This window comes from Gopherus evgoodei, chromosome 3, assembly GCF_007399415.2.
Source record: "Gopherus evgoodei ecotype Sinaloan lineage chromosome 3, rGopEvg1_v1.p, whole genome shotgun sequence".
NCBI classification, from domain to species: Eukaryota; Metazoa; Chordata; order Testudines; family Testudinidae; genus Gopherus; species Gopherus evgoodei.
In genome coordinates, this window is record NC_044324.1 from 30,923,452 (window position 1) to 31,067,630 (window position 144,179).

Below are 144,179 nucleotides of genomic sequence, written 5' to 3' on the forward strand. Positions count from 1 at the left end.
AGGAGGTGGTGGGGAGCTAGCAGTAAGATTTAGCTATTTCTTTTTAAAAGAGTGGCTAAAAGATTATAATACTGGACAGGTTAAATGCTTTTTGTCATCTTTTGCTATCAAAATGTAAATTTCCCCTGCTCCACTCAGCTAGTGGTGATATCACCCATTGCCCACTTGTTAAAGTTTTCAGAAAGCACCTTTCTGGTTACTCCATATTGCGCCTCATGCTTGGGAGAGGTTTCCCATAAAAATGCAAAACTAATGCATTATTCTCCTTTGCTCTGATGCTTACAGAAACTTGACAATGGTTTGGCTGTTGGTGTGTTGATATCACTGACTCTCATACTGATCAATGTTGCCTTATTGTTTTCTTCTACTCCATCTCTATCTGTTCTCTCAGTTTCTTTTACATAGATTGTGAGGGACTTGGGGCAGGAACTATCTTCCCCTCATGTGTTTCAACAAGGCTTAACACAGTGGGGTAATGGTCCATGACTACTGCTCTAACTTAATATTAGTGTAATACTGATAAAGCTCTGAAAATAGGTGCAGATTTTAAGAGAAAATGTGACAGAAAAGGCCACAGACAGATCTCTGGGGAAAACTGATGAAATCTAGGAGTGGAGGAGGAGTAGGAATAGATGCCAGTATATTCAGTCTACCATTTGTTTGCCCTTCCAAACAGTGTCTGGTGCTTTCGGTCAGACAGGTAGGACCTCTGCTCTGGATGTGGGTGGGATGGGGAAGGTGATGCAGTGTCCTGTATAAGACAGAGGTCTAAAAACACTACTATCAGTTAGTGCTAGGGCTAAAAAAACTAGTGTGAAGTGAGCTAAGTAGGGTTATGAAGTAACTACTAGTCTCCTGGGAGGTGCAGCCTGAGTCATTCCCCCAGCTTCTGGGCTGGGGGAGGAAATGGAAAGCAGAGTAGCCCAGAACTGTTGCTCAGTCCTCTGTATCATTCAGGCTGTGATTTCACTGGTCTCCTTGCAGGACAGGTGGGAAGAGCAGATAGTGGGTGGGGGTGAGAGAGCGGGGGGAGGGGACTATAAAGAGAAGTTTGGAGTACTAACAAAAATGTTGAGTGTGCAGAGAGAATGAGGAACTGAAAATGCGGGTGGTAGAACACAATATACAGACAGAAGGGCTAAAGTGGCAGTTGTCAAAATTGCTTCTTGGTGTACCTGTTTCTAGATTTCCTAATTTCTTAGAATTTCTCAGTTATTTTTTCAGAGTTTCTTTATCACTGGGTTTGGGGGTGGGGGGAAGTGTCAGTATGGTTCCACAGCTTGGGTCATCAGTAGAGTCTGGACCTTTAGATCCACATCACCTCTGGCACCTTAGCTAATGGAATAACTGACCGGAATAGTAGATTGTCATCCTCCGTGTGGACCAGCTAGTGGCTGGTCCAATCAACGTTTTGCTGGTGGGCTTAAAAGCTGTCTGCTGACAACATAGAGACCCAAGACTGCTTGGTTCTATTCCAGGTTGTGGAGAGAAGTATACTGTAGTGCAGTGGTTCTCAAACTTATTTGATTACGTCCCCCTTCTTTGTGTCTGTTGTAGTTTATGCTCTGGGTACCCGGTCAGCAGCTCTCTCTCTCTCTCTGGCCGCCCAGCTCTGAATGTGCCCGGTAAGTTTTTTTTGTTTTTTGTTTTTGTTTTTTTTCCCCTAAAGCTTCTCTCACCCACTCCCCTGAATACATTCTGTGCCCCCTAGTGTGAGATCCTCTGCTCTAGTGGTTATAATGCCTTCTGTCTCAGTTCCCTTAGGATGCCCCTCTCTGTTTGGTCCACCCCCTCCTCAACTCTTGCCTCTTCTCCCTCTACTCCCATCACACCTCAAATTTCCTTGAGGCTTGCAAAAAGTGCATCCATGCCAATAATGCAACATCTCTGCTTCAAAGACTAGAGCTGCTAAAGGTTCTCAGTGAAATGGCTGTAAGAACTATTTTTAACATTAGGCAAAACATTAGGTTTTCCTTACCTTGCTCTCAGAAATTGCTGAACCATTTTATCTGAAACTTCCCAAAAATTTCAGCTGAAGGCAGGTACATGGCATAGGGCAGGGGCTTGGGGTTCAGGAGGGAGTGTGGGCTCTGGGTTGGAGTTGAGTGGCTTGCAGTGTGTAGGGGGGCTCCAATCTGAGGCTGGGGTGGGAGTGTGGGGTTCAGGCTCTGGGAGTGGTGTTGGGGTGTGGGCTCCCACCAATCAGCAGTGCGTGGGGCTAAGGCAGGCTGCCTGCCTGTCCGCCCCAGCCCCACACTGCTCCCGGAAGGGGCCAATGTGCCCCTGTGGCCCCTGGCGGGGGGGAGGGGACAACGTGGCTCTGTGTACTGCTCCTTTCTGTAGGCACTGCCTCTGCAGCTTCCCTTGGCCACAGTTCCCTGTTCCTGGCCAATGGGAGTTTGCAGACAGGAGCAGTGTGCAGAGACTCCTGCCTCTCCTCCCCTAGGGCTGCAAGGGTGTGCTGGCCACTTCTGGGAGCAGCATGGGGCTGGGGCAGGCAGGTAGCCTGCCTTAGCCTTGCTGCGCTGCTGACTGGTGGGAGCTCGCACCCTGAACACCGTCTCAGAGCCAGTACCCCAAGCCCCCTCCTGCACCCCAGTGTGCTACCTTCACGGCAGCCCTGCTGCACCACTGAACTTCTAGTAGCCAGAGATCATGATCTCAATTGACTGGTCAGTCCTGGAGAACTCTCACAGTCGATCAACTGGTTGATGACCACTGTATTTCGTAGTCTGGGACCTAATCAGTGTGGCTCTTTGTCAAACACAGGTGATGCCTAAAAGCAGAATAAGTGAATGTTAAATACTCAAAACATTTGCTCTCAGAAGTCTAGTTCTAAAATTTATTTTTTTCTTCACTAGAAACTGGGGCCCAGATCCTCAAAGCTATTTAGGTTTCCAACTTTCATTGAAATCTGTGTAAATTGGAAGCCTAAATCCCTTTGGAGGATCTGGGCCTGAATTCTCCTATTCATCACCTAGATATTTAACAATGTCCAGGGACTTTCTTGGGAGATTTGTGATAATTTGAGTTTCAGGATCATTATAGTTCCTTTATAAATAGTTAACCGTTTGACAGCCAGGAGGCTCTTCCTTCTCTTCCCCCAAATGATCATAAGATGTAGCTTTAAAGCTCCTTCTTCCCACAGGCTTTTCTCACTATGCATGCAGCTTCCAGACACAGGAAACAAAGGTATTGTGTTGGTGGGATCAAGTCAGAGTTTATTCAACAAACTAAAAATAATGGCAACTCCCACTGAAACAATGCTATCTCCTTTTGGCAACAAACTATTGCGATTCAGTCACCCTCTAGTGAAGTCCAACATCCAATTGTTTAGTTGAACCTTCAGAAATGGAGAAGTTTAATTTTGTTCAGTAATGAGCAAATCTTAATGATTTATAGAAATAGGTTTTTTATTTAAAAACATGAGTTTTTTTTTTGTCTGAGATGCAGGGAAATAACCTAGGTTTTCCTCTTTTAAAAAAAAAAAAAAAGTATCCTTTTAAAAGTGAGGGGAGTGAAACTCTCCCCACCCCCCGGGAAAATAAGAATCCTCACTTTTCAACTTAGTTACTTAGCTATCATGGGGTAAATCTGATGCTTGGAGGAACCTAAAATTTAGGACTTTTGAGCGATGAAAGTGAAGTACTTGTCTGCTTAGGCACTGGAAACACTGGCCCAGGAGTGAGACAGTAGTATCCATTAATAAGTCTGCATTTGTCAAGGTGTCACATTATCCTTCCTTTCAGTATATGGAGAAACTGATTCCTCAAATATCAGTTTGTGGGAGCTGCTGCATTTTAATAGCTTCTGTTATCCACTGTATTCAGAGTAAAAAGAAATGTAGGTAACTTTTTTTTTCCTTGAGCTATGTATATGTGCAGACTATTTTATTTTGAGAGTGGTTGTTATCCTGAATATGTGTAAAGTGGAATACCACTTTTTAAAAACAAAACATCTTTTTGTTAAAGTATTGGGTATCATGAAATTAATTTGATTAAATCTTAATATAGCTCTGAACACAAAACTGAGCCTCTCTTTTTACTCCTTAGCAAGAATAGGGTAGGGAGGTTGCTGGGCATGCAAAAGTGTTTCCCTTGGCACCCACAAACTGAGGCAAGAGGGGTGGGGATAATACAATTGATGAGGTGGTTCTTCAGTTCTATAGATTCCGCATACATGTTGCCTGCAGTGGTCTTCTGGCTCCCTTCCCACCTAGAGCTAAAAATGTTCAGTTTAATAACCAAGTCCAAAGTGTGTAGACTCCATGGCTGAACATGTCTGTAGTCCAGAACATACGGTGACTCTGAAAACAATTTTGACCCTGCTGTTGTCATAGCTATTACAACTTCATCTTAACAGCAGCTACCATCCTTTCAGATGAGGAGGGTACAACTGGACTCTTCATTTGGAGTCATTAGTGTTTCTTAATTGAAAAGCTTTTGTTGAGAATTGTGCGTCATTTCTTTATCCAAGTAGATGTAGTTCACCCCTAGTCTGACATTTTAGGTAACAAGAAAATAGGGCTCGAAATCTAATCTGGGTGTCTTAACTGGCAGCACAAATAGAATCACCAGGCCAGACAGACCTTTTTAAAATATTATTTTTTGTGAGATGGATGGGTTATGACTTTTTAACAGAGTCCATATTACAAATGTCAGTCTTGATCAGAAATAAAATCCCTAAGACTTCATGCTCCCCATCTTTCACCCCCTCCTTGCATCATTTTGGGTGGACAAAATAAAACATAGCTACAATACTTACAATGCAGTTAATGAATTTTCACTGAAATGTTAGTACTTATCTGACTGCTTGTCTCAGTTGAGTGTTGTTTGGACACTGGAATCATGACTGTACAAACATATTTTGACCCTGCTTTTGTCATAGCTTTTGAATTCTAATGCACTAGAAATAAGCATCTGCATGAATGCAAATCTACTGAAGATTTACTTGAACTGTTGATAGATCTTTGGCTTAAAGTAGTAGATCATGGAAGCTGAGCTTTAATGCATTATAGTGAAGCTTTTTTTGTATTGCTAACCTAAGTGTTTTTTTAATTGACTCTTACATCTGCATGTAATCATTGCCAGTGTTTATCGTGTACATGGCTAGAGTTATATGAACCTTTGTGTGTTTTGTGAAGGTGGCGTTAAGGAGTTCTCAAAGCTAAAAAGCTAGTTTCCAGTATATAGCTATTCAGAGTGCAGACACCCTGATTATAAGATTTATAATCTCCTCTGTGATGGGTTGGATCACCAAACCACCCTGTGGAACTGCCAATTAATGTGCCAAGACTACATCTGCCCCTGCTTTCACTGCCAGCCTGGGACTCCAGCACCCTGTCTTGTTGAGCCAGACATGCCAGTCTGCGCCAACACAAACCCAGAGTCTGAATCGCGTACCCCAAAGCTGCAGGTTTAAGTGAAAGCAACTTACAGAAGTGTTCCTATCTTTAACACTCAGATGCCCAGCTCCCAAAGGGGTTTAAACCCCAAATCTGTTTTACCCTCTATAAAGCTTATAGAGGGTGAACAATTTATAAGTTTAACCTGTATAACACTGATACAGAGAGATGCATGGCTGTTTGCCCCCTCTTCCCCCCAGGTGTTAATGCATACTCTGGGTTAATTAATAAGTGAAAGGTGACTTTATTCATTACAGAAAGTAGGATTTAAGTGGTTCCATGTAGTAGCAGACAGATTTGCATGTTTTATTTTGCTTAGTAATTCACTTTGTTCTAAGTCTAATACAGTAATAACTGAATACAGATAAAATCTCACCCACAGATATTTCAATAAGTTTTTCACAGACTGAACACTTTTCTAGTCTGTGCACACAGTCCTTTCCCCTTATTCAGCCCTTGTTCCAGCTCGGGTGGTAGTTAGGGGATTTCTCATGATGGCTCCCACTTTTGTTCTGTTCCACCCACTTATATCTTTTGCATAAGGTGGGAATGCTCTGTCCCTCTGGGTTCCCACCCCCTCTTCTCAATGGAAAAGCAACAGGTTAAAGATGGATTCCAGTCCAGATGACATGATCACATGTCACTGTAAGACTTCATTACCCCCTTGCCAGCACGCACGTATACAGGAAGACTTAAAAGCAAAACAGAGCCATCTACAGACAATTCTCCTGGTCTATGGGAGCCATCAAGATTCCAAACCACCATTATTAGCCCACACTTTGCATAATTATAATAGGCCCTCAGTTGTATTTAATATTTCTAGTTTCAGATACAATCATACAAATAGGATGACCAAACATTCTTGTATTAGATTATAAGCTTTGTAATGATACCTTACAGGAGACGTTTTGCATGAAACATATTTCAGTTACATTATAGTCACACTGATTATGATTTTATGAAAATATGCTAAAGTGCAACATACCATCTTCTCCATATAAAGGGGTTAGATTGAGTGAAACTGACAGCATTGGCATTAGTGAGGAGATAAATAAGTGCAGAGATGCTTACGATGGGAGAGTAGAAAAGATGGGAAACATGAGAGAGAGCAATGAGAACACAGATGAGCAAAAGTACAGAAAGATGTAAAATGGGCAAACTATCCAGCACATGTACTGCATGTTAAGACTGAGGTGCCTTGGTAAGGTGCTTTCTGGGGGGGGGGGGGGAACATGCTTGTATCAAGCCTGATGCCACAATTGTAATTAATAAGCAGCAAGTTCCTCCCTCCCCCCCCACCAATAAAACAACAACCAATAGAATCAGAAAAAAAGTGAAACTGAGTATATACTTGAATAAAAAGTATTTGGCACTTGTAGTAAATGGTCTCTCTTTCCTGGGTTTGGTCTGTTTGTGGTAGTTCACTGTGTATGTGAAATCAGTGTTTCAACTGAACTCCTCCACCACCCCATCCCCCATAAAACTTAAGCAAATGCATTTTTAACTTTCAAAATGTGGAAAACAGAAGACTAATGGGTGTCTAACATTTAACAAGCACCTTCAGTTTCATAATGAGCTGTTCTGGTTACAAAAGACTTCAGTAATTGTGCATTAATCTGCTGCCATTGTATCAGACTCCTGGAGCTTGACCAGCAAACAAGGGAAAATCTGGTTTTAAGTATTTCAGTATATAGAAACTGCAAATCCACACTTTCCTCACTCCTAAAAATACATCCCAGTGGAGGCAGGTCTTTCTGAATAAGAAATGGGAAATGTCTGCAGGGTGAAGATACTGTTGTAAATTTTTGTCATCCAAGAACCATATTTCAGACTTTTTCTAGTTTACATTAGAGACAAATATCAGAAACTATAATAACTAATTACTAACATCTAATGCTGTTAGGTGCTCTTGCAAAATATCTTACTCTAGGCTAACCAGTTAACATGGATAGCTTTTTTTTTTTTTTTCTCTTTCCTGGTAGTTAAACTTTTAAAAAAAAAAAAAAAAAAACTGAGACCTAGTAATTCTAAACCACAATAATGACTTTAAATGAGAGATTCAGCAGGTTGCAGCAATAATGTAAGGAAAGCAAATGTTATCAAGCATTTGGGTGTACAACCACAAGGGTTTAACTCTGAAGTAGATCTAAACAAATCCTTCCGAATCTTGTGGGGAATGACTTCAGTTTTTTTAGATTTCTTTTTGCTATTTATCCCCTCTTGACCTCCTTTATATAGGGTCTGATCTGGTTCCCATTGAAATTAGGCTTTCTGTTGACTCACATGGAAAATGGGTTGGACCAGTGGTATCTAATTTCCCCTCCTCAAAGCCTCCCTTCAATAAGGCTACTAGCTTGGGTGGAAAAATACTTGTGCTGCTAAACGGCCTGCAGTTTAAATGAATAATAGGATGGTTGTAAATTACTCTTGTGCTATATCTAATTGTAACATTGTCCATTACGTGCGTTAAGTAGAAACACCTTTTTAAAAGGTATCTTATGGTGTCATGTTTTATACCTTCTTTCCTTTCCTGATTTTACTCTACTCTTTCCGATCAGCTCATGAGATGGATTTCTTCTTCCTTGCATTGTTTCCAAGTTCGATTCCCCCCTCCTTACTTCATTTAAAGTGGGAGGGTGTGAGGAGTCAAAGGCCTCTTTAAACAAAGTTGCACTGGCTGAAGTTAAGGGGTGACTCTTAAACCAAGACAGGAGTGTGCAACCCAGCTTTTTGTATCAGTTTAAACCAGTTTAAAATTACACCTTCGGTTGACTGTGTGCAGCTTTCCTGTGTAGACAAGGCCAAAGTTTGCTGTGTGTTCTCATCTGAAAAATGACTTCTGAAGCACATGTTAAATCTTTATCTGCCATATTGCAATTTATAAATAACTTAAGTAACTGCAATCTCTTTCTTAGGTGGTGAACTTGTTGATGGGCATCTTGCTGACTGTGGAAGTGACCCACCCTAATTCAGTGCCAACTGTTGACCTACAGTATGAAGTCATTGGTAATTACTATGTTTCTGAGAGAATGGCTGGTAGGTATCTGTCTTCAATGTGCCCAGATCATTACTTTTCAGAAACTAGTGAAAGTGTGTATTCTCCTAGTACAAAAACAAGGAGGCCTTTTGGCACCTTAGACTAACAAATTTATTTGGGCATAAGCTTTCGTGGCTAGAATCCACTTCATCAGATGCATGAAATGAAAAATACAGGAGCAGGTATAAATACGTGAAAGGATGGAGGTCGGCTTATACCCAAATTTTGTTAGTCTTAGGGTGCCACAAGGACTCTTTGTTGTTTTTGCTGATACAGACTAACATGGCTACCACTCTGAAACCTGTCTTCTAGTACAGTGGTTCTCAAACTTTTTGTACTGGAGACCCCTTTCACACAGCAGGTCTCTGAGTTTAACCCTCCCCTTTATATAATTTTTTTAAAATTTATATTTAATACTACTATAAATGCTGGCAGTGAAGCAGGGTTTGGAATGGAGGCTGACAGCTTGTGACCCCCCAAGGCATCCTGACCCTCAGTTTGAGAACCCCTGTAACCAAGCGCATCTTGTATTGCTGCTGTGTAATTTTACTTAAAGTCTCATCTGCCAAATGTGTGCGCATGTTTATCATAAGTCAGGGGCTATACTCTGCTGTGGCTTAAAAAAAAAAAAATCAGTGTTGTGAAGGCCTCTTACGTAAAACTTTCATACTGTGTTTTGACTTCATATCTCTCTAAATATAAACGACACTTGAAAGCAAATCTGTAGGGTAGATACTGCTGTTTTCTCTATCACTTTGTAGGTTGGCAGATACCTGTAGTCTTTTCAGTTAAACATTTGCTATCCTTGTCTTGATTATTTTTACCTACTGGTAACTTTAATTTGATTAAATTACATTGGAAACCAAATTAGCGGTCTCTTTTGCTGAATTTTGATTTCACTTATTCCAGAAAAAGTCCTTGACAATCCAGATCTGTTGCTCTTTTTCAGAAGCCAGCTATAGCTATTGTGCATGAGTCTGGATAACTTATGTAAGAACAAAATGTACTGAAAATAGAAGATTTGAGTAGCTTGGAATGCTAAGAACACTTAGTGAGTCTGTATCTATCTGCATCTTCTTTAAAGTAATCTTATTAGTTCTTTGACTGTGTCAAGAATGGAGTAGTACACAGGGAAAACTATTAAAAGAAAATTCATAGAAATAGTTTGATGCTATTTTTTTTTCAATTTTGAGAATTCCAGACCAAGAAAAATGGTGTATGTATTCTAAAGATGCAACCATTGAGCCAATATCAAGGCTTATGGCTCAATGATTGTACCTTTGTAGGTATTTATGACTGTATAATTTGCTTAACTGTAATATTATATAATCCAGTATTGGGTATATAGAGAATTGTATGGTGATTTTTAACGTGCCAGGTGCCTTACAAAAACAAGGAAGTCAGTCCTTGCCCCAAAGAGTTTACAGCTTGAATTCAGAATGATACAAAAAGTGAGGCTCAAAAACAGATCAAAGAGTAAAAGGTGAGGGTGACTATAAGACCACATAGTTACTCAGTAACACAGCCTGATGGTTTCATAACTTGTATTCTGCTAGCCCCCCCACCCCACTTTTTTTTTGGAAAGATGTGTTCTTGGGATTGAATGAGGTGAGGTAGATGAGGCAGTATCATGAGTATAAACCTGGGAGCCAAGGACTCTTGAGATCTGATCTTTTCTCTGAGCCCTTATGAGCTGACTTTGAGGTGCTGAGCACATGGAATTTCCATGTGAAGTCACATAAGGACCCCTTGTCTTAAATTCTTTGGGAAATATAGATGATCAACACTTCAGAAAAATAAGGCTTATCTTTCTGTTGCAGTCTCCTTTAAACTGGGTCAAATCAGTTTCTATCTCTGTGATCAAAATAAGAAAGTTTGTGACCAATAAAAGGATGAACATAACGTAGTTTGCAGATGGCAATTGCATTTGTCATCAATCTACATGACACAAAGAGAGAATCATCATTATTCAGACCCCCATTAATATCCTGAATAGTACCATATGGCTTTTGTTTGAATTTAAGCCTCTTCTGCTAGTTACTTGATAGAAGGTGCTATAGTTTATGGCATTCTGCTCTGTTAAAGAGCAATTTGCTTTCTATGGCTACGGATTGAATTGTGTGATCAAGCAACTTTAAAAGCAATAGATATGGTGGAAGTTGTCCTATTTTCATATGAACTATTTTGCTGTTGTGGATTGTTTTAATAAGACAATCAAATTAACTGTTTGGGTGAATGGTATGGAAGCTACTGTAATAGACTGCTGTTGCTTATTTGTAATGTGTAGCTATGGGTGCAAAAACAAAATGAAAACAGTTGGCTAAACTGATTATGGGGCGTGGCTAGCAGACAGGTAGATCTTGTGCGCTCAAATTGGAAATACTGAAATTATAAGTCTGTTAGAAGCTATCAAAACTGTAAGGTATTAATATAACTTCTGTTTCCCATTTTAATTCAGAAAATGCTTGTGTTCTCTTTGCCATCTCACTCCTCCTGTTCACGATAAGTGCAATGATGGTGTATGGAGCAATTGCTGTAAGTATAGAACTGAATGGCATGAATAAACTTGGCTAATGTGACTTTCAGATTAACAAACTCTATTATTTTTTTTTTTCCAGCACCGAGTGGGTTGGCTCATTCCATTCTTCTGTTACCAGCTCTTTAACTTTGTCCTCAGTTGCCTGGTTGCCATCAGTTCTCTTACTTACATGCCAAGAATCAAAGAGTATCTGGATGAGTTAGTAAGTGTCTAGTAAATTGGGTTAATATTTTACAGGTGACAGTCTTGGTTTTGATAATTGGGATTGTAACTAAGTTTTTTTTCCTAATACACTAGACAGTTTGACATTCCAGTCCAAGAGGATCAGTCACATTCAGGCATTAAATAAAGCACTAAGCTAATGACAAACTAGATTTGGTAGGTAGCATAGATTCAAGTGACTTAAATCATTAACTCCCTCAGGTCAGTTTTTAGATCTTTACAAGTGTATGCTTAACTTAATATAATGAGTTCCACTCAGATACAGGTCTGGCCTGGGGACTGGAGTTCTGAATCCAAAGAATTTGGCCTCTGTTATTTGTAGGAGATTGGGGAGCCACCCTTTCCACCTTCAACTTGCAGGCCAGCCTGGCACAAGCTCATTCTGGCCTAGTTTGCATAAATTTTGCATAAGTTCTCCTTCCATACTGCAAAAGATGTACTCTTCCTGAGTAGGATTGTGGGGTCAGCAGCTGCTTTTGAAGGTGGTCCATGGTGAATTGTGTTGCCATGGGATTGAAGAAAGGACTTGATGGCAATTTTGAAAGCACAAGACCTCTCTGCAGCTGACCCATTCCCTGGTGGTTCCCTTGCAGTCTGTCACTTCAGGATTGAGGTGGGACAAATATTATCCTTGGAGGAAGAGTGAGAATTTGAGACATTTCCTAGCTCTTTCATGTAAATAATCCATGAAGGGGAGATTTGGGCCCCTCAGTTTGAGCTAATCACCAGTGTGAATATAGCCTCAGATTTTGACTGTGTGATATCTGTGGATTTTTTTTTCTTTAGCCAGATTTCCCTTACAAAGATGACCTCCTTGCACTTGACTCAAGCTGTATTTTGTTCGTTGTCCTGGTGTTTTTTGCCTTATTTATCATCTTAAAGGTAAACGAGATACTTTGTATTTTAGTTGTTTAAATTACAAATGTTTAAACTTCAGAAGTTTGTGTATTGCTCTGTGGTTGCAAACATTCATAATTTGGATTAAGCATTTTGAACAATATTTTGAGGGTTTTTAACTTGAAGGATGACTTCAGTTTCATATTTGGCATAGTGAAATTGATACCTAAACTTCAATTGCTGTGCTTATTGGGAATAGTGCTGTAGAAAGAACAGGTTTTTTGTGTAGTGGGGGGCAGAAATAAACCTTCAAGCACAGTCTTTAAGTTTGCCTCCTTCTGCAGTAAAGCTCACAAGGAAGTGGTATAATTAGACAAAGCACTTTAAAAACAAAGCTAGTGCATAAACTTTACACAAGTGGGTGGGGGAGATGCTAGTTAATATTGTATATTGCATTCTGAAAAAATATTTTGTAGCCTTAAACAAAAGGGGTCCTGAATTTGATGAATTGGGCCTTCTCTATTCCCTCCCAACCCCTGTGCCCCTATATAAAGATGTGATTATGTACGTGGGGGAGATGCAAGTAGCAAAATTTTTTAAATGCCCTACTGTGTTTAAGAAAGAAACTGAATTAAGACTTTATGCTATAAAGGAATACTACTGTGGCTGGTACGCCTAAAATTAGAGCTGCCAGTTCATAGTCACGTGTTCTTCATGCCTGCTTTTTGTGAGCAGACAATGTAGATCTGAGTTTCCATATTTATGGAAATGTATGCTCTGACTCTGCCTACCTCTAAGAACTGTCTAGTTAGAGTAAAAGAACAGTAGGGCATGCATGTGCTCGCACCAGCTGATCAAACCCAGTCACCAGCAGTGTGGAGAGTCAGCAAGTTACAATTTTCTACTGCAGTCCTTGCTTTGGAACAAGGATGCAACCACATTTTAAAATCACTGAGTGGTGTGGGACGGGGTGGAACCAGAATTAGTCTCTTGAAGTCTTCTGGAAAGAAGTTGAAATAGCAAAGTTTTTTTTCTTAATTTTGTTAATGCCTTCTGTGAAATCCTATGCAGTAGAACCTCAGTTACTAAAACCTTGGGAATGGAGGTTGTTCATAACTCTGAACAAAATGTTGTTCTTTCAAAAGCTTACAACTGAACATTGACTTAATACTGCTTTGAAACTTTACTATGCAGAAGGAAACACAGTGCTTTTAACCATCTTAATTTAACTGAAACAAGAACAGAAACAGTTTCCTTACCTTGTCAAATGTTTTTAAGTTTACAGTTAATATGATACTGTACTGTATATTTGCTTTACTTCTCTCTTTCGCTGCTGCTGCCTGATTGCATACTTCCAAATGAAGTATGTGGCTGACCAGTGAGTTTGTAACTCTGTTGTTCATAACTCTGAGGTTCTGCTGTATTAGAATAAGTGGCAAGTGAAGGTTTTTTGAACAGAACAAAACAGATGGACATATGAACAATAGGGCACCAAACACTCATCATGTGTACATGCATGTAAATCTCAGTAAGCTTCAAAAGGGTATGTGTTGGTAGGCTATTAGGCCATAACTTCGCTAAACTGTTTGTCATTTTGCCTTCAGCCACCTGAACAGTGCACAGATAGAACCTACTCCAAGTTTGCATTATGTAGCTTTCTATCAGAATATAACTCATTAATTTCAAATGTGTTACTATTTCAAGTATGGTAGCACTTTGGAGCCCCAAGCATAGATCACTCTATCAGGCATTGTACTAACACCAAACAAAATGACAGTCCCTGCTCTGAGGTGGTTACAATTCAAGTTTGAATAAAGTAAAGCTAAGCCTTTTTTATTTTTATAATATATAATTTATAAAAATAAAAGTGGTGATTGAGCCACACACTAGAACTAAAAGGGCATCTGGCTTTCTGGAGATAAGAGAAGACTGGCTATCAAAGCTGCTGTTTTTTCTTTTCTCTTCCCCTCTCAGTTCTTAAACAGTATTGAGAGCCTAAAAGCAACTCCCAATTCAGGTCCCTAACAAAACTCTAGGTTCAAATCGATCCCTCAACATTTAGCAGTGTTGTAGATGCTCTGGGATGGGGAGACTGGGGGCTTCCTTTTTTAAGAAGACATTTTTGGTGCCCCCTTCTGTCTGCCTCATTCATCCGTGGGACCTACTTCCTAGGCTCCGGTCCCTGACAGAACAATTTCTCTTCTCCCTGGTCTTTCACAGCCTTGCTTCTTTCAGCCCTTTGCCTGGGCACTTGACTGACTTCTCTCAGCCCCAAACCCTTAATATCTTCTCTTTCATCGCTAGGATGTCATGATTAGCTATAGTCTCATCTCTGCCTCCTTCCATCACATGGTGGTGGGTTTTTTTGTGTGGATTTTTTGGTGGGTGTGTGTGTGTGTGGTTTTTTTTGGCGGGTGGGGGACAGGGTTGCCGGGAGAGAGGTGCCTCTCCCTCTGCTGCAGCAGGGTCAGGGCCAGGGGAGAGATGCCTGTCAAATGGCTGCAGCAGGTCTGGGGCTTGGGGAGTGGCATCTCTCCCTGACGCAGCCTTGAGCACCTGCACTGGGCTTAACTGGCAGCTGCATGGCCACATAGCTTAGAGGGAGCTGAGTCAGGGACCCATTGAAGAAATTACCTGTGAAGTACTTTTTACTACTGTGTTGCTCTTCCATGCAGTCTGTTTCCCTGAGTTGGTGTGCTAGCAACCAGGTGAAAGGAATTAACATTGTTCTCTGATGTGCTGGAGATGTTTGTTCTCTAGATGTACATGTAGGCATATACTGAAATAGTAACTTTTCAGTAGTTTTATTGATTAAGACCATGATTTGGGTGGGGACATTAATGTACAAGGCCAACTGGTTAAATACCTTGGGCCATATTCACTGCTGAGGGTAAAAAATTCCAATGACCTCAATAAGTTTGCACCTGCTTCTGTCAGTTCATTTTTAAAGCAAATTGATTTATTTATTAAAATATAACTCTCATCTCTCAGGCCTATCTAATTAACTGTGTATGGAACTGCTATAAATACATCAGCAACAGAAACTTGCCTGAGATAGCTGTGTATCCTGCATTTGAAGCTCCTCCACAGGTAAAGTCTCTTCCTTAGACAAAGGAACAGAAATTGACAGTATTTTAAAAATTGATTTAATGTCTGAATGTACCTCTAAAATTAAACTGTTACCCCTCAAGAGAACCAGTTTGAGTTACAGCTGCATTGGCTTCTGTCTCAGCCCCCATGGACTGTACATGAAAGAAATGAGTCAAATGAGGGAGAATGGAGTAAAAAGTGAATAAATGTTTGTTTAAATCAGATTGTTTAATGCCTCTGTTCAAGGTGATGGATATAAAGTAACACATGGAAGACCTTTTGAGTGCAGTATTTAAATTTGACAAGATTATTGATGATGAGGCAGGCAACAAATTATGTGTGAATGCTGCAGTTCTGTCTTAAAGAGTAATATACAGGGTTCTGCAAATGTGAATATTCCTCAGCGGAAAGATGCTTTTGGAACCCTAATTTCATGTTTCTGTGAGGCTGCTGGACAGTGCATCATGCATTTAATTTTCTGATCAGATGTCAGTCAGGAGGGATCAGATTTTATTTAAAATTCTGTAGAATTTTTGTGCAACTCTGCCTCAACTGCTCAGGTAAAACAAAGGACCACTATTGAATGGCAGCTTCCAGAAAGCCTGTAGCACCTGATTTTTTTTGGAAAACGTGTCAGTAGTACAACAGAGCTTCCTCTGCTTATTCATGTCCATACAAGGATAGCATTAATTTCTAGGTGGTCAGGATTTTACTCCCCTGTCCATTAACTGGACTCCATTTGGTCCTAACTCTTTGAGTTAGTAGCTATGGGACTTTAGACCACTAAGATCCAGGTGCACTAGCTGTCTGATCACAGATCCTTGTCTCTTCAGTGCTGGTCAGAAATTCTGTGTCTGTTCCAGTATGCACCATTAGAAGCAAATGGAGTAATAGGCACTAACTAGGGAGAACTTAGCAGCTCCTCCCTGCAATCTGAAGATGCTGAAGTTGGGAGGAGAAACACTCATCTGGTTACATATCAGTTGTTTCCATGTGAAGGTGTTCTCTGTCTGTACTTGCATGAACCCCACCACTATAGTACCTGAACATCTCAATGAAGCTCTTGTGGAAGTGTTGTGATCATTAGATCTAGTAGAGAAATAATTTAGGATTATTGGGAGCAGCAAATAAAAATTATTTAACATATTGTAGCTCTAGTTACAATGGGTACTGTATGACTCAGCTGCAGTACCAGTGATTTTCCAGACTAAATAGTTTATGGAACTACAAATAAGAGAAACAGTATCAGGACCCAAACTTCAGCCCCTCCTACTTGGTTATTAGTACATTTTTGTTGTGTGGGTCACCTATGAGAGTTCTGGGACACACTGTTCCTATAGTTCAAGAACCACTATCCCGTGCACATAGTAGCAGCATTCCACTAGCTTTGCAAGACTGGATGCTGCTAGTGGGCTGGATGATTGGACTATAAGGTGGATAGAAAGCTGGCTAGATCATCGGGCTCAATGGGTGGTGATCAACGGCTCCATGTCTAGTTGGCAGCCGGTTTCAAGTGGAGTGCCCCAAGGGTCGGTCCCGGGGCCAGTTTTGTTCAATATCTTCATTAATGATCTGGAGGATGGTGTGGACTGCACTCTCAGCAAGTTTGCAGATGACACTGAACTTGGAGGAGTGGTACATACGCTGGAGGGTAGGGATAGGATACAGAGGGACCTAGACAAATTAGGATTGGGCCAAAAGAAGCCTGATGAGGTTCAGCAAGGACAAGTGCAGAGTCCTGCACTTAGAATGGAAGAATCCCATGCACTGTTACAGACTAGGGACTGAGTGGCTAGAAAGCAGTTCTGCAGAAAAGGACCTAGGGGTTACAGTGGACAAGAAGCTGGATATGAGTCAACAGTGTGCCCTTGTTGCCAAGAAGGCTAATGGCATTCTGGGCTGTATAAGTAGGGGCATTGCCAGCAGATCGAGGGATGTGATCATTCCCCTCTATTCGATGTCAGTGAGGCCTCATCTGCAGTACTGTGTCCAGTTTTGGGCCCCACACTACAAGAAGGATGTGGAAAAATTGGTAAAGAGTCCAGCGGAGGGCAACAAAAATGATTAGGGGGCTGGAGCACATGACTTATGAGGAGAGGCTGAGGGAACTGGGATTGTTTAGTCTGCAGAAGAGAAGGGTGAGGGGGGATTTGAAGCTGCTTTCAACTACCTGGAAGGGGGTTCCAAAGAGGATGGATCTAGACTGGTCTCAGTGGTACCCGATGACAGAACAAGGAGTAATGGTCTCAAGTTGGAGTGGGGAAGGTTTAGGTTGGATATTAGGAAAAACTTTTTCACTCAGTGATGAAACACTGGAATGGGTTACCTAGGGAGGTGGTGGAATCTCCTTCCTTAGAGGTTTTTAAGGTCAGGCTTGACAAAGCCCTGGCTGGGATGATTTAGTTGGGGATTGGCCCTGCTTTGAGCAGGGGGTTGGACTAGATGACCTCCTGAGGTCCCTTCCAGTCCTGATGTTTTATGATTCTAGTGACAACTGGAGAAGCTAGTGATATGAAATTTATATTGGCATAGAGGGTGATGTGAATCCGTTCACAAAAGTGAACATACTTTCAGAGTCTAGAATGCAGTAGTTTCAGATACATCAATTAGTATTTCAGAGCCAAGAATGCAGATCAGCAACACCAAGCTGTGTTTGTTTTTATTTTGTGCTTCTGATAATCCTTTACATACACAACACCCAGGAAGCCCTCCCCCCAAAGTGGATCTAGCCTACTCTGTTTCTGCTAGAAAACAGATATAAACAATCTAACATAATTAAACACTCACAGAATTCAAAAATCTTATCAATTTGTTTTGACAGAAAATCTCCAACAAAACTTTTAAACAGAAATTCCTGTTTCGTGAGGTTTTTCTTGGGAGTATGGAAGGCAAAATTGTTTCCCCTACTAGCTCCTTTGCTGCTTACTAGTAAAGGATAAAAATGGAATAGAGATAATGGCTGAGATTTAGATTCAACAGAAGAATAAGCTGCTTTTGCAGCTTCTGGCATTACATTTGCTGTGAGTTTCACTCTAAAGTCTGCCTGGAATAGAGAATCAAGTTGATACGGCTTCTCCTAAATGATTCTGCAATCTGTTAACTTCACTGTTTTTGTGTCTTGGTTTTTTTCCCCTAGTATGTCCTGCCAACTTATGAAATGGCAGTGAAGATGCCTGAGAAGGAACCCCCACCTCCTTACATACCTGCCTGAACCAACTGTGCTTACATTAGTTAACATCTGTACCAACTTCTTGGGGTTTTTTGTCCTTTTTAATCTTGCAAAATTGCTTAAATATTCAGGGCTTTAGGAGCAAACCTTTCTGTTGAAGGATGTTTGATATAACTCTACTAAGCAAAACACATCTGGCAGTAATTTTTTTCCTGTTTGCTTTAGTTTTTGTTCTCTTTAATGGTCTTAAACATGTTTGTTTGCCTTAGGGTCTTGTACTGCGAACATTAGAACTACATGAGTGAAGTAGTTCATGTGACATCAATGGAACAACTCATATGAGTAAAGTTAGCCGCAGGCATACGTCTGCTCGGTTGGGCTTTTAATTTGTAGACTATTTTTTGTAAAGTAGTTCATAAAGACAATCTCATCTACCAGCAAAATGAGTTTTTGCCTTTCTTTAATAACTTTTGGGGGAAAGAGGTTGGGAGGGAGGTTTGACGGTGGTGTGTGTATACATATTTTTTTACTCTGCTCTTTTCTCACACTATTTTACCTTATTTTTGTTATCTATTGCCTTGAAACATTTTCAGGAAGAGTGAAGTTGGGACTAACGTTTGAAGTTTTATAACATGCTGTGAATGCAAGAAAAAATGCACAGAAATTACTTAAATGTGGGAGATGATGGTTGCATGCTTCTAATCTGTATATTTTCTCTATTTGTGATAAATGATACTTTAATAAATCTTTTAAGAAATGTTTACTAGTAGTCCTGACTGTGTGTTTAGGGTGGCATGGAGAGGAATTCCCAAACAAATCGCTTACTGATTTGGTAATGATCGAAGGAAATTTTGTATTATGTGCTCATTTGTAGGAGGTAAAACTTCAACAGAAAACATGGCTTACGAGAGAGAGGGGATATTAGTCATAAGAACAAAATTACCATGTAATAGAATTTACATTCTCCACAATCTCAACCTTCTGTATCTAGGAAAATGTGTGCAGCTTTCCAGTAAGCTGAAATGTAGAATAAGGAGAGATTCTTCCTGTGCTGCCCTCGCTTAAATTCCTCACATCCGCTTTGAGTTCATGGTCTCGTTCTTCCTCCCCTACCCTCCTTCTCTGAGAAGGATACAAAGTTTGAGATGCTTAGTCACATCCAAGATTGCACAACTTTGTCTTTGCATCCAGCTTGGCTCTCATTGCCTCCCGTTCCTCCTAACTTATACCTGTGCTCCCCCAAGTACGGCTAGATGTTTTAATTGCACCTAGTCCTCTTGGTTATAATGGCCTGGGTAGGACCTAACTAATCATGTACACAAACTGCCAAAAGGGAAACTAGTGGTACTGAGGATACGGTCATGTTCCAGTTTATATTGGAACTGATACAGCAAGCATGCCAGCAAATGTCTAGTTTTGAGCCCTCATATCAACATTTTGCATCTGTGCCAACTCTACTAAGTTAGTAGCAGTTACAGAACACCTATTTTTTTCCTAGTTATATTTCTGTGCCCCTCTGGATGTTGTTGTAAATATCCCCCAGTCTAACTAATGAACAACTTTGTTTCAATTCACTTTACACCTTTTCCCTTTTGGAGATGGTGATGAGATATCAAATGATTTCTGATGGAAATATTTTTCTTTTGTTTAATAGCACGCTCTCTATCTATATATAATAAACCATTTAACAATTGTGAGGAGAAAAAAGTTAAGGCTCCAGGTCTGGGATATAGCAAGAAACGTTTTACTTGGATAAACATTCTCAGTCAGTTCGTGGTGTTGTTGTTGTTGTTTTGTTTGTTTGATCAATCAGAGGAGCAGGCAGGAGAGCAAAAGCAACAAATCTAAGGCTTGTATGTTAACTAATAAGGATAAACCAGGCTTTCTGTTAACCACAGTTTCTGGAATAGAACCTGAATAAAAACACTTATCGTGGACATCCACAGTTCTTCAACAAAATTCACAACTGCTTTTTGTAAGGTCTAATCTGAAATCCGTCCCCAACCTAGGAAAGTGCATGGGACTCAATTTATCTATCTTAGCAGGATGCAGTACTGGGATTTGAACCAGGGGTTCCAGGGAATCTAGCTATTTCAATTTATAAAAGGCTAAGATCACTAAATCAACAGCTTCACCCCAAGTAGTAGGTCCTTCAGAAACCAGACAATATCTGTCTCTGAGGTAATATTGTACTAAAGAACATGGCTTCAGCTTATGAATAAGATTTATTGCAAATAGCTAACTTTTTTTTCAGGGTTACTAGTAGACATACAGCTTGCACCTTTAACTTCCTGTTAAAATAGATCTGACTGTGTACTGATGATCAGCACATGTAGCTTCCATTGAAGTCAGGCACTCAACTTGACACTTCACAGGACCAGACTCTACCTGTGTTAAGAGAAGCAGGTGCAGAGGTAAACTGGGTACCTCAGAGGTGTTGCAGACCTTAATTGTTTGAAGTTGCTTTGAGATCTCCAGATATGTTGCTGTAGTAGTTGTTCTTCAAACCTTTTTTCCATTTGGCCTAGAAAGGATTTTTGTTTTGTTTTGAAAATTGCAGTTGAGAGTGTAAATTGAGCTTGACAGAACTCTAGCTGCGAACTGTTGTCCTTAATTAATCACTAGATGTGTCCAAGAAGTTGCAAGTGTATCAGTATGAGTGGGAGCTTGTACTAGAACTACTATGGGTCACTTAAAAGCAATTGTTCTTAGTTGTGTCATAAGACATGCAAATTAAAACTAGCTAAGCACAACAGTTGCTTTAGTATTATTGGCCACATGTCAAAGACCTCCAGGAATGCATTGGTCTCACTAATAAAACTAGTGTCCCATGCAGGGGTCCTAGGTTATGGTCACTGCAACCATGTTATATACAAATAATTTAAAAAACGGCTGTATTTCAGTATGTACTATAAAGCTGTACAGTATATGCTGGTTTTTCAGTAACTTTTTATTCTCCATTTAAAAGTAAATACAGGAAAAAAATAAACCTCCATCTTGCATTGGATATATAATGTACAAAATTACATCATGGTTTTGTGGAGTGAAAATTAATACCTTAGGTATTAGTCCATTAAATCAGACTGTATTAAGTGTACAGTATCCAAAAGTAAAATTAAGATCAGCACACTGTTAGAAGCTTTTTATCTTGCATCTGTTGCAGACAGTATTTATATTAACTGATGCTGACTAGATGTTTCCACGCTCATTTTTATTATAGTCAATGAGACACTGTCCTTGATTTGGAGTTGTGGAAGATATGAATCATTGTATTTAGCAGTGTACTGATTTGTAGCATGGATCCTTAAAATATCAACATAGAAAACCACCAGTTTAATTGACATATTTAAAACATTGCCCCAATGTGACTGAATTATTAATCAGGATTGCAGGATAAGACACATGGAGTAAGAACTTAAAAATTCCATTTTAAAAGAAATACTTATGAACTTGACTCAGGGCACAATCTGTAAAATTACTTTTAAAATGCCTGTCTCCAAGGAATAGCTTTGTTCTTCTTCGAGTGATTGCTCATATCCATTCCAGTTAGGTGTACGCGCCGCGCGTGCACATTCGTCGGAAAACTTTTACCCTAGCAACTCAGTGGGCCGGCAGGTCGCCCCCTAGAGTGGCGCCACCATGGCGCTCCATATATACTCCTGCCGGCCCACCCGCTCCTCAGTTCCTTCTTACCGCCCGTGTCGGTCGTTGGAACAGTGGAGCGCGGCTTAGCTGACCTCCACTTCCCTAGCTACTCGTTTTCTCGTATATAATTATGCAGTTATAACCCTTTTATATATATATTTGTATGGTTATACGGGTTTTCTTTGCTAACATGGTTGGTTTAGTTAGCGGGGTTCAGGAAGTAGCCCCTTCCATGAGCCCAGTGCCGGAGCCATGCATGGCTCACGGGGTTTTAAAAGGGGCCCGGCCTGCCAGAAGCCGCGGCCGAAGAGAGATCTACATGACTCCTGTTTGAAGTGCCTCAGGGCAGATAAGTGCCCATTTGCAAGGCTTTTAAGCCGAGAACAAAAAGGTGCGCGACTTTCACTTACCCCTCCACCTTGGGCGCCGCGATATTCAAGCGGCGGGCAGAAGCGCCTCGGCACCGGACCCCGCCGGTACTACCAAGGCCTTTCGGCACCGACCGTCGCCGGCACCGATGTCGACTCGGCACCGCTCCCTTCCGAGGTCGAGAGAGTCTACGATTCCTGCTGGTGCCTGGCGGCTCCCCGGCACGCGCCGTGGTTGAGCCCCCTGCTCCCGCTGCTTCCGTGCCACCTGCATCGCAGCCAGAGAGCTCGCCTAAGTTGCGTTACCCGGCACCGGCACCTGCAGAGGCACCGATGACTTCGGCTCCGTCGATTCCAGTCCCCCAGGACCACGAAATCCGGTGCCTGGCAGCTCCCCGGCTCGCGCCGTGGTAGAGCTTACTGCTCCTGCTGCTTCTGTGCCAACTGCACCGCAGCTAGAGAGGTCGTCTAGGATGGCTCGCCCGGCACCGACGATGTCGCCACCGTCGATCCCGGTCCCACGAGGGCCGTAGAATCCGGTGCCTGACGGCTCCCCGGCACGCGCCGTGGTTGAGCGTATTGCTCCTGCTGCTTCCGTGCCAGCGGCACCGCAGCCAGAGAGCTCATCCAAGTCGGATCGCCCGGCGCCGACACCTGCTACGGCACCGATGACGTCGACACCGTCGATCCCGGTCCCACAAGGGCCGTAGAATCCGGTGCCTGACGGCTCCCCGGCACGCGCCGTGGTTGAGCGTATTGCTCCTGCTGCTTCCGTGCCAGCGGCACCGCAGCCAGAGGGCTCGTCTACGTCGGATCGCCTGGCACCGACACCTGCTGCGGCACTGATGGCGTCGGCACCGTCGATCCCGGTCCCACAAGGGCCGTAGAATCCGGTGCCTGACGGCTCCCCGGCACGCGCCGTGGTTGAGCGTATTGCTCCTGCTGCTTCCGTGCCAGCGGCACCGCAGCCCGAGGGCTCGTCTACGTCGGATCGCCCGGCACCGACACCTGCTGCGGCACCGATGACGTCGGCACCGTCGATCCCGGTCCCGCAAGGGCCGTAGAATCCGGTGCCTGACGGCTCCCCGGCACGCGCCGTGGTTGAGCTCCTGCTCCGGCTGCTTCCATGCCAACGGCACCGCAGCCAGAGGGCTAGTCTAAGTCGGCTTGCCCGGCACCGACAACGTTGGCACCGTCGATTCCAGTCCCACAAGGGCTATCGAATCCGGTGCCCGACGGCTCCCCGGCACGCGCCGTGGTTGAGCGTATTACTCCCGCTGCTTCAGTGCGGACGGCACCGCAGCCAGACAGCTTATCTAACTCGGTTCGCCCGGCACCGGCACCTACCGGAGCTCTGATGACCTCGGTACCGTGGATCCCGGTCCCACGAGGGCCGTCGAATCCGGTGCCTGACAGCTCCCCAGTACGCACTGTGGTTGAGCCTGCTGTTCCCTTTACGCCGGAGATGTTACCAACGGCGAGGGCTCTCAGTGCCATGACAGAGTCAGTGCTGCCTGACCCGGGCACCGCCGGTACGGGTAATACAGTCTCTTCAGGGGACTGTCCCCTGTCAGCACAGCAGAGCGGCACCGTTCATGATCACGGTCCCGCAGACACTCCACGTCCTGTCGGCACGCCGGACGCCACTGGCAATCCCGGTGCTGTTTTCCTCGGTACTGGTCACACTCGCTGCACCGGTCGGTATCCCGTTCGCCGACCCGCTATCGGCACCGTTCCGACCTCTGGCACCAGGGCAGGTACCTTGACTCCTGTAGCCCTTCTCCGAGTTGGGCAAGGTCCGAGTGAGTCAGAGACTCTGCCTGTGCCTTCTTTTAGTACCTCCATGGCTGTCCGGACGCGCATCCGTGTCATCCCATATGCGCAGATTTTATGCTCAGGACCACGATCCTGATATGATGGCCAGCGGGCGCCAGCCCCGAAGCAGAAAGAGGCTTGGCGAATGCACAGGCTTGGCCGCCAGGTGTACTCTGCAGGGGCCCTGCAGCTCTGGGTAGCAAAGCAACAAGCCTTGCTTAGCTGCGATAATTATAGCACCTGGGTGAAGGAGTTTCTCCCTCAAAACTCCCACCTGGAGTTCGCTACCGTCTTGGAGGACGAGGGAAAGAAGGTTCCCAGAGCGTCCCTCCAGGCCTCGTTGGACGCAGCAGACTCTGCGGCCCGCACTCTGGCCTTGGGTGTCGCCATGAAGTGCATTTCATGGCTTCAGGTTTTAAAACCTCCGGCCGGAGCTGCAGTATGCCATTCAGGATTTACCCTTTGTTGGTAAAGGCATCTTCGCGGCAGAGACAGCCCCAGACTGCGAAGCCTGATGGACAATAGGGTCCTAATGCGTCTCAGCATGTATACGCCAGCGACCAAACGCAAGCCTTTATGGCCCCAGCCGCCATACTCTGTGCCTAGCCAGAGGCAGAACTCTGGCAAACGGCAAGGCCAAGGTGGTCGCAGACAAACGTCAGGACCCCTAAAGAGCCAAAGTCAAGGTCCTTCGCAATTACCGCTGGGACCAAAGACGGACCTTCCAAGGTTCGCCTGAGGGCGGTGTACCAGTCGCAGGACGGGATCTCAATCCCGCTTTCTCCTGGCATGGCCCCAGTTACTTTCAGATCGCTGGGTCCTGCGCACGATGGAGCATAGGTACCACCTTTAATTTGCTCCAGCCCTTTCCCCCTTCAGCGGGCGAAAGGGGCAAGGGGTTTTCTCCCGTTATGCCCTAGTCCCCCACTCGAACACAGGTCTCAGACCTCCCTGGTCCTGCATGGACTCAACCGGTTTAGGATAAGGTTGAAGTTCTGCATGGTATCCCTGGGGACCATTATTCCATCCTTGCCTCCTGGGGGCTACTATGCCGCCCTGGATATGAAGGACGCGTACTTTCGCAATGCCATCTTCCCTCCGCACGGGAGATGCCTCCGCTCTATAGCCGACTGTCAATACTCCCTGTTTCCGGCCATAGTCGCCGCCTACCGTCGCTGATGTCGGATATGCGTTTTTCCGTATCTGGACGATTCGCTTATCCGAGGAGACTCTGAGACACAAACCACTCAGCCCGTGGACATCGCCATGGTCTTATTCACAGGTCAAGGCCTGCGGTTTACTATAGAGCAATCCACTCTGGTTCCCACGCAGAGGTTGGGCTTCCTAGGGGCTATCCTGGTCTCCTACCTAGCTGGAGCCTGCTTATCACAACTGCGGTTTTAGGCGATGGCAACAATCATCTGAGGTCTGAAGGCTTCCCAACGACCTCAGCTCGTTCTTGTCTCAGTCTCCTGGGTCCATGGTTGCCTGCAAGTTTGTAACCAAACACGCCAAGCTCCGCCTCCGTCCTCTCCAAGTCCGGCCCACCTCGGCGTACCGCTTGGACAGGGAGCCAATGGTCATGGTAGTTACCGTTCCCTCGGACGCCTTAGGCTCCCTAGAGTGGTGGCTAACTTCCTCCTTGGTGTGGACAGGGCTGCGGTTTCATCCGCCCCAGCCCTCACTGCCCCTGACGGCGGACGCATCATCTCTCTGCTCGAGTGCTCATGGTCACCTCCGAGCTTAAGGCCTTTGGTCTTCTAGGGAGCTGGCATTCCTCATTAATGCTCCAAAAATGAGAGTAGTCCGCCTGGCATGCCAGGGGTTCCAGCGGCAGCTGCGAGGCCGTTGTATCTCGGTGTTTACAGCCAACACAATGGCCAGGTGCTTCATAAGTATTCAGGGGGGACATAGTCCTCCCCCCATTTTTTTGTCAGGAGGCCATCCATTTCCGGGTCTTTTGCATGGCCCACTCGATGGAGCTGGCGACGTCCTTTCTCCCAGGCGTTCGGAACGTCTTACCTCTTTGACTCAGCAGGTCTTTCCTGTCTTACGAGTGATCACTCTGCCCCATGTGAGGCGTCCCGCTTTCCGGAAGTGGAGATGTTTCCTCACACAGACCTGTTCGCTCACCGCGAGAGCAGGAAATGCCAGGTGTTCTGCTCCTTCCAAGGTCTCTCCTCGGAATCGCTCTTGGACGCATTCCTGATGTCGTGGAAAGGCCAACTGCATTATGCCTTCCCACTGTTCCCACTGGTTCATTAGGTCCTGCTCAAACTCCGCAGGGGCAGAGCGTGCATCATCATGATCACTCCAGAGTGGTCCAGGCAGCACTGACATACCACGTTGCTCGGCCTGTCAGCCCAGACCTCATCACTCAGGGCAACGACAGGCTTCGTCACTCGGACCTGCAGCCTCTTCGCCTCACGGTGGCTGCTGCGTACCTGAGTCGGGGTGACAGGCAGCCTTCCACCTGGTCAACGTACCGGGCCAGGTGGAAGCGTTTCTTTTACAGCTGCAATACGCTCGATCTTGCTCCTGCTGAGGTCTCGATCCCCTCTATTTGGCCTGCCTCTGGCCTTCAGCGGCAGGACCTGGCGGTATCATCGCTGAGGATACTCTCGGCAGCCATCTCTACCTTCCAGCAGGCTAAGATGGACGTTCAGTGTCCCACGCTCTATGGGTTCGAGGCCCCTCAAGGGCTTGGAGCGCTTGCACCCTCGGGTGCGCCGCCCAGCCCCGCCCTGGGACCTCAACCTAGTCTTGGCCAGACGGGTCTCTGAGATCAGAGCTCTTACGGGGGTTCCGCCGTACACTAGGTTCCACAAAGACAAGGTGCAGTTATGACCGCACCCGGCTTTCCTCCCTAAGGTGTTTTGGCCTTTCATGTTACCCACAGCTCAACGCAATGGGCATAACCGTTGCACTCCTTGGACATCTGTGGAGTGCTCGCATTATATTGACAGAATCATTTCCTAAGGTGCCCCCAGCTCTGCCCGGTAGCGGGCCAAAGGGAGGGCTTGCTTGTTTTCCTCTCGGAGGATCTCCTCTTGGGTGATGGCGGACATCCCCACTTGTTATGATTTGGCTCATATTTCCCTAAGCCACATCACTGTGCATTCTACCGGGGCTCAGGCTTCATCTGCCGCCTTGCTGGCTCGTGTTTCTACCCACGAGATCTGTCGCGAAGCTCCATTGGTCCTCGGTCCATACCTTTGCTTCGCAGTATGCCCTGGTTCAGCAGTCAAGAGAGGCTGTAGCCTCTGGCTCAGCAGTTTTATTCTGCCACATTTCACTCCGACCCCACCGCCTTTGTAAGGCTTGTGATTCACCTAACTGGAATGGATATGAGCAATCACTCGAAGAAGAAAAGACGGTTACTCACCTTTGTAACTGTTGTTCTTCGAGATGTGTTGCTCATATCCATTCCGCACCCGCCCTCCTTCCCCACTGTCGGAGTAGCCGGCAAGAAGGAACTGAGGAGCGGGTGGGCCGGCAGGAGTATATATGGAGCGCCATGGTGGCGCCACTCTAGGGGGCGACCTGCCGGCCCACTGAGTTGCTAGGGTAAAAGTTTTCCGACGAACGTGCACGCGCGGCGCGTACACCTAACTGGAATGGATATGAGCAACACATCTCGAAGAACAACAGTTACAAAGGTGAGTAACCGTCTTTTTTGAAATTAAAGATTCCCCCCCCACACACACACACTTTTTTTTTTACAGCAATAAAATATATCTAAAAACATAAAAGTCAGTAAGTGGAGTGCTGTTGAAGCATTAACCATAGTGACAACACTACACTGCTGTTCATGGTCTGATATGGCTCAATGACTATATTTAAGTATTTATCCATCTTGGAATAGTTATTAGACCAGACAGAGGGGGAGAGAATGACTCTGGAGACCTTAACACTGGCTTACAACCTCCCAGGTGGATGCTCTGAGTCCAGTGCCCATGCTTCAATCACTCTTTTAGTTGGTTCATACTAGAACAGCTTCAACAGGAGATTGAGGGAGCACCCACAGAGTACCCCAGAGCTCTGTGCTTAGGGTAACCTTCTGAGAGGTGGGAGTTCCCCTGTTGGAATTCTAATATTTGAAATTAATAATATGGGAAACTATTAAACACTAATTTAACCATAACTTCCTTTATTGAATCCAAAGCCCAAATGGTACTTTCACAATTGCTCTAAATGTGCCTAAATAATAAGCAATTTACTGCATCCAAACAGTAACAACATTTGATCAAGCCCCTTGCAAAGGGCTATTCCCAGGGGTACTTAGACCCATATTGGTCACCTCCAACATGGGCAGCCAGGTATTAGCAACAAATTCTTTTAAGAGTTTAGTTTTTTTATACCCTTTAACAAACAGTAATTGGCAGAGATATTGCCTAACTTTTAGCTAAAAAAATTTGAGACAGTTCACCCTTACTCCAGATAAGATTTATAACCTTTTCCCCAAGGCCTTTCCACTCCTTCTTTGTGCTCAATAGTCTTTTCTATTGTACCTAGGCTTTAACACTGATGCATGAGAGGCAGGCTCATTTTAAAACATTCTTTGTATTATTTAAAACCATCTGCAGTCACCTCTATCGGTCAGAAGCCTTCTTTTTAGAACCTTTCCCTTATCTTATTCTTTGAACCAGACATCCTCCCTCTTCCATTCCTTCTGGCCATATAACTTAGTATTTTCAAGAGGCCTTTCCCTTCTATTTCCTTGTCAGGGCCTTTCTTTACAACACATCTATTTTCTTAGCTTAAATGTAGGTAACTCCAGTTCCATATTTATCCTACTCCCCTTGTTCATGTCCTTTCTCTTCCTCTGGCAGAAACTGGAGAATTGAACCTGGATCTCCCACATCCCATGCAAGTGGAGGTAGGCAGAGGTACTTCCTCTTCCTGTAGTCAGATTATAAATGGAAGCCAGTAGGTTAGGCGTCTAAGCACACCTACAAAATCAGGTCCTGCATAAGACTCAAGCACAGTGGTTCTCAAACTTGTACTTGTGACCCCTTTCACATAGCAAGCCTCTGTGTGACATCCCACCCCATTACAAATTAAAAACAGATTTTTATATAACACCATTATAAATGGTGGAGGCTGACAGCTCATGACCACCCCCCCCCAATAACCTCACAACCCCCTGTGGGGTCCTAACCTCCAGTCTGAGAACCCCTGCTTAAGCAGACGAGTGCCATCTTCCCCTGGTTTGTGAATCACTGGGTTTAGATGAGAGAGAGAGGTGTCCAGATGGCTATAGGGAGGAAGCAATCAATGCATGTGCCCAGAGGCAGAAACTTAAGTGCTCAGGGAGGTTTTACGTGACTTCTACCAAATTACAAATAGCTTCTTCCCAGCCATGGAATTAAACACTGTTGAAAATCCCACAAGGCACCTCTTTTCATCTTCAGATGCTTAAATACACAGGTGCTGGATTCCTCTGGTTCCCTGGTTGTGCTCACCTCCCCAGTCACTCCACCTCCACACCCCTTTCCGTAAGACCCAACTCCACTCCATTCTCCACACTCCCATAAGCATACCCTGTCCTTGCTCCTTCCCACTACAAAACCTGCACCCCATGGCAGGTGGGAGGCACTGATCGGTGGGGGCTGCCCATGGATGGGAGGCAGTGTGTGGAGCTGGCTGCTGGTGTGTGCCAAGCACCCACTATTTTTTTTTCTGTGGGTGCTTCAGCACCTGTGCTTAAATACCTTTAAAAATCTTGTCCTGTAGGCTGGATTCATAAAGATATTTGGGAACCTGGTCTTAGGTGGGTTCAAAAATGTTAACCTAGGCCTATACAACACCAGCATTTATGGGAAATATACGATGTGATCAAGGGTGGTGGTAAGGGGGCATGAACCAGGGAATCGCACTAGCCTCAACTGGTGAGAGGAAACAGCATGACTTTGGGGGGCTGTGCTTCACTATAGCCTCAAAAACAGGTCCCTCCAATCAGTACTGTCTCAAGTTTACATGCCTGGGTCCTGAAGCAGCAGGTTGTCATATAGGGCTCCCTGGGCACCAGCCACTTGAGATCAGGGCCAGGGACATCCTGGGTGGGGATGAGCTAGAGAATGCAGTGTTAGCAGCATATGGGAGTTGCCTTCCTATTGCCTTGATGTGAACAACAGAGGTGTGATAACGCTGAGCCGTGTGGGCCTCCCTAAAGTTTGTCTACGCTGCACATTAAGCATGGGTCTGTGGGACCCAGACTTGTGGCCTAGTGTATCTAAGGGCTTGTCTACATCAGAAAGTTGCAGCGCTGGTGAGGGAGTTACAGCGCTGCAACTTTGAAGGTGTACACATCTGCAGGGCACCACCAGCGCTGCAACTCCCTGTTTGCAGCGCTGGCCGTACTCCCGTTTTGTCTCGGGTGTAGAGGATCCAGCGCTGGTAATCCAATGTAGACAGTTACCAGCGCTTTTCTTGACCTCCGTGGAAGGAGGAAGCCTCTGGTAATCAAGCTGGTTTCCTTTCCCGGTTTGCTCTCTTGGTCCCGGAGCCACCCAGCAAACCGCAGGGAAGGAGACCTGCTTGCTCGGGGTTCCGGGACCGAGAGAGCAAACCGGGAAAGGAAACCAGCTTCGCCGCGGTTTGCTCTCGCGTTCCCGGAGCCACCCAGCAAACCGCAGGGAAGGAGACCTGCTTGCTCGGGGTTCCGGGACCGAGAGAGCAAACCGGGAAAGGAAACCAGCTTCGCCGCGGTTTGCTCTCGCGTTCCCGGAGCCACCCAGCAAACCGCAGGGAAGGAGACCTGCTTGCTCGGGGTTCCGGGACCGAGAGAGCAAACCGGGAAAGGAAACCAGCTTCGCCGCGGTTTGCTCTCGCGTTCCCGGAGCCACCCAGCAAACCGCAGGGAAGGAGACCTGCTTGCTTGGGGTTCCGGGACCGAGAGAGCAAACCGGGAAAGGAAACCAGCTTCGCCGCGGTTTGCTCTCGCGTTCCCGGAGCCACCCAGCAAACCGCAGGGAAGGAGACCTGCTTGCTCGGGGTTCCGGGACCGAGAGAGCAAACCGGGAAAGGAAACCAGCTTCGCCGCGGTTTGCTCTCGCGTTCCCGGAGCCACCCAGCAAACCGCAGGGAAGGAGACCTGCTTGCTCGGGGTTCCGGGACCGAGAGAGCAAACCGGGAAAGGAAACCAGCTTCGCCGCGGTTTGCTCTCTCGGTCCCGGAACCCCGAGCAAGCAGGTCTCCTTCCCTGCGGTTTGCTGGCTGGCTCCGGGACCGAGAGAGCAAACCGCGGCGTTCCCGGTTTGCTCTCTCGGTCCCGGAACCCCGAGCAAGCAGGTCTCCTTCCCTGCGGTTTGCTGGCTGGCTCCGGGACCGAGAGAGCAAACCGCGGGGAAGCTGGTTTCCTTTCCCGGTTTGCTCTCTCGTCCCGGAACCCCCCTTGAAGCCGCCCAACAGCGCTGCAGTGTGGCCACATCTAACACCACTTGCAGCGCTGGTTGCTGTAAGTGTGGCCACTCTGCAGCGCTGGCCCTATACAGCTGTACTAATACAGCTGTAACAACCAGCGCTGCAAAATTTTAGATGTAGACATGGCCTAAGGCTGGGCCAGAGGCTCCACACTGCATGGTGAACCCAGGTTCCCAGTGGCCAGGCCCAGCTCTCACAGTCCTGCTAACTAGCCCACGCTGCACTACACCGCGCTTCTGACTCAGATCCGCGGCGAGACCTGCGTCAACACTGCAAACTGGCAGGGCTTGGACCCAGTCCAGACCCTAACCCGCACCCCCGCCGGGTCCCGAGAGCCTGCTGTCCCCAGACACACGGAGGGGTGTGTGAGCGGAAGGGGCCTGAGTCGGAGCCAGCTCAGCGCAGACCTCGGGAGGGAGGCGCCCCCACATCCCACCGCCCTCAGGGACCCACAGGAAGGAGCCGCGGTCAGGGTCAGCAGCTCCCAAGGGAGCGGCCCCCGCCGGCTGCTCTGGGCGGCCCCGGCCACAAACCGGGACGCGACGGGGCTCCAGAAGCCCCGTCCCCGCTCACCGCACGGGTGGGGTGAGGGGAGGCAGGCAGGCAGGCTGGGAGGGACAGAATGATGAGGCAGACCTTGGAAATCGTCACACCGCCCCGGAAGTGAATGTGTTTACTTCCGGGGCGCGTTCCGGCGGCGGTTACCAGGGAAGCCGGGTTGCTAGGGAAGCAACGGTAACACGCTCCCCTTCCAATCACTCCTGGGCCGAACCCCTCCCCCCACGGGCTTCTGCTGCCCCCATTTTCCCGCCCCTGGTCTCCGCAGGATGTTCATCTACCTGAGCAAAAAGGTGAGTGACCCGGCGGCCTTTCTCGGGGGGTGGCAGAGCCCCGCGTCGCCAGCACCGAGCCCGTCCTGCGGCTGGGGTCACAGGCCTAGCGGGAGCCTCCGCCGAGATGCCGGGCCCTTTCCGCTACTCGCAGGCAGGGGCCTCTCCCCAGCGCTGCCGCCCCCTCCCAAAAGCAGCAGGGGGCCGGGAGAGCTGGGATCTGTTCCAGCCCTAGCGCTGCCCTGGCTCCGGTCTCTTCCCTCCGGGCCCCCCGCTGCAGGGTGCGGCTAAAGCTCCTGGCCTGCCCGGGGTGTGGAGCGGGGGAGGGGGGGCCTCTTCCCTGCAGCCTCCCCTCACAGCTGATCCTGTCGAGCTGCGGGGCAGATTCGTACCGATTTTAAGGCCAGGAGGGCGAGAGCCATGAGACTGGCCTCCAGGCTGACGTAAGGCAGAGACCTTCCCACATTAATTTCTGCATCAAGCCTGCAGTTTAGGGCTAGGTTATGGCCCTGAGCACTGAAGAGATGTAGGAACTAGAGCTCCGAAATTGCCTTTCTTAGGCACCCTAGAGAGCTCCCTGTAAGTCCAACATGAGCAAATCCCCAGTGTCCTTATCCATTTCTCCCCCAGTGTTTGGCACCTTCCCTCACAAATCGGAGCAGTTGACGTGGAAGATAAATAAGTGGACCCCTATGTTAGATGTTTTAAGAAATATCCTATTTTTATTGATTATTACTGTTACACTTCCCCTTCCCTATATTTGATTCCCTTGATTTGTTTATCTTTGTATAATTTTACATGAATGGCCTTTACTGTATTCTATCAACTTTTAATTGTAGTAATGTGCTTACAATTCTGATAAGTTGCTGGAACAATTTATATTATGATGCACAGTATCCCAAGTGTATTTGCTTAGTGTTTGTGGTTGAGGTGTTTTCAGAATAAAACATTGTTATTAATCAATTCTAATGGAAAAATATTTTTTTCTTACAGATTGCAATTCCTGGTAATGTTCGGCTAAGATGTATATCTTGGAACAAGGACCAAGGTTTCATAGCATGTGGTGGAGAAGATGGATTGTTGAAAGTTTTAAAATTAGAAACACAGACAGGTAAAGGAAATTTTGGAGGAAAATCCACCGGGTCTCTGAACACTTAAAGTGGTGTTCTTCTTTGAAAGTGACTTTGAAATATGATATTGTGCGTAGGGCTGTCAAGCAATTAAAATTAATTGTGATTAATTTAATTATTAAACAATAATAGCATACCAATTATTTAAATATTTTTGGGTGTTTTTTACATTTTCAAATATATTGAGTTCAATTACAGCACAGAATACAAAGGCCAAGACTATAACAGGGTTCAAAAAAAATCTAGATAAATTCATGGAGTATAGGTCCATCAATGGCTATTAGCCAGGATGGGCAAGGATGGTATCCCTAGCCTGTTTGCTAGAAGCTGGGAATGGGTGACAAGGGATGGATCACTTGATGATTATCTGTCTGTTCATTCCCTCTGGGGCACCTGGCATTGGTCACTATCGGAAGACAGGATACTGGATTAGATGGACCTTTGGTCTGACCCCGTGTCCGTTCTTATGTTTTTAAAGTGTACAGTGTTCACTTTATATTTATTTTTTATTACAAATATTTGCACTGTAAAAAAGAAACAAAAGAAATAGTATTTCAGTTCATCTAATACAAGTACTGTAGTACAATCTCTTTATCATGACAGTTGAACTTATAAATGTAGAATTATGTAAAAAATAATAATGCCTGCACTCAAAAATAAAACAATATAAAACTTTAGAGCTTATAAATTCACTCAGTCCTACTTCTTGTTCAGCCAATTGCTCATACGAACAAGTTTGTTTACATTTGCAGAAGATAATGTTGCTTGCTTCTTGTTTACAATGTCACCTGAAAGTTCGCATGGCACTGTTGTAGCCTACGTTGCAAGATATTTACATGCCAGATGTGCTAAAGATTCATATGTCCCTTCATGCTTCAACCACTGTTCCAAAGGGTATGTGTCCATGCTGATGATAGATTCTGCTAAATAACAATCTAAAGCAGTGCAGAACGACAGATGTTCTACTCCTGGGGGATTACTGTGCCAAAAAATTAAAAGTCTGTGCATAATATTTTAAAATTCTGCATATTTTATGTGTCAAAATAACACAATATAATCACACCCGTTTCAGTTTCAAAATACCTGTCAGCAAGTATGTCTATACGAATACAGACAACAAAAAAGAATCAGGAAATATTTTTTGACAATAGATTCCTTACTAGGCATATTAATACAGAACTCTTGAGTAATAATTCATTTAAACTACAATACAGAACTGTATTTCCCGCACCTCTCAGAAGCAGGAGGAGCTCAGGGAGAGGGAAGTAGATTGCTGAGAAGGAGCCTAGGTGTGAACTTGGAAGGTTTTGGGGTATGGGTGCGAAAAGTATGAAACAGATTTTTGGAGAGGGGACAGGGAGGGATTGTTAGGGAGCTTCCCCTATGCAGACCCTGGCTGACCCCTAGCCTCTCCCATTTAGTCAGGCACATCTGCCCATATCACCGTGTGTTCTAGCACCCCCTTGTGTCCTTGCACCCCCTGTCCATATTTCCCCCCACCCCCATTCAGACACCCACTCCCCTCATCCCCATGTGGCCCTGCACCCCTCCTCCTGTCCCCATGCAGCTCTATACCTCCTCTCCCATCTCCATGTGTCTCAGTGCCCCCAACAACCACACCCTAGTCTCTGTGTCCCTGTATCTCCTCTCCCTGTCTCTATGTTTGTCTGTGCCCCCCTGGCCACTCCCTTGTCCCTATGTAGCGCTGCACGCCTCCCCCATCACTATGTGGCCCTGCACCTCTTTCCCCCCGTGATCCTGTGCATCCACTCCCATTCAGCTGCTGCTCCAGTCAGTCCTCCCCCACTAGCCCTTATGATCTCCTGTCTGATCCCCCCCCAGCACCCCAAGCTGTCTGTCTCCTCATAGCCCCTGTGTCCTGACTGGACCTGACAGGTGCTGCAAAGGTAGGCTCTTTCTCTCCCCTGACTGTCTGGGAGCTGCTGCTGTTCTTGCACCACAGCGCAGTCTGGTGGGAAAAATGTGGAACTGCAGCAACGTTTCAGCAAAAGCTTTTTTCTGTGCAAAAATTTTAAAATATGCATGGGTCATCAATTATGCACGTGCACAGTAGCGCAGAATTCCCCCCGGAGTAATTTTCATCATCTGAGTTAGATGCCACCAGCAGAAGGTTGATTTTCTTTTTTGGTGGTTCATGTTTTCACATCGGAGTGTTGCTCTTTTAAGACTTCTGAAAACATGCTCCACACCTTGTTCCTCTCAGATTTTTGGAAGGCATTTCAGATTCTTTAACCTTGGGTTGAGTGCTGTAGCTATCTTTAGAAATTTCACATTGGTACCTTCTTTGCATTTTATCAAATCTGTAGTGAAAGTATTCTTAAAACGAACAACATGTGCTGGATCATCATCCGAGTCTGCTATAACATGAAATATATGGCAGAATGTGGGTAAAACACAGAGCATGAGACATACAATTCTCTGCCAAGGAGTTCAGTCACAAATGTAATTAATGTGTTATTTTTTTAAATGAGCATCATCAGCATGGAAGCATATCCTCTGGAATGGTGTTCGAAGCATGAAAGGACATATGAATGTTTAGCATATCTGGCACATAAATACCTTGCAACAACAGCTAAAAAAGTACCATGTCAACGCCTGTTCTAACTTTAAGGTGAGACTGTAAATAAGAAGTGGGCAGGAGTATCTCCCGTAAATGTAAGCAAACTTGTTTGTCTTAGCAAGTAGCTGAAAAAAAAGTAGAACTGAGTGGACTTGTTGGCTCTAAATTTTTACATTGTCTTGTTTTTGAGTGTAGTGTTGTTATGTGTAACAAGAAAAAATCTATATTTGCAAGTTGCAGTTTCATGATGAAGAGATTGCGCTACAGTACTTGTACGAGGTGAACTGAGAAATACTATTTCCTTTGTTTATTATTTTTATAGTGCAAAAAAAATATAAAGTGAGCACTGTACACTTTGTATTCTGTGTTTGTAGTAGAAATCAACATAATTGAAAATATAGGAAAACATCCACAAATATTTAATACATTTCAGTTGGTTTTCTATTATTGTTTAACAGTTCAATTAAAACTACAATTAATCGTGATTAATTTTTTTGAGTTAATAGTGTGAGTTAACTGCGATTAATTGACAGCCCTAAGTGTGGGTTTCCCTTAACACTCTGACCACACACACACACACACCAGATTTATAGAATAAAAGGATGCTGTTTTCACAGTCCTATTAATGTCATTGTCGCTTAAAATCATACTTTTAAAAACTGCAATCTATCTCGGTGTATTTCTGTCTGATCAGTATCTGTCATCTAGATCTAAATTCCTTGGAACAGAGACTGTGGGTGAAATTTTTAAAAATACTTAAGCCCCAGATCCATAAAGATAATTAGGTGCCTAAGTCCCATTTTTAGGCATCACTGTGATCCACCAAACCTCCACTCTGCTACCACTTAACCTTGTAGGGATAACCTCACTTCGCACTTCCTGAAACAGTTCCCTAGGCACCTAAGGACTGGTCTTCACTACAGGGAGATCAATGCTGCTGCAATTGATGCAGCAGGGGTCGATTTAGTGAATCTAGTGAAGACCTGCTAAATCAATGATGAGAAGAGTAAGGGAAGTCGACCAGAGAGCGCCTTCTGTTGATGCAGTGCAGTGAAGACACTGGGATAAGTTGACCTAAGCTATGTCGACTCCAGCTACGTTATTGATGTAGCTGGAGTAGCGTAACTTAGGTTGACTTACCCTGGTAGTGAAGACAAGCCCCAAGTTTCAGCCTCTGAGCATGGGCATTGCACCCTCACTCTTGGTGACTGCACCCTATGTCCCACCTAGACCCCAGTATGATCCCTTAACTGGGGGAAGATAGATGGAGGAGTGTCTGTTGGGCCTGATCCCATAAGTATACTCAGAGGCTCCCTACCTGTGCAAAGCAGTCAGTAGGGAGAAGATGTCCTTCCCTTATAAACTTTAGCCCAGTGGTTACCCTATTTCCCCAAGATATAGGAAATCCCCAGTTCAATTCACCCCTCTGATGAGAAGAGATTTGAACAAGGATCTCTCACCTCTCAGATGAGTGCCCTAGCCACTGGACTATGGGATATTCTGTTGTGGGTCTCTCTCCAGTTGAAGTTGTTCCACTTTAATTAAATAATTGAATAATTAACTATTAATTAGGCCAGAGAGGATGACAGTCATTCTGTATAGTCCAGTGGTTAGGGCTAACAGCTGTAAAGGAGGCTCTCCTCTCGCCCCTGCCACCAGCTGTTTTGTGTGGATTTTAATGCCTGCTTAACTCTGTCTTGCAAGAAGTGACTTAAACTATCTGATTCTAGGAGAGGGTTTCCCAGTCATGAATCACAAAAGGAGATAGGAGCCCCCTTCAGCTCTGATTGAGGCACCAACATCCAAAAGAGGGATGGGGCTTGGAACTCACCCCTCTCATTGGCATCTCCCATTGACTAGCTTCTGTCCTCTGGTGTTGGTACCTTGTTGTGGCGGGACAGCTTGCGCGCTCCAACAATCCCCAGAGTCTGTGTCTGCGGGGGCTTTCTGCTCCTGGTAGGTTCAACTATGCAGGATTGGTCCATGGAGGAGGGGCCTGACAAAACAGACACCCTGGTTATGCAGGTTGGGCTTTAGGCACAGGGCCAACAACCCTGTCCTGTAAAAAACAAAATATGTTATGGAAACAGCAACGGAGAGATCGACCATTACTCTGTGTGATGGTTTTCAGGAGTCAATGACCTGTATGACTGCCAGTGGTGAAAGCCAAAAGGAAGTCACTTGCATGAAGGCTGAAGTGCTCAACACCAAGACGAAAACTAAACTTGTTTTTTGGAACATACGAACAATGTACAAAACAGGGAAGCTAGCTCAGATCACAGCAGAGATGAGACGCTACAGCTTACACATCCTGGGTGTCAGCGAGATAAGATGGATGGGATCAGGAAGATTAACAGCCTCAGGCGAAATTTTGCTGTATTCTGTATGGGATGATGAACAACATCCTTTTGAAGGGAGCGGGGCATTCCTTGCTTGAATGGAAGTCCATTAGCAGCAGACTTATGAGAACCACACTGAAAGGGAAACAAAATAATATCACCCTGATTCAGTGCTGCGCTGTGACAACTGGCAGTGATGAAGAAGTAAAGGAAAATTCTACGTTACATTGCAGGAGGAGTTAGAGAGAGTACCACGCCACGACCTAACTATCATCATGGCAGACCTGAATGCCAAGGTCGGTAAGGACAACACAAACAACAACGGAGCAATGGGAAGACGTGAGTGTGGCACTATAAATGAAAATGGAGAGAGCTTGTTGATTTCTGCAATATGAATAACCTAGTCATTGGTGGAACCTGTTTCAACACTGTGAAATTCACAAGCTGATATCGTGTTCTCCAAATGGCAGAGATAAGAACCAGATTGACCATATGATGATCAATGACAAATGGTGACGCTCACTGACTGATATGAAAGTAAGAAGAGGTGCAGATGTTCCCAGCGACCACCACCTTGTGATAGCCTCCATCAAGCTAAGTGTGGGTCCACCAAACAAGGGATATAGGTGTCATGACATTGACAAGCTGAACTCCCCTGAAATACAGAAGGCCTTTATTCTGCAGTTAAAGAACAGGTTTCAGGCACTTGCAGACCTTGATGAAGAGGAGGGGAATGCAGATGAGGAGATCAACAAGAAGTGGGACAAAGTAACAGCAATTTATAAACAGAGCAGTGAAACCTGTCTAGGCTACAGACAAGAGAAGAAAGGATTGGATTACACCCAGCATATGGAACACAATAGACACCAGAGAAGCCCTGAAGAAAAAGTTTTATACACCAAGTCCCAGAAGCTAAAGGACAGATACCATGAGCAGTATAGCAAGGCACACCGCGAGGTTAAACGCCTTGTGAGAGAGAAGAAACAGCATTATATTGATAATCTGGCAACACAAGCAGAGGATGCAACTGCTCGTGGTGAACAGGGAACCGGTTACAAAATGACGTGGCTTATCAGTGGTAAACAGCAGACACCAACAAACACTCTCGGCAGGGACAAACAAGGCCACCTACTAACAACAGAAAAAGAACAAGAAATGCGCCGGACAGAGCATTTCAAAGAATTGCTGGACAGGGAGCCACCTAAAGAAGCAGCAAACATCCAGGAGGCAGAAGAAGATCTTGATATCAACAGAGACACCCCAACTAAGGAAGAGATCATTCAAGCCATCAAATCCTTAAAAAAATGGAAAAACTCCTGGCAAGGATAATTTTAATGCAGAATTATTCAATGTTATTCCTGAATTAGCCGCATCTAACCTGGCCCCTCTATTTACGTCAGTCTGGGAAAGGGAAAAAGTGACAGATGAGTGGATCAATGGGGTTATAGTGAAGATATCAAAGAAAGGAACTCTCAGTGATTGTAATAACTGGTGTGATATCACACTTTTATCTGTGCCAAGCAAAGTATTGTGAAAGATCATAGTTCAGCGTATATCAGAGGCAGTTGATAGTGTTCTCAGAAAAGAGCAAGCCATTTTTCGAAAAAGCTATGAAACATAATAGAACATTGCTTAGAATGGCAACAGCAACTCTACATAAACTTCATAGATTTTGAGAAGACTTTTGATAGCATTCACAGGACCAGCCTATGGTGCATTCTGCAAGCATATGGAATCCCTCTCCATATAATCAACATCATCAAAAGCTTTTATTTCAAATTTACATGCAGTGTTGATCACAGTGAGCTCAGTTTTGAAGTCAAAACAGAAGTATGTTACATCTACAATCCTCTTCAACATTGCCATCAACTGGGTAATGCAGTGTATAACAGAAAACATGCCAAGAGGCATTAAATGGACACCCTTCTCATCTCTTGAAGACCTGGACTTTGCAGATGATCTTGCTCTTCTATCACATACCCAACACCATGTACAAGAAAAAACAACTCGACTCAATGCATTCAGTCAGCAAATTGGACTGAAAATCAGCCGCAATAAGACATATATCATGACCTTTAATGTTGTCTCACCATCACCAGTACAGATGGAGGATTATGTTCTCACCAATATAGAAACATTCACATACTTGAGCAGTGCCATCAGCCAGGACTGTGGAACAAGCTAAGACATCTGGAACAAAATCAGTAAAGCCAGGAACGCCTTCAGGAGCTTAAATACAGCCTGGAAATCATCAAAATACAACACCAAAAACACACTCAAGATTTATCACAGCTGCGTACTTTCAACATTACATCATAGGGTAGAATGCTGGGGAATGAGAAAGTATGGCATTTCCAAACTGTCTTCATTCCGTACAGCCTGCCTCAGAAAAATCCTCCGTATCTTTTGGCCCAGAACAGTGTCAAACCAAGATCTATTGACACAGTGCAGCCAAGAACATATGAGCACTATCATTGCCAGGAGGCCTTGGAGATGGATTGGCTACACGTGCTTCGGATGGAAACTGATTCCATTACCAGAGGAGCAGTAAGATGGACACCTGAAGGCAAGCGAAAATGAGGCCATCCGAAAACAATATGGCAAAGAGCTGGGGAGGCCAAGCTGAAAAATCTGGGGCACAGCTGAGGCACCATTGAAAGACTTGCCAAAAACAGACAAGAATGGATGAGCTTCGTTGCTGCCCTAAACGCCAGAGACATAATGGGAACATCATCATGATGATGATTGACTAATTTAGGTGCCCCTCCCTCCCCAGTGTGCTGGCTTTTTTGGATTGTATTCTAAGACACCTGTCTCTATCCATTCATTTTATAGGGATTCTAGGCACCTAACTCAGGCTTTGTGGATCCCATTGTTGTTCCAATGATTTTTCTAGGTCCCTTAAAGTTAGGCATTGGGATGCTCAGCCATGCAATGTCTAAGCCCCTTTGTGGATCCACGCCCATCGATGCTGGAACTAAGGGTGACGGTGGTGCTACCATACCCTCTGACTTCATAGAATATGAGGGTTGGAAGGGACCTCAGGAGGTCATCTAATCCAACTCCCTGCTCAAAGTAGGACCAATCCGCAACTAAATCATCCCAGCTGGGGCTTTGTCAAGCCTGACTTTAAAAACCTATAGGGAAGGAGATTCCATCACCTCCCTAGGTAACCCATTCCAGTGCATCACCACCCTCCTAGTGAAAACGTTTTTCCTAGTATCCAACCTAAGCCTCCCCCACTGCAACTTGAGACCATTACTCCTCATTCTGTCATCTGGTACAACTGAGAACAGTCTAGATCCATCCTCTTTGGAACCCCCTTTCAGATACTTGAAAACAGCTATCAAATCCCCCCTCATTCTTCTCTTCTGCAGACTAAACAATCCCAGTTCCTTCAGCCTCTCCTCGTAAGTCATGTGCTCCAGCCTCTAATAATTTTTGTTGCCCTCTGCTGGATTCTTTCCAATTTTTCCACATCCTTCTTGTAGTGTGGGGCCCAAAACTGGACACAGTACTCCAAGTGAGGCCTCACCAGTGCCGAATAGAGGGGAATGATCATGTCCCTTGATCTGCTGGCAATGCTCCTAATTATAACAGCCCAAAATGCCATTAGCCTTCTTGGAAACAAGGGCACGCTGTTGACTCATATCCAGCTTCTTGTCCACTGTAACCCTTAGGTTCTTTTCTGCAGAACTGCTTCCTAGCCATTCGGTCCCTAGTCTGGAACAGTGCATGGGATTCTTCCGTCCTAAGTGCAGGACTCTGCACTTGTCCTTGTTGAACCTCATCAGGCTTCTTTTGGCTTAGTCCTCTAATTTGTCTAGGTCCCTCTGTATCCTATCCCTACCCTCCAGTGTATCTACCACTCCTCCAAGTTTAGTGTCATCTGCAAACTTGCATTGAGGGTGCAATCCACACCATCCTCCAGATTGTTAAAGAAGATATTGAACAAAACTGACCAAGCACTGACCCTTGGGGCACTCCACTTGATACTAGCTATCAACTAGACATGGAGCCATTGATCACTACCCATTGATCCTGATGATCTAGCCAGCTTTCTATCCACCTTGTAGTCCATTCATCCAGCCAATACTTCTTTAACTTGCTGGCAAGAATACTGAGAGATCAACCAAAGCTTTGCTAAAGTCAAGGAATAACATGTCCACTGCTTTCCCCTCATCCACAAGCCAGTTATCTCGTCATAGAAGGCAATTAGGTTAGTCAGGCATGATTTGCCCTTGGTGAATCCATGCAGACTGTTCCTGGTCACTTTCCTCTCCTCGAACTGCTTCAGAATTGATTCCTTGAGGACCTGTTCCATGATTTTTCCAGGGACTGAGGTGAGGCTGACTGGCTTGTAGATCTCCGGATCCTCTTCTTTCCCTTTTTTAAAGATGGGCACTACATTAGCCTTTTTCCAGTCATCCGGGACCTCCCCAGATTGCCATGAGCTTTCTTGAGGTAGTTTCTATTATATACAGTATTTACAATTTGGTTCAGCAGCCCCACTATAAAAATTTATTCCGGCACCACTGTCCAGGCCTAAGTAATGTGAGTGAAATCTGTTAAACAGTTTGAGAGTTCATTTTAAAATAAATATGTTAGTCAATTTTTTATTTATTTGTTAAGTGCCAAGTCCCAATCCTTGTCAATGAGATTTTGCTCCTAATCCACTTAGGTACTTTTAAAAATCCTACCCTATGCATATTTATGTTATGTACCAGTGCAGTTCTGAGCACATGGTTGGTGCTTAACAAATACATAATAATCTGACTAGTACATTTATTTTGAAATGAATTATCAAACTGTTCGGTAGATTTCTCTCAGATATGAACTCAGTCCAAGTAGCTCACTCTTTTTAGACTGAATGAATATTGACTACTGGCCAGAATGTTGCTATTTAATTATGAACTGCAGCTTGAGGAGTAAAGGTTATGCATTATATTTGTAAGTCATGTATGCAATTTATGTTGCTCTGATTATTGTTAATCATTCTTCTGTTATACAGTGTAGCCTAGAAAGCAGGCTAAGTGCATTTTATAAGTTAAGATAAGTAAATTTTAGGAAAAGGAAATAATAAGGATTTTTCAAGTTCTTGTGCTTTTTCAAATGGAAAATAAACAAAGGGAGTTGGCTTTGGTTTCTCTTCAAGCCTCTGGATCTTGATGAGAGTCTGAGTTTGGGGAGCAGTTGGGACGAGAGTAGATGCAGCTAACAAACAGTGAGATGTAGATAGAGAATGGTCCACATCTTGCAATACTTACTTTCTTCTGAGAGTAGTTTTATTGAAGTCAGTGGGATTGACCACATGAGTTAGGATTGCAAGCTCTGATTCCAAATGTACTGCTTGACGTGTTTCATTTATTACAAACAGTTTTTATTGTTTTATTTTATTTTATTTTTGTTTAGATGAAGCTAAATTAAAGGGACTTGCAGCTCCTAGCAATCTGTCAATGAATCAGACCCTTGAAGGTCACAGTGGTAAGAGTTACATTATGCTACTCTGTCATCTTCTGTTTAATACTTAAAAATCTAAAGGTTGGAGTAAAAATACAAGCTGTTAATAGTCTGTTATAAAACTGATAACATTTTATTATTATACCATTTCCTATTATATGACAGGAACAGAGATTACCAGTGTAAATATCAGTCATGTAATGGCTTGACCATCTACTATTACTAGTTAATCCAAGGAAATAAATATTTAAATGGGCTCCTATCACCTGCCATGGCAATTTTCAGTTTACATATGTGTACATCATACAAATAGGGTTTGTAGTTGTTGTAGGGCAGGAGTGAAGAAGGGTAGAATGGCAAACTTCAGTGCCAAGTGAATGAGCATAAGAAAATCGGAAGCATAAGAGAGTACACTTCGAACTGTTCCATTAGAAAGGGTCATGGGCCATGAAAGGTGGCATTTGAAGAGAGTCATGGGGTCTACTAGGTACGCTTAAGAGAAAAAGAGGCTGTTTTAGGTTATTAAGATAACATCGGAGAACAGTCTTTTGCTCATTGTGAATATTTAGAAGTGAGGCCTGTTGGATATTTGGTATTTGAAGTCAATCAAGCAGCTACGTTTCTGAGAGGAGGAGCAATTGTGAGATTTGTGTCTCAATGGAGTAGTGGTGTACAGGATATTGTTTGTAATAAGGAGGGAGATTTTCAAAGGCACAAATGGCAATTAGGCCCTTAACTGCCACTTATACCTTTGAAAATCTCCTCCTAGTAGAATGCCAATTATTAGATCTGTTGACCTGAAGAAAGCTGTTATGACCCAGGAATTACAATTTGGTTCAGCAGCCCCATTATAAAAATTTGTTCTGGCACCACTGTCCAGGCCTAAGTAATGTGACAGAAATCTGTTAAACAGTTTGAGAGTTCATTTTAAAATAAATATGATGAAGGTAAGGCAGACAGAAACAGAGAAGAGGACAGAAACCAGGAAAGGATACTGATTTGGGCTGTATTCTCATAGAATTAATATCTAAGGTTGCATTTGGAGAGACTGTGACTGAAGGAAGTAAAATAGATGAAGAGGTGCGGGCAATGCAGTAGAGGTCTGTGGAAAAAAGAGCGTTAATTGCCAGTCACAAAAAAGAGTAGCTGAAAAAGCAGACTCAAAATCAGCAGAGCCAGGAGATTCCATAAATGTGTGGATGAAAATTTAAAAAGAATGTAATTCTTTTTATGATCTTAGACCATTTCCTGATTAGTATTAAAAAGTGAATTTTATATAATTTTCCAGGTTCTGTGCAAGTGGTGACCTGGAATGAACAGTATCAAAAGCTAACAACCAGTGATCAAAATGGGCTCATCATTGTGTGGATGTTGTATAAAGGTATTGTCTGGGACAAGCCTGAGATTGGGTAATGTACCATAGTGGGTGATTTTGAGATTGAATAATGTGTCTCTGTAGACTTTAATTGTAGGTTACAAAGCTCAAAGTAGGTGTAAAGTATGTTTCAAGTTCTTAGTTTACAAGCATTTAATAGCCTGGCTTAATTGTACACATTTTCCATAGTGTAATCACGTATAAAGAATGAAGTCATCTTTCCAGAACTGCCTTAAGAAGAGATCTCAGTTTTCAAGGATATACTTTTGTTCAACAGCAAAGAATTGAAATCTTATTATTCACTTTTCTCAATAGCCAAACAGACATTTTCATATTTGTAGAAAACCTGTTCAGCCATATAAAGAATATACAATAGAATGGTTTAGCTTTAGTCTTAGATATTAATATTGAATAATTCTTTGTGCTATAACAATAAATGCAGAAAAGATACACACTAGTGGAGGTTTTAGGCCTTAGAGACTTTGCCTAAAACAAGAGGCTATAGAGTAATTTTTTTTCTATAGAATCTAGAATTATTCCATGAATTTATTGCATTGTCATAACTAAGTAGTGTATAATTTATAGTATTCATCTTCTGTGTTTAATATTTGAGCTGTTAAAAACATGCATCAGCACAATTTAAAAGTATATTAGTTGTAGGAGTCCACCAATTATCACAATCAGCCGTATCAAAGCAAACCAATGAACACATATATATTGGGAGAGAAAGAGAGAAAATATCTTTGTTAAAGAACAGAGTCCTTTGTCAAATTACTAGAGAAGTAGAAAGTCACTTCAGTTCTCCATCTTGGATGCGTCAAATCAGGTGGTTTACTTTGCCTAGAATTAATTTTACTAGTGTAGCAGAATCATGTATATCAGTGCCGGAAAATACTCATTAGGTCATTTAGTTCATTACCCTGTCAAAGAAAGTTGTTTCCTGTAGTATGTTGTTTATGTATTGTCTATTAAATGTCTTAAGGAGTAGACTTTTCACTACTTCCCTTGGAAAACTTTTCCATAATCTAATAGGTAAACTTTTAGTTATTCACAGTTATTTTAAAAAGACCTCCTACATTTTCTCTTTTCTTAACTTGATCACTTTACTTCTTTGGACTGACCTTATTAATTGTCTGTCCTTGGTGTCTGCACTTTCTAATATTTGTTGTTTTGTAATGATGCCTTTACACTTCCTGTTGTTATTTGGCCAACCTGTACATCTTAACAAGTCAAGCCCTCCAACACCTGTTTTCTGAACTTCATTCTGTGTGTCAATATCTTTTTGGCACTGAGCTGCTTGCGCCTCAACGCAGTGGACACTGCAGTGATTGGTGGCTTATACGTGCCAATGTAGTTTCCAAGAGCTGCCTTGCAAATGTTTTACAGAAAGGGAACCATAGCCTCTCTTTTCTGTTTTACATCACCTCTGTGTGTGCAGCCCAGTGCTACATTGGCCTTTTTCTGTTGCCATATCACATAGCAAAGTCATACCTAATTTTCTGTCAAGTCTCACCTCAGGTCTTGTTCTTCATTACTGTTTCACAAGTTTCTCCCTTTTGCTGAATATCTGTATTTCAGATAAACAAAATCTAATTTTATTTCCTGATAATATTTATAACTCTCTATATTCCTTTGTATTCATTCGTTCTTCTTTCTTGTATTTGTAACACTTCTCAAAGTTACTATCATTTGTGAATGTTATTATCATGCTATTTGCATTTTTTTTGTAATGTGACATTTAATGATTTGCCACATCTGAGTATATCTTGGGTTATTTCTAATAAACACAGTTCACTTAAAGGATTGAAAAGTGAAAGGTAAAACTGAAATCTATTCTCTGATAATAGGTGCTTGGTATGAGGAGATGATCAACAATAGAAATAAATCTGTTGTTCGAAGTATGAGCTGGAATGCTGATGGACAGAAGATTTGTATTGTGTACGAAGATGGGGCTGTGATTGTTGGTTCAGTGGATGGTAAAGTTGTTACTATTATTATTTATTATTTGTATTACCATAGCACCTATGAATCCTAATTGTGTACCAGGACCCCAATGTGCTACATGCTGTACAACCACAGATCAAAAAATATGGACTCTGCCCCAATCAGCTTACAAGCTAAATGTAAGACAAGAGACAACAGATGGTTATAGATAGATGAGACTATATTGGTCACCATGATAGGCAGTGGTCTCAGCACACCAGCTGCCTAACTGTTGCCAAGATTTTGGAGTCATCAGAGCAAAGGAGGCTTTAAAGGAGAGATTTGAAGAAGGATAATGCATTAGTTTTGCAGATGTCTGTGTAGTGCTCCTCCCAAGCCTAAGAGGCAGCATAGAAGAAAGCACTAAGATGATTGTTTGAAAATTTAAGACGTAGGTTATGGAGGCTGTCATAGTGGGTTTATGACAGGCTGGATTATCTGTTTTGTTAACTAATGTGGTGTTCTGGTAATTTGGGTAGCTTTCACTCGTTAATTCTGTTTAGAAAACTTGCATAAGCCAAATTAAGATCCTCCAATTGGAGTGAATGTCTGGTTTTCCATGTATGGCAAGAGTGATGATATAGCTGTGGTTCTGAAAACATATTTATTCTAAGAACTTATTTTCAGGCACTTGTAACTTTTTCCTAGAAAAAGATTATCCTTGATGAAAAAATGTCTGTTTCTTGTTCTCAAGCCAGTGGTGACTTTTTTCTTTTTGAGGTCTGATAACATTCCATTCAGCTTAAGTTATCTGAATATGGAAAAATGATGTTTTTTCCATACTTTTTACACATCATTTTTTTTTGTGCCTAGATAACCTGAATGGTTTAATTTGAAAAGATCAAATTTTGCACAGTTATGGTAATTGAGAAATGAATGTTTTGCTATGGTCTGGAAAAATTGGTTGAGAAGTAAAGAATTGATAAAATGCGAAAATAGCATGTGCCAAACTCTTTGTTTTCCTTACTAATTGAAACCTGTACTGTGAATAGTTTTCCCTATGCATGTATCATATCTGGCTATTCATATACTGAAATAAACAAAAAGTAGGTTTTGCGACTGAATAATCCCATGTAATTGAAATTAAAGGCATGACATGCATATTTCTCACTGTTTATTTTTCTTTATTTAAAAAAAAAAATACAGCCAAACTCTGTTTGGTGCATCATTATGTCTGAGATTTTACTTTTGCAAAACTTGAGAAATACAAGGTTATGTTTCCCACAGTAACAGACTACAAAACTTTCAGCCTCAATATAGTCATCACTGAGTTCGTTACTGTGGAAACTGTAACTTTGAATTTCTTTATCTGTTTATGTAGTTTTTTGCATCTGAGTAACTTGCATCATCTTTTCAATTCTCTAATATGTTTCTTAAGTTCATAATTTTCTGTTACAGGTAATCGTATTTGGGGGAAAGATTTGAAAGGTTCACAACTGTGCCGTGTAGCATGGTCCTCAGATAGCAAAATTCTACTCTTTGGAATGGCAAACGGAGAAATTCATATTTATGACAACCAAGGGAATTTTATTGTAAGTTCAGAGTTATCTACTGTATAGTATATGTCAGCTATTTAATTTTGAATATAAAACTGTAGATCACAAGTTAAAACGGACATACTTTACAAGTAGTAGCTATAATCTTTTAATACTTTGATGGTTTTGAATCTTCAGAATTACACAAAGTCTTACGTGAAGACTTTATATTCTGATTTTATGCAGGTTTTTACATTATCAAGTTTTCTAATGTAAATATTCTGATAAAGTTTAAATACACCATCATTTGAGCAACTAAATTACCATAACATCATTTAAAACATTCTTTGCCTTGCAATCCACTATTTAAAAGAGAAATTTGAAAACATTTATGTACATGCTAGGTAAATGAAATGAAGCTAATGCATCATTGGTACTAATGTTAACATATCTTAGGCATCAAACAGGGCTTCATTTTTCTACCATGCTGTCTAGCAGTGAGACAGAATTTTAGTATATTAAATTAGAGCTCTTAAAAGAATTATATCTCATCAACAAATCCTTGAAGGAACTATTGCTTTATGTTTCTGTCTATGTGTATATTTTACTTGTCATTGTTTAGTTTGATCTTCCAGTTATGTGGAGTTCAGGAATAACTGTTTGAACATTCTTAACAGTGGCAAAGCGCCAACTTTACAAAAACACAGACTTCATTTTTTGGTACACTTGAAATGTGTACCATTATATTTTAGGCAACAACCCAGTACAGAAAAATCCTCTAATTGTCCATCCTGATGGACAGCCTATTGCCATAATTAAGTGGGTGTATCAGTTAAGAGAAGAGGCCATTTTAAAAAAAAAGTCCAAGAAGACTTAAAATAATTGTTCTGTAGAAAAAAAAATATCAATTTTTTAAAAAGAAAAATGAAATAAAAGGAATATAACTACAAGAGGTCAGATGCAAATAGATGAAAAAGCAATAGCCTTGAAAGAAGGGATTGGTAAACATCTACTACCCCTTCTCAATCTCTAGCCCTATTACCATTTGTGAGTGTTTAAAAGTGGGTAACATTATTTGTGTCCTCACTATGCAATTTTAAAACTCTGTGATAACAATTTTGGAGAACTGTGTTCAAATCCAGCTGTCAAACATGGTTCTGGTTAGCATTGTTTAGCGTCTGTTACTCAAACAAGGCTTCCCATTTTGTTCACGGAGCAATAATGTGGAGTATGCTCTAAACCATTTTCAAAATCACTGTAGCTTTTTGCTAGTGTAGAAAAGGCATTAAACAATTCCAGATGTTTTGAGTCTCTTTCTTGTACATTTACTGTTTATTACCCAAAGTTCATGTTGTTGCGAGTATGGGGGAAGGGTGAGCCCGGGTGACTCTTGAAAACATACTGTAATAGTGTATTACAAATATATAAAAATCTTAGCTTTTTCCAGTTCTCTCTTGAATTACTTTGTAAGTACATTTCTATTTTATAAGACGTAACATCTGCAAACTTTAAACAAACGGGGGGGGCCTTTTGTAGAGCTGATTGGAGAATTTTCTGTTGAAAAATGCTGATTCATCTAAACCAAAGCTTTCATCAGGAGAAGGTCAGGGTGAGTTTTGACAAATTTCCAGTTTAGAAGTAAATTTAGGGGGGAAAATGTGTTTGAAATTGTCACAGTGTCCCTTATTGACATTTCAAAATGAAAATTTTCTTTATTTGGTTCAAAATGACTTTGTTTGAAGTTTAAGTTAATTTATAGTTAAAATTAATAATTTTTAAAAGATTGCAATCTAAATTAAACATTTTGAAATTATCAAAACAAAATCAGTATCAGTTGACCTGAACCAATTCTTTTTTTCAGATTTTCAGAGTTTTGAGTTTTTGTCCTGAATCAGAATGGGAAAATCTTTTTGAAATCCTGAAAATTTTTCTGGGGTGAGAAAACTGTTTCCCACCCAGCTCTAATAATTTGTAAGATTTTGGTATAAATATACGTTGCATTTATAGCTAGCTTAGTCAAATATGTGATAGATCTGTTAAATGATTAAACAATTCCATCTCTAGATGAAAATGAAACTGAATTGTTTGGTGAACGTAACTGGAGCATTCAGTATTGCTGGAATACATTGGTACCCTGGTACAGAGGGCTATACTGAGCAAGATTGCCCTTGCCTTGCTATCTGTTTTGATAATGGAAGATGCCAGATAATGAGACATGAGAATGACCAAAGTAAGTACAATTTTCTTTTTAGCCGAGCAAAGTGAGGTCTTATTCTGAACTTGAAGAAATGTCTCTGTTTGTCTGTAATGCCATAACTTTTGAATGCTTCATCTTATCAATTCCAAAATTCCAGGAAATGTTCAAGGCATCAATAGTCAGAACCATACTGATTTTTGGTGAAAATCATAAGGGGCAAATGGAGAACACATGGAGACCCTGACATCTGCTTGGCTGACCCAGCAGCTTCAACCACCTCTGTGATTTTCTATAGATCAAAGAATCAGTTGATGGCCCCAAACTGAAAGAAAAGAAGTGGTGGGGGGAATGAGAGGCTCTCACAGAACTCCTGGCATAGTGGGAGAATAGGAGACCTTGCTATGGGGGGCACACAGACCTCTGGCCGTGATAAGGAATGGGTTATTGGGAGAGCAAACGGGCACACAGTGCCCTTGCTGTGGGAGGGAAATGGAGACGATATGCAGTGAGGAGAACGTGGGGGGACACAGCACAACTGGCATGTGGAGGGATGGAGGAACATATGCCTTCTGCCATATGCCAGGGGGACTTCAATGGGGGAGCACACAGGACCCCCTGGCATGTGGTGGATGGGGTAATGGAGTAGCACACAGAGCTCCTGGCATGAGGATAGGTGTGCTAGGGAGTCCCTGAAATAGAGGAGAATGGGAAGGTGGCACACAGGGAGCTGTGGAGGGGATAGACAAATGCAAGGAGTATGTTGGTGTATGCAATGCACTTGGCCTACAGAAGTAACAGTGTGTGACCCTTTATTTATAACAGCTAGAATAACTTAAACTTAGCTGTACCTAAAACTTGGACTGATGGCCTTTTTGCTCAGGTGTGGGATACTGAACACTGAGCCATTCTTGTCCAAAATTAGTATTTACACTTTTTACACTTTTTTTCTTTTTTATTTCTAAAAACTAGACCCTGTTTTGATTGACACTGGTATGAATGTAGTGAGTATCCAGTGGAACCACTGTGGAAGTGTGTTGGCTGTGGCAGGCTTCCAAAAAACAACTACTCAGGATAAAGATGTAAATATTGTGCAGTTCTACACTCCATTTGGTGAGGTAAAATATTTAATATATTTAACATCCTACTTCAGATGTAAAATGCACACTGTTTAAAAAGCCCCAACAACCAACCTTGGTATACATTTTGTTTGTATGGTGATTGCCCAAACTATAAACAGTGTTTCAGAAGTGCAATGTAGTTTGAATATATTAAGAGTATATTGAGGTCTTCTAAATACTATTTTTGTAGGGAATTTGTCCACTAATTGCATGGGTAGTGTACTTATCAAACAGTGTTGATCATCATGATTCAAGAAGTTCATTGTGTGTATTTATTACTGCACAGTATTAGTATACTGTGCTCAAACTATATTTTTATGAGCCAAATTCAGTAAAACTCAGTAAGTAGTACCTGACATTTGTGAAGTCCATTGGCCCAGAAGCTTCTGGAAGCAGTAATAAATTGTATTTAACCCTCATATATCTGTTGGGGGCATAGTTTTTGTCAAAGAAACAGATTTTAAAGGTATTTAGATGCTTAACTGATACTTTTAGAAATCTGGCCCAAAAGTCTTTATACCTGATCTCGTCGTTCCGCCCCCTCCCAGTAAAGGCCTTTGCTTAGCTAGAGCTTAAGGCCAGGCCACCCACCCAGTCTCCTCCTCCTAAATGATGGGTTTTTTAGTATTTTTTGTTGGTGATGCTGCTTTCACATTAGGTTAGACACAGAAATATTAGCCATTGTGATATTTGAGCATCAACAAAATTATGTAAAGTAGAGATAATTTGCATATGAAGAAATTTCTAGTTCTTATAGGGAAGAAAGGCCAAACCAGTTCTGAAGATAGTTTTGATAAGTTTATAACAAGGAGAGATGTGTCTTATATTTTGTTCTGAAATTGATAAGATCCAATGTCATCCTGATTTCTGGAGGAGGGTTGTTCCACACCTTAGAATATTTAGTTCCAAATCTTTGGGACAATTTAACTGACGTCTAAGCCTGCTAGTCTCATTACTGAAGTCTCATGACTGAATCCAGCATTCTAGATTAATGCATAAATATTCATAAGTAAACATTCTAATTTTGAGGTGTCTGGAAAATTGTGTTGGACTAATTCAAATACTCACGGATAATGGCTCAAGTTTTCAGGAAATGTCTTCTCTTTTTGTGAGTGTAATTTATGTCTGCAATATATTTTGGACTTACATAGTTAAGTACTTGTATTACACGCTCCGTCGGACACTTCAGTCATATACATAGTAAAATTTGCACCTTCAGTTAATTTAGGCACAAAGTTATGCCCTCGAAAAGTAGGCCAGGCTGAGGCATGAAAATCAGGTTCAGATGTTTTGGCAATCTGTTCAACAGAAACCATAACATAAAATGAAAGCATACTAGAGCCTTGATTATTCAAAAACTTACAAACAGGAGTAGATGTACAAACATAAGTAACTTTATATAGAGAATAGAGCTAATTGTGTGTAAATTTTTTTTACCTGCATACGTGTCTGCAGGATTGGGTCCATAGTCAATCTGTAGAATCATATGGATATCAAACGTGGCATTTTGTGAATATCAAAAGGTTTACTGGTTATAACTTCAAACAGTGTTGCAAAATGGGAATTAATTTACCATCTGTTATAAATTATGATTTATTTCTGTGTAATAATTAAAAGACATAACTGGACATTTAACTTTCTTTTTCCTCCCTCTGGTTTTTATAGATGGGATAGGGATGAGGAAGGGAAAGAGTTAACAAGGTTGGAAAGGATTTATTATTAATGTCAGTATAATTGTGTGTGTATGTTAGAATTTTTATACAAAATTGATTATACGTATACCTGTGATGGGGATATTATAAAAATCAAGACAAATTACTAAATTTGTCATCTTTTTGTCCTAGCAATTGTGCTTGGAAGTAACATCTCAATTAGCTGCTGTGATAAATAGGATTGTAATGTCAGGATAAACCAAATTCTTGAGAAATGTCAAATGTCAGTACTGAATTATTAATGGGACATTATTTATTTAAAAAGTGGCTCAAATAGCATATACTTGTGGACTGAAAGAAGATACATGTATGCTTTCATTCGTGCTTTAATATTTAGTTTTGTAAGTTTGAGTTATGCATGAGTAATATATTGCAAATTTTGTGGGTTTCTCTTTCTGACAAAAAAACAGTGCAGTGAAGGCAAAATAATATTTTATGGTAATACAAATTAAATTTATTTCTTTTTATGATCTATTTAAGAGTACAAGAGCCAAATTCTGTGATCACTGTAACTATGGAGTATTGCTGGTGTAAGTCTGAGTGGGATTTAGCCTCAGATGTCTAAGCATTTGTCTCTAATGATGTGGTAGTGCTGGTAACTCTGTATATATTTTTAATATTCTCTTTTTTAGCATTTGCGTACACTGAAAGTTCCTGGCAAGCAGATGTCAGCATTGTCCTGGGAGGGAGGTGGACTGAAGATTGGGTTAGCTGTTGATTCTTTTATATATTTTGCCAACATTCGGCCAGATTACAAGGTAGGTAGTAATGTAGCACTTGATTTACTGGAAAATCTTAAAACATGGTTATTATCAGAAAATATACCTGTAGAAATGGTAACTTGTTATTGCATGTATCCACTCCCTTTGTGTGTGTATTCACCATACAGGCTTCTCACCAAATATACCTTTTATTACAGTCATTAATGCACAGCTAGTAGAGCAAGCTATTTTCTGTTCTGTGTTATGTGTCATCAACAAAATAACTAAATTTTGATTATCTGATTTTGTGCAGAGTGAAAAGAATGCCAGATTAAGCTTGGAGTTCTGACAGTCCAAAATGTTTTGGTTTCTAAGCTGCCCAAATATAATATGGAAGGTATTAATGGGAAATAAATACACACTATATCAGTGTCATTTCCGCAGGCACTCTTTTTCCAATCATTACTGCACTTTAAGACACTTTGATAAATCTGTTTTTAAATGAGTTTGTTAAATTTTTCATGACTACTTAGATGAGAATTTGCTAGTGTTTGTGATTAACGCTTCCGTCAGGGCTAGCAGGGGAGCAGGAAACTTCCTTTTTTGGAGGCAGGGGTGGGGGAGGGAAAGAACTTATCCATCAGTTTCTGAAAAACCCATGCTTTTATTATAAAAATGTAACCCATCCTTAGCAGATTTGACGTGATTTACACTGAAAAATTTCACCATCAGTAAAGCACCACTAGTTGTAGCAAGGGTGGAAGTTATAGTTGAGACAGGGCTCAGGTGTGTTTATTGTTATTTAGTTAAACTTTACCTGACGGGACCAGCTTTCATTGATAGTCACCCTAGCCTTGTCTGCCCTACCATTTCCACTACTGCTACCACTGGTGAAGCAGCACTGGTGGAAGATTATGGATCTGAATTTTTCCTCTGTAGATGCAGCATATAACTGCAAAGTTAACCTCCCTACCCCCCTGGGCCAGCCTTGCGCTCCCTGCACACTGAGCCATCCCTAGGGTACGGCGATTCAAGGCAGCTGCTGCGGGGTCCCCCAAAGCATGGGGTCCAGGGCAGCTGCCCTGATTTGCCATATCCTAGGGATGGCTCTGGCTATGTTGCTCAGGAGTGTGGATTCTTCACATCCTTGAGTAATGTAATTATATAAGTCTGTAGTGAAGACCTGACCTAAAGTTTGTAACCTCTCACCAGGATAGTTGATTGAAAACATGGTTTGTATCTGCCCATCACTAAGGCCCTACTTAATTTGCGATTATTGCAGAAATTGCAGATCCCACAATATTAGGCTTTCTCTGCAGTTTTCTTAGCCAGGTGGCTGACTGTGGGAGACCCTGGCTGGATCCCATTGCATAGTTAAAACTCTGTCTATAATCATTGCAGCTAAGAGTAGTTTACCCTTATCAAAAACCTTGGCTGGAATCCAGTAATCAGTTCTGTACTTTGTTGTTGTTGTTGTTGTTGTTTTTTAACGGCTCAGACAGGGCTCTCCAACCATATTTGTGTAAAACCACTTTGGTTGGTTCTCCTTCTTACCAACTGTCTGTGCTAGAGCATCCCAGAGAGTATTAGATCACATGCTGATGATGCTGTTTTTATGTCTGTCAAGCTGTCTAGAGCGTCTCACAACAAGGCACAACACCCAAACTGGTTGTGTGTAAATTTAATCAACCAAGCACTAGAACAGCCTTCATGTAGAATCGCAGTCTCCTTGGGTATTCTGATCTATCTTGATACCTAGGGAGGCTTGACTTTATTGTATAGATGGTCCCTTACACCAAAAATCACAACAATATTCAGATTACTCCCAATCCCAAAGGACCAGTCACTTGTACCTCAGATCACACACCAAAGACAACGCTTGTAGCCAATTCTACAAAAGATTTATTAACTAAGAAAAAGAAATATTTACCAGGTTAAAGCAGGTAAATTTACAACACAAATGAGTTGCACTTTTAGATTTCAAAAGGTAACAGAAACCTGTCATATGGAAGCTCTATGTCCTTTAGAGCTAATCCAAGCTAAGCAGCTTGGGGATCCCTTTCTTATGCTTAGAAATTTTGCCCTCTCCAAATTCTACTTCTGTTTACTTCTGGTCAGGCATTTTTATTCCTATCCCACAGCATTCAAGCTGATAGAACAGGTGTCAGTGCCAGTCTGCTCTTCAGGGATGTTGGGTGAGGGAAGTGTGGCAGTCAACAAAGGCTTTGTCCTTTGATGTCTTTCAATGGCTCATTTGGTTTCAGTGGGTCTTCTTGTGTGCAGGACCAGCACTTTACACTAATTAGTGCTTCTTTCTTGTTTGGTGAGTTGCACAGTTACAGCGCTTTACAATGCAAACACTCAATATAACTTTCTACCATGAGCTACAGAAGTTATAAGTGAGATCAGTACATGCAACATCCTACGAGCATTTTATCAAGTTTAAACAATAAACACATTCTTATTAACTTAACATCCATTTTAACAAGGCTAATAGACAGGTGAGCCAGACTGGTTTCCAGTTACGCGTTCGTCAGTGCCTAGGGGCCTGGGCGTGAGCTGTTACCTAGTTTGCCAGCATCACAGAAGCTGTTTCCTTTGGCTTCCTGTCCTGTGCTGGAGACATGAGAGAGCTTCCTAGATTTTCCCAGAATGCACTTATACAAATACCATTGGGCAGTGAGTGTAAACATGGTTGTGATGGCAGAAATACTGCTATGCGAACAGAAACTGAACTGTCCTAATTGTAATTGGTCACAAAATTGCATTTAAAAGTAGTAGCGTGAAAAGGGCCTTAGCTTTATCCCTGTAAGTGCTATTAGCTGAAACCAATATGTCTGGGAGACTTGAAAGATCCCACGCTCACTGAAGTCTGTGTAGGCTTCTAGCACATTTGAATAGTATATGTGACTATTGGTTCATTAGTAAAGATTTGCTTCAACCATTTCACCTTCTGGGGAAAATCTGACATTAAGAATAACTTTATTCGGTGCAATTATATTACATTTGTTTTCCTGTGTAAAGTTAAAAAATAATATTATTATAAAACCTGCAATATACTTATTAAAAGGCAAGTAGACTGACATTTATGTTTAGGTACAGTTAAGCCGTGCTTATAAAATCTTTACACTATGTTTTGTATATGACTTTTCAAGATGACAAACGAGCAGTACAAACTGGGCTCCTGGTTAAGAATTTAGCTAAGCATTGCTTTCCTGTTTTATCTGATGTTATCTGGTAGCAAATGTATGCTGTCAGCATGCTGAAAAAACTGTGATCTGAACAAAGAATATTCCTTGCTATTCAATTTTAAAGGTAACATAATAGTGGAGAGGGATGATTGAAGTAGTGAATTGAAAAGATTGCTTGTTTATGTTAACCATTCAAGTTTTTGTTAACTAGCATTTAAATAGACTGTAAAATAAAGCAGAAAAGATGAAAGAGCATAACATGAAACCTTCAGAAGAACTATAATTAAAGACAGTGTTTCACTCTGCTGTAAAAAGCCACTGGAGAATGATCTGTGTCTGCTAGGAAAAGACTCCAGATAGTTGATTGTAAATTTGCTGGAAGAAGTTCTGGAAATTCACATTGGAAAAAAGTTCTAACCAGCCTCCGAGGAAGTGCTGCCTGGTGCGTTCTGTGGGAAATTTGTAACAACTGGAACACATGCCTATGACTTTTTATGTTAATTTGTTTTACTTAGAAATATCATTGGTATGTATGAAACACTGAAGAAACATTTTCGGGTTGCATCCCAGGATGTATGTATTTCCAGACCTGGGTTAGAGACGTTAAATGAAGGAATAAGGGATATTTTGAAAACTGAGTTCTAAGAACTCTGTGTGTAAGCTGCATTTCTTTCCCTTGCAAAGCTGAGTCTTTGTGGGAACAGTTGTGCTTTCATAAAGATATAGATTCTTAGCTGCTCATTTGGATTTAATTACCCTTCCATAATTATTTTCTACTTTATTAATGCAGCAAACATATGGAATCTATTGACCATATATTTAGTAGCAATGTTAAAGATTGCTAGTTCAAAGCTACATTTCTTTAATATGTAGCACATTTTATTATTTCTTTTCATGACTTTGGTGTGCCCTTTTGATTATATCAGTACCTTCCTAATGGGAAGTAGCTGTTTACACTGGCCACTGAACAACTGTCAGATGGTAGTGATTGAAAGTCATTATTGACTTGGGTCAGATTTGAACCCATGACCTCGAGTTGAAAGGCTTAGTGTCCCATTATCAGTCTACTAAAGCATCCAGTCCCCAGTATCTTTCCTTTTAAGTACTATTAACAACAGTAACAAGTGGCCACAAGGCTGAGAATTGTATGACAAGCAGTTAATGTTCCTTGCCACTAGAAAAAGTAATGAATGTGGGAGGTCTTGTATCTACTATTATATTACATAAATTGAGTGGAAGTTTCTCTAACAATAGCAAGATTTAATTATTTCTTTTAATGTTAAAACCTTGAATTATTGCTACAGTTTTTGAGTTTTTGATGCTGTTTAGAATGATTTGTCGTTATTTGGATAGCAGTGATTACCTAATCTGGAGATTGTATCTATGAAATAAAAGATTGATAGTTGCAGAATTTTCCTTTTAAAAATTTCTGGAATATTTTAGTCAAATCCATTGGGCACTGGCAGTTATTGGTAATCTCACCATTGTTATCAGTAGAAGTAGCAGTATTTACAATTTTGGTGGTTCCTGGACTTTCACAACTTACCCCTTAGCTCACTGAGACCATTGCTATATATGGTGACACACAGTAAAAGAATATTGCATAGACTTGAAAATTTACAATACTATTTATGTAACAATTCACGTTCCCCTGATGGTATTATTTAATTCCTGGCATAGAATGCACTAACCAACCAAATGTACTTTCCAAACAGTTGTTATTTCTTAGAACATAATTAAAAAAATATTTAACAAAGGAAGAAAAACCACCAGTTGTTTTCTCAGATGGACTACATCTTCAATTCCTATAGGTCCTGCCTCTATCAAAACTTCCTCAGGCTGAGCTCCCTTTTTCTTTATATCAGAGAGAGGTTTCCCATCATGTCTCACTCTTAAAGGGCACTCTTTCCCTTCTCTGATGGGGTATATCTATATTTTCGTCTCAGATAATCCCTAAGAAATGACTACAACAAATTGAAAATACGTGGCCATTTAGCCAAGATAAAATCATTGGTTGATCCTAAGTTGCAGTGGTTGGCCTTTTCATTGCTGGTCTTGCCTTTTTGTCTTCTCTCTGATTCCATATTCCCAGACTTCTACTGATTCTTTATTTTTGGAGGGATGAAGAAAGTGCTCTTTATTTTTGTAAGAAATTATAGGGTTATTGTGGGAGAGTTATTTTCAATGCTTTAATAATCACTTGTTTATTTTGGCCTGTCCAAGTCTTGTAAGATTGCATAATTTGGGATATTTCTTTGATTTATTATGTTTCCTGTGTGTTTGGGAGGCAAATCTAAAGGAAAAATATTTCCAGAGAGTTCTGGTTTTTAAAAGAGGCATTGTTAAGGCACAAAAGCAAACTATTCCAGTGCGTAGGAAAAATAGGAAGTATGTTAAGAGACCACCCTGTTTTAACCCGGAGATCTTCAATGACCTGAAACTCAAGAGTCATAAAGCAAGTGGAAACTAGCTCAGATTACAAAGGATGAATATAAAAAAAGCATCACAACTATGTAGGAACAAAATTAGAAAGGCTAAGGCACAAAATGGCATTAAACTAGATAGGGACGTAAAGAGTAACAAGAAAACATTTTTACAACTACATTAGAAACAAGACCAATGGCCAGGCAGGCCCATTACTCAAATTTGGAGGGAAAGACAATAACAGAAAATGCCTTTTTTTTTGTTTGTTTTCACCAAAAAGGTTAGCAGTGATTGGACAACTAATATAGTGAACATCAGTTTAAATGGGGTAGAATCTGAGGCTAAAAAAAAGCAAGTTAAGAATTACATAGACTTGGTCCACACTAGGAAATTAGGTTGCTATAACTGCGTTGTTCTGGGGTGTGAAAAATCCACACACCTGAGCAACACAGTTAAGCTGACCTAACCCCCAGTGTAGACATTGCTTTGTCCACAGAAGAATTTTCCCTTCTACCTAGCTATCACCTCTCAGGAAGGTGCCGTGCCTATGCCGATGGGAGGATCTCTCCTGTTGGAATGAGTAGCATCTTCACTGAAGCACTGCAGTGACATAGCTGCAGCAGTGCAGCTGCACTACAGTAGTGTTTTAAGTGTAGACAAGCCCTTAGACAAGTTAGATGTATTCAAGTTCATGAATTTGAACATTCCAGTGAAGCATTGGAATGGGTTACCTAGGGAGGTGGTGAAATCTCCATCCTTAGAGGTTTTTAAGGCCTGGCTTGACAAAGCCCTTGCTGGGATGATTTAGTTGGAGTTGGTCCTGCTTTGAGCAGGGAGTTGGACTGGATGACCTCCTGAGGTCTCTTCCAACCCTAATCATCTATGATTCTATGAAAAGAGAACTTGTGGAAGATGGGAGAGATCCCAGAGGACTGAACAAAGACAAATACAGTACCTAGCTATAAAATGCAGAATAAGGACAATTTGTGATTAAGGCTTAGTCTACATTACAGAGTTAGATCCACAAAAGGCAGTTTGTCTATCTAACCATGTCAATGTCTACACTACTGCCTTGCTCCTTCTGATGTAAGTGCTCTACTACAGCAACATAATAATTCCACCTCCATAAGAGGCATAGGGCTTATGTTGGTGTAGTCAGGGTGACACAGTGACTTTGTAGACACTGTATTCCTTACATTGACTGTTGGCTGTCATTCTGGTCAATTTCCTGGCTCTGCCAGAGCTGTGAAATTGACAAGAAAGCTGGCTCCGGACTCCCCTGTTGGGTTGCTGCCAAATCTCTGCTCCAAGCCAGGCTGCCACCCAGGCTCCCGGCTCCCCATTCCCCGCTGGGTGCACAGCAACCTATTGGACTCTGTGCAGATCTACTTGCTGGAGGCGAGAAGCCATGGGCAGCTGCTCTGCTGCTCCTGGCTGGGAACGTGGAGGCAAGAAGCGCCAGGGGGCATCTGGGCGCCCAGTGGGGAGCTGCGCAGAACTGAGAGCCCTGGCTCGCAGCCTCCTCCCCCCTCCATTGCCCCTCTTCAGTCAGTGGAAGCGCTCCTGTTGAAGACGCACACTACCAACAGAAGGTGGTGTGGACATCAGCGACTGCAGTCATTTCTGCAGTGGCTCTAAGTTGACCTAATATAAGTCGATTTAAGATTGTACTGTAGACATGACCTTATAGACCAGTCATCTTAACTTTGGTACCTAGAAAGATAATGGAGCAAATAATTAAGCAATCAGCTTGTAAGCACCTAGAAGATAAAGCGATCGTGGATTTGTGAAGAATATATCATATCAAACCAACCTAATAGTCTTCTTTGACAGGTTAACAAGCCTTGTGGATAGGGGAAAAGGGTAGATGTAGTATATTTCGATTTTAATAAGGCTTTTGTTACTGTGTCCCATGACCTTCTCATAAGCAAACTAGGGAAATATAGCCTAGACTTATCTACTATAAGGTGGGTGCACTGCTGGTTGGCAAACCATTCCCAGAGGGTATTTATCAGTGGCTCACAGTCAAGCTGGAAGGGATCTGGCCTGGTTCTGTTCAATATTTACATAAATGATTTGGATAATGGCAAAGAGAGTACACTTATAAAGTTTGTGGACTATACCAAGCTGGGAGGTATTGCAAGTGTTCTGGAGGACATGATTAGAGTTCAAAATGATCTTGACAAACTGACTTTGCATGACCTCCATGACTTCTGCAGCAGCTGGTGCATCTGGCTCCGGGGCAACTCTGGTAGCCCCTGTGTCAGGCACACTGGCTACTGCTGAAGCAGTCTCAGGCTGCCGCACCCCTTCCCCATTCCCTCCCCCACTAGCAGAGTTGGGTGTGGGAGGGACATGGGGTTAGGGCACCAGTCGTGGTGAGGCGGACTCTGGGCGGTGCTAAGCAGGGGGGCTCCCCGGAAGCGGCAACATCCTTCTTGCTCAGCTGCTAGTTGGAGGCATTGGCAGGCAGCTTTGAATGCTGCTACTGCCCAGAGCGCTGGCTTCACAGCTCCCATTGGCCGGGAACCACAGTGGCCAATGGGAGCTGCAGGGGCAATGCCTAAAATACCTGTGACTAAAACATAACCTTACTGATAAGGCCTCTTTGGAGTACTGTGTTCAGTTCTGGGTACCAGACTTCAGGAAAGATGTGGATATGTTAGAGGAGGTCCAGAGGAGAGCAACAACAAGCATTAAAGGTCTAGAAAACATGACCTACAAGGAAAGATTGAAAAAACTAGGTTTGTTTAATCGGAAGAAGAAAAGACTGAGGGAGGACATAAATCTTGAAGTATGTAAAAGGTTGTTATAAAAAGGAGGAAGATAAATTGTTCTCCTTATCTGCTGAGGACAGGAAAAGAAGTAATGGGCTTAAATTGCAGGAGAGATTTAGGCTAGACATTACAAAAAAGCTTCCTAGTAAGGGTAGTTAAGCACTGGAACAAAGTGCTAGGAAAGTTATGGAATCTCTATCATTGGAGGTTTTTAAGAACATCTATCAGTGAAGGTATAGATAGTTCTTAGTCCTGCCTCAGTGCAGGGGACTGGGCTAAATGAACTGTTGAGGTCCCTTCCAATCCTACATTCCCAGTCCTATTCTCAGAGGGCAAGTGTTCACATCACAAAAATAAACACAGCAATTGGTACTTATAACAAACTCAAAAGAGAATTGATTGTGGAAAATGAACTCTTCTGTCATCCCTGGGGGACTACTCCAGTTCAAGATTGAGATGTGTTGGTGTAGCAGTGTGGGAAAGCTAACTCCTACCCAATTTGTTAATTAACAAAAGGCTTCAGTCTCCTGGATTGTCAATCCAGTAATTTAGAACAGGAATAAATTTACAATTTTTGATACAGCATTTCTCTTGACAGGAAGGGGGAAATACTGATGGATGCTGGTAGTATATATGAACCACACTTTTTCTACAGTAACAATGTACTACTTGTCACTCAATTTGCATAATTTCTGGTCAAAATTAACAATGTTGTTCTTCTTGTCAGTGGGGTTACTGCTCCAACACAGTGGTTTATGCATATACCCGACCAGATCGTCCTGAATACTGTGTGGTTTTTTGGGATACAAAAAACAATGAAAAGTATGTGAAATATGTTAAGAGTCTGATTTCCATAACCACTTGTGGAGACTTCTGCATTTTGGCAACTAAAGCAGATGAAAACCAACCTCAGGTAAAATCTTTTTTCTTTGTTTCAAACGAGATATGAAAAAAAAAAATCTTGAATTTTAAATGGATGTTGTCAGGCACAAATGTGGCCAACCTTAAAATTGCAGTCAGGTGGTAGGAAAATGTACCTCAGTTTCTGAATCTGCACCGTTCTATCAACTTCAATTAAATATAGCCACTCTTTGGATGGGACACACTTTAACAAGACAAAAATTGCAGCAGGAGTTAACTAAAAACCCTATCCTCATTGTTCTTACAATGTGTAAGAAGAGGAGCAATGGTAACTGTTGCTGCTTTAGAAACCTTGAAAACAATTTTCAAAGAAATACAGAATCAATATTTAGAAAAAAATCAAGACTTTAAAGATTGTTTTGATCAATGGAAAGCAGAAAATAAAATAACTATTATAAACCCAGACCTGAAAAAAGAGTTCTGTGTAAGTTCGAAAACTTCTCTCACCAAAAGAAGTTGGTCCAGTAAAATGTTATCTCACTAACTTGTCTTTCTAGATATCTGACTGCAATCCTTTCATCATCCATCATCATCATCAAGTCATTGATATATTGAGTCAGTCTTGAACTGATAATCTACATGTTAGACATCTTTTGTTTTAAAATAAATGAAAGCCCATTAATTTAGGCCTCTATTCAGGAAGGTATGAAAGCACCTGTACAGTTCCATTGAAGTCAATGGGGCTACTCAGTTGCCTAAAGTTATGCATGGATTTAAGTACATGCTGAATTGGGGGCTCTTAATGGGAGATTTTCTACTGAGTTCAATGGACTTTGGATCAGACCTTTATAGGAGACATGCTAAAATATGCAAGTATGTCCCTATCAATTATAAAAAACAATAAAAGATTTTGAGTTAATATGATTAAAATAATAGGTGGGAAAAGATGGAATAAAATGTACATTTCCAAATGTAGTGTCCAACTTCAAGTCCAAAGACTGGTCTACACTGGAAAATTAAAGAATATAAAGAGTGAAAAGGAGTGTGAGGTGGGGCTGCAGGGGCCATTTCTTCTTTTAAGTTTTTAAAACAGAATTATAAAAATAAATCATGCTTGTATTGTTTCTTCTTTCTTTCATGGTATGATCTTTCATATCTATATAAAAGGTCTGTATATGTTGCTAAAGGGTTAGTACCATGAACTGTTTACATCTCACATTCCACTTTCTTTGTAGCACCTAGATACTATGATGATAGATGCTGTAAAAATGTCTAGGATAGATGTACATTTTACTACCAGATTTACATCATTTAATGGTTACTGCATTCATTTCTGAATTAATTCAGTTATTTTCTGTATTATTTGTATGTTGCTTACAAAGGAGGAGCATGAGACGGAGTCAATTGGTGCAACGGTAAAAGAATCATTTTAGTGCTAATTCAACTGATTGTACAGTAATAGTGTGCTGTGGTGTGTGCTGGAAAAATGGTTCTATGATACATAGCCAGAAACATCCAACTAAATTGAAGTGCAGTTAACTGAAAGGTTTTTCTGGAGTGCACCTTTTAAAATCTGCAACCCTACTGGTTTGGGTGAAGACATTTGATCTTCTTTCTTGGAAATAAATAAGCAAAACTCTTTTATATTTAACTGTTCAGGATTACAAATGTCTCTTATCTTTCAGTTTCTTCTTCACTTTTCTTATTACTGGTAGGTCTGTGTCTCCAATGCTGCCTTTACTACTAAGGGCTGGTCAACATTCAGTGACAGAAATGGGCAAGCTTAACTTTCTGCTACTGGATCATTAGAATTGCTCTATGAAGCAATATATCGTGTATATACTAAGATTTTCTTTCTCTGTAGATGTAGTTAACTAGAATCATGACCTCAAGAGGAGAGTTTTTTTGACAGATACTGTAGTGGGAGCTGATGAGACAAAAGGGCTAGTTCCAGCAACATTGCCTAGAGAGTATCACAAGGGAAGATGAGGAGGGATCCTCAGCTGGACTTGAAGAGGATACAGTGGTGTGGCTTGACAACCTCTTCTAACTCTCAGACATTCTACTTTGCTCAGACCTAGTGTAATGCAACCTCTTCAATTCCAGCAGCGCATTTCTCTCCTTGCCTCCCACTCCATTGTGCATTTGGAAACTCTTGTCCCATCAGCCTTCTTCTGATTTCATGACATAAGAATCTTAGAAGTGCAGCAACAAGGACATGGTAGAGAAACTGAGAGTGGGTTAAAATCTAGGGATAATTTCCCCCACCCGCCCAAAAAAAGGCAGGAGGGTTAAAATTACAATTACAAATAGCAGGTCTAGAGTCTCAATTTTTGATAGTGAAGTCAAGGAATATCATTGTATTTAATCAGAAATCTAAAATTCTGGCTTATAATAATTGTTCTTTGTTATGAGAAAACCAGAGAAAAATAAATCATAAGTTTCAGCAACTGCTCTCTACTTACTGAGAGAATGAGGAGAGTGGATCACCTGCTGAAAAACTGAAAAGATCTTTTCTTTTTTGATGCTCAGATATTTTATCTTTTTCTGAGCAACAGGCTTTTTGTACACCACATGCATTTTAAACGCTATATATTTGCCTTCTTATGTGCAAGCTATCTGTGCAGCAGTTTAAAGGGGCAGATGATACAGTTTTTTCTATAGCCTCTGCAGTTACATGACTCAGTCAGCAAAATGAAAGAACTGTGGAGAGCTAATTCTTTTCCATGTCTTGGAGAGCACGTACACCAGCTCCTTGATGATCTCGGATATAGAAATCCTGCCTTTGAACCTGGAGCTCCTGCCGCACATGTTTGTCAGTTTTCATGTGTCTCATTTAGTAGGCCCTCACCTTCCTATTCAATCATTGATGTAAATGTTTCCATTCCAGGGTTTGAAAAATAAACACACCAATGGCAAATAGGTAGCATTCTCTAGAGAATGGGGTCCAAGCTGCCCTTTCGTTTATGAGTCACATCTTCCTGAGTTTCTTGGCAGACTGATCCAGATCATCTGTTAATGTTCATAGCTTTTCCAAGCAGCAATAGCAGCAGAGTAAAAGCAGCAAGATTCTAGTCCGTTTTTCTGTAGCTGCTCAGAATCCTGTGGTATTGGGAAGGCAGGTGGGTAAGGCCAAAGCAAGAACTCTGCCTTCTAGCAGCTACAGAGGTGTCAGATTGCAAATTTATCATATACCTGTTAACCTGATGCTGATACCCTCAGTGATTCCATCCTTTGTATGTCTACACTGCAAAGGAAGACCTGTGGCTGGCCCATGCTAGCTGACTGCAGCTGCCAGGGCTCAGGTTGGGGGGCTGCTTCATTTCAGTGTAGACTTTCAGGCTCGGACTGCAGTCCGAGCTGTGGGACCCTCCCACCTCATCCTAGAACCCGGAAGTCTACACTGCAATGAAACAGCCCACAGCCTGAGTCCCACAAGCCTGGGGTGTCTAGTTGCAGTGTAAACGTAGCTTGAGAAGTGTCTGACAGGACAGGACCCTTATAAGGAATCCCAGCACAGTACACCTTTTAAGACACTGGGGGTATGTCTATACTACCCACCGGATCGGTGGGCACTGATCAATCCAGTGGGCGTTGATTTATCGCATCTAGTCTAGACACAATAAATCGACCCCCGAGCACTCTCCCATCAACTCCTTGGAGACTGGCCTCGTCACCAGCATATTACTCCTTGCTGGTGGGGCCTTTTGTTCTTTCATGCCATCTTTTGACTAGTAGATGCAATCCTTTGAAATATGTGGTTAGTCATTTTTTTCAAGCCCCGTTTCATAGTTTGATTCTCATATAGAGGTAGGAGGTAAGAGTAGCATTATTCTCATTTTTGCACTGCATTTGTGTTTATGATGCCTTTGGTACTTTAGCTCTCCATGCTGCTGAACAGGATTGTGATCCTGTGAGATGTACAGGTTATGAGCAGCATTTCACAAAAGGATAACATTCTGTACAAGGTTAACTTTCCGACCTAAGCGAACACAGTAGCACTGATATTTGCTCTTATTTCCATACAGTACGTGCTGGTTCTCTGCAATTCTATTGGTACGCCCCTCGATCCAAAATATATTGACATTGGTAAGCAAATACTAACAATGTTGTTTTGTTGCTTTTTCCACTTCTTATACCAAATATCTTATAATAGTCATTTAAACTACTGAAAAACTGTTCAATAGGACAACAATATTTTGTTTCTACAAATCATTCACTTTTCTGTGTCGTATCTACTATGATTCTGTTATATCAGCCACTATGCCTTCCTCTGAGATTTAAATGTAATGGGAGAATAAACAATAGAAATTCAAGGTCACTGTGGAGTAAACTATGATATGTATTAGGAACTGAGTATTAAACCACTATTTTTTATTAATAAAGTAGTTGAAAAATACTTTAGTTCTATAAACACATTTCTGTTGCTCAGAAAAAAGGCTGAACCTACTCTACTTCTCTGATTAATGCAACCTATTAACAATGGGAGCTTTTTCTAACTGGTACCATTTCTCTGTTTTTCAACAGATATTTTTAATGACTTAAACTTTTTCCATTACAGCTAAAGTAATGGTTCTATTATTAACAAATGCACATTTCTAAAGAGTGAATCCTTTCTCAGATCTGTTAAAATAGTTTGACTCACACTTTCACTAAAACATGTTGCAGCTTCCCAAATAACCTTTACTTTTAAAAACAACTTCTCTCATTACTTTAATGTCAACTACATCTGCAAGGTCATCTAAGGATAATATATGTACCTCTTTGTAACATTAAGTATTTAAAAACAATTAAACATTAGAAAGTCAGGTTCATCTGATAGATGTGAACTTTCCCTGCTGGTTAGTTGGTTGAGTTGCATTAAAAAAGTGTTTCAAATGGTTGGCAAATGCTATTTAATCCTGCAGTGTTTACTCAGGCAAAACTCCCAGTAAAGCCAGTGAGGTGTTTTGCCTTAGTAAGGACTGTCAGTTGCACTCTTAACAATCAGAGGGAAGCTTTAGGAGAAAAATAAACTGACAAACTTCACAGTTTTTCAGTTAATAAGGCCCTGTTGTCCAATTCAGCATTCAATAGTTGTTATTGAAATGTGGCCATGACATTCTAAATCGCTATTTTCAGTTGTTCATATCTTGAGGAACTTTCATCTTTCAGGATATGTTTTCACATGCTTGCTCTCTGCCCCAGAGTGATTGTTCAAAAAAAGTTTGAGCAAAAATATGCAGTAATTTTTGAATATGAGAGTACAAAATATATCTCTGTATTAAACATATATAGTAACTCTTTAGCAGCTCTACAGCCCCAATGGCTGGAAGTTGAAATTTGGCAGTAGTAAAGAAAAGGCAAAGTGTCTTATTTATTCAAGAGAACATTGGTTGTAATTTCACCATGTTATGAAGTTTTAAAAATAGCTTACTGAGCATGTGCAGCACTTTACTTTTTATGAGCTCATGAAGTGCGGAGTTAAAGAAGGATTTGTTCTTCAAGCGCACATAGCTAATCTTGCTAGGTAGTGAAAGCATATTGAAATAGATTGCCCTAAAACTGGGAGGGTTTAATGAGTTTGAGTTGCTCATAAGTAACGCTACGTTTTAGTCACAGGTATTTTTAGTAAAAGTCATGGACAGGTCAGGGGCGGTAAACAAAAATTCATGGCCCGTAACCTGTCCATGACTTTTACTATATACCCCTAACTAAAACTTGGGCGGGGGAGTGGGGGCATGATGGGCTGCGGGTGCTGTGGGGGAGGTGGTCCAGGACTTCCATTGGTGCTGTGGGGATGGGCAGCAGCGTGGTTTGTTGTTTTTTTTTATAATTGGGGGTATACATTTAGTTTGAACCTCTGTTATGATATTTTTAAGTAGTCTCCATGCAATTTGCAAGCATTTCACCCCTGTGGCTGTTCCTTTTAATTTCCATTTAAAAGACCTGTTGGTTGTAAAATTTAAAAGAAGGCAAAATGCATGTTTTCCTCAGACCAAATCATTAAGTCCACATTAATGAAGGAGGATTTGTCCCTTTCATAATTAATTATGACAAGTCTGCCATACATACAGCACTTTCAAGTCATGTGTTTTGCTCAAAATTCTAATTGTTTTCACCTAGTTGCAGTCAAGGAATCCTGCATAGTGCTTTATCTTCTTTGGGTCATGCTATTTGCCACTTCAAATGTTTTCTTGACTTATATAAAAATAGGCAGCGTTGAAATATATAATACAGATAGTTAACCCTAAATCAAGACCAGGATATTAATTTTATTGCATACACTCCATTAGAGTTTTGCTCGATGTCCCTAGAATCTCCTTACTGATCTGTAGCTTGATAGTTCATCCATTCAGTTCATTGAACCACATTAAACCCCTCCATGGACACTCTTCTTCAGAATTAAAGTGACTTTAATACAGCTTAATACATTTCCAAAGTGAATTAAAGTAAACTAAACTGAATTAAGGATACACAATGTGTGTCCACACAGGGGTTTAATGAGGTTTATCTAATCCACTTTAAAAGTTCATTTGGATTAGCTTTCCTGAGTGCAAGACTTTGTGTTAAACTGTGTGCGCACAGGTATTAAGAAGTGGTAGGGGGAGATTCAGTTGATTTAAGCTAACTTGACTGAGCTCATATGATTGAAAAATACCCTTCTTTTGCCTATGTATATACAGCTACAGTGAAGTAACTCAGTAATGAATGAAATATACCAGTATTCTGTAATTATTTTTTCCATAGGACTAGAAAGATGCAATTCTGTCCACTTGAGCAAAATGTCACTTGTTTCCATTTGATGAATTTGGTTCATGTTTTAATTTGCCATTCTAATTTTATTACTGTTTGGGTTGTATTACAGGACCATTATTTGTTACAATGACCAAAACCCATGTGATAGCAGCTTCAAAAGAAGCTTTTTATATCTGGCAATACCGTGTTGCCAAGAAGCTCACAGCAATGGAAATTAATCAGATAGCACGGACTAGAAAAGAAGGCAGAGAGAGGTTTGTCTCAGTTTTTATATATATATATATATATATATATATATATATATATATATTTGCTTTAGCACAACATGATTGTTCAGAGAGCCTTTCTGGAAATATCCACTCCTTTCCTCTCATAATTTTTATTACTTCAGTTTGCTGACTCATAAGCCTATCTAAGTAAATAAATAAGAATAATGTTTAATGCATAGTCATTACCCAGAACTGCTTTTGGTTAGAGCATTTTCACAGTCTCCTCCTGCCTCAGTGACCTCCTGTTCAATGTCTCCTTTGGTGGCTCCTTCATCCTCTCCCACTCTTGGAGCTCAGTCTTTGGCTTCTTTTCTTCTTTACACACGCTATTCCTAGGCTTATCCACTCCCATGATTGTTTCCATGTTGATGACATCCACAGCTACCTCTCTACCCCTGACCCAGAGGCAATGCACGAGGAAAGGTCACATGACATCTCCCCTCACCCGCGATTTTCCGCCAACAGCTAAATGTTCTGAGGGGACCCATCCAGAGGGGCCACTGCAGACTCTGCGCAACAGAGCAGTGAGGGTGGGCAAGGTCTCGGGATGCCCAGCAGCGAGGAGACAGCGGCTCCCCCTGGCAGCAGCACTCACCATGGGTCTGTGTAGCGCCTGGAAGGAGGAAGCAATGGGTCGACTGGATGCGGGCTGAGCCTCTCCCCTGTCTCCCAGCCTGCTGCATGTGGCTGCTTCTCCTTCACTGCTGCTGGAGCCCCAGCATTTCCTGCTACCTGCTTTGCAGACCTCTGCAGGGCGAACACCTCGGGCCTGTTTCCAGGGCAGGGGTCGCTCTCCCACTCCTATAACAGGGGTTCTGCCTGGGGGAAACTGCTCCCTCGCACTGTAGCGGGGCTTGCCCTACCTTCCATTGCCAACAGCCTGGTGCCCCCTGCCCAAGAGGCTTGGCATTGCTCCCCTCCACTCCCAAATGTTTCTCTGTGCCCCTCGAGGGGAGCACACCCCATAGTTTGTAACCCTCTGTTCTGGATCCAGAGGTGATGCATGAGGCGGTTACATGCCACCTCCTGAACCTTTAAATTGTGCCCCCTCACATCAACACTTGTTGCCTCTTCCCTGGCCTGTCTCACTGTAAACAAACTCATATCTCAGATTGTACAGTATCTTTCAGCCTTTACTCCTGTATGGCCTGCCATCATCTCAAATTCAATATGTCAAAAGCTACACTCCTCATTTTTCTTTCAAAATGTTTCCTTCCTGCTTCTGTCTCCATCATTGGCAATAGGTTCACTAGTCTTCCTGTCTCCCAGACCCCCAACCCTGGTGTGATTTTGTTTGTTTGTTTTGTTTTTCTTCACTGCAGTCCTTCCTCCTTCCACAAAGATACTATTATGATCTCCACAGCATCCTCCAAATCCACTAACTCCTCTATTCCCATATTTCCATGTTAATCTTTGGTACTATATGTTGTGACAGAGTCAGGCCAGATGGCTACAGGAGAGTGATAGAAGGCAGATATATTAGCCCCAGGTTAAGTAGGTCCCCTTTCCCTTGGTAAGGTAACAGGGAAGGTTCCAGAACAATCAGGAGCTTTCTAGAAACAAGGCAGACAGGCTGATTAGAACACCTGCAGCCAATCAAGAAGCTGCTAGAATCAATTAAGGCAGGCTAATCAGGACACCTGGATTTAAAAAGGAGCTCAGTTCAGTTTGTGGTCTGTAGGTGAGGAGCAAGAGGTGCAAGGAGCTGAGAGTGAGAGGGTACCCTGCTGGAGGACTGAGGAGTAGAAGTGTTATCAGACACCAGGAGGAAGGTCCTGTGGTGAGGATAAAGAAGGTGTTTGGAGGAGGCCATGGGGAAGTAGCCCAGGGAGTTGTAGCTGTCATGTAGCTGTTACAGGAGGCACTATAGACAGCTGCAATCCACAGGGCCCTGGGCTGGAACCCGGAGTAGAGAGCGGGCCTGGGTTTCCCCCAAACCTCCCAACTCCTGATCAGACACAGGAGGAGTTGACCCAGACTGTGGGTTCCACCAGAGGGGAAGATCTCTGAGGTGAGCAAATCCGCCAATAAGCGCAGGACCCACCAAGGTAGAGAGAGAACTTTTTCACAATGTATAACAATAATAATAACTCTGCTTTGATTTGACTTAAAGGGACTAAAAGATATTACCTCACCCACCTTGTCTCTTTTAAAGGGATACTGCCAGAGCTTATAAACTGGCTTACTTTTCATCTTTCCCCAAACTGATGCAATTTTGAAAAAAGTGCAGATACTTGTTTTTCACCCCCCTCTTCTCCTTTGAAACTCTACTCTTTTGCATAGGATTTATCACATTGACGATATCCCTTCTGGAGCTGCAGATGGAGTGCTTGATTACAGCAAGGCCATTCAAGTAAGTGACTCTTTATAACCAGTATATTATACTGTCATTGCTTACTTAATAATTGTGAGCATTACTCTGTTCAGATTAATACATTTTAAAATGTGTGTGGCCATTTTGTTTAAACTTCCTTGTATTCCCACCTCCTGCACATGTTGTTCCTCTCTTTCTACTGCTTATTATCATCATACATTTATACAGTACCATGAATTTTACAGAACATAGAAAAGGCATGGTGCCTGCCCTAGAGAGTTAGAAAGAAAGAAAACAAACATGATGCCCATGAAACATCAATGATTTAAAAAAAAGTACCAGCTGCTCTCTTAACTGCGCTATCTAAATGTACGCATGCTTATGCTGAATAACCTTGACATCTTTGTATAGTGTTTGTGTTCTTCCTCATCCCTGTTCTCCCTCCTTCACCTTTTATTACCCTTACTTGTTTCATCATGTCTAAAACTACCATTGTAGGCTGTTCAAGTCAGGGACTGTGTCATTTTATTTGTTCAGTAAATTTGGAAGCTATTATTAGTACTATTACTACTACATTTTCCCATAGTTCAGGGTCTGTTTAGAAGTGATGCTTGATAGTTTCTTCCCAAAGCAGCAGAACCCCATGGCTGCTTGGTAACCCCCTATGAGCTGCTTTCTTGTAGATTTACAGTAGGCAAGATGCACTTTCCTACTATTGATCCCCCACTGCCAGAGCAGTTCACCTGTGGCTTCTTAGACTGCAGGGGAAAGAAGTTATAAAGGAAGACAGGTGAAGTTACTTAGTAGACCAAATAAAGAATACAGATGAAATTTTGAATTGACATGAACAAATAAAATAGCTGAGATTTGTCTCTTATTAAAGCAAAGCAACACACTTTAAAACATTTTAAATTGAAGGCAGCTGTGTTTTAAATAAAAGAGAGAAATATTTATTTATTGACTTACAAATAAAACACAGAAATGCTGCTATTTTCTCATAGGGGAAAATCACTGAATTTTGTAAAATGAGTGTTCTCTTCATAGAGATGTCACGTACAGTTCAGCCACTAATGGGAATTTCAAGTAGACTGGTGAATCTGCATTTTGGAAATAGTTTTATTTATTAAATGAATATGGTACACTGAGAGCCTCTCTGCCATAGTGCATTGAATGGAAAGCTGTACTTCCAGAGCAGAGGAGTAAGTAGTGAAGCGCAATACTATTATCCTGATTTAACAGTAAATGAGACACACCTTTATTTGTATTTCAGAATCTTCAGTGCTCCATAGATAATATTACAAGACCATGTAATGTGAAATAACCAAATACTAACTACTGAAGTAATGCAATACATTTTATGTTATTAAAACTAAGTGTGTTTTTCTGTACCTCAGTGTAGCACGAAAATAGAGCAGTCTAATTGTTAAGCTAGAACAACAGCTCATACTAGTTTCATAAGTCAGCATTCTGTGACCAAAACAAAGGATAAAAGGACCAAGTCATTGCCTCCTATGGGGAAAAACTCTTAAGAAGGGGAAGGTGTAAAGAAATTGAAGAGAAACAAACCTTGTAGAACTTCTGGAATTACAATTTTGGTGAGAGGGACTTGGGGCCATGGAATGAATCTCAGGACTCCTCTGTGGTGATGGACGCTGCCCTGCTTATCCTCTGCCTCCCCTCTTACCCGACTTATATTTAAACATAGGCTGTAACCACAGTGTTCATGAATGTAAGAAATGTGTCCAATTTAAACATACCAAAAGATAGGGGAAGGGAGTCTCACTGCCATTGGCTTGGTCTTCCTTCAGTTGCTCAGTAGCAATGGAGGGAACCCAGGGAGTGTGTCACAGTTCAGTGCAAATGCACCTGTATGTCCCCTCGGTGGCCCAGTAAGGGCACCCACTCTCGGCTTCCATCTCCCCAGCCATTGCCTTTCTGGGTGGAAACACACCTCTCTCCCTTCTGACTGGGATATTTCCAGGCTGCACAGTTCTCTGCTGTCACTGTGTATTTCCCAGCACAGATGGGTTGCCCAAGGACACCTGCTTGCTTTCTCTTCAGAGGTGGTTAACAAGTGTAATTGGTACAGATATAAGCCATCACACAGCACTTCCTCTGCAAGCCTACTTTACTCTTAAGGTAAAAAGTATTTCAGTGAAAACATGTTAAAAACAATAAAGAACCAACATGCTTGCTGATAAGCTTATCAGAATTAACCTCAACCCAGCATGTTTCTATCAGGATGCAGTCCTTCCATCCCCCATCCATTGTGATTCCTTAGTGGTCAAAAGTTCTTCACATCTTCAGCTCAGAACGAGCACACTCATAACATGTTCACCCTTTATACAATTCAAGGATCTTTGGTCAAGAGTTTCCTTCCAGAGATTGCATTAATCTTGTCTTCCTGCTAAAGAAGTTCCATACAGTCTTACAACAGCACATAAATATTTGCAGTTTTAATACAGTGAACTTCAAAGATGTTAAAGTTAATTCTATAAAGTTCATTCAGGATGTTGTAGGAAATAGTATCACAGGGAGGTAGTACTACTTTCAGCTGTATTGTCTCCTACCAAGATTTTTGTATGAGTCCTTCAAATAGGACTACACATGGGAGAACCTCCCCCATAATTTTTTTTATTATGCTATTTAAGGGATGTTTGGAGTAAGAACAGTCTTTTCATAAAGTCAGTAAATTAATTCCAGGTAAACTGAAAATCTTTCTGGTAGTTTGAAGTACCTTTAAATCACTGATCTGTACCAAGCCCTTTCCAGGGAGTATCTCTGATGCATTTTGCTGTTGCTCAGTGGCAAAAACCTAAGTCCATTCCCAGCTTTTGGTCTTCTAGTTTGCAGTTAATTGTATTGTTGCTCTGCTACTGTTATTTGACAATGAAGTCTTTCTGAGGTGATTAAAACTGGTGTTCTGGTGGCATTTATATGCTTTCAGGGAACAAGGGATCCAATCTGTGCTATAACTGCATCTGATAAGACATTAATTGTGGTAAGTGGCATAGTTTAAATAAGCTGACCTTGGGCAGTCACAAGTAAAGTTGGAAGAAACCTTCACAAGGGTTTGAGTAAGTATTCAAACATCTGAAACTTTTTCTGAACTCAGTTACTGTCCCATGATCAAATCCTCCTTGTATTACTCAAATGAATACTGTAGTGGCATTGATTTATATTGAGGCTTTGCAGATGAGGAAAGGAAGCAAGTTTAGCTCTAATTTTGTAAACCTGGCTTGTGAACCAGAAATGAAAAGTGTATTTTGGCCTCACCGTAGAGTGAATTTGACATCACTAACACATTGTAAGTAAAACACATGTGACTTTGAAGGGACGTTGAACACACTCTTTCTCACATGCATGTGTTTTATACCGTGTAAATGTCTTCTCACTCTGCCCACCAGCTATGCTTCAAGCATGTATGCACAGCACTGAAAAAACTTGCAGATTCATTGCCAAAGGCAAATGAGCCTATGCACCCCAATAGAATTGTGTATGCAGTATTGTGATGTATTTATACATTGATAGACTGGCAAAATGGTGATGTTTTGGCTTTTTAAAAAAAAATAGGCACTGAGCTCAAATTTACCATGTTGTTCAGCCTCACAAGGTATAACATAAATAAAACAATATTATATATAAACTATGCTGGAATGCAGAGGCTCAAGTTATGTTTTGAAAATTTTGTTTTTGGACAGTTTTTCATCTAGAAATTTTTTTAAAACAAATGGACAAATTTTCGGAAAGTAGCATCTCATGTTGTACACCTCTATCCCAATATAACGCTGTCCTCAGGAGCCAAAAAATCTTACCGTGTTATAGGTGAAACCGCGTTATATCAAATTTGCTTTGATCCACTGGAGCACGCAGCTCCCAACCCCCACCCCCCCCGGAGTGCTGCTTTACCGCATTATATCCGACTTTGTGTTATATCGGTTCACATTATATCGGGGTAGAGGTGTATCACATCTATATATTTTATATATTGTAATATTCTTCCAAGTTAAATAAAACAATACTATTAATATCTATAAATCTCAACAATGTGGTTGGTACTATACAAGACAAACTTCAAGAGAGTCTATGCCCACTGGTTTTATAATCCAGAAGACAGACCCAGAGAGAGATCAGTCTTGTGGGAGTGGAGGGGGAAAAGGAAGAAATTATTCTAGATAATTTTCCATATTCTGATGACTTTTGTATTATTTCCCTTTATTGGCCTCAAAAAAGAAGTGAGTCTTTAAGAGGGATTTGAGGAAAGTGTGGGAGTCCAGCATGTTGGGTTTGGAAGTTTGTTCAAGGCATAAAGAAAGTGTGAAGGCTAGATGGAGTGGGAGACGAAAATGAAAAGGTCATTGAGGTTGGTGGTGGTGATAAAAGATGAAGGGAAGTACGTAACAGACAAGATCAGATATGTATGCCAAGAATGAATTGTGTGACAATTTGAAGATGAGGACGAGGGATTAAACTTCATACTGTGAGCAAGAGGAAGCCATTGGAGCCTTTCAAAGAAGGGAGTGATGTGGGTATGATTGGGTGAGGAAAATAATTGTGACTACGTTTTGGAGGTGATTGGAGTGACGTGCATAGCAGAATTCAGAGGTTCTTCGAGTGCTTGCTCTTGTCTATTTCGTTCTAGGTGTGTGTGCTCACCATAGGCACCGGTGCCAGAAGTTTTCCCCTCGGTGGTATCTGTAGGGGACTGGCTCTGGCGCCCTCTGGAATGGTACACATATGCCGGGGTATAAGGAGTGCTGCCAGCTTTTCCCATCCTCCGTTCCTCCTTACCGCCAGTGACAATGCTGGAACTGCTCCTTGCCTCAGCAATCATTGCATTACTCAGTGGTTTTCTTCTGCATAGTGTGTAAATAGTTGCTTAAGTGGTTCTTTTTTCCTCTCCGCTTGGGCCGCAATTACTATGGACTGGTGGATCATCAGCACTGTGGTAGTGGGGTACACCCTGCAGTTTATTTTTGCTGCTCCCTCCCACCTCCCTTCCTCGTCCCTCTTCAGGAACCTACTCACGAGCAGCTGCTCGGACAGGAGGTACAGGCCCTTCTACAAGTTGGGGCTGTGGAGGAAGTCCCTGCACATTGAAGGGGAAAGGGCTTCCATTCCCAGTATTTTCTCATTCCAAAGGCAGTCTCCACTCCATTCTGGACCTCGATAGATATCTCAACAAGCTGAAGTTTTGCATAGTCTCCCTGGCCTCCATCATCCCTTCCCTGGATCCGAGTAACTATAGGCCTGTTAGTTTGACATCTGTAGTATATAAGGTCTTGGAAAAAATTTTGAAGGAGAAAGTAGTTAAGGACATTGAGGTCAATGGTAGTTGGGACAAAGTACAACATGGTTTTACTAAAGGTAGATCGTGCCAAACTAACCTGATCTCCTTCTTTGAGAAGGTGACAGACTATTTAGACAAAGGAAATGCGGTAGACCTTATTTACCTCGATTTCAGTTAGCATTTGACACGGTTCCACATGCGAAATTATTAGTCAAATTGGAAAAGATGGGGATCAATATGAGAATTGAAAGGTGGATAAGGAACTGGTTAAAGCGGAGACTACAACGGGTCGTACTGAAGGGTGAACTGTCAGGCTGGAAGGACGTTACTAGTGGAGTTCCTCAAGGATCGGTTCTGGGACCAATCTTATTTAACCTTTTTATTACCAACCTTGGCACAAAAAGCGGGAATATGCTAATAAAGTTCGCGGATGACACAAAGCTGGGGGGTATTGCTAACACGGAGAAGGACCGGGATATCATACAGGAAGATCTGGACGACCTTGTAAACTGGAGTAATAGTAATAGGATGAAATTTAATAGTGAAAAGTGCAAGGTCATGCACTTAGGGATTAATAATAAGAACTTTAGTTGTAGATTGGGGATGCATCAGTTGGAAGCAACAGAGGAGGAGAAGGACCTTGGGGTAGTGGTAGATCACAGGATGACTATGAGCTACCAATGTGATATGGCCGTGAAAAAAGCTAATGCGGTTTTAGGATGCATCAGGTGAGGTATTTCCAGCAAAGATAAGGAGGTGTTAGTACCATTATATAAGGTGCTGGTGAGACCTCACCTGGAATACTGTGTGCAGTTCTGGTCTCCCATGTTTAAGAAGGATGAATTCAAACTGGAACAGGTTCAGAGATGGGCTACTAAGATGATCCGAGGAATGGAAAACCTGTCATATGAAAGGAAACTCAAAGAGCTTGGCTTGTTTAGTCTAGCCAAAAGAAGGCTGAGGGGGGATATGCTTGCTCTTCATAAATATATCAGAGGGATTAATATTAGGGAGGGAGAGGAACTATTTAAGCTTAGTACCAATGTAGATACAAGAACGAATGGGTATAAACTGGACACTAGGAAGTTTAGACTTGAAATTAGACGAAGGTTTCTAACCATTAGAGGAGTGAAGTTTTGGAACAGCCTTCCAAGAGGAGTAGTGGGGGAAAAAGACACATCTGGCTTTCAGATTAAGCTTGATAAGTTTATGGAAGGGATGGTATGATGGGAGAGCCTAATTTTGGCAATTGATCTTTGATTATCGCCATATAAGTATGCCCAGTGGTTGGTGATGGGATGGAATCTGAGTTACTGCAGAGAATTCTTTTCTGAGTGCTGGCTGGTGAGTCTTGCCCACATGCTCAGGGTTTAGCTGATCGCCATATTTGGGGTCGGGAGGGAATTTTCCTCCAGGGCAGATTGGCAGAGGCCCTGGAGGTTTTTCACCTTCGCCTGCAGCGTAGGGCATGGGTCACTTGCTCGTGGATTCTCTGCAGCTTGAGGTCTTCAAACCACAATTTGAAGATGTCAGTAACTCAGGCATAGGTTAGGGGTTTGTTATAGAAGTGGATGGGTAGGGTTCTGTGGCCTGCTTTGTGCAGGGGGTCGGACTAGATGATCACATTGGTCCCTTCTGACCCTAGAATCTATGAATCTATGAGACTGGTATGTTGCCCTTGATTTGAAGGATGTCTAATTTCATATATCAATATTCCAAGGGTACAGATATTTTCTGCATTTCCTGGTGGGGACCACTAGCTACTAGTTTATGGTTCTTCCCTTCGGCCTTGCAGCAGCACCAAGCGTGTTCACCAAATGCATGTCAGTGGTGGTTGCTTACCTCAGACATTGGGGTATCCAGATCTACCCGTACCTCGACGACTGGCTCGTCAAAGACCACTCCAGGTCTCAAGTTCAGGGCAGTGTCAAAGTACTGCAGGACTCATGCCGAGCTCTGAGCCTGTTGATAAATGAGCAAAAGTCAACGTTAGTCCTGGTCCAGAGGCTAGAGTTCATCAGGACAGTGCTAGACTTTACTGACACCCGGGCATTTCTACCGCAGGACAGGTTCTACTCAATGTCAAAGCTAATTGCTGACCTCTTTGTGCACCTGATCACTACAGCCAGAGTCTGTCTCAGGCTTCTAGGCCACACGACAGCATGCATCTATATGGTCTGCAACGCAAGGCTCAAAATGTGGCCTCTCCAGCTGTGGCTGGTAATGGCTACTTCCCATCCAGAGATCACCTGGACAAGGTTGTCGCGATCCCGTGCAGTGTACTCACCTCCCTAAAGTGGTGGCCCGACCCAAAAGGGGTGATAACAGGAGTGCTGTTTGTGAATCCTCGGCCTGAGGTCTCGCTGATATCGGATGCCTCAGACCTTGGATGGGGGGCACATCTTGGGACAATGCAGATCCAGCGAATTTGTCCCCGGAGGAGTGTTCGCTGCACATAAACATCAAAGAGCCCAGGGCTATCCGCCTGGCTTGCAGGATCTTCCTTCCTCAGTTGTTGGGTCAAGCGATGCGAGTCCTGACAAACAACGTGGCCTCCATGTTCTATGTGAACAGACAAGGGGAAGCACGATCATCTGCTCTTTGTCAGGAAGCCATCCGTCTATAGGATTTCTGTATCTAGCACGGAATCCACATGGAGGCAGCGCATCTCCCTGGTGTTCACAACACTCTGGCAGACCACCTCAGTAGGTCCTTTTGCCCTCACCACAAGTGGGAGTTCCATCCCAAGGTCACCTGGATGATCTTCCACAGGTGGGGAGCTCCCCAAGTGGACCTGTTCGCCACCAAACAGAACAAGAAATGTTGGCATTTCTGCTCCCTGCAGGGTCTAGGTGAGGGCACCCTTTCAGATGCGTTCCTCCTATCATGTGCGGGGGATCTGCTGTATGCTTTCCCACCGATCCCTCTTATCGGAAGAGTTCTGTCAAAGATCGAGGGACAAGGCTCATGTCTCCGTGGTTGCCCCAGCACGGTCTCGCCAACACTGGTACCTAGTGTCACAATAAAATTGCCCCTCCCCCTCATAGGGTTCCCTGGGTAAGCACCAGCATTGTATATTGCTAATGCTTTGAGATGCACTGGAAAGAATTTCGGGGAGGGTTAAAGGTGTAAGTGTGGAGTAAAAGATTTCTTTGCAGGTTGCGAGAGGCCTAAGAGGGAGGAAGAAAGAAAACGGGTTAATGCGATGCTCCAGCTAGGTCTGGAAATAAGATGTTAACTCCAGCCTAAGGCCACGGCACACAACCGACTCTCGGCTGCCTGCCAAGAAGGATGGGGGCCTGAATTCCAACCCCCATCAGCTGAGAGAAAGGAGGATTCAGCTAAACAGACCTGCAGGGGCTGCAAAAATAAGTGAAATGGTGAAGGCCAGCGAGGAGAAAAACAGAGTCTTGTGTCTCTGAAGCCAGTGTGTTTTGGGAAACCTGAGGACACCATAGAAAGCCGGTTTTGACTGCTACAAAAAGCACAAAAAACCTAAGTCCCTAAACAAAATGTCCCAAAAAAACCTAAAACTTAAAACCCTCCTAAAAAATAAAGCATGTCAAAAATCAACAGCAAACCCTAAACAGCCTGTGCACAGATCAAAACTCTCATACACCCTTCCCCTTCTTTTTCTTACATTACACCCAGGCATGACCAGCCTTGGGTCATGCATGTATAAATATAAAAGTGGGGTTAGGGCACGGGCACTAATACTTTTTTCTTCCTCTAAGCAACATAAAAAGCACCCTGCATTTACCACTCTTATGTCATTAGTAAAGCTTTAAAACTTAGTTACTTGGTGTGCTCCTTCATCGCCTCCCCAAACAATCCTGCGGCCTCAGCCTAATCACCTAACACCCCAAGCAAATTGGTAACAAATCTGCCACACTAGCCATGGCCACTGCCTGAATGCCCGGGTCTCCTGTCCCAGGATCACAGTTGGCTCCTGCACCAGAGCCTTGCCCTGCATCACCTCATGGCTTGTCTGCTGCATGGCTAAACCCTGAGAAGTGGGCCTGCTCCAGTCAGGTGCAGCAGATTCTCTTGGAAAGTAAGAAGCCCTCAACTAGAGCTAGCTAAATGGAAGCAGTTCTTCCACTGGGCAGCGGAGCAGGGTATCTATCCAACCCAGTCGTCTCTCCAGTCTATCCTGCTCCAGCTGAAGAATCGGGGCCTCACTTTCTCCTCCATCAAGGTCCACTTGGCAACCATATCAGCATTCCACGCGCATATTTAAGGTCAGTCAGTGTTTTCTCATGACATGATGGTCAGGTTCCTGAAGGGCCTGGAAAGGCTCTTCCCACCGATCAGAGACCCAGTTCCTCCGGGGGTTCTCAGCCTGGTCCTCTCAAGGCTCACTGACCTGCCCTTTGAGCATTTGGCCTCCTGCTCCCTCTCTCATCTCTCGTGGAAGGTGGCTTTTCTGGTGGCCATTACCTCAGTGCGGAGAGTCTCTGAACTGCGGGCCCTCACGTTGGAGCCACCATATATCGTCTTTTACAAAGACAAGGTACAACTGCGGCCCCATCCAGCCTTTCTGCTCAAGGTGGTGTCCTCCTTCCACGTCAATCAAGACATCTTTCTCCCGGTTTTCTTCCCCAAGCCACGCTCCTCTAGCGAGAAGAGGTGGCTACACATGTTGGATGTTGGACGTGCACTGGAGCACACCAAACTGTTCCGTAGATTGACTCAGCTCTTCGTAGCAACAGTGGAAAGAATGAAAGGTGTCCTTTCAGAGGATCTCAAACTGGATCACCTTTTGCATCCATACCAGCTATGAGCTGACTGAGGCCCAACTGCCATCAATTGTGGAAACCCACTCAACCAGAACACAAGCGTCCTCGGTGGTCTTCCCAGCCCATGTCCCTATCCGGGACATCTGCAGGGCTGCGACATTGTCTTCAGTGCACACGTTTACCATGCATTATGCCATCACCCAGCAGGCCAGAGACGACGTTGGGTTTGGCAAGGCTGTGTTGCAGTCTACGTGTCCAGGAACTCCTACCTGCCTTCGGTGGTACTGCTTGGGAGTCACGTAGAATGGAATGCACGTGAGCAAGCACTCGAAGAAAAGATAGTTATCTTTTTTCATAACTGATGTTCTTCAAGATGTGTTGCTCATGTCTATTACGTGCCCCGTCCTTCTCCCCCACTGTCGGAGTTCCCGGCAAGAAGGAACTGAGGGTGGGGGGAACCAGCAGCACCCCTTATACTGCAATACATGCATGCCACTCCAGAGGGTGCCAGAGCTGTTCCCCTCTGGCTACCACTGAGGGAAAAGCTTCCAGCACCAATGCATGTGGCGGGCGCACACACCTAGAATGGAATAGACATGAGCAACACATCTCGAAGAACACCAATTACCAAAAAAAGTAACTGTCTTTTTGTCTAATGTTGTGTTGCTCTTCCCTCTCTGTGTTTCTTCTGGTTTGTCCTTCATCCAACAAGTCTTAGGACAGCATATAAAGAAAGATTTGTAAACAGTTTAATATTAAGCAAGTTGTATCGGCTGCCTCAACATGCAAAATCTCCTTTTTTTCTAGGGGCGTGAATCTGGCACCATTCAGAGATACAGTCTTCCTAATGTTGGCTTACTTCAGAAGTATGTCCTGAACTGTCGGGCATATCAAATGTCTTTGAATTGCAACTCCAGGTAAGTCAGAGATCTGGTTCTAACACAGCCACTTGATTTTGAACTAATATTCTAATTGATTGCGATGGCTTACTTGGGACTTATTTTATGGGTTTAAAATACATTATTTAATCTAGGAGACAGTATAGTTCAGTGGGTAGGACATTTGAAACCTGGCTTCTATTACTTGCTTTCCATTGGCTTCCTCCCTGACCTTGTGCTACTACTTAATTTCTCTGTATTTCCTTCTCCGTATCTGCAAAATGGGGATAATAATTCTAACTCCCCTTTGTAATGTACTTGAAGATACATGGATGAAAAGTGCTATTTAGGTGCCAGATGTTTTTTATTTCACTAATATTATTATTTTTCATTAACATTGTTGTTCTTGTATCCCGATTGGCTCTCTCCTCCCACTGATGCACACATAGTCTCCATTATGATTAATAGCAATTATTTGCATGTGATTGACAGATATGTGGTGATTTGCTCATTTTACTCTTTTTTTATGTTAAAGATGCAGAAGTTATAATTGGAAGCTTTCCTTTTCAAAACTGGTGTTTTAATCTTCTAGTGTGAAGCTTCTTATACAGGGAATTCTTTAGGATTGTCAAGATAATATATTGAAGGATAATCCAATTGATCTCTGCAATTGTTTAAAATACTGTTAAAATATAATTTCTTAAAATTTGTAAAAAACATTAAGAAATGTTGACAATTTCCAGTGGTGCAGAGATGTATGAACCTTTTTTACTGCAATGGAATATTTCATTATATTTGCTAGTCAATGTTTATTGTAAAATGTGGCAATAATTCAGTACAAGAAATTTTAAAAGTACCTTTTGAAAATGAATTATCTGTGAAGAGTGACATTCGGTTTTGGGCACAATACATGGTGCATCTGACTGGTATGGCAATCACGAAGTCAGCTATGGAGGGTTAGATTTTAAAATTTGCTGAGCCCCTGTAAAGTAGTGGGTGCCCCCAATACACATTGAATGGTATTTGAATGCATTCAGTACCTTTCAGGATTAGGCCTTACATGTGTAGATGAATGTCTGCCATTAGGAACTGTGTATGTCTTTATTTCATTCTTTCCATTCTGTGGCCTTATTCTTTTCTCACACTGGTATAAATCTGGTGTAGCTGCATTGAAATCCAGTGAAATTACACTGGTGTAAAATTACTGAGAGATCAGAATCAGGCCTCCAGCATCTAGTTTATTCTGTCTGTTGCAGAATGATTGTAAATTTACAGATTTGAATAGTACTAATCAGCTGTTTCATTTCACCTCCCCCTCCACCATTTTCTATTAGTCGTCTTGCTATCATAGACCTTTCTGGAGTTCTAACTTTCTTTGACTTGGATACGCGGGTAACAGACAGTACAGGACAGCAAATCGTTGGCGAGCAGCTAAAGTTGGAGCGCAAAGATGTCTGGGATATGAAATGGGCCAAAGATAATCCAGACTTGTTTGCTATGATGGAGAAAACAAGAATGTATGTTTTCAGAAACTTGGATCCTGAGGTAAAACAATCCGCATAAGAAAATGAATCATTTATAGTGTATTCCATGTTGTACATTTGGAATCTGGGACTAGTAGGACTTCTTACAAGCTTAAAGTTTTAAGCAGGTACTTCCATACCTTGCTGAATCTCAGGGTCTGTATCTGGAAGTTTCAAAAATCAGCTAGCTCTACTGTGTAAGAGCTGCTTACAAAAAATAAATTGCCAAACTCCAGATATGTTAGAAATATGAAAAGGAACATCTGCTTTCACTTATATTCTGCTTTTATGAGATTACAAAAAAATGTGCTTATTGATATTTATTTTAGATACCATCATGGCTAGGATTTTATTGTAAATTAATGATAAAATGTGGAGAGTTAAATCCACATCTGACCTTTTTGTTATAATCTAGAGATAGAAAAAAACATGTTTGTCCTAAATAATGTACAAAATTTTAATTGTCTATACATCAGTGGTCTCCATCCTTTTTGAATTTAAGGGCAACCCAAGAACTACTCTGCCCCTTCCCTGAAGTCCTGCCCCTTTCCCAAAGCCTCACCCCTCTCACTCCATCCCCCCCCTCTCTGTCACTCACTCGCCCCCACCCTCACTCACTTTCGCTGGGGTAGGGGGTTGGGATTTGGGAAGAGGTGTGGGCTGTGGGTTGGGGCCAAGGAGTTCACAGTGTGGGAGAGGGCTCCAGGCTGAGCCTGGGGCGAGGGTTGGGGTGCAGGAAGGGGTGAGGGGTGCAAACTCTGGGAAGGAATTTGGGAGCAGAAGGGAGCTCCAGGCTGGGGCAGAGCGTTGGGGTGCAGGAGGGGGTATAGGATGCTGGCTCTGGGAGAGGGGTCAGGGCTGGGGCAGGGGTTTGGGGTGAAAGAGGGGGTATGAGATGCAGGAAGGAGTACGGGGTGCTGGCTCTGGGATGGGGGTCAGGGTTGGGGTCTGGCCTCCCGCTGGGCGGTGCAGTAAAGCTAAGGCAGGCCTCCCGCCGGGCGGTGCAGTAAAGCTAAGGCAGGCTCCCTGCCTGCCCCCGCCCCACGCCACTCCTGGAAGGGGCCAACGCACCCCTGCAGCCTCTGGGGGTGGGAGGGTGGAAGGCATGTGGCTCCAATTCCGGATGCTGCCCCTCTCTGCAGGCATTGCTCCCGTTCCTGGCCAGTGGGAGCTGTGGGGATGGTGCTTTCAGGCAGGAGCAGCGTGCAGAGACCCTACCCCCAGGGACTGCAGGAGCATACTGGCCACTTCCAGGAGTGACATGGGGCTGGGGCAGGCAGGGAGCTTGACTTATCAGCAGCCCCACTGTGCCACCAGAGATCGCGATCGACTGGGAAATTCTCTAGGATTGACCAGTCAGTCATGATCGACCGGTTGGTGACCACTGCTATACATCTATATGTAAGATTAGTTATTGTATTGTGCATCTGTTTCTCATAAGAAATGTCATTAAAATTTAATTTGAGGAAGAAGGAAGTCTGTTTACATATATGAAACTATGAGAGAGACAAGGTGGATGAGGTAATATCTTTTATTGGACCAACTTCAGTTGGTGAAAGAGACAAGCTTTTGAGCTTACACAGAGCTCTTCTTCAGATCTGGCAAGGTACTCAGAGTGTCACTAGGACAAAGGAGGGTTGGTGAGTTACAGAATGTTGTAAAAGCCATTCATCCAGTGTCTTTACCAAGTCCATGATTTTTAGCGTGTAGCAAAGTTATGAATTTAAGCTGCTAGGCTCATCTTTTGAAGGTGTTGTGTACATTTCCTTTAAGGATGAGGACTGAGAGGTCGGTTATGGAGTGATGATTTCCTGAAATGTGTTCGCCCACAGTCTGTTCTTATCCTCAAAGGAACCCTTCAAAAGACCTTGTTAGACTGTTTTACACTGGAAATGCTACAGCGGAACAGCTTCAGCGCCACAGCTGTGCTGCTTTGGCTTTTCTAGTGTAGACGCTACAACAACAGAAGGGGTTCTTACGTAACTCCACCTCCCTGAAAAGTGGTAGCTTGGTCAACACAAGAATTCTTCTGTTGACCTAACGCTGTCTACACTGGGGGCTTATATTAGCATAGCTACATCTCTTAGGGGTATGGATTTTTCACACCCTTGAGAGATGTAGCTATGCCGATCTATGGTTTCTGTGTAGATCAGCCCATAGACACTAAAAATCATGGACTCAATAAAGATACTGGATTTTAGTCCACTAGCCCTTCTGTGTCCTACAACTGTAGAGGAGTTAACTGCTAACTTCACCTTGAGCGGTATCTTATAACATGTTAACTTGTTATGCTAAACACTTCGTTCCACCTTGTATTTAGCTGTAACTCTTAGGGCTGGTCTACACTATGTCACTGGCAGACGCAAAATATCCATACCTCTGAGAGATGTTAAGCCAGCCTAAGTCACAGTGTAGACAGTGCTAGGTCAACAGAGGAATTCTTCTGTCAACCTAGTTACTGCCTCTCAAGGAGGTGGATTTAATAGTGTTGGAAGAACCCGTTTTGTTGCTGTAGTAAGAACCTACACTGAAGTAGACATAGCCTGAGTACTGTTCCCAGACCTGAAGAAGAGCTCTGCGTAAGTTTGAAAGCTTCTCTTTCACCAACAAAAATTTGTCCTGTAAAATATATCTCACTCACTTTGTCTGTCTAATATCCTTGGACCAATGCAGCTACAACAACTCTGCAAAAAAATATGAAACTTTTATCAGATTTATGTAAAGTTTTTCATTACCTTTTAACCATATTATTATTATTTTAAGGAACCCATTCAGACTTCTGGATATATTTGCAACTTTGAAGATTTAGAAATTAGATCTGTTCTTTTGGATGAAATATTGAAAGTAAGTGTAATCTAATTTCTGTTAGGAAAACTTTGTGTCTATGTAACATGATTTGCACAATGGCAGTTTCTAAGGGGTGGTAAAGGTGTTGAGTAAAGTTTGGTCTTTTACTTTATTCTTTTAGAATCCTGAACATCCTAACAAAGAATACATCATTAACTTTGAGATCCGATCACTACGAGACAGTCGAGCATTGATTGAGGAGGTTGGGATTGAGGAGTCTTCCCAATTCATAGAAGATAATCCACATCCTAGACTTTGGTAAAATCCCTCTTCAAAATCCTTTCTTCTTCTGCTTCATGGATTACAAACCTGTCTTTTCATCTGCTTTTCCTTCTTAAACAAGTCTCCTAGTTTATTGTAGAAAGATATAGTGGGCCACATAGCTCCATATTGAGCTCTTCTTATAGCCCATGTGTATGTTTGATCAAACTCAGCAGACAGCTGCTCCACCTCCGCACTCCACCCCTGTGGCAACTTTTCCACCTTTTCCTCACAGATATTATGCAGGACACCATCAGACAGCTATAACCATTGGGATATTTTTCTTGCAGAGATCCAGTTTGTGAGTAAACAATGCTAGTTCCCTTTCAATCTACCAAAAGCACACTGAACTGTCGTTCTGCACCTGCTGAGCTGGTAGTTGAATCTTTCTTTGGTGATGTCAAAGTAGCTGGTGTAGGGCTTCATGAGCAAGGGGTAGGCTGGGTTCCCAAGGATCACTATTGGCATTTCAACATTACCAATGGTTCCACCAGTTGGGAAAGAATGCCCCTTCTTTCAGTCTGAATAGTTCTGTATTCTTAAAGATACGAATGTCATGCACCTTCCCTGACCAGCCGGTATTGATATCAGTGAAATGTCCCAGTGATACACCAGTGCTTGCATAACCATAAAAAAGTAGCCCTTTCTATTGGTGTACTCTGTGGCAAGGTGGACTGGTGCCAAAATAGGGATATGCGTGCTGTCTATCACCCCACCACAGTTTGGAAACTCCATTGCTGCAAATCTATCCACTATGCTCTACACATTACCGAGAGTCACAGTGCTGCGTAGTAGAAGACGACGATTAACGACCCTGCACACTTGCATAACAAAGGCCCCTCTGGTGTATTTTCCAACTCCAAAATGATTTCCCATTGGCCAGTAGCAATCTGACGTTTCAAGCTTCCAAAGTGCGATCACCACTCGCTTCTCAACTGTCTGTGCAGCTCATTCTGGTGTCTCTGTATTGGAGGGCTGGGACAAGCTCAGTACACAGATCCAGGAATATGGCCTTTTCATATCCAAAAGATCTGCAGCCACTGCTCATCATCCAAATCTGCATTGCAATGCTATTCCACTAGTCAGTGGTCATTTCTCGGTCCCAGAAGCAGCACTCCACCATGTGCAGCTGCTCCGTGAACGCCACCAGCAACTTTAAATTGGTTTTTGCTATGTCCCACAACCGTCTGTCATCCACAAAATTGTTATGCTCCCGAGTGTTGTGGTTCTCCAAAATTTGGAGGATCATGCATTCTGTGTTTGCAACAACAGTAAGATAGACCATGTGAGCTCCATGCATCTGTCAGAGATGGCAGACAGTGAGAAATGCCATGCAGGTTTGTGGGATTTAAAAAAAAAAAGCGTGAAAATTATAGGGTATGTTTGTCATTATGGGATGAAGAAAGTTTCATGATGGGAATATGACCCCTTGCTCTTAGTTGCCACAGCATGAATTTTCAGTCCTACCATGTATTGCCAAATTTTCCCAAGAGACAGTGCACCGGATGATGGCGATTGCACACTGGGATACCTACCCATGGTGCACTGCACTGCACATCAATACAAGCACTATTGGTGAGTATATTCAATGTTGACAGGAACCAAATATCCGTGCATGCAAATGTTATACTAACTGCGGCGGCTTTGTGCCCACATAACTTACATCAACCCAAGTCTGTAGTATAGAAGTGGCCTTTGAAAGGTAGATTGTGGGTCAAGTTGCTTATACAGCACTTGCTGTGAAACAATATTATAATATAGATTAGAAAACTACTCCAGCTACTTACTGTTTTAGTTGCATTAGCACCCTCCAGAATAAACAAAATGGTTTGAAAAGCTTATGGTCTTGCCAGCCCATCTGCCATGAGAACACACACAGGTAACAAGCCTGCATGTTTCCATGTCACAGGTCATAAGAGCAGGGAGTGGGTAGGTGGACAAGTATCCTAGCACATCATTTATACCCAGTGGTCCCTAAACTTTTTTGTTTGTGCCTCTCCCCCCACTTATCTGGTTCATGACTCCCAGAAGCCAGGGCTGGGAACAGGGCCAGAGCCGTGATCGGCAACTGGGGCCAGAGCCACTGTGGGGAGCCAGGGACAAAGCCACAGTTGGGAGTCAGGGCTGGGGCCAGAGATGCAGTGGGGAGCTGAGGCCAGGGCTACAGTCAGGAGCTGGGGCCAGGAGTGGGCCCGTGATTGAGGTCAGGAGCCGGGGACTGCAGTCAGAGCTCAGGGCTGGGAGTAGGGCTGTGATTGGGGCCGGGGCCAGAGCTGCAGCTGGGGCCGGGAGTGAGGCTGTGGTCAGGGCAAGGAGCAGAGTTGAGAGTTACCTTTTCTTGGTGACAGTGTGATTCTCCGGTCTATCCCCTGTTCCCTCTGGCTGCAAGTCCTCTCAATTTCTGTTGTCCCTTGCAATCCTCTGCAACCCATCCTGTATCCTCCTGGGGCTCATATTTGGTGTTATCTCCATTGACTGTTCCCCTCTTCCTATAGGACTAGCTGCTCTTCTCTTCTTCCTTGCCCTCTCACCTACAGCGACTACCTGCTGTGCCCCTTTTTCATTTTCCAACTCTGCAAACCTGTTCCTGAGCTCTTTCTCCTTCACTGGCCCGTCTTTTCCTCTGCCTGGTTCTCTTACTCACATGCTTCCACTGTCCACTTTCCTCACCCAGCAGTCTCCCCTCAGAATTCTTTGGTCCTGCTTCCATCTGCAAGTCTGAGCTTTTCCCTTCAGCCTCCTCATGTCTTTGCTCCATCATCTGCTCGAACCCCCTTCTAAATTCAACCAGAATTTCCACCTACATCTCCAATCCTCAGATCTTTTCTTCCATCAGCTCTATCAGGCGGCACTTCATGCAGATGAAACTCTTTTCAGGTACCCCCTCCAGGATCATGTACATGCCGCAGCTTCCACATCCAGTCATCCTCATTGTGTCTTTCACTGCTGCCTCTGTATCAGTCATAGCCTTCCCTCCTAAATCCTGTTAGTCCAGGAAACACAAACCAAACCACCATCACCCACAGCAAAACAAACCCCCAGCAGGCACCAGAACACCAGCAGAACACCACCCACTCCCTTCACTAGCCTGTCCCTCTGCCTCGCTTTCTTAGTCTCCCCCGCAAACTCCCACTGTTCACAGCTCTGTTTGCTGGCTCCTGTGCCTCTGCAGCTGTCTATGCTGCTGCTTGACTGGTTGGCTACCTTTATAGGACCCCTAAGCAGAGAAGCCCCACACCCTAATCAGGGCTCAGCTTCTCTCCTAGCACACTGCCCCCACCAGCCTCCACACATATAACTACAAAATACAATACACAAAATACAAAAACCTTCTCCTCCAACAGAACTCCCACTGAAACTCCCCTGTTTACAGCTCTGTTTGCTGGCTCCTGTGCCGCTGCACTCCATGCCACTGCCTGACCAGCTGGCTATCTTTATAGGACCCCCTTCTAACAGTTCAAAGGAGAATTTGGGTCCATTAAACTACTTGCTGAATCAGACTTGCTGTAAAAGATGAAGTTTTATGAAACACTCTTTACCGTGGATTTATGTGTGTGCGTGGTTTTTCTTTTCAAAGTCTGTATATTCATAAATAGGATTGATACCTGAAACTTTTAAAATATAATTATCCACATTTTTGCTAAAGTTCTATCTTACTGAAGTAGCTAGGCTATTTTTGGCTAGTACCTACTATTTATTTCAGTAGAAAAGGGACTTTCCATGCCCCAGTAAGTTTCATAAAGTAGGCCCATAAAGCATGAGTCAAATCCTCCTGATCTTACTTGGGCAAAAACTGCTATTGACTTCAATGGGAATTTTGAATGTGCAAATAAATGCAGGATCTGGCCACATGTTTATATAGAATAGATTTACAATCTGAAACTATAAATGCTGGATATGGAGCAAATACATTATAGATAAAGGTAGGATAATGCACTTACTGCTGCAGCTTGAGAAACGAGAAGGGTGTATAGCAGATCCGTTTCACTTGCCAGGTAACCCTTCTGTGCTGGTTGTCACAAGATCTAGGGACTAGCACAAGACTTGAATTTATGCTATTCTCCTTCATTTGATGCAGCAAATATTGGGTTGATGTAGGTCAGTGGTTCTCAACCAGAGGTCCGGGACCCATTGGGGCTCCTCCAAGAAGGGCTGGAATTAGACTTTTTGGGGCACAGAATAGAAAGACAAAGCCTCACCACATGGGACTGAAGCCTGGGGCCTGAAGCCCCACCACCCAAGGCTGAAGCTGAAGTTGAGCATATTAACTTGAAAGGGCCCCCTGTGGCGTGGGGCTCCAGGCACTTGCCCTGCTTTCTACCCACTAATGCTGGTCCTGGCTTTTCTATGAAGAAAAACAGTCGTAGTGGCACAAGGGGGCTGTGGAGTTTTTATAGCATATGTGCAGGGGAGGGGGGAGGGGAAGTCAGAAAGAAAAAGGTGAGAATCCCTGGTGTAGATCATGCTTGATGTGGGTGTCCAGTGACTGGAGCAGTAGTAGTCCTGTTTTTGCCAACTAATCTTGGAGCACGATGCAATTAGTGCTCTGGTTATACTGACTCATTCAATATGTTGAGGATCTAAGCCTTATTTAGTTTTGTTTTTGTAATACATTTTAGAGCTCATTCAAATGCCAAATTGACAAAGGGGTAGAAATCCTTTATTTATCTTCAGAACGGCATGGGTAGTGGCAGTGACAGCCTCCCCACACAGCCCTGTCACTGTACCTCAATGCTAACCTGCAGCTACCGTCCATAGGAATGGAGAGGGATAATTTACCCTCCATGCTGCATTTACTTCTGGGCTGACAGGGTGAGACCAGGAGCACGAGAACAGGGGTGGCCAGGGGCCCTGGCCCCATCACTTTTTCCAGCCGTAAGGGCAAGCGACGGGGGGAGGTGGCAGAGAGGAGCAAGTGGGGTCTGGGTCTTGGGGGGAAGAGGCAACGGAAGGGTGAGGGCCTCAGGGGAAAGGGGTGGGGTGAGAGTAGGAGTTCAGGGGAAGGGATGGTGCAGGGAACAGGGCCACGGTTCAGGCACTGGTGGCCCCCCTGCACACACTTTTAGGGAGCTTCCATCACCCCTGGCTGAGACTGCCATCAAGGCTGTCTACTGTAGTTTGTGTTGGAGAGACATGTCAATATGAATCTGAATAGAGACCATCGGTGCATTTCACATAGGCCACTGAAGAATAGATCTGGGTGAATAATGGAATGTTTGGTTCGCTGCCAATTTCAAACAATCCAGGGGGAAAAACTATTTTGAGTTGAACTGAAAATGACATTTATGTAATGTTTTCAGGCAAACCGAAAGGTAAAAAAAACCACCCTGTGTCATAGATTCAAAAGCCAGAAGGGACGATTGTGCTCATGTAGTCTGACCTCTTGTATAAAACAGGCCAGAGAACTATTCTTAGAGCATGTCTTTTAGAAAAACACCAAATCTTGATTTAAAAATTATCAGTGATGGCAAATCCACCACAATCCTTGGTAAATTGTTCCAGTGATTAATTTACTCTCACAGTTAAAAAATTACATCTTTCTTTCCAGTCTGAACTTGTTTAGCTTCAGCTTCCAAATGTCAAATCAAAATGTCGTGCATCTGTAAGTCAAATGCCTTACAAAAGACTAACTATATTACGTCAACACTGTTATCTTTATCAACCAAACCTGTAATCTCATCAAAAAAAAATCAGTTAGTTTGACAGAAATTATTTTCCATAAATACACATTGATTGGCATTAATTATTATATTATCCTCCTTTTAATTATTTATTAATCGAGTCCCATATCAGCTGTTCCATTATCTTGCCTGCAATTGATTTCAGACTGACAGTCCTATAATTACCCAACTCATCCTATTTATCCTTTTTAAATACTGGCACAGCATTAGATTTCTTCCAGTCTTCTGGAACTTCCCCAGTGTTCCAAGATTTATTGAAAATCAATATTAAAAAATGGTCCAGCCTCTCAGATAGCTCTTTTAAAACTCTTAGATGCAAGTTGTCTGTACCTGCTGATTTTAAAAATGTCTAACTTTAGTAGCCGCTGTATAATATCCTCCTAATATACTAGTAGAATTGAAAGTGTGTTATCTATCATCTGTTTTCTCCCCAAATGCAGAACAAATATTGATTGAACGCCTCTACCTTTTCTGTATTTTTACTGATAATTCTACCTTTTTCCATCTAGTAATGAACTAATACTATTGGCAGGATTCTTTTTGTTCCTACTATACTAAAAAAATGCTCCTTTTTATTGACCTTAACTTTGCTGGTCTGTATTTTCCTTGGGTCCCTTTGCTTCCCTTCTCAATTTTCTATGAGTCCTAGTGTCTGTCAAAACTAACTGAAACATTTTGACATTATCAATATGAAAAGTTTTGAGTCCAAACATTTTGGTAATATGGAAATGAATTTTTGTGTGTCATTTTGAACCCAAAAATTTCATTTAGATTTTCAGGTGTTTTGACACAAAGAAAGGATTTACAAAAATAAGCGGAGAGGGTGATGATGTCTCCCTTATAGGCATTAAGCCAGTGGTTAGATCACTCATCAGAGGTATGGGAGACCTAGGTTCAAATCCCCCTTCAGCCTGATGTCAAGGAGGAACTTGAACTTGTGTCTCCCCCCTCTCAAGTGAGCGTGCTAACTACCAGATTGTAGTCATTCTCACTTTCTTTCCCTGGCCTAGTGACTGTTCCTTGTCATATGAATGACTACGAATTGCCACTGTGAATGACAGTATGATGTAGGAGACTCAAGTGCAGGTCCCTGCTCCAATGGAGTAGGGACCTGAACTTGGGTTTCAACATTACCAAAACAGTTTGACTTTTGTCATTCATTGAACTCAGCACAAAGTAGTGAATAGTTTTGGTCAACCTGAAACTGCGTTTTTTTGATTAATAAACTATTTGTATGAAAAATTTCATGTAGCTCTACTGAAGAGTCATAAAACACAATGACATTCAGTTCCTGACTCCCTACCAACCTGGAGTAGTCTTGACCAGATGAACTAGAAGTGGAAGCCTTTACAAATCCTTTGAATTATTTGTACCATTAATTTCTGATGAATGCATGCTTGTGTTAATATATATGCAGTGGAACTGGACACTCCACTGGATGTTAGAATCATAAACTCATAGAAGATTCGGGTTGGAAGAAACCTCAGGCAGTCATGTAGTCCAACCCCCTGCTCAAAGCAGGACGAATCCCCAACTAAATCATTCCAGCCAGGACTTTGTCAAGTCAGGCCTTAAAAAACCTCTCAGGAAGGAGATTCCACCACCTCCCAAGGTAACCCAGTCCAGTGCTTCACCGCCCTCCTAGTGAAATAGTGTTTCCTAATATCCAGCCTAGACCTCCCACACTGCAGCTTGAGACCGTTGTTCTTTGTTCTGTCATCTGTCACCACTGAGAACAGCCTAACTCCATCCTCTTTGGAACCCCCCTTCAGTTAGTTGAAGGTTGCTATCAAATCCTCCCTCACTTTTCTCTTCTGCAGACTAAATAACCCCAGTTCCCTCAGCCTCTTCTCGTAAGTCATGTGCCCCAGCCCCGTAGTCATTTTCGTTGCCCTCCGCTGGACTCTCTCCAATTTGTCCACATCCTTTCTGTAGTGGAGGGCCCAAAACTGGATGCCGTACTCCAGATGTGGCCTCACTTGTGCCGAATAGAGGGGAATAATCCCTTCCCTCAATCTGCTGGCAGTGCTCCTACTGATGCAGCCCAATATGCCATTAGCCTTCTTGGCAATGAGGGCATGCTGTTGATCATATCCAGCTTCTCATCCACTGTAATCCCCAGGTCCTTTTCTGCAGAACTGCCACTTAGCCAGTTGGTCCCCAGCCTGTAGCAGTGCATGGGATTCTTCCATCCTAAATGCAGGTGGCTTACACCCACATTGAGATTAGTGTTGCTAGAAGTGGGTGCTGAATTAGCCCCAATTTAGGTGTCTTTTTTTAACTTGACTAGTTAATTCCTAATATAACTTCCTAGTATGGCTGCTTTTCTAGCTATAACTCCTGTTTTTTGCCTGTGACACATAAGTTTAGTCTCCTGTGGGTTGTATACTTTGAACTCAGTTTGGTTGTTGGATTTTGTGTGCAGGTGCAGGTGGTGCTGGTGGCATGTGATATAAGATTCAATCTGGTGGTCCTTTCTTTCCTTAAACTCTGGGACTCTATCTGTGTTTATCATACAGGCGTCTCTTGGCTGAAGCCGCTCTTCAGAAGCTAGACCTACAAACTGCTGAACAAGCATTTGTGCGCTGCAAAGACTATCAAGGCATCAAATTTGTGAAGTGCCTAGGCAATCTGCAGAGCGAGTCAATGAAGCAAGCTGAAGTGGCAGCTTACTTTGGCCGGTTTGAGGAAGCTGAAAGAATGTATTTGGATATGGACAGAAGGTAATTGCATACAGTAACCCCAGCAACAAGTAAAGAAAAAACAGATAAAATAAATGCTTGCACTATACAAAGGGGGGGAATGTTTAAGCAGTGAGAGCTTTTTCAAATTCTGAAAAAGAGAAGAAAGTTAGATAGAGAAAACTGCTATACTGGTAGATGATAAATCCCTTTATTATTTAGGTTAACATATTCCAAAAAGGCTTACTTCCACTCTTCTCTCATTGTTTTATATAGCAATCCATATCAGATTTCAATCTTCATAGACTTTTCAATGTTAGTTTATAGATGTTTTAGTTAAGATTCCAAAATATAAAGAAACAGTTTAAACTTAGTTAGCCAGTTCACTAGTTGCTGTTAGTTAGCTAAGTCCTACTTTCTTTTAATTACACATACATGTTGCTGGGTTTTTAAATTTAGCAGTAATCACATGGGAGCACACCATGGATGATATTTGGACAGCTCAATGAACATTTCTGCTCAAGGGTTATAGTTTGCTTTTGTTTTTGACCAACAAATTTTTAGGATTCAAAGGAATGAGGTAGAAAATAATATTGCAAATATTATAAACCAGGAGCACACCCTGAGCTGGAATACTGTGTTTAGTTCTGGTCATCCCATCTCAAGAAGATGTCGTTGAAATAGGGGTCCAGAGATGGAGGACAAATGAGTGGAAGCATGAAAGTCTTCAATATTTAGACTGGGACTTCAAGCTTAGATAAAAAGGGACATGAAAGAGGTATCTAAAATAACAAATAGTATAAGGTATGTCAGTCAGAAGCTTCCATTAGCTTTTCTCATACTAGAAGAACAAGGAGACATCCAATAAAACTGAAAGGGAACAAATTTAAAGCTGATAAAGAAAATAATTTTTTACACAGTACATTCTGTGTCAGTGAGGCAGAATGCCTCCCAGAGCTTTTTGGTTGCACAGTATGTGATACCCTTTAAGGGATATAATGTATACCCTTCCTCATGGCTGTACAGAGCATTTCAGTAGCAGCCACTACATAGAGGGCTGGAAATCTGGGCAGTCCGTTATTCCCTTCTCCACCACTGTGAAAGCTACACAAAGACCACCACAATCTAGATCAAATAAGTGCTTTTTTTCCCCTTTAAATAGTCTTTTGAAAATTTATTTTTAAACATATATTCTATTTATTTAACTATCTGAGACATGATAACTAATCAGGGTAGTTTTCTTTTAAGTTTTATGCCACTAAGTCTCCAGGCCATAAGTCTTTCATGTTTCCTTTCTGTTCACCTGCAGGGGTAGTATTTCTGAATACTTTTGTCAAGAATTTCTGCAGCTGTTTTATTTTCCTTTTTTTTATTATCATCAAATATTTTCCGATATTTATAGAGATCTTGCTATTGGTCTACGGATAAAACTGGGAGACTGGTTTCGAGTATTGCAACTATTGAAAACAGGCTCAGGCGATGCAGATGACACTCTTCTTGAACAAGCACATAATGCTATTGGAGACTATTTTGCAGACAGACAAAAATGGTATGTGTTATAGCAGGAAACAATGAAGTGGTGGTAGCTGTCTCATAATTCAGACTCTCCTCGTAAAGCTCGACGCAGAGTATGGGGGGCACATCTGGGAGCTGGAGTGCAGAGTGTGTGAATGTGGAATGAACTGGAATGATCCAGCCCTATCACCTTGAAGAGCTAGTAAGTTTCATAGGGCATATATCCCACCGCTACCTGCAGCTTTGAAATTCCACAGAAAACTGTGATTCAGAGTGGGGAGAACAGAAAAGCAATAATCCCAGCTCTGCCAGGAATCCAATTGCTACAAAATTTCTTCAATTTAAAAAAAAAAATACTTAGGCAAACAATTTTGTTAAGCTAGAGTTAAAAGTTATGAGTAAATATTAGTTATAAAATGGCCAAAAGACTTACGAGTATGTTGTATGGAAACAGGCAAAAAAGAGAGAGAAGACTCAGGAATTTCAGAGTTAAGGTTCATCTTAAACCCAAACTCCTCACTTAAGGCCACCAAAACTACATTAACTCTGCCCCTGTAAAGGAATCAGCTCCCACAGAATTTAAAGGCCACACTTTTGGGTGCCCAACTTTAGATGCATAGGGCCTGATTTTTCAGAAATATTGAGCACTTGCATCTCCCATTGACTTCAGTTGGAGTGAGTATCAGACTATGGGCTACTAAACTGAGACAGCCAACTTCTGAAAATTTATGTATAAATGATTTGTCCACTCATTGTAGATGGCGTAATAAACACCAAGTTTTCTGACTTTCCACTTACGCTCTCTAGTCATTGGATCCTGTTACTGCTGTGACATAATGAAATTCTGAAGCTACATTTCTTGTGCATCCTGTAATAGCTGTATTTCTGTTTGTTTATATAATGCCATAAAACATAGCCAACTGGTGAAAATATTCATTTCTGATTTACAAATCAGTACTTAGTAAATAAGTTATTTCTTAGTGTTTAGTCAGATAGCACTATATTAACATTTGTTTGTTTGTCTTAGTAGGCTTTTTTTTCATCCTTAGGATAAATGCTGTACAATATTATGTACAAGGAAGAAACCAGGAACGTTTAGCTGAATGTTACTACATGCTAGAAGACTATCAAGGACTAGAGAATCTGGCGAATTCACTTCCAGAAAATAACAAGTTACTTCCTGTAGGTATAAGAAAATTATTATGGTTATTTTGGTTTTCACCATGTGAGCTTATCTGCACTAGACTTTTTTTGCCCAAATTTCTCATGGTTGCTACCACTGATTCAGCTCCCCTGGCAATAGCAACAGAAGAAATGTTAGTGAAAAGTGAAGATTGGGGTTATCCTGATCCTAAAAGAGGGAAAGACCCTATCAGTATGAACTGAAGTGATCCAGTGAGTAATAGCTAATTAAAAATTAGTTTAATTTGTATATTATTCCAGAGTACATGGTAAAGGCAAATCATGTTACCTGAATGTCCTTTTAGCTTATTACACTGTTTTGGACAAACATAGCCATAACCTCCTTCTTTCCCAACTCTATTCTGTTCTGCTAAATTTTCTAGTATATGCACTAATCCTAGAAGGAAGAACCCTGCTGCACATAATTAAAAGATGATTTTCTGCCTTGAACCACTTTTAATTGAAAATCAATGTAGATCTGAGAAACAGGGTGTAAGAGCAGAATATTTTTCTTTAGATTACTGCAATGTGTTTTCTCTCTTTATAATCTGTAAAACAGCATCAGTAATAAAAATTCAGAAGTTTGTAATAGTATTACAATTACTGAAGGACTGTCCTGAACATCTCAAAAGAAATGGTAACAAAATTGTGATTTCTTCCAGGACATAGCTCATATGTTTGTCAGAGTGGGGATGTGTGAACAAGCTGTGACTGCCTTTCTGAAATGTAATCGACCAAAGGATGCAGTAGATACCTGTGTACATCTCAACCAGGTGAGAAATTTGTCAGCTGGCAGAAGATGGTCTTGGAATGAAAAAAAGAATTAACAATGGGATTTTTACCTCTTGATCCCCAGTGAGATTTCATTTCATATAGGTCAGCTGATGGCTATTCAGTACCCTTAAAACTTAGTGTTTAAACCAATCACTAACTGTTAGATTATGAGACCTTTGTGAAAGGCAGATCATACTACATGCTGGTCTATACTGGAAAGTCAGGTTAACCTAACTATGTTGCTCAGGGATGTAAGTTAAGCTGACCTAAACCCCAGTGTAGACAGTGCTAGGTCGATGGAAGAATTCCTCCATCAGCCCAGCTACTGCCTCTTGGAGAGAGGGATTTACTAAAGCAATGAAGAACCTCTTCTGTTGCTGTTGTAAGTGTCAATGCAGCTGTGCCGCTGTAGCATAATCTGTTTACCAATTAGGATCATCATTAGCTATCTCAGGAGAAAGACCAGGGACTGAATAGACAAGGAGAACCAGATCCACAAAGGGACTTTGGCATTGTGACACAATGACTAACTTTTAAGTCCTCAGAAAATCACAGGGACAACATTGCAAACCACAAAGCCTAAGTTAGTGTATAGGCTCCCTATTCAAAACATGGGGAGAGATAGATGCCTACAAATACTATCCACAAAAACAGCGGTGCTCCTGATGGATACACGTTGAGCCTTTTTCAGAGGCTTCCTACAGTCAGTGCCAATTCTAATAATAAAAAAATATTGCTTGCTATATCCTTTGCTTATTAAAATCATAACTTCTGTTTTCCTGTGTAAAACATGATAGGATATTTTTGACTATAAGGAAAATAGTCATTCCAAATGGCTACAAAAATGAATACAAGGTTGTTGATGGCGTAAATATTTGTAGTTGTATTGTATTTACCTGTTCCTTTGACTTTACTGTAGTAATGTTCTAAAATGATGTTTTAGCTCATATATGTGAAAAGTGTGCTCTTAGTGTATATTTGAAAACACATGAAATTGAATAATTGTGACTATTCTTATTTCCAGTGGAATAAAGCCGTTGAGTTGGCTAAAAATCACAATATGAAAGAGATTGGATCCTTGCTAGCTAGATATGCGTCTCATTTACTGGAAAAGAATAAAATCCTTGATGCCATAGAACTCTATCGTAAAGCCAACTATTTTTTTGATGCTGCTAAACTCATGTTCAAGGTATTATGGTTTTTTATTTTATGTAATATGGACCAGTCAGAAATAACACTATATTTAGCAAGCATCAGTTGCTTTTGTGTAGTGTTTAAATTTTCCAGTGTGAGCCATTTGTTTCCTGGAAATGGTTATCATTATATGGAAGCCACGGTAACTACAGAACCATCACATTAACAAATAATCCCAGTTAGATTTTTTTTTTTCTTCACTTCCTGTCAAAAACTGTTGCTCTGTGCTGGTAAGCTTCAGAGGTGAGTGCAATGATCCCTGTGTATAGTTTGAATCTGTTTGTATCCAAGTTGAAGTTTATAAAGTGCTTTTGACAATTTTTTGTTGACAGGCACTATATAATTGTTACAGCAAATGTTTACAAGTATATTATTTCTAAAACTGTTTCTCCTCTCATGGCAAAAACTCTAGTCCTCACTGATAGCTATCAATTTGTCAAATTTGACTTTTAAAAATCCCAGCCACTTTTAGTTGCATGAATGCAAAAAAAAGTCTACAAAACATATTTGTTATAAAAGGCAGATATATATTTTAGTTTTGTTTTTTTCTTTCCAGCAAGGTAATAGAAAAATGTCTGTATTTTTTTATCAAACTTTCTAAATTTACCTCTTGACTTAGAACAAATATGAGAAATTTCAATTCAAAATGTAATTTTTTTTTTTAGAAAGTTCTAAGTACATTAGTTTAGGAATGTTTAATAGAATTACCTCTTCAACTGTAGCCAAGCATATCCACTGCAGTGATGATTTCAATACAGGATCAAGCTAAAGGACTAGCTAGACTAAAGGGAGTGAGCTCTCATTCACTCAGAAATAATAGCAAAGAGAATTCAGGAATGACTGACCAAATAAATGTTTTCTTTCAAGTTTGTTCCCCTTCAAAGGAATATAACAGTAATACACATTCTTGTCATGTTTAGTAATATTTTTGTCTTAACCTGTTCATACAGTTTTTTTTTTAGGCCCCAATTGTACAACTTTTTTTTCCCCCTGCATAGAGTACCACTGACTTCAGGGGTCCTTCTGCATGGAGATAGTCACAGGGTCAGGTCTTTAATTTATACCGGAATTGTTTCTGAAAGGAGTCTGTTATTATAGAGAGTTCAGGTTACCATGTTGGGGAAGATTCTGAGCTGGTGTATATAGGTGTAGTTTGATGGACTTCAATAAAGCGACACTGATTTACACCAGCTGAGGACTGGCTTTATACCCCTGTTAACCAGACCTAGAATATATAAATTCTGCACTTAAATCCTTGAGAATGATATGCAGATATATCTGTTTGTCTGTAAATTAAATTCTAATGTTCAAGTAAAAAATGGACTTTTGACATAGCTTCCTATGTTTCACAAAGATCTTTTAAGATAATTTTAGCATATAGTTGTAAAAAAAAATAGAATTTTCATTTTTAGAGACAATTTTCCACACTCTTTATTTCTTTAAGATTGCAGATGAAGAAGCAAAGAAAAGGACTAAACCTTTACGAGTCAAAAAGCTTTATGTATTGTCAGCTTTACTTGTAGAACAGTACCATGAACAAGTGAAAAATGCACAGAGGGGAAAAGTTAAAGGAAAGAGTTCAGAGGTAAAGTGTCTCAAATGCTTTCTATAGTGTTGTAGCCGTGTCAGTCCCAGGATATTAGAGAGACAAAGTGGGAGAGAGATCTTTTTTTGGACCAACTTCTGTTGGTGAAAGAGAGAAGCTTTTGAGCTTACACAGAGCTCTTCTTCAGGTGACTTGAAGCAACTGGAGCAAATAAACTGAGTTTTGTAACTCTGTCACTGAAACATTATTTCAAGCACAAATTCTGGGCCAGTTTTTCAGACATGTGCACAACACTGTAATTTACACAGATACAAATGATTTTGCATGGCTGAAAATTTGTACCATGTACTATACAGTATAAATAGTGAAATTCATTTTAGGACAATATATACATTTTCCTAAGTTAACATAGAAAATAGGTATAGTGACTAGGAAAATCTTTTCCCTTCTTCTGTTGAGTGTTTTCAACAGAAATGCTTACCTATGATATTCCTTTGTTTTTAGGCTACTTCAGCTTTAGCTGGTTTGCTAGAGGAAGATGTTCTTTCTTCAGCTAATCGCCTCACAGATAATGCCTGGCGAGGAGCTGAGGCTTATCATTTTTTTATACTTGCACAAAGACAGCTCTATGAAGGTTATGTAGACACGGCAATGAAAACAGGTAGGATTTATTACAGTACAGATGGCATGAAAACTGAAATCAGTCTAAGCCACACAAACCTATAAAACAAATTAATTCCATTTACATTTGTCATGTTTGTTCCATCCATTACCTGATCCACACAATGTAGAACATGAGAAATATAATTAACAGTGTTGGAACAATCGTCAGTAGGTGCTAAGTTAGTTGTCAGTTTGAGCATTGGGTAGTTCTGCAGAATAACTGCCAATTTTACCAAAATGTCTAGGGGCTGGTTACCAGAAGATGTCTGAAGTTTAACTTGTCACTATCTGACAAGGTTTGATAACCCCCATAGGGTTGTTATTGACCATACATTTATGTGCATTGAATGATACTTCCATGAAGCTCACCTCAGAGCCGTGGAGCTGCAAGGGAGTTGATGGATGTTAGTTGGGTATGTTGTGCCTTCTACCTTCTCTCTGTATTGAAGGGCCTAATTCATATACTTAATTTTCAATTCACAATTAAATACAAAATTTCTTCTTTAAAAATAGGGAGGACTATCTGTGCTCTCTACTATTTTCATTGGCTTTATTTTGTTTGTTTTATTTCATCAGGTAATTGATATTAAGAAGACAATGTACTAATACAATTAAGTTGTATTCGTGTTCAAGGGGACATGTGGTAACTTTCTCTTTCTTTTCATTTGTTAGCCCTTCATCTGCGAGATTATGAAGATATTATCCCTGCAGTTGAGATCTATTCCCTTTTGGCTGTCTGTGCGTGTGCCAATAGAGCATTTGGTACTTGTTCAAAAGCCTTTGTTAAACTGGAATCCTTAGAAACCCTTAGCCCTGAACAGAGACAGCAATATGAAGATCTTGCATTGGAGATATTCACTAAACACTGTCCTAAACATACCAAAAAATCTGATCTGGATGGTCTTCTGGAGGGGTAGGCTGACTACATTTTGGTTTTGTTATGATGATGATAACAGAAGTTTTCATCTTTTCATTTGATATTGGAAGTGGCTGGCTCTAAGTGCTGATGCTAGACTAATGCATGTACTGTGTCAGATCAGGAAGATTATCATACCTAGCCCTATTAATAGTGTACACTAACACATGATTGAATTATGCCTCCCTACTAATAAAATGATGCAGACCTAAGTAAAGAAAAACTAAATTTGTTACAGATGGCCAAAGAAAGTTTTGCAAATCACTAAGATACTCAAACAGGTTTCATCTAAAGCAACGTGTTGTTTTTTTTTCTCTTTTGTTTTTTAGTGGAGAAGGGAAACTTCCAACCTGTGTTGCAACAGGAAGATCTATCACAGAGTATCAATTCTGGATGTGCAATGTGTGCAAGCACTGTGTGCAGGCCCAAGAAATAAGCAATTACAACTTCTGTCCTTTGTGCCATAGTTCCGTGACCTAGTAAAAGAAAAAGAATTGTGAGTGTGTCCTTGTGTATGTACCATTACAAGCATAAAAGACTTCAAGATTTTAAAGTGGGTTATGAAATGTAATACAGGCACTACACTGTTACAAGATGCTACTAAGATTATTAGAGGAAAATCTTTTTTAGAAAGAAACTAGAATGACAGGAGTCCCGAAGAAGATGTAATTGTGAACCCTCTTTTATAAAAATGGGTTAACAGAGTTTTTTTCTAAGTGTAAACAGGGCCTAAGATTAAAAACCAACAAAAATGAATGCATGTTTATCTCTGTCTGTGTTTCCTTTGAGACACTCTAGGGGCTTGTCTACTCAGGGAAATTAGTAGGCAGTAAGCTAGGGTATAAATTTAAAATACAGTAGCTACTCTGCACTAACTCCCCATGTGGATATTGTTATTGCGCACTGAGAGTGCCCATGGTGTTACCGGAAGATTTTGATTCAGTTATATTAAGCCAACAGTGTTGCTCAGAATCACTACTTTTAATCTGAAACCCTTTATTTCCAATGTATCTATTCTGGTACTACCAGTTGGGGTGCGCTCTAAGGGATTTTCCAGGGAAAGCCACAGTTAGCCAATTTTCCCTTGAAGGACACGGATACAGCCCTCTGATCAAGAATAGGCAACAAGCAATACATTCTTTGAAAACAAAAATAATATTTATTTAGAAGTGATTAGTTACAGTAAAAGTACAGATAGAGGTAATACAATTATAATATAAACCTGAAGCAGCGTAGCAAATAAAGACAGCACTACAATTACAGTTTCAATAGACTGTCACATATAACAATATAATCACACACTTAATACTCTATATCATATAACAAACATATACCAGTATCAATTAACATTAAATACTTAAAAACTAAACATGCAACCAGTGCTGATCATTAGGTGAGTAGGGAGATCTCACTCAGACCACAGGCATCCAGCTTAATTTACACTTTAAACCCACATGCTCTAGGATGCTCAAATAAAAGACAATGAAACGTACAAAAGCCTTCTTAAAAATCCCTGTGAATCCTCTTACAAAGGTCCTTCTGCTCTGTCAGAGGCTAGGGTACGGTGCCTAGAGAGCGTGGTCTGGTAGCAGGCTGTGAGCTGCTGCCTCTTCCTGAGGTAAGAGTCTACTCAGGCAGGAGAGACAGAAGCCTGTTGGTCTGGGCTGCTGAGGAGATCTCCTGCTGGCTGGTGGCAGAAATGGCCATTGCGAGGGGCAACCCTGGAATCCTGGGTGGGCTGCTGCTGTTGCTGCTATAACTGCCTTTCAAGCAGCCTCTTCCTTGCTGGGTTTTGCTGATGCTGCAGCCACTGTCCTGTAAGTGCTTTTCTTCCTTGGAGGTGTTTGGCAGAGCTCCGCTCTCTTGTTGGTCCTGGTCCCCTACAGAGTTGTAATCTGCTGGCTGCTACCTTTATATATGTTTCATCTTCCATATATTAGCATAGGTTAATTACTAATTAGCATGTGGTAATTATTCACATGTACAGAAAGCTCTTCCCCTGTCCCATAGACTTCTATGGGCTCAACGCATCCCTATGGGGTTTTTCAGCTGACCTTTGGATGAACCCTAGCTACTTCCTGTGGGCTACAGCATATTCCTATGGGGTTTTGCTTAGTCATTCCCCGTAGGAAGTGATGTAATACCTTCCCTTGATTGCATCATCCCTATTAATTTCTATGCGCTCCCATGCCTTCCTTTGGGATTTCCCACTACATTACAAACTTGATGGCCACCATTACTTTATTTTCTAATTTAAATTATTCTTAATTTTTATTTTAATTAAAGCTTTATTTTTAAAACTAATTACTGTTCTAAGTATGACAAAGGGTCCTGACACTACCTCCGTTCATTTTATGTTCAATTAAGCAATTGTATAATTTTTCTGAATTTAAATCCCTTCTGAGGCTTTTCCGCAGATTTTCCCATTTAGTGCTTGGTAAGGCATTTCAGGCAACTGAGGCAAAATCTCTTGTCACAATGGGGTGTTTAAGCTTAATGCACTTTAAAATGTATTAAGCTAAAGTGCACAAAGGCACTTTTAGTGTACAGTAAGTTTGTATACATGTGGAGTTAGTACGGAACAATGAATGCATTGTAACACCTTAGCTTGTGGTTCATTAACTGCTCCATGTAGACAAGCCCTTTATTATGGGAGCTTCCTTCTTCATTTTTGTAACATACATTCAGTAGAAAAAATATTGGTTTTCCTAAAATGCACGGATGGACTCTTAAAGAATTTCCAGATGGGACCAATGTTAAAGTAGCACCCTTTATAACCTTGATATCATTCTTTTATACATTTTCCTAGAACTCTTTTTTGAATTACAGTGAAAATATTCTAATCTACTTATAGTTAGGACCAAATATTTATGCTGCAGTCTTTTTCTAAACACATACTTACAAGTACAGTACCGACAAAGGAACTATAAGAGGTGACCTGCCAAGAAACTAGGGTTTATAATCTGAATTCTTGGGCTCTCTCTCTCTGATCTGTTAACTGTTTGTTTCACTTTTATGTAACCAAGCTGAATCACACAAGGTTAGCAATAACCGAAACCAGCTGACAGCTCTTAGTGAACTATATGATACGAATTAGCAGCCTCAATCAACTGGTAGGCAGATAATGTGTCTATATCACACTGTCATAGTTGTCATCCTTGCTTGGCAGTATGAATCATCACTGAAGGAATATGGTGACTGAATTAGTCTGTCATCCTTCCTACTGTGTAGAATTGAGCCCCCCTGCGGGCAGAGTGTGGTGAAGCTTGCAGCTGTACATGTTCTGCAAATAGATAGAACACTTCAGTTTTCAGTCTCCTCAGTCTGGTATCTTTCACAAGCACTAAATTCACTTTAAGGAGGATTATATTTTTAAGGAAAGATTGTCAGGGGTCTTGTTTTCTCTTGGTTTGTCTTTTTCTGGTTGGAAAAAATTACCTTTGTAATATCCAGAAGTTAAATCTTTTGTTCTTTTGAGTAGTGTGTCCCTCCTGTATGGAAAAAGTTTAGATGTGAAAAATATACCATTAAATAAAATCTGATTTTCTACACTGATACTTGGATGAGCTCTCATTTCTTTGGTTTTCTAGCTATAGATACTGAATTACACTGTTAAAGAAACAAATTAAATCAGAGTTATATAAAGCCATGTCATTCTGTGCCAGCATTAAGATACAACAAATATGACACAAGAAGTAGCATCAAAGTGGACAAATTTACAAATGCCCCCCTTTTTTTTTTTTTTTTTTTTTTTGGTTTGTTTCTCTCGAAGGTCTGTCAAAATGAGCTATCCTATAGATCTTCCCAAATATACATGTAGCACCTCTGAAATGCTGTCCCCTCTGAGGAGAGCAGCAGCCAGCCAGCACTCAGCTCAATAGTGGCAAGGAAAAGGAAATTTTGGCTAGTGATGGTGGGGAAGTTGTACTATTTGTGCCCCTGGATCTTTGCTCAAAGGTGTTTTCTGCAGTAGCATTTCGGGGTTTCAGCCAGAGACCTGCAGAGTTCAGAAAGGGAATTTCCCCCCCCCCCCCCAATCCCCATGTATTCGGTGGGTTGGGTTTTTTCATTTTTTATTTTTAAATCTTCCTCTGAAGTATCAGGGATGGCCACAACTGGAGATGGGACATAGGACAGGGAGAGTGTGATATTACCCAAGGTACAGTCTGGACTGTTGAATAGCTGTGTCTCCTCAGTTCTCCAACCTGAGATGCCTTTTACACTGCTTTACTGGTGAACATCCACTCCTGGCCAGTTAACACACTGCATCCAGCATGTAACTTGCTCCCACTACACTGCAGTATGCGCTGCTAGCTAGCCACTTATGAATTACACTGCAGAAGAGCACTAGCAGATTCTCTATTCCCAGACTTTCTACCAGAAATGTGCATCTTGTACTGTCAAGCACAGTACTGAACAATGCAGCTTCATATAAAGTCCCTCATTTCATGAATGAAAAATGATATGCATCATCCTTGTTATCTCAAATGGAGTTTCCCACACACTTTAATCCAAACACGCTGGCAAGATAAAACAGTATGATAAAATCTATCTTTCTATAGTTAATAAACTTAAGTGATTACAAGTAATGCATAAACGTCAGGATTGGTTACAAAAAGCCTAACTTACAAGCTAAGTGAACTCTTACCATTTGTTTATAGCAGTCTCTACTGGCTGAAAAGTCTTCCAGCCAGGACCCACCCTGACCCCAGTTCAATGATGCTTTCTTTGTCTTTCGAGCATTGTAGCTGCTGGAGTAGAGATGGGGGAGGTGATTTGAAGGCCAATGCCTCTCATTCTCACATTTGATGATTACCCCCAACTGAGCTGCAAGTGACAAGTAGTCTCTTAGGGATGTGAGGTCTGAACCATCCCTGTGATAGTATGTAAATTTCTTATTCACACCTTCACCCTGCCAGAAAATGGCTGCTTAAGCAGGTGATACTCTTTTAACACCTGTCTGGGTATTGGTCTGTTCTTAGAAACTTGTTTGGGCCTGCTTTTTTTAAACTTGGCACATATTACAGCAATGATTAAGGCTGTGTTTTAATAATAGGTATTTTTGATAAAAGTCATGGACAGTAAACAAAAATTCACGGCCCGTGACCTATGACTTGTACTATATAACCCTAACTAAAACTTGGGCTGGGGTGCTGCAGGTACACTGCGGGGTGGTGGTGGCCTGGGGGTGTGCCGTAGGCGCTGGGGGGGTAGCCTGGGACCCCCCACTGGTGCTGGAAAGAAGGGTTGGCAGGGCTGGCAGGCTCCCTACCCTGCTCCGTGTGGCCCCCCGGAAGCAGCCGGCATGTCCTTACCTCTCCTAGGGGGAGGGAAGGCCATGGGGGCTCCATACACTGGCCCCACCACTAGCACCGATTCCACAGCTCTCATTGGCTGGGAACCGCAGCCAATGGGAGCTGCAGGGGTGGTGCCTACAGGCAGGGGCAGCGCGCAGAGCCCCCTGGCCCATCTGCCTAGGAGCTGCTGGGACATGCCAGCTGCTTCTGGGGAGCCCCCCTGAGGTAAGCATTAAAGAGGCAATTGTAGCTCATGAGTCTCAGGCTGAGTATCACTGTTCTACTCAGATACAATTCCACTGTTCTAGGCACTACTGTAATACTAATATAAATCATCTCCCTCTGTTAGACTATCACCACAGCTCAACTGGTTTCAATTTACAAGGATTTGGCGTTAAACATTCAAGCACTCCTCTTCACACCTCTTATCCCACACTCCCACCATTGCATATGGTAGCATAGTGGTGCAAGCATTCAGAGAGTTCAATTTCCTATTATGTAGCTGCATTTTGCTCATATCATAGCACATGATTATTTAAATAGCTAGTTGAACTCTGCATACCATTGCCATCTACTGTTCATTATGTTTTATTGCATAAATTATATTTGGATTTTAAATCATGATTCATTAGCTATTTTTCAAAGGGACTGGTGAAGGATAATGTAGATCAAATTTATAAATGATTGAATAGTATGTGTGAAGGGTGGTTTTCCTAAGGCAGAAGCTGAAGGCTAGCTAAATTCATGTTAGTCAATGACTCTCAAACTTTTTTTTTACTGGTGACTCTTTTCACAAAGCAAGCCTCTGAGTGTGACCCCCCCTTATAAATTAAAAACACTTTTTTACATATTTAACACTATTATAAATGCTGGAGGCAAAGCGAGGTTTGGGGTGGAGGATGACAGCTCACGACCTCCTATGTAATAACCTCACAACCACCTGAGGGGTCCTGACCCCCAGTTTGAGAACCCCTGCTCTAGAATAAAATATAGTACAGCAGATCCCAATTTATCCAATCTAACAGGGACCCAAGACCAAACTGGATACTCAAATGTTCAGATAATCTGGAGAGTAGGAAAGTACGAAGCTGCAGCGCCATCTAGCAGCCAGAGGAGCGCTTGCTTGCTTCTGGACCTGCATGTCCTGGTTATTTTTTGTTTCCTCTCTGATGGAGCGCAACCTTGTCATGGTGGAGAGGTTTGCGTGGGCTGAAGACCCTCAAAGCTATATCATCTGGAGCTTTCATAGGGTCCCCCTTGGTGAGCAGGTCTGAGACAAAGCTCCTGACTAACTGTGGTCCAAACATCACAAGACCCCACTGATGGATTAGGCACATGTAGAGGACCTCTTAGTACTGTGCCTCTGTGAAGACGACTGAGGGCTGCAGCAGGAGGGAGGCCCCTGATTGTCTTGGATCTCCTTGGCACTGGGTCAGGGTTTTCCTCCTGTCAAGTCTCCTGTGCACTGGTTTCCCCATGTTAAAAGATTTCATGCACAGTCCTCTGCCAAAGGGCTCAGAACTCTGTGGCAACACATGAGTGGTGGTGAAGACAGGAGCTGTGATTTATGGGAATCTTTAAAACTGCATGCAGGCGGCAGCCATGTGATGGTCGTCTTGTCCTTGGATGAGACAGAAGTGCATTTCGGCAGCAGCAGCTGAGACTGAACAGGCCTTTTTAGGATCCCCTCTGCTCACCCCAAATGGGGAAAGGGCTAGAAAAAGTGCCCCAAACGTAAGCTGTCTCATACTCTTCCGACGAGATGGCCGCCTCCAGTGGGATCACTCAACTCTGCGGCCGAAACAAGATACAAGACAATGAATTTCGCCACCTGGAATGTCCACATCCTTATGGACTTTCAGCACAGTGAAAGACCAGAAAGAAGAACTGCCCTAACTGCCAGAAAACTGGCAAGACTTAACATTGACATTGCAGCTCTTAGTGAGACCCGCTGCCGATGAGCACCAATTAAAAGAGGATGGTGGTAGCTAAACCTTCCTTTGGAAAGGAAAGCCACCCGAAGAGCGATGCATTCACGGGATTGGCTTTGCCATCAAAAATAAGATCACCAGTCAGCTTTTGGAGCTTCCCATTGTAGGGATAAAATTTTTATTTTACTGTTATCTCCCTTACACCATCTTGGATCCATTTAGCAACAACGGGGAATCCATATTGGTGGCCCTTCTTCCTCAGCCACTGTTACACCTTTGGCGCACTCTTTTTGTCCTAAGGCAGGAACCTGGGTAGGTCATCTGACCTGTAAATCTGCCCAGAAACTGTACGTTATAAAAGGGTCAGCACGTCCATCAGCTGGGGCTGCCCATCTTGGAGGTAGCATGTGCTGCTGCTGCCTATCTGAGAGGCAGAGTGCTGCAGTGTGCTACTGCTTACCCTGGAGAGTAGACATTAGTACCACACATAGGGTTGTAAGGAGAGTTTCTTACCTACATGCAAAAACGAGCTGTCATCTGCCATTCTGGTCCTGCCTCAGACATCCACCCATGACAAGGCAGGGAAGAAGAACTGCAATAAGAACAAGACAGAGTTTCCATCAAGCTGTACCTGAGATCCTGCCTTCCATCTGCCTTACCATCTGGGTCAGGTCCAGAGCCAGTCCTGTTGTGTCGGTGACAGGGATAAAGCTGCAGGATATGGTTGTCAAGTATAATTCCCAATTCTGGACCTCAGCGTCCAAAATATGGGTACTAGCATGAATTCCCCTAAGCTTAATTGCCAGCTTAGATCTGATAGGCTGCCACCAATCAGGAATTTTTAGGGCCTGATATCCTCTGGTCCCCCCAAAATCTTCCCAGGTGACCCCACGACCCAGATTTCTTGAGCCTCACAACAAAGGGAAATAAGCCATTCCCTCCCCCCTCCCTTCTTCCTCCCAGCTCCTTCCCACCCTGGGAACACTAGGAGATCACCTGATTCAACTTCTTGAATCACCACACTGAGAGGAATGTTACCTTCCCCCTCACCCAGAGGCAATACAAGCTGCGTGAATATAACACAAAGAGAAAATTTATCCTTCCCTTCTCCCCACCAATTCCCTGGAACCTTAACTAGGAGAAAAAAATCAAACAGGTCTTAAAAAGCAAAATTTTTAATAAAAAAAGAAAGAAAAAAGTAAAAGGTTTATCTCTGCACTTTAGATGGTAAAAAGTTACAGGGTCTTTCAACTATAAACAATAGAAAGAAACTTTCTCCAGCAGAAACACAATTTAAGCTACTTCCAGCAAGTACACATACGTAAATGAAAAAAAAACAAATTAAAATACTATGACCGCCTTTTCTTACTCACAATTCTGAATAGCTAAGAGACTGTAGCAGGGAGATTGGCAGAAACCTGGTTGCACCTCTAGTCCTATCCAGGACCCAGAGAGAACAAAGCCAGACCCAAAACTCACAAACAAAGGCTTCCCTCCCACGAGATTTTAAAATATCTTGTTTTCTGATTGGTCCTCTGGTCAGGTGTTTGGGGTCCCTGTTTGTTAACCCTTTACAGGTAAGAGAGACATTAACCCTTAACTATCTGTTTATGACAATGATAGAGACTCATTTGTCCTCTATCTAACCTATCCAACGTCAAGCCCTTTTGTCACAGCCAGTGCCCTTTTATATTTGATTCCCTTGTTTTCTCGGTTATAGTTTGGGAGTTCTTGTAATTACCTACTGGTCACTTATCTGAGTTATTCTTACCCTTGTTAACTGTTGTCTGTCCAATAAACCTGTTCTTGTTTTGCACCCCATCCATTGTCAGGTTTCCCTTTGGGGGAAATAAGATCCTCATGATAGATGCGGGAGCAGGGAGACGTTCCTGAGACCTGTCCTCTGGCCAAGTATAAAATCCAGTCAACATTGTGGGGATCAACAAGCAGCTTATGATACTTCTGCTCAAGTTCAGCAGCAACGAATATGCCATAATGATTGGTGCATACGCCCCAACACTTGATGAGGAAGACAAGGAGCAGTTTTACAGTGCTCTTGATGCAGTCCTCACAGCCACATCTCCGGCAGACAAAATCATCCTCCTGGGAGATTTCAGTGCTAGAGTCGGACAGGACTCCCCACTCTGGAGCGGCACAATAGGCAGACCTCGAGCAAGACAGCCAGCACAGCAGACCTCATGGAAACTGCCCAATGACCACAAGATTCGTTAAAGTACAAAGACATCAGTTTAGTCCCAATTTTGGTTTTACCAGAGCCTGATGTTTATCACATAGTGGTGGGTGCAATGCATGGACCCTATTTCGTCTTTGAATTTTGCTAGGGCCAGCTTTTTTCATTTCTGTCCCCATTCCAGGGTAGCTACCTGAAGCCTGCTGTTGACCACAAATATTTATAACAGGGGACTGCACATCTTTTTCTGTAGGTTTTTTATAGCTGTTTTCAATGTTTTTATTTGTTTCTGTTTGCTGGTTTTGGACTGGTTGCCGCCCTGCTAAGAGAGTAGGAGCATTTCAGGGCTTTGTGGCTTTTTCAGCTTTTTAAACCTTTTTTGTTTTTGTTACTTGCCCCGCTAATTTTGTGGCATGTTGTTTTAAGCATTTAACATGGTTATATACCATGGTTATAGTCTGCACTATTTTACATTTTAAAGCTACAGATTTTGCCCTCAGATTTTATTTCATAGTTTTTCCTCACTATATTTTTTAAATTCATATGGACCTATTTTGCTAGTAATCCAGCACGTCCATACCTTATTACACTTTTGGGGGATTCCCTAGCTTGTGTTTTTTTGTTATGTTAGATCACGATTCCTACAGAGGACAGCTCGCTTGCTTACCAGATCAGTAGTCAGGGTCACCAGTGTTGTTCGATGTTCAGCTGCATGTGTGTGTTCTTCCTGTGTGCTTGCCCAGCTCTGCACAGACAGACAGCACAGCAGACCTTGAGCAAACTGCCCAATGACCACAAGATCCATTAAGATACGAAGGCAGCAGGCCAGGTTTATTGTTGACACAGCACAGTAATAGCATCTGGCGGACTCTATGAGAATACTAAGACATGTATGCCTGTAACAATGGACACAGCTCAGTGAATGGTGGAACTTTCCATTCCCTCCTTAGCTAAATCAAGACACTCTCAAAAATATATTTTCATGCCCTGATACAAACAAATTACTGTCAAGGCTGATTCCCCACTCTGCCACTTCAAGTGCAGAAGGTAGGGTCCGCAAGGATTTTACAAATTAATACTGGCCAGTCCAAGCTTATATTAAACTCCCAAGGTTACAGCTTTTCTCTGACCTTGGATTGGTAGATGCGGCCATCACTCAAGTGCAGAAACTCTTTGAGTGCTCAGGGAGGTGCACTTGGGAATTTCTTCTTCCTGTGGGGTACCCTCAAGCCCTTTCACCCCCTTCCAGGGAAGAGCTGAGAAAGAGAAAAAAGAAAATCAGCTGTTGCCACCAGCTGATTAAGCAACATGTGCACAAATCTCTTAAGACACAAAAATCCAATTCTGTTCTTAAAAAAGGTAAATTTTATTAAAAAAAGAAAATGCATCTGGGAACTTAGACTATTGCTAGATTTTAAAAGAGCAGCTACAAAGATTAAGCACAAAGACTAGCTTTCTTGAGGTCCAGCTTAAAGATTTCAAGCAAAACCTCCTGGAGGTAGCAGAGAGGAATCCAAAAGACATAAAGAAATAAAAGGGATAAACCTAATCGCGTCTTCCTAGACATTTCCTGATCTACTTACATATCTGGAGTTTTAAATGAGTAGTTTCTAGCTTACAGTATAGCTGTTGCCCTGTCCGTCTCTCCCGGGAGAACAACAGACAGACAAAAGGGTAGTCATTTTTCAATTTTAAGAAGATTTAGCCTTCCCATTAGCTCTTTTGGCCAGGTGTCCACTCACTTCCTTTTACCTATGCATAGCAGTGAGACTTTTTACAGGTAGAGCAATTAGAGAATAGCTACTAAGAGGGATTTTATAGCTATGGGCTGGCTGGGTGTCCATAAAAGGGAGCTAACCCGCCCCTTGATTTGTCAGAGTTACATACTGCCTCTCTCAAGCTATTTTCCCACCCATTCAAGAATACAAGAGTCACCGAAGAAGACATTTTGATTTTGAGGCACAAGATAATCACATAAGAGACCCAAACAACAGTTCAAAGTTGAATTCTTTGTATGATATTCCAAAACTCCTCACTATACCTGAAGAAGACCTACACCAGCAATGCATGGCACTAGAGACAGTGTTGACATATGATGACATGCACACTATTGATGTGAGTGATTTAGGTGATGAACTGAAAGCCCTTTCAAGATACATTTCGGTAGAATCAACTCCAAAGGCTGTTCTGGAATATATGTGCACAAATAAGATGACCACCCTCTTGCCAAATGCTTTTGTTGCTCTGCGCATACTTCTAACACTTCCTGTAACAGTTGCCAGTGGAGAACGCAGCTTCTCCAAACTGAAGTTAATAAAAACACATCTACACTTAGGGTGACCAGATGGCAAGTGTGAAAAATCAGGACAAGGGGTGTGGGGTAATAGGAGCCTATATAAGAAAAAGACTCAAAAATCGGGACTGTCTCTGTAAAATCGGGATATCTGGTCACCCTGTCTACGCTCCACAATGACACAGGAGAGGCTGGTTGGGCCTTGCAACCATCTCAGTAGAGCATGAGCTCGCCCAGACTGTGAACTTTCAGCAGGAAGCAGTTCAAATCTTTGCAACCAAGAAGGCATGGAAAGCACCACTTTGATTATTCATACAGGTAAAAATGCCAGTGTTTACGATGCAGACAAGAAATGTTAACTTTCAAATGCCTAAACAGCAACTGTACATGGTCCTTACAATTTTTAAATAACGCATTTTAGTTTTCCTTTATTGGGGTAGGTAGCAAAGCAGTACCATGAAAGGAGTAGAACAGGAAAAAGGCAGAATTGAGACCTTTCAAACTTTTGGCCCAGGCGAGGGAGCATCATTGGAGCTCCCTGCCTCAGGTGCCAAAATGTTGTGGGCCGTCCCTGGGGAGAGCGAGCAACAGAGGGAGGGGGATGGAGTGAACAGGGCAAGGCCTCCCTCAGCGAAGCAGTGGGGCAGGGCAGGGGCCCCCGAGGACAGGTGAGGCAGGGCAAGGTGTCTATTTTTGTGTGATTAGAAAGCTGGCAGCCCATTGCCCTAGCGGGATGGGGATGAGTAAGGCTGGGAATGACCGAGCTGGTCCCAGCCTAGGGCTGGATGGGGTGTGGGAAGCAGCAAGGGGAGCCCAGCCGACCAGGGTGGCTCGGGGTGTTCAGCCGCACCCGTAAGCGGGACAGGTATTTCGGAGCTGGCGGGGGGGAGGGGGGGTTACAGGGAACGCCTTGGGGCAGGCCCGGGTCGGGAGGCGCTCAGTGCCGTGGGGCCGGGGCGAACGAGCTGTGAGGCGGGGACACACACACTGCACAGGGTGGGGCAGAAGTATAAAGCGTCCAGCTAGATGGGGGGGGGGGGCATATATAAGGCCTGGCTCGGGCGCCCAGCGCATTATGGGTAGCTTATTTGTTGCGCAGGCGCTCTACAGCGCAACGAGGGGCGGTGTTGTGACGTCACGTCACCGGCTGCGGAGTGCGGTCACCGTAGCGAGACCGACAGCGCCGAACCCTGGGGAGAGAAGGGCGGTTGCTGTGGTGACGTAACCAAGTGATGGAGCAGGAGCCGACTCGCGAGACCCCCGACCTGCTGTCGGCCGCGCACGCGCAATTCCGGGAGCAGCGATTTGGTGCTGCCGAGGAGCTGTACAGCCGCTTCATCGCGCAGTGCGAATGCTCCTCTGCCGGCCCCGCCCCCGCCAGGTGAGTCCCGAGTAGCTCGGGGGTGGGGTGGGGTGGGGCGGGGCGGGGCGGGGCCGGCGTTTCTGCGGAGGGAGGCGGACAGGGCAGCAGGGGGCGCAGCTCCACTCGCGGGAGTTGGCTGGGGGTGGGAAGCTCTAACTCTTCGCGCGCCCAGCAGCCAATGGGATGGGCCGCGAGGCTGCGGCGGGGCGGGGCGGGGCTGGGAGTCACCTGCCTTGGGTGGGGCCGGACCACGCCCAGGCTGGAGCTCCTCCCCCACACCCAGTCGGTGCCCACCCGTGTCCCTCCCCGTGCAGAGCCACCGAGGGCTGCCAGGAGCCCGCCTGCTAGAGCGCTGGGCGCCCCCCGGGCAGGAGTGCTCTGCCCCGCGTTGGTAGCCCAGGCCCCGAAAGGGGAACCAAGAGCAAGCCGGGCGGGAGCTGAGCCGGGGGACAGGGTGGGAATCCAGCGCGGAGGTGTCTGTGAAAGGGATTGGCTGGGGGGAGGCCTGTGGCCTGTTACACAGGAGGCCAGACTGGATGATCACAGTCTACAGGCACCAGCTTCTTCCAGGCCAGGGGGTGTTCAACCCCCAGCTCTGCCCCAGCCCACCTCTTCCTGCCCCTGCTCCACCCCAGCCCCTTCCTGCCCCTCCCCTGAGTGTGCCTGTTCCTGCTCCTCCCCCCCTCCACCTCCTGTGTGCTGCCAACAGCTGATCACAGCAAACAGGAGGGAGGGGAGGAGTTGATCAGCAGCAACACCAGTGGACAGATGCTGAGGGGGAGGCAAGAAGCTGGCTTCCGGTGGGTGCGCAGCATCCATTAATTTTTCTCCCGTGAGTACTCCAGTACTGGAGTACCTGTGGAGTCGGTACCAATGTCATAGTCGGCCCTCTGGCCTGGGTATGTGTGGGCATCTCTACACTTAAAACATTGCATTGTCCTAGCTGCAGCACTTGAATTAAGATGCTCTACGCTGATGGGAGACAGTTCTCCCATGGGTGTAGTTAATGCACCATCCCGAGAGGCAGTAGTTATTTGGCAGGAGATGCTCTCCCGTCTATATAGAACTGTCTACACAAGGGGGTTAAGGCGGTTAACTACGTTGCTCAGCGGTGTGGATTTATCACACCCCTCAGCGATATAGTTATACTGATATAGGTATATAATGTAGACCAGACTTTTGACTCTTAAGTATTCAGTGCCAACTCTCTCTTTTAAATCAAGGAAATGCCTCACCTGTGATCTCGCCACTGCATTCAACAACAGGGGACAAATTAAGTACATGCGAGTTGACTTTTATGAAGCAATGGATGACTACACATCAGCCATACAAACCCAACCTGATTTTGAAGTCCCATATTATAACAGAGGATTAATACTGTACAGGCTAGGTATGGAAAAAACATGGTTCATTTTCTAATTTAGTATGTTGCGTTTGCAGACTGCCTTGCACAATAGTGCCCCATTCTTGGTTGGCCCTTAAGCACTACCATGATAAACATAATACTATTAATGTGCTGCAACACCTGTATTACTCCAATTTCATGCCAGTGGAATTATACCACTATAAAATGGTGGGAAATCAGCCCCCTTAAATCACTGTCCAAACTAATTGATTTAAAAATAAACAGGCACCTGTTTTGTTTTTTTTTAACAAGTTTGTTTATGTGATATTGGGATGCTTAACAAACTAAGTGACCCACCAAATAAGTGGTGGCCTTTCATAATGTAACTTGATCTGTGTAAAAAGACTAATTTGTTTCTGTCGTTTGGCTTTTTATTTGTGCTGGGTAAAGTTTTGGTGATAGAGTTGTTGGCCCTGATTCTGCTGAAACATTTTTTGCACCAGGGGAAATCCATTGCTTTCAATGGAGGTATTCCTGATAGTATACCATGGTGTCTATCAGATATAAAAACACACTTGAGTAATGTTATGTGTGAGAAACCAATAAAGGCAAGGAAATCTTAAATTGAGGCTACTAGGCTGCTTTTCAGTTCTCTTCCATTATCCCATTTGGCCATTATCACTATATGGTGTAGCAGATGGTGTTGCAGCATTTGTTTGTAATCTTTTATTTAGGGATTGCATTAGGTGAACACCTGATAAACAAGAGCTGATTGATTTATTCTAACAACTAAAGAGGTTGGGAATAATTATCACCATTTTACAGAGATTAAGGCCACAAGGAAATCAGTGGCATGCCAGGTAGAGAAACCAGATCCCCTGGAATCCTAGTTTGGTGTATTAACCACAAATCCATCCTTTTCGTTATGTGATCTGTGTTTTGCAGATTGATTTGGATATAAGTATTTTGTGTCATTCCAGATAGTATTAGGGGGTCAAGTGAGTGGTGAATCTTTTAAATCATAGAAAGAACAGAAGTACTTGTGGCACCTTAAAGACTAACAAAGTTATTTAAGCAATTTATAATGCTAAAATAAATTTGTTAGTCTCTAAGGTGCCACAAGTACGCCTGTTCTTTCTGTGGATACAAACTAACATGGCTGCTACTCTGAAACCTTTTAAATCATAGTGTGATGTTTTTTGAAAATTTGTCCTTTGGGATATAACTTTTTTTTTTCCTTCTTCTTCAAAGCCCTGTCATAAAATGTAAGAAAACAGCACTTATTTGAGCCCCGATAGCTGAGCAGGGCACAACAGTAGCTATGATAGCATTCACATTGACTTCAGTAAGCTTTGGATCAGGCCCTAAATCATCACAACAGAATTGGCTGCTGTGATTTGGGACATTCATCAGAAAAGTAATTTGAAATCAGTTATGTGAAATTCTTCTCTCTGTTTTGTTCTCTTTTGGGAGTTAATACAGAAATAAATGTAGAGTGAAACTTCGATAACCCAAAGTTCGTCTTTCAGAAGTAAATGATTGTTACCCCCTACTTAGCAAATATTTAACATTGATGTGCCGAAGACTTCATTATATTATAACATTTGCTACAGTATGTTTGCTAATACATTATGAATTATATTTAAATTAAACTACATTAATATAAAAGATCATAATACGCTTTTATGTATTATCCTTGTTGTTTTGGTCAATTTACTCAGTAATTTGCAAAATTCCGTTATCTCCCAGTAAGTCTCACCATCATTTTATAGTTTCATGAGTTCTATATCTTCTGTAAGTTTTCTGGTTTTGAAAACAATCTAAAATACTCATGTATATTCCTAAAAGGAGACAAAACTACTAACAGTGATTCTGCGGATGTGCATAGTGGTATTACTGTTGCATGTTTTATAATGAAATGGCATTAGCAGAACCATTATGCTTTAATATGAATAATTAGTGTACAGAACCTGATCTCGAGAAGACAGAGAGCCTCCTGTGAAGTACTGAACACCTTCAACTCCCATTGTTTTCAAGTTGAGTTGATTGTGCTTAACACATTACAGGATATGCCTTAGAATTTCTAGTATATGCAGTGGAGAGTTTTGTTTGGTAAAACCATCAAGAATCATTCTTCAGTTTTTGTTGGTGAAATAGCTTAGATGCAGAAATAAGTAATGCACATTTTTTTTCTCTTTTTGTTGTCACAGGATACTATGATGAGGCTTTGAAAGATTTCAAGAAAGTTTTAGCATTAAACCCTGAGTTTGAAGATGCTTCCTTGAGTCTAAAACAGACTATTCTTGACAAAGAAGAAAAACAGAGGAGGACATATTAAAAAGCCCACTAGCTCCATAAAAATGTTTTCTTGAACACTTAGTTGACTTGAGATTTTAGTCTTTGATGAATAAAACACAAGTTTGTTTACATTTAACTTATCTTGCTCTGGGGAAAAGAAATTTTCTTAGTTTTAGATAAATAATCAAAGTAGGTATGTACTATAATTGCCAAGTAAACTATAGTTTTTGAGCAGCTCTGTAATTGCAGTGTTGAACAAAAGCACAATGTTAAACCTGTCTATGATGCTAGTCATTCTGTGTTGAAATATTTTATAATATATACAAAGCTGGTGGAAGTTCAGTAACTACTACTAAAGTCTGATTGTTAAAGAAATGTTTATATGTACTCTTGCACAGATTTATTTAATAAGTCTTTAGTGGAGGAAATAGACAAATTATAGCAAGTTTCAATACTTGAAATTAGGTGTTTAGTTGAAATAATTTCATTAACATTGTTAAAACGGTTTTACAGTATGTTAGTTAGTTGGAATATAACATCTGCCTATTGATTTCCAATATGTCCATCACAAAGATAGTGGGCTATGGAGGGAGTTAAGATAAAGTTTATATTTTATTGTAAATATTGAGTGGATACTAAATAGATATATTGTTTTGATTTCTGTATTATCTGCAGAAAACCACAACGATTGTAATTGTTTGAGTTGTTGTTCATAGCAATTTTCCTTTTGGCTTTTTTTTCTGTTTTATTGAAGAAATACAATGAATTTATTACATAAAACCCAGTGTGATCTAACTAGCCAGAAGGATAAGTGCAAGCTGGTTCATCTTTTATTTCAGATTAGACTAGAGAAGCAGCAGCTCAAGTCAAGAACACTGGGTCTATTATGCCATTGTGTTGTGCACAGGAATAAAGTTCTGTTTTTTTTAAAAAAAGTTTTTAATTGCAAGCATGGCATCAACTTTAAATGTATTCTGAATAAATAAGACCACTTTAAAGTTCCTTTTATACTGTATATTGCTTCATGGAAGATCTCACAGCTCCTTACAAATGCAAGGCCATGTCACTGGAATGACTTGTGAGAGTTGGTGGCAAGTTCCACAGCACTTCTTGGGTAAGTAAAGAGACTGGGGTTTAGCCCTTAAATTGCTTTGTGTTCTATCTACAGTTACCGCTTTCATTGCAGAATTCACTTACGGCTCTGGGGTGAAACACCGCAACTGTTTTAATGAGCATGACACCCTCTACACACAATTTCGTGCAACCCTATCCTGCTTCCCAGACAATGGTTTTAGCCTTATGACACACCTGTTAGGTTGGTGGCATTGTTAGCCTTTTTTACAGGAGAAGCAGACATCCTGTGGCAATTGGGTCCAAATTTTCAAGAGTCTCAGCTTTGGTTTTCAAATGAAGATTCCTGCAGCCATTAGTTGTGTTCATTTCCCCATAAAAAGCGTATGTTTGGGAGGAATGCTTTCTGTCTATGGCATGCTCACATTTCATAACTCTGACAAAGACTGTGGTAAAGGAGGGTGATACTATTTTTATGAATAGTCTATGTACCTCTGTTTAGGTGCTTGCTATTATCCCCGTCTAAGTGGAATTGAATTTAAAAGGGTTATTAGGAAGAGCAAGCAGAAACAAAACAGTGGTCAGACAAGACAGCTGTGGGCAAACAACTTCAAGTAACGAGCGACTGGGCCAATAAATAAGGAAGATGCTCTTCCCAGGCATGGGCCAGAAGTTACACAGCTGTCTTACTAAGACCGGAGCCTTCAAATCTGAAGTACCAAGCATGCCCTGGAGAAAGGAACGGGTGAATGGTCAGCAGCTACTTGAGAGGGCGGAGGAAAGAGAATGCAGCAGAGGTAGTTGGTCTGAGAGAGAAGGGGTAAGCTTAGGCAAGATAGGAGTGCGGACTTTTTTATTGTAACCTTTTTCAATGCTTGTTGTGTGCCAGTGGATAAATAGACAGTGGCTGTTTGAAAGAAGCTGTTCTAAGTCATATTAGCAGCTGGTGATCACAGGCTCCCACAGGGAAGGGGCTTGCAAGTGCCTCATGTTAAGGCAGTTGGAAGCAGGGTGGCTGCCATCTTGGGGTTCAGTCTAAAAGTGGTAAAACTTCAGCATACCACTCAAAGGTAAAGGTAGCAAAATGTGTTAGCTGAAGGGTGCACTTGTGAGGGCCTGCAGAGGAGTACAAGGCACCACTTGCTTTGCATGAGTAGGGTGGGAGAACAGAGTGTTGTAGGCTGGTGCTCCAGTCTAAATAGGGTGAACTGCAGAGTTGCTCTCTGGGAGAAGTGTAGGTAGAGTTGGAAAGACATGCTGTCAGTTGGAAAGAGTGTCTATGGAGAGAGTAGGTGAAGAGATCACAGGTTTAGCTCACCCCGAACCATAACACAGTCCTTTCTAAATACAACACACAGGCATTTTAAAAATATTGAAGAGTCCTATCATGTATGTTTTGGAAAACAAAAAAACAAGGACCTTTATGATAGATGCACTCATTCTTTCACAACCATTTCATTTTATATATGCTCCTTTCAGTTTTTATACTGTCTGCATCATCATTGTAGGAATGTTTCACTGAATAGGGAACAACCTTACACAGCAGGTTTTTGGTTTTTTGGGGTATTTCCTTTTCTCAAAAAGATATGAGAGGCTCTGGTAAGTGTGTGGGGTTTTTTTGTATGTATTTTTATATTTGTGTGTTTTTAGCCAATAAGTTTGAGATATCCAGATGCTTTTGGCTGCCAGTCAATCTAATCCCATCTTTTTCAATCTGAAGTTTATTAAACCTTGCTGTGTGGCATTTTCAGCTATTCGGGCCTGTAGAAAGGGTTTTAGGAAGACACACTTCTCCCTGTCAGTAAACTGAAGTAGCAGGATACACATTGTAACTCTCCTTAGGTTTGAAATATTTGCTACTCCTAATCCTTTATGAAGCATAAAAATAGCAGAGGACAGTAAAATTTTATTTTTAGTGTTGCCAGATGTAACTCAGAAAATCTCTCCCAACTTGTAAAATGAACACAATGTAATCTTTATATATGCTACTGTGGAGTTTACACCTTCACCAGATTTAGATGTCTCTGCCTGAAAATTGTAAGTTATTGTAGAATGTCTGAAGTGATCCTGGCTGCTCCCTTTAGAGCCCTGGCTAAGCATTCACCTTTCATGGTCATAGTGCTGCACCAGTAAATCCAACAGGCGGTTGCTACTAACATGCCTGGATTGGTACAGTCTTTCTGGGCTAGAAACATTTTCAGGCATTAATAATTCACAGCTTCTCCAAGGTTTTCTACAGGCCCAAAAAAGCCTCTTTTCCCTCAGGCAGTCCAGGGTACTTTACTAGCAGACCTCTATTTAAATCTTCTCCAGGACTGGGATTATCTCAACAATGAGTAAGAATCTTCTCAATGATTATCTATCTATAAATTTATAGAAGTGTTTGAACCCCTCAGTTCTTTACAGAATGCTTTGTTTCTTCCAGTATCTGGAACAATCATTTCTTTCTCATATCTTGTTTGATCAGAGACATGAAAAAGAGGAAGATTGTGGACCTCTGTAGGACCTTGCTACACTAGTTTTTGATGTGGAGTTAACTTTTCCCAGAAGGGAGTGAGCACTAGTACACCCTTGCACATTCAACTCTATTGCAGGGACTAAGTAACTTCCACATTCAAAGAAAGTTAGAAACAATGATGCTGTTGCAGCTCAGCAAGCCACAGATGTTAGAGAATCTAGGCTGTGAAATGTTTCAGAGTGGTAGCCATGTTGGTCTGTATCAGCAAAAACAACAAGGAGTCCTTGTGGCACCCTAAGAGACTAACAAATTTATTTGGGCATAAGATTTTTGTGGGCTAAAACCCACTTCATCAGATGCATGGAGTGGAAAATACAGGAGCAGGTATAAATACATGAACTGATGTGAGTTGCATTACTAAGTGTGAGATCAGTCTAGGTGTCATAAACAGATAGCTAAGGGTTAATGTCTCTTTCACCTGAAGCACCTGACCAGAGGACCAATCAGGAAACCGGATTTTTTCAATTTTGGGTGGAGGGAAGTTTGTGTCTGAGTCTTTGTTTTCTGTCTGCCTGCTTTCTCTGAGCTTTGGAGAAGCAGTTTCTACTTTTTAATCTTCTGTTTCTAAGTGTAAGGACAAAGAGATCAGATAGTAAGTTATATGGTTTCTTTTCTTTGGTATTTGCATGAATATAAGTGCTGGAGTGCTTTGATTTGTATTCTTTTTGAATAAGGCTGTTTATTCAATATTTTTTTAAGCAATTGACCCTGTATTTCGTCACCTTAATACAGAGAGACCATTTGTATGTATTTTTTCTTTCTTTTTTATATAAAGCTTTCTTTTAAGACCTGTTGGAGTTTTTCTTTACTTCAGGGAAATTGAGTCTGTACTCACCAGAGAATTGGTGGGAGAAAGAAATCAGGGGAGATCTGTGTGTGTTGAATTTGCTAGCCTGATTTTGCATTTCCTCTGGGTGAAGAGGAAAGTGCTTTTTGTTTCCAGGACTGGAAACGGAGAGGGGGAGTCACTCTGTTTGGATTCACAGAGCTTGTGTCTGTGTATCTCTCCAGGAGCACCTGGAGGGGGGAAGGGAAAAAGGATTATTTCCCTTTGTTGTGAGATTCAAGGGATTTGGGTCTTGGGGTCCCCAGGGAAGATTTTTCAGGGGGACCAGAGTGCCCCAAAACACTCTAATTTTTTGGGTGGTGGCAGCAAGTACCAGGTCCAAGCTGGTAACTAAGCTTGGAGGTTTTCATGCTAACCCCCATATTTTGGATGCTAAGGTCCAAATCTGGGACTAAGGTTATGACACTAGGACAATTCAATTAACAGCAGGATACCAAGAGAGGAAAAATAACTTTTGAATGTTGTAAAATGATACCCTAATGTGTCTCATTGTTACCTAGCTACAGGGTAGAGAGATTTGCAGTCATAGGAGATGGATTGAGAAGAATCAGTCATTCTAAATGGAGAGTTCTAGAACATTAAAAGGAAAAATGACTAAGCTTGTACTTTTTTCTTCTTCTTCTTTATGGTGCGTGTTTTCCTCTCCCAACTGCTTTTTTAAACTCAGAAAGTGACAAAGAACTTCAGAATTGGTGGACGTTGGAGGGAACTATTTTAACCCAAGCTTTACAGAGTGATAAATTAACAGTGTCTGTGCAGGACTATGGGTACCTCAGAAATCTCTGTTCAGAGTGCAGCTATCATAAAAAATTACAAAATTAGATGTTAAGATGCATATGGAATAGGATGGAGAATAATATCATTACTTACTTGTTGAGTCTGCTCTGGAATAGTGTGTGCAACACTGATCCTGAGTCTCAAAAATGGGGAGGGTCAGAAAAAGTCTAACCTCTTAGGATGAGACCTTTGCAGAAGGCAACTTATCCCACATCTGCCTGCTAGGAGACTTCCTTCATTTTCCCTGGAAAAAGTTAGTGTTGGCCAGTGTTGGTGATCATACTAGGTGGACCCTGGTTTGGCAATTCCTCTTTGTCTAAACATGGCTGCTTTTATCACACAGTTTTCATTAGGGCCACATTCTCGTGCTGGGGTCCACTATCGCATTCAGAACTCAACATCCGCATGGGAAAAGCCCCCACAACAATGTCTGGACTGAACAAGAGGGTATGTCAAAACAACAAACTGACAGACCACACAAAGAGCTCTGTGTATTGTGCAGCTATTATCAGCACACTTTTGTTTGGGAGTGAGACAAAGACTTTATATGTTCAACAGCTTTCATATGTGTTGCCATCGTCAAATCTTTGGAATCTCCTGGAGGGACAGAGTCACCAACACTGAGGTGCTCAAATGGGCCAGCACATTCAGCATGCAAACACCCCTCAAACAGAGGTGCCTCTGTTGGCTTGACCATGTGTCCTGAATGAATGATGGGCACATCCCAAAGGACATCCTCTACGGTGAATTGGCATCTGGAAAAAGACCCAAAGGATGCCCAAAATTGCATTTGAAGGATGGGTGCAGGTGAGACCTCAAAGAAATGGACATGGATGTGGACAAATGGGAAGATCACACTCAGGACCACAGCCTTTGGAAACAAGAATTTAACAAAGGTCTCTGGAGTTACACGACACAGCAGTCCAGCTTAGCAAAGGAGAAAACAGCTTGCAGAAGGCAGAGCCCAAAGGGTTGAAACATCACTTTTTAAATGTGACAGATGCGGCAGAGATTCTCTCTCAAGTGGGTCTCTTCAGCCACGTTTGCGGCTGCCGTAAAACCAACTAAGTAAATTCATTACTTCTCAGGGGCACATACCCATGGTCTCTCGAGGCTGAAGGATGCCTACCTACTACTTGAAGCAGCAGCAGCTGCTGCCCTTCAGAGGAAAGCAACACTTCACTCAATACTGCCCAGATCTTTTTACTATAGTGAGACTATGGGAAAGGAGACTTGACTCAGAGCTAGGCCAAGACTCTCACTCCTACTGGAGATTGAAGAGGGCTTATAGTATATGGGGAAAACCCTCCAATATGGCAGGGCAGATGGAGTTCTCACATTGCTCTTTACAGCACTGGCATTGTGTAGCTGGTCTGAACTCCCCCTCTGCAAAATATGGAGATTGGCTACTTCCCATTCTCACTAGAGTGAAAGAGTCTGATCCTGTACTAGGATGATTCAAAGCCCAGTTCATTACTTCATGAAGAGCAGACTTGCATGGAAGAGCTTCTGTGCCTGTTACTGTACAGCTAATGCATAGTCTCCCCCCAGCCTCTCGAGGGAGTCAGAGTGGTCAGCTATAAAGGCTATAGGATAACTAGTCAGATGCTACATCTACACTGATCTAGGGCCATGGTTCCCAGCTTGCATACACATTGAGCTAGCGTGAGTATAAATAGCATAAACAGGAGTGGCATGATTTAAGTTCTGTCAAGTTCAAAACAGCCTGAAACTGGTGGGGATGTACTCAGTTGAGCTTGCCACTGCCCATGCTGCTTGACTACATTGCCATTTACACTCTCACTAGCTTGATGAGAATTAGAGTATGCGAACATGAGCTGGGAATAGCAACTAGTATTGCAGTTGCAGCCTATACTGAATCTGATTTATTTTCTGGACAGCCAATTTAAAGGTGTATCCAAGCATGCGCGCACACACACACTAGAGAACTTGACAGTGGGTGAGTTGGTGTTTTAATAATAGGAATCCATTCTCCCTTTTGCACAGTTGCTGTTACTGTACACTGACAGGTACAGGCAAGGGAGACCCCTTCCTTTGAGTATCTAGTTTATATTAAGCCTGTGCCAGCACTAGATGCATCAGTATCCAGGCTGAGAGTTTGTACGGAGAGAGGAGAGCACAGCCCGTTAAATTTTACAGGGAACAAACCATAAACGTCGGGATCCTGTTAGGCACATGTTCTGTGTAATTATTTATTTACAATAGCTTGTGTGTATTGAAGCAATACTTTTAGCTGATGTTTCAGATTTGCACTTTACCCTTCATGAAAATCAGTTTATGAAATAATAATAAAGCAGCTATGATCAGACACAGGAGTCGTCCAGTGGACAGAAAGTTTGTGTCAGCATCTGGAAGAGAGGAAAAATGTTATTTTGTTGCTTGATTTTTTGTAGCACTCTCCAGCAGAGGAAACATGACACTTGATATACTAGTAATTTGCAGTTTATCAGCCTTGCAGTGCTGGGTCCAAGAGCCTGGTCTCACTTCTAGCAAGCCATAGTTCTGATTACCTTCAAGAACAGATAGTCCCTGCATCAGATAGTGAGACAGGGTTAGCTTACTATGTGTTTGTACATTACCTAGCACAGTAGAGCTCCAACTAAATTCAGGGTCTCTAAACTCTATTGTAAACACATGTAGATCAACCGATCAGTGAATTCTGGCTGCTCCAGAGTGATTATATGAAGCTAGTCCTTCACCGAGACAAGAAACTGTAGGTTGACATTTTCAGTTCAGTCTGGGGGATTAAGATCTCTCTTCCATTAAAATGGGAGGTCTGTCTAAATGTACATGTCTTCTTTTTCTTTAGTGGCATTTTCTACTCCAGTTAAATGGGGATATTGTGTAAATTGGGCCTGAAGCTTAGTTGAAAGTGTTGAGGCTCCATGTTTGGCTACAAGCCAGTTGCAAATTGTATAGATCAGCGGTCGGAAACCTTTCAGAAGTGGTGTGCCAAATCTTCATTTATTCACTCTAAGTTAAGGTTTCACGTGCCAGCAATACATTTTAATGTTTTTAGAAGGTCTCTTTCTATAAGTCTGTAATATATAAGTAAACTATTATATGTAAAATAAATAAGAGTTTAAAAATGTTTAAGAAGCTTAATTTAAAATTAAATTAAAATGCAGAGGCCCCTGGACCGGTGCCCAGGACCCAGGCAGTCCGAGTGCCACTGAAAATCAGCTCGCATGCCACCTTTGGCACACGTGCCGTAGGTTGCCTACCCCTGGTATAGATGAATACAGGCAATAAGGCCCAATGTTCTCACCTAGTTTAGTCCTGTATGTTTTTCTCCTCAGTTGGTTCAGGATGAACAATCCTTACTGGCCCAGCCAATACATAACCATGGAGACCAGAATATGGTTCAGAGTGCTGATCTAGAAAGTTTTACAAGATTTGTTATTGACAGAATAAAGGACCATAGATACTGTACTCTGACTGGCTTTAAATCTACTGAGATTCTAAAGTTGTCAAGTACTAGTGTTTTACATTATCAGCTCAAGGTCACAAGAGTCAGCATAGAGGATCAGAGTTTTAAAGTTATTTAGGCACCTTTCTACCTTTAAAAATTTAGCCCAGTGTATTTTAAGCATAGCGAAATACCTCCAGTGTAAACCTACCCATCCTCTTCCTGGTAGGATCACACCAGCCTCCACAGGTCCCAGTGTTGCCAGATGATACTTTAGGAGGAGAGCAGATTGTGACTGTGCAGTGCAAGTGCACCTAAGAAGAAAGGAGAACTAATTGTTAGTATGGGATCTATTGGCTTTTACGTTTCACCTACCACTTACCAAACCTATGCTTGTAAAGGGCAATGTCTATCAGCACGGGCAGTGAATTTCTAGTTCTGTGTTAAGGATCTTTTTGTATGAAAGAGGTTGAGACAGGACCCACTAGCCATGCAGAGGCTGTACAGAAACTAATCTGTAGTGCCGGGTGTGGCTGCCTGCCTTTTAAGAAGCTGATGCCAAAATTGCCTCATGTTGGTTTCCAGTGAGCTCAGGAGATGTTACCTGAGGTTGAAATGGCAAGGTTGTTTTTTGGCCTGGTTACTTGAGGCAGCTACTATGAGTATGTCTACACTACAGGATTATACTGATTTTACAGAAACCGGTTTTTTAAAACAGATTGTATAAAGTCGAGTGCACACGGCCACACTGAGCACATTAATTTGGCGGTGTGCGTCCATGTACTGAGGCTGGTGTTGATTTCCGGAGCCTTGCACTGTGGGTAGCTATCCCATAGCTATCCCATAGTTCCTGCAGTCTTCCCCACCCCTTGGAATTCTGGGTTGAGATCCCGGTGCCTGATGGGGCAAAAAACATTGTTGCTGGTGGTTCTGGGTACAGCCTCACCCCTCCCTCCGAGAAAGCAGCAGACAACCGTTTCGTGCCTTTTTTCCTGGGTGAACTGTGCAAACGCCATAGCACAGCAAGCATGGACCCTGCTGAGCTCAAGACAGCAATCGTGGACGTTGTAAACACCTCACATATTATCGTGCAATCTATGCTGAACCAGGACCTGCAAAACCAGGTGAGGAGGAGACGGCTACTGCAGTGAGGTGACGAGAGTAATGAGGACATGGACACAGAATTCTCTCAAACCGTGGGCCCCTGTGCTTTAGAGATCCTGCTGGTAATGGGGCAGATTCTAGCCTGCTGATTTTGGGCCCAGGAAACAAGCACAGACTGGTGGGACTGCATAGTTTTGCAGGTTTGGGATGATTCCCAGTGGCTGTGAAACTTTCGCATGCGTAAGGGCACTTTCATGGAACTTTGACTTGCTTTCCCTTGCTCTGAAACACCAGAATACCAAGATGAGAGCAGCCCTCACAGTTGAGAAGCGAGTGGCAATAGCCCTCTGGAAGCTTGCAATGCCAGACAGCTACCGGTCAGTTGGAAATCAATTTGGAGTGGGAAAATCTACTGTGGGGGCTGCTGTGATGCAAGTAGCCAAAGCAATCATTAAGCTGCTGCTACGAAAGGTTGTGACTCTTGGAAACGTGCAGGTCATAGTGGATGGCTTTGCTGCAATGGGATTCCCTAACTATGGGGAGGGGGCGATAGATGGAACCCATATCCCTATCTTGGCACCAGAGCACCAGGGCACCCAGTATGTAAACCGCAAAGGGTACTTTTCAATGGTGCTGCAAGCACCGGTGGATCACAAGGGACGTTTCACCAACATCCACGTGGGATGGCCAGGAAGGGTTCATGATGCTCGCGTCTTCAGGAACACTACTCTGTTTAAATGTCTGCAGCAAGGGAATTACTTCCCAGACCAGAAAATAACAGTTGGGGATGTTGAAATGCCTGTAGTTAGCCTGGGGGACCCAGCCTACCCCTTTATGCCATGGCTCATGAAGCCATACACAGGTAGCCTGGACAGTAGTCAGGAGCTGTTCAACTACAGGCTGAGCAAGTGCAGAATGGTGGTAGAATGTGCATTTGGCCATTTAAAGGCAGATTGGCGCACAATACTGACTCGCTCAGACCTCAGCCAAACCAATGTCCCCTTTGTTATTGCTGCTTGCTGTGTGCTCCACAATCCCTGTGAGAGTAAGGGGGAGCGGGGTGGGAGGCTGAGACAAATCACCTGGCTGCTAACTGTGCACAGTTAGACACCAGGGCAATTAGAAGAGCACACCAGGAAGCGGTGCACATCAGAGAAGCTTTGACAACGAGTTTCAGCACAGGCCAGGGTATGGTGTGACTGCTGTGTTTGTTTCCCCTTGATGAACCCCCCCCTTGATTGACTCATTCCCTGTAAGCAACCCACCCTCCCCCTTCGATTACAGCTTGCTTAAGGAAATAAAGTCACTATCGTTTAAAAATCATGTATTCTTTATTAATTCATTACAAAAAGAGGGAGAGAACTGACAAGGTAGCCTGGGTGTGGTTTGGGAGGAGGATAGGAGGGAAGGAAAAGGCCACTAAAAAAATTTCAAAATAATGACAGCCTTTTGGTTGGGCTGTCCATGGGGGTGGAGTGGGTGGGTGCATGGAGCCTCACCCCATGCGTTCTTACACGTCTGGGTGAGGAGGATGTGGAACACGATGAGAGGTGAGGGTGGTTATACAGGGGCTGCAGCGGCACTCTGTGATCCTGCTGCTGTTCCTGAAGCTCCACCAGACGCCGGAGCATGTCAGTTTGATCACGCAGCAGCCTCAGACTTGCATCCCTGATCAGCCACCGCTGATCTTTCTGCCTACACCTCTGATCTTCCTACCACCACCTCTCATCTCAAGCATCCCTCCTGTCCTCACGGTCACTGGTATCTTTCCTGTAATTTGATACCATGTCCTTCCATACATTCAGATGAGCTCTTTCATTGCGGGTCACTTCCATGATTTCCGAGAACATTTTGTCTCGCGTCTTCTTTTTCCTCCGCCTTATCTGCGATAGCCTTCGGGATGGAGTAGGGAGGCTTGAAAAATTTGCAGCTGCATGAGGGAGGGAAAAAAGGAAGAGAAGTATTTAAAAAGATACATTTTACAGAACAATGCTTATACTCTTTCACAGTGAACACCACTATTCACCTTACATAGGACATGTGATTTCACTACAAGGTCGCATTTTGCATCTTAATATTGAGTGCCTGCAGCTCTGGTGTTAGAGATCTCACAGACGCAGGTCCAGGCAGCAGAATTCGGCTTCCATGCAGCCATGGTAAGCCATTGTCTTTCGCCTTCTGCAGCCTTCATATATCCAGCGCCCTCCTTTACCAAATAGCAAGCAAAGCCCGTTCAGTGCTGCTGCTTTCCTGTTAACATGCAGAAGCAGAAACCAACCCCCCCATCCAATTCTCTGGGATGTTCGCTTTACCCCTCCCCCTACCGTGTGGCTGATATCATGGAAGATCACTGCTAAACACCCACCCACCACATAGCTGGTAGCAGGGAAGATCCCTGCTAGTCAAACGTGAAAAAGCTCAGCGCCAATCATCCCTCCCCTTCCCCCTGCTTGGCTACCTGCAAGGAAGGGTTTATTTTAAGCAACAGGCAAACAGCCCAGTAGGAATGGCCATCTCTGTCCCCTTAATTAAATTCCTGAATTTCAACCAGGTTACCATGAACGATATCAATCTCCTGAGGATAACACAGCGAGATAAAGAACGGATGTTGCTTGAATGCCAGCAAACACCGGGACCATACGCAGCTAGGCTTTGTCGTGCAATGATACCAAATTACTTGCTACATGCATGGCGTGATCAAGTGTCCTACCATGGAGGACAGAATAAGGCTGCCCTGCCCAGAAACCTTCTGCAAAGGCTTTTGGAGTACCTCCAGGAGAGCTTTATGGAGATGTCCCTGGAGGATTTCCGCTCCATCCCCAGAAGTTTTAACAGACTTTTCCAGTAACTGTACTGGCCGCGAATGCATCTCAAGTCTTCAGAGCAAATCAATCATTAAAAAACGCTTGCTTTTAAACCATATTTTATATTTACAAAGGTACACTCACCAGAGGTCCCTTCCATGGCTTCATTGTGTGGGATAGTGGCTTGGGAGGGCTGGGAGGGTAATTTCATCAGGGTGAGAAAAAGCTCCTGGCTGTTGGGGAGAATGGAGTGCTGCGTGCTCTCTGCAAGCTCGTCCTCCTCTTCCTCCTCCTCATCTTCACCGTCCGCAGAATCCTCAGCCATGGCTGAGATTACCACCTCCACCTTGGAATCCACGACAGGGGTGGGGTAATGGTGATGGACCCCCCCCCCAAAATTGCATGCATCTCAGCATAGAAGCAGCATGTTTTCGGCCCTGCCCCGGACCTTCCGTTTGCTTCTTCGGTTTTCTGGTAGGCTTGTCTGAGCTCCTTAACTTTCACACGGCACTGTACTGAGTCCCTGGTGTGGTCTCTCTGCATCATGGCCTTGGAAATTTTTTCAAATGTTTTTTCATTTTGTCTTTTGGAACGGAGTTCTGTTAGCACAGAATCCTCTCCCCATTTAGCGATCAGATCCAGTACCTCCCGTGTGGTCCATGCTGGAGCTCTTTTTCTATTCTCAGGAGACTGCATTGCTACCTGTGCTGGTGAGTTCTTCACACTGGCCAAACAGGAAATGAAATTCAAAAGTTCACGGGGCTTTTCCTGTCTACCTGGCCAGTGCATCCGAGTTCAGATGGCTTTCCAGAGCGGTCACAATGGTGCACTGTGGGATATTGCCCAGAGGCCAATACCGTCGAATTGAGGCCACACTAACCCTAATCCGACATGGCAATACCGATTTCAGCGCTACTCCCCTCATCAGGGAGGAGTACAGAAATTGATTTTAAGACTCCTTTATATTGATATAAAGGGCTTCGTTGTGTGGACGGGTGCAGGGTTAAATCAGTTTAACTCTGCTAAATTCGATATAAACGCATAGTGTAGACCAGGCCTATCAGTGCTAGAATCCACTCTGTTTAGAATGGGAAGAGCTACTGGCAAGGCATCCTAAGGTGAACAACCCTTGACTATCACCTGTTTCCTTCCCTTGCCAGGCTTGCCAGAGGCACAGGTTAGCATTCTAGGCATCCTGCCAATCTACCTTTTCCTTTGCCCTCCCCGATAGATGCAAGTGAGCTGAGTGGTATTTCATATGGCTGTTATGGCACATGCTGGTTTGCCTGGTTGACTTTGTGCCAGATATTTGAATTGAAGCACCAGGAGTCTGATCCTATATATATAAAGTCAGAAACTGAATGAGTTATATTTCCATACCAGGCCCTTTAATTTACTCCAGCAAGTGCCACTTTAAGTCACTAAAGCTGTGCAAGGCAAATTTTGGCTTCTGAGGAACCAGCCAAACTAAAGTGCACATCAGTCAGGCTTATTGGTCTGTCAACAATGCCTTAGCCGGCTAAGTCATAAGCTCAGTGTTACCCTGAAGACGCTTAAATTGGGCCTCGTAAGAGAGGAAGTTAGGTTAGCACTTTTAAGTTTGTTCCTCACTATAAACATATTTCCTCAGTTTAGAGCATACAAGTGTTAAGGTATCAGTTCACAGCCTAGATTCCTAAACTTCTCTTAATCTTACCTGTCCCAGCAGAGGTATCAGCATCCTTACTGCCAGTCTTTTAAAGTGAGTAGGATGTTTCACTCTTTTACTAACAGATACTGGATAGAACTCTGTAACACATTTGTTGTTTTTGTTCCCACAGCTATTTGAGAAATCAGAGCAACAACACAGTTAGAAGTGATCAAGGTGCTTTTCATGAACAGTTTTGTCATTTAAGCTACTTCTACTTGCCCATCCACAGTAATGTTCCATTGTGAGGTGCTTTCGAAGTCTGAAGACCAAGTCATCCAGCAGTTATTCAAGTGTAATTCAACATTGGGTTCCTCATCTTTTAGCTCTACCTCAAAAAACATGGGCTCCAAGGAAGATTGAACTATTGTCAAATTTGGTTCATAAAGTTCCATAAAAGATTCATCTTGAAAAGAATAGGTTTGGGGATTTTGTTAACCAATTTCAGACTCATTTGATACTATCCTAGTTTTCAAAGAAGGAAACTTACCTTTGGATACCCTTGCAATTATATTCAGAACTTGTCGTCTGGTCCTTCTGTGTTCTATAGAAGATAAAGTTAAGGATGGGTTTTTATAAGAAGGAATTAAAGCCTCAAGATAAGAGTGCTTACAACTACAAGAGTCACACAAATGTTTTAAACTGGAGGGGGGAGGGAGTGGTCTACCTGCAACACTTGATCTCACCATCATTGTACCATAGCCAAAACGAGGGGATCCATTTGTAGGTAGATTGCTAACCATAGCAGTATGCATCAGTCTCCCTTTTGTTGGGTAATAGCACAAGACTGTCAATCTACAATAAGAGAATTATTGTAGTAACTTTCCAGGCACAATTACTATACCGAGTGGAGTCAGTGAGCAGGAGGAGTCCTACCTATAATCTGGATCTCTTGTGATTTTAGGTGGTCCCCATGCTGGGAGAATCTCTTTCTCATAAGATATTTCATTTTCATAAATAATGTGATCACCTTCAAACTGTGCAAGCCAAAAATGGATTAGAATTTGGGTTTACTCAGTGGAAAAAAAAAAAACCTCTTCAAAGTTGCTTACCTTTAGTGAAGTGCCACAAGTGGAGACATGGAACTGGAAGAAGGCTTGTTTCTCATTAAATTCTTTGGGCTTGCAGGTGCTGTCTTTCAGTTTTGTTTTGCCCATATCAATGGAAGGAATAGTCTTCATTGGGGCAGATACTGTTACAGTTCCATTAGGGTAACACACTAAGGAAGTAAGAGAGGCTGTTAGATTCGGTAAAGCCATCGAGTTCCAGTTGTCGAGCTCAAGACCTATATAGCTTACCTATAAATTCTGAAGAATTAAAATTGCAGCTCACAGAGAATGTTTTTATGGTCTCCAGAGTATTTGCTTTCCTGAGTGCAAGATCAAACCTAGTTTTGAGTCTCTGAAAGGACACTTCCTGTAAAGAAAGTGACAATATTTCTCTAGTAAAAATAGTTTGCTGATCAGAGAGAGACTGCTCGCTTTAGTTTGATGCTACTTTAAACACTAGCAAAGATATAACATTTGAGACAAGTGTGAAGACTTAAGCCTGGTCCAACCTGGGTCATAAGTCAAGTTTACTAGTGCAGACTTGTTAGGCCTGGTACCAGCTGCATATGTTTTGACTGGCTGTTGTAGAGTAGCCTAGATTTGTATTATAATCTAGATTTTTACATGGGCTAAATGCAACTTTAGCCTAGTCACTCTGTTAGTAGGAATTCTTTGGCAAGAATCATGTTTAAACATGGTGCCTGACCCAATATGGACCGGACATCTGTCTTAATACCTGACAATTTTGTGTTTGCTTCACATGCATGGGGACCACTAGAGCCATTACACTGGGTACATGGATGCAGTGGAATCACAGGTCAGGAGTCAGATCTCTTGTTGTGGTTGTGTTTACTTATTGGAAAGTCATTTCCCCTTGATATTTTCTGCATTAGAAGTGGTTACTGTAACATTACAAGACAAGCTTGGGAGTGAAATGCTTTTTCTTCCTGATAAGAAATCTTTTAGATTCCAAAGCCTTACAGTATAATCTACATACCTCATAGATAATCCCCATAGTAAACAGAGGTACTTGCAACACCAGATGGGTAGAATTGGTGGTCAGGAGATGCCTATTTGAGAGCACAGTTTGCTGATTCAGAAGTTTGTTACCAATGTACAGATTCCAGTACTCATACAGAGCTGAAATGGGAACTGCTAGATACAGGTTCTCTTTATCACAGTAACCAACTGCTTCTGGTAGTTCTGTGAAAGAAGCCAGGATATAATTTGGACATACACAGTTTTAGTTACGGCATTAATTCTTACCATGGAGAAATTGTTTGTATTGATACTATAGATTGTATTAGATAACCACTATCATTTTAGACTGCAAGGTATTGCATCCAGGACATGGCCAAATGTCCCAGTTGATTAGCAACTGCCCCACTGACTTCAGGCTAAACTCCAACTTTGGTAAGAATAGTTGGGCTTTATTTGATCTCAGTGTCCTTTCACCTCAACTCAAAACATGTTTTCTAAGATGAAGGCACTACAGTCAGAAGGACTGTAAAACCCAGAAGTTGGAGAGAATGCCAAGTAGTAAGTCAACTACTAAGACTATCTGATCTACTTTGAGCAATTTTGCTATTTCTAGAGTTTACAGAGCTGTGTCTGGGCCAATTGAACTTTACCCTGGATGTAAAAGCTGGGTGATTTCAGCTTGTCCTAATGTAAATATCTGAAAAATGTTACCAGTAGATGCAGTGATACTAAAGTTGACTGGATTTGGCTAGCCATTTCTTTTAAACATGGTGCCTGACCTACGACTAGGTTTTTATTGCTTATAGCGTCTCCAGGGCAGATAATTAAACTTAGCAGAATGAAGAAGAGCTGCCACATGAAAAGCCAATAATGAGCAATTATAGAGTGAGATTTTCCCAAAAAGCTCTCATTGTTGGCCTAATTTAGTTCCCATTGGCATCAATGAAAATCCTCCCCCTACTATACCAGTCTCAATCAGTCAATACGGGCGGAAGCTTACCAATATCAGCAACCACACATTCTACTTCTGCTGGATGATTATATGGTTTCATTTCAGGACCCACAACTAGAGTATAGTTAACATGGAGGGTATATTTTGTTTCATTTCTATTCACGTACTGAAAGAAAGTTAGATGAGAGATTGAGGTGTCAGCATTTGCTTCCAGCATAGACAAGAATATATTTGCTGTGCACACATACATTTGTTCCCCACAACAGAAAATATCATTGATCTTACTGCTTCACATAACAGCTCTGTATGAGCTGGGCCAAGACTATGTTGAAGGAAGTGTTTGCGCTTAACTACCCATTTCAAACACAAGGAGGTTAGATCACTCATCTAAACTTGTGCCATTTTACAAACTTGTGCTGCAAACATGCCCAGCTCCAGGCTTCCATATCTTCTTGTAATCTGTCTAGCATCTGCTCAAGTCACAGTTTGAACTGCATTATGTAAAAAGCAGGCTCACGAACGACTGGATGTTTGTTGGACAAGGTTTATTGCAGTATTGCAATAACTGATCACTTTGTTTTTTTAAGTTAGGCAGTCCTATCCTGACAGGCAGTTATTTAATAGATTGGATAAGATCCTGCTGCTGAACAATGCATGCATGACTCCTATCCCTGTTAGCAGAAGCATCAGAAGAAGCCATAGTTTGTAGGTCATTTAGTCACACCTGAAGTTGCATTTTGCCTATAGTCCTATATGAAATAGGGCAGATGCTCAAGACTTTCTAAACAGAATCTTAATTAAGATCAGGCTAGTGATACCTTCATTGACATTGCATGATTGGTGGTTAGTGGTGCCAGATGTATGTTTTGAGCAATGGCTGCCCTAACATGTTCAGATGACAGTCATAATGTGTCATGATCTCCCACATCATAGCAGAGCTGGTTGGGAATTGTCCAAAGTGGTTTTTGCTGGAAGTTAAAATGATGATTCATCAACCCCAGAACTGTTTGCAGGAAAGGGTTGGTTTTAATTAATTTTGACTCTAAAGTCTTTTGAAGTGTCAAAAAGTTTGTTTTTAAATGTAGGTTATGTCTACCCTACGACCTCGGGGCATGATTCCCATAGCATACACATACTTGTGCTATCGAGAATATAAATGGTAGTGAAGCCACAGAAGATGAGCAGCAGCACGCTGAGTGCAAACCCACCTGATCCCCATGGTACCTAAGTGGTACACCCAAGCCATTCCACCACTCTCATTGAGATAGCATAAGTAGATGTATATAAGCTGGTAATCACACTCCTAGCTCATAGTGTAACTGTGGCATTATGTTAAATTATAGTACACATAAAATGGTTGAAACCAAAGTGAGACATTTGGGGTTCATGATAATTTGAGATTTTTTATTTTTGTCCTGAAAGTTTCAATATCTTGAAAGTTTGTGGGATGGGAAGAACAGTTTCCTACAGAGTGCTACATCGTTGCTACCTTATCTTACCTCCTTCAGAACAGTAGGATCATCAAAAGGCACTTCTAAGTTAAATCCCTTTGTTCCATTGGGGAAAGTAATTTCATAAACTTTGTACCCATGATGCTCTGCCTCTCTTGGGGAAAGTGGCACATTTCCTATTGTGATTGTCAGCAGAAAGACGTCAGGAAGAAAAGATCCAAATGCAACATCAAACGTTCTCTTCTCTGGAAGAGTATCTGTTAGATTGATAGCATATAGTTACTGCAAATGCTCATCTATTACTGTAGGACAGTTAGAAGCCTCTCATTTTGCTGTGCTCAAGTGAGCTTATCTAGAGGTCAACTCTTAATGGCTCTATAACTAATGCTCTAGTCTGAGATACTCTGATTACATAGGAATTTTTACCCCAAACTATAGAAGATTAAATATAGACAATACGCTTGAAGGAATGTGAGTGTAATTACTTTCTAGAGATCTATTATAAGAATACAATGACATCTCTGTGTTACAGGCAGCAAATCTAGACTGAACAGATATTTGGAATATGTAATAAGGTAGTACTACTACATTAAAGCATCCTTTTGATTTAAAAAATAAATTATCTAGGTAACTGCAAAGATGTCAAGTCATAATGATGTAACAAGAGATGAGCTTTTGAAAAATGGAGTGGCAAGCATTCTACTCCCAAAGTAATGATTATAGGCTTGAAGTTGGGAAGATGAGACATCTCTCCTCATTTGATGCACCCCGCAGACATTCTTTCCCTACAGTAGGTTAGTCACACTTTGCATGATCTTTCCCATTGGGCCCCACTTAAATGGCTCAATGGAAAACATTGGTGAAATTAGGGCTCGTCTTCACTACAGGCTAACTTGGTGCTGCTGTGATTGATGCAGCAGTGTCAATTTAATGGGTCCTGTGAAGTGCTCTCCCATCGACTTCAGTACTCCACCTCAACAAGAGGCAGAAGCTATGTTGACGGGAGACATTCTCCTGTTGGCATAGCGCGGTGTAGGTACAGCTGTAAGTGGATCTAAGCTACATTGACTTAAGGCCAATGCCGACTCCAGGTTTTCTGCTGCTCCAAGCGGCAAAAAAAAAAAAAAAAAAAAGCCGCGGCAGTGTGATCACGCTGCTCCATTCTTCAGCAGCAATTCAGCAGTGGATCCTTCGCTCTGAGAGGGACTGAGGGACCAGCTGCTGAATTGCCACCGAAGACCCAGATGTGCCACTCCTATAGCAGCCAGCGGGCCTCCTCTTGGTATTGGCGGCCCCAAGCACCTGCTTCTTTGGCTGGTGCCTGGAGCGGGCCCTGCTTAAGGCACATAACTTACATAGCTTAAATAGAGAAATGTATCTAAATTAATCACATAGACAAAGCCTTAGAGTGGCAGAATCTGGTGTTCTAATCAGCAACTCACATCAAATCCCGAATGATTATTCTCCATTTTGCCCCTTATTTGCAAATCTTACACACAGATACTCCCTTATGGTTAACATAATTGTTTAGTTTTATCAAGATTTAAATCTAGACATTCACATCACCTGAGAGCTAGCTAGCTAAATAAATAAATGAAACTTCCCAGTTAAACGAAGAATTTTGGTTGGTATAAGTTCACAGCAGAGGCAACACTAAACTCATTAGAGACAAAGAAAACAAAAATGAGCACCATCTTATTATTGAGCTAGCCAGAGGAGTGACTTACTGTTGATGACCGTTGGTATTCGAGGCATGAAAGGTGTAGTGATGGGCTTGATCACAGTGTACTTAGTCATATGCCAATCTACATCTGTCCAAGTATGCTCCAAGAGTAAGTTGATACTATAGATTATGCCATGGACTCCATTGGCTACAGTGCTCTAGGAGACAAGGTTTTAGACATACCAAGTGGTATTGAGCATGGATACATCTGCAGGTTTGTCATGGGTTGGAGGGGGCCGGGGGGAGTCACAGACAGCCTGATTTTCCCCATTTGTCTATGACTTTTTTGTGTGCGCTCCAGGTCACAGTGTTTGACCCAACCCTCCATTATGATTGGAGGGGTGTCTCCCATTTTGTCCTTTAACTTTGGTAATTTGCTAGGGTGGGCCATCATTTTCAGAGTAGAGCTGGCTTGTGTTACCTTGCACCAAGACAGTTTGTATCCTGCAGACACATCTTTTCATATGCTGTAATATATATACCTGCCTACTATATTTTTCACTTTATGCATCTGATGAAGTGGGTTTTGCCTAAATAAATTTGTTAGTCTCTAAGGTGCCACAAGGACTCCTCGTTATTTTTGCTGATACAGACTAACACAGCTACCTCTCTGAAAACTGCAAAGTTAGGTTGTTGAAGGTGATTAGTAGTATCATCAATATCAAATTTATAAACAGCCATTAAGAGTTTTAGATAGTGTCTTGTAGAAAGGCTGTTAGGTCTCTTCTGTAGCCATCTAGAACCATTCTTTGCATGTGCATTTTTGTTTGGTAATAACACCCCCCCACACACACACACTAGTCAATTCGTCATTCTTGTGATGATTTTCAGAATCCAGTGCAAGTCAAGACAGATGCCTAAAACACACAGATTGTATGCATGGTATGTGTAGAGTGAAGCTTACACCTAAGGTGTGAGTCTGTACTTCTAAGAGCTTCTTAGTCCATCAAGGGAGGGTTAGCAAGGTCTTTTAAGCCACAGAAACAGAATAGTAAATTGGCAGATTATCCAAGGGAGACATTCTTGCTTCCCTCTTGCTTTGTAATGCTGCACTCCCCTTTGCTTCCTGGATAGGCCCTTTCAGGGCAAGAATACATCATTAAGAGACTGTTAACAAGAATTATCTTGTTAACTAGATGAATTTTTAGATCCAGATCTTTTGCTAACATAAAGCTTGAGAGAAAAGCGTTCTGAAGGCAAGAACTATTATTCCAGGGATCCATACTGAAGTATGGACTATATTTTAAATTAATGGGCTCATGGGCCCACCTCCTCTCCAATTCCTCAATCAATCAATCATAGAAATGTAGGACTGGAAGGAACCTGGAGAAATCATCAAGTCCAGTCGCCTGCATTGAGGCAGGTCCAAGTGAACCTAGTGTTTGTCCAACCTGTTCTTAAAAACCTGCAATTCTGGGGATTCTACAACCTCTCTTGGAGCCTATTTCAGAGTTTAACTACCCTTACAGTTGGTAAGTTTTTTCTAATATCTAACCTAAATCTTCCTTGCTGCAGATTAAGCTAATTACTTCTGGTTTTACCTTCAATGGACATGGAGAACAATTGATCACCATCCTCTGTACACCAGTCCTTAGCATATTTGAAGATTATCAGGTCCTGTCCCTCTTGTCTTCTTTTCTCAAGACTAAACATGCCCAGTAGGTCAGGTTTTCTAAACCTTGTATCATTTTTAAAAATAAGTACTATGTTTTCCTTGTCCATCTCGATGAGTTCTTGAAGATAATTGCTAACACTTCCAAGATTGCTTCAGTTAGTTCCTTAAGTGCCCTGCTACAAATTTCATCAGGCCCTGCTGACTTAAGTAATCCAAATTATCTAAATATTCTTTAATGTGTTCTTTCCCTATTTTGGCTTGCATCCCTTTACCCCTTTTTGTTAGTATGAATTGTGCTGAGTATCTGGTCACTGTTAACCTTTTAAGTAAAGTCTGAACCAAAATAGGTATTAAACACCTCAACCTTCTTGATGTCATAGTTAGTAGCTCTCCTTCCTAAAGGACCTATACTTTCCTTCGTCTTTATAAAGAACCTCTTCTTATTGCCTTTTAAATCCCTTGATTAGTGTAACTCAGTTGTCCCTTAGTCTTTGTAATTTTGTCTTTACATGTGTGTGCTGTTCTTTGGTACTTCTCCTAAGCAATTAGTCCACATTTCCACTTTTTGTAGGATTCCTTTTTGAAGCAACATTTTATATCACCTCTATGGATCCACAGCAATATTAAAAATATTTAGGATTGTTTTCTAGTCCCGTGTAGCAGAACCTCTGCTAGTGAAAAATTGGCTCTGTTGCCTTCTACATCAGCTACCAGCTGCCCAGCATAATGGTGGGGG

The 144,179-nt window shown here is 42.3% G+C and overlaps 4 protein-coding genes and 1 long non-coding RNA gene across 6 annotated transcripts in view; 3 read left to right on the plus strand and 2 right to left on the minus strand.

The window, feature by feature from the left end:
• The window catches only part of LAPTM4A (lysosomal protein transmembrane 4 alpha), a 21,115-nt gene extending 2,054 nt beyond the window's left edge, over positions 1–19,061 (plus strand). The window contains exons 2-7 of the mRNA XM_030555371.1: positions 8,320–8,440; positions 10,900–10,976; positions 11,060–11,182; positions 11,989–12,084; positions 15,031–15,129; positions 18,266–19,061. Of these exons, the coding sequence (XP_030411231.1) occupies positions 8,320–8,440; positions 10,900–10,976; positions 11,060–11,182; positions 11,989–12,084; positions 15,031–15,129; positions 18,266–18,340 (591 nt within the window). The 3' untranslated portion in view covers positions 18,341–19,061. The remainder of the gene's footprint in view (positions 1–8,319; positions 8,441–10,899; positions 10,977–11,059; positions 11,183–11,988; positions 12,085–15,030; positions 15,130–18,265) is intronic.
• A 13,181-nt stretch (positions 19,062–32,242) lies between these two features.
• WDR35 (WD repeat domain 35) lies at positions 32,243–108,265 on the plus strand. 2 transcript variants are annotated; one of them, XM_030555372.1, is made up of 28 exons: positions 32,243–32,402; positions 33,375–33,492; positions 43,844–43,915; positions 45,180–45,272; positions 47,114–47,242; positions 48,648–48,781; positions 50,789–50,954; positions 51,891–52,036; positions 54,384–54,509; positions 63,572–63,757; positions 65,088–65,120; positions 67,734–67,794; positions 70,553–70,697; positions 72,996–73,065; positions 75,974–76,027; positions 83,863–83,972; positions 85,268–85,478; positions 88,220–88,300; positions 88,425–88,561; positions 96,765–96,968; positions 98,329–98,475; positions 99,491–99,623; positions 100,286–100,396; positions 101,422–101,586; positions 103,036–103,176; positions 103,642–103,798; positions 104,473–104,713; positions 105,046–108,265. In XM_030555372.1, exons 1-28 carry the CDS (start codon positions 32,379–32,381, stop codon positions 105,194–105,196), a joined length of 3,546 nt encoding a protein of 1,181 aa, XP_030411232.1. In that variant the 5' UTR covers positions 32,243–32,378; the 3' UTR covers positions 105,197–108,265. The 2 variants fall into 2 exon arrangements, with proteins under 2 accessions (XP_030411232.1, XP_030411234.1); XM_030555374.1 differs by lacking the exon at positions 65,088–65,120.
• Positions 108,266–117,532: 9,267 nt separating this feature from the next.
• Positions 117,533–122,436, plus strand: TTC32 (tetratricopeptide repeat domain 32). Its single transcript, XM_030555375.1, has 3 exons — positions 117,533–117,809; positions 119,015–119,181; positions 121,347–122,436. Exons 1-3 carry the CDS (start codon positions 117,661–117,663, stop codon positions 121,472–121,474), a joined length of 444 nt encoding a protein of 147 aa, XP_030411235.1. The 5' UTR covers positions 117,533–117,660; the 3' UTR covers positions 121,475–122,436.
• Positions 122,437–129,961: 7,525 nt separating this feature from the next.
• Positions 129,962–135,750, minus strand: LOC115649448. The gene is made up of 3 exons (XR_003999820.1): positions 135,682–135,750; positions 130,289–130,391; positions 129,962–130,045 (listed from the first exon to the last, which is right to left on the minus strand). It is a non-coding gene; the product is annotated as an uncharacterized LOC115649448 (long non-coding RNA).
• A 125-nt stretch (positions 135,751–135,875) lies between these two features.
• On the minus strand, positions 135,876–136,415 carry LOC115647683 (zona pellucida sperm-binding protein 2-like). Its single transcript, XM_030554373.1, has 3 exons — positions 136,340–136,415; positions 136,163–136,216; positions 135,876–136,078 (listed from the first exon to the last, which is right to left on the minus strand). The coding sequence occupies exons 1-3, from the start codon at positions 136,413–136,415 to the stop codon at positions 135,876–135,878; spliced, it is 333 nt and encodes a 110-aa protein (XP_030410233.1).
• Between the last annotated feature and the right edge of the window lie 7,764 nt (positions 136,416–144,179).

Excerpts from the sequence above, each read along its gene's own strand:
- TTC32 (XM_030555375.1), top strand. The coding sequence starts at position 117,661 with ATGGAGCAGGAGCCGACTCGCGAGACCCCCGACCTGCTGTCGGCCGCG. Across the intron at positions 117,810-119,014 it reads GCCGGCCCCGCCCCCGCCAG|GAAATGCCTCACCTGTGATC; the intron begins GTGAGTCCCGAG and ends TTTTAAATCAAG. Across the intron at positions 119,182-121,346 it reads ATTAATACTGTACAGGCTAG|GATACTATGATGAGGCTTTG; the intron begins GTATGGAAAAAA and ends TTGTTGTCACAG.
- WDR35 (XM_030555372.1), top strand. The coding sequence starts at position 32,379 with ATGTTCATCTACCTGAGCAAAAAG. Across the intron at positions 54,510-63,571 it reads ACATTCGGCCAGATTACAAG|TGGGGTTACTGCTCCAACAC; the intron begins GTAGGTAGTAAT and ends TCTTCTTGTCAG. Across the intron at positions 76,028-83,862 it reads CTGATAAGACATTAATTGTG|GGGCGTGAATCTGGCACCAT; the intron begins GTAAGTGGCATA and ends CTTTTTTTCTAG.
- LOC115647683 (XM_030554373.1), bottom strand. The coding sequence starts at position 136,415 with ATGGTTAGCAATCTACCTACAAATGGATCCCCTCGTTTTGGCTATGGT. Across the intron at positions 136,217-136,339 it reads GGTGAGATCAAGTGTTGCAG|AACACAGAAGGACCAGACGA; the intron begins GTAGACCACTCC and ends TATCTTCTATAG. Across the intron at positions 136,079-136,162 it reads AATTGCAAGGGTATCCAAAG|ATGAATCTTTTATGGAACTT; the intron begins GTAAGTTTCCTT and ends ATTCTTTTCAAG.